Raw genomic sequence first — 144,179 nt, 5'->3', positions numbered from 1 at the left:
TGGAGGAGCAAAACCCTTTAAAGGAAAAGTGAACTCAAACTTTATGGAAATGTAAGTATTTAAGAAAAAACCTTGATTAATGCTACTGTGCGTTTATTAAAAAAAAAAAAAAACAGTAAATCATTTTGAAATGCAGCTAATGTATCACAGTGGATAAGTGGTTAGCAATACCTCCCAGTAGCTTTAACGTTGGCGGTTTGAATCCCAACCATGGCACTGCCTGCTCAGAGTTTGTATGGTTTCCCTGTTCCTGTGTGGGTTTTCTCCCACACTCCAAAAACATGCTGGTAGCTTCATTGTCTCCTGTCTAAATTGTTCCTAATATGTGAGTTAGGGATCTTAGATTGTAAGCTCCTTGAGTGCAGTAACTGATATGAATGTACAATATATGTAAAGCACTATGTAAATTGATGGCGCTATATACTGTAAGTACCTGATATAAATAATAGTGTAAGTACCAGAATTTTGCTATTATAAGCATCTTGCACAGCAGCACTCAGACTAGGAGACATAATACCATAAGGTTCTACAGATGGAGGTAGTACTTTTGTGGCAAAATTAGGGGTGTCGCCAAAATATTGGTGTTTAGGGAAGTCTGTTGCGGTATGATAATTGCAAGCCTTTAGAGGTAGGTAAAATACTGTAATATGAATGTAACACCCTCCTAGGTAGCTAGGGGGAGCTAGACTCCAATTGTTAGCTAGGGCTAAGTAGCAGCCTAAATGTGATAGCTAGCAGAGGTCAATTTGTGGTCAGAGCTGAGAGGCTCTGCAGATCAGCTCTCTGCTCTAAAACTTTGGAGAAAGGTCTAAAAGCAGTGGGTGGATCTGAGGAGTGGCTGATCTGCACTTTTGAGGGAGTTTGGCCATCCCCAACAGGAGGCTTGGCAAGGGGCCAGGACAACCCTTAAAAGTGATTAAGCCTGCTCAGCAGCAGGAGAGTTCGAGTGGAAGAGAGAGAAGGATATGAGGCAGGAGACAGATGCCTGTGAGGGGGTCCTGGTGGAGGGGGACTCACCGGCATGAAGAGGACCTTGGGAAACTGAAAACTTGGAACTTCACCAGCCCCCTGAGAGAGGACCACCTGTGATGCAGGAAAGGCACAGCCCAGCTAGAAGGCCTGGTAGCAGCCACCAACCCACCAGCAGCACAGGAGAGGGACCAAGTGAGTAAACCTGCACCTGCATACATTTTGCTGTGAAGACTTGTACATAGTTGCTAAGGAGTTTCTCCTCTGTTGCCATTCCTTTGGGCATCCCATACACCCCTTACCCCACCCAAGTTTTAAATCCCCTAATAAAACTTCAAAACAAAGCTCAAGGACTGGTTAATATCTCCTGATGCAAGTCTGAGTGAAGGAAATGCATGTTGCCTGGATGTGCAGGACTATAGGGGGACCCAAATCTATTGCAACTCCTAAGTGTGTAGTGCTACATGCATATGGTCTCATAACAAACAACACTGATTTGGTTTCACGCTCACAGAGACTCTACACTGTGGAAACATTCAGGCAAATGTGGCAAAACACAGAAAATAAAAAGGGCAATTGTGACAGTAATTTTGAGACAAACAAGCAACCAAGATGATACGTGGGCAATAAATGGGCACTGAAATACAGGCTCAATCATTGTAGTACAGGTCTCCTCTCATTCTTCTCAGTTTCCATCTCTGTCTGGTCACACATCTTCTCTGTAGGCAGATAGTTATGCCCTCTACTCCGACTTTCTCCTCCTCTGCAGGGTCTGCTCTTCTCCAGCTGACATCACTACTCCAGTCTGGCAATCAGCAGGCAAAACTCATGGAGAGTTGATAATAATTCTAATTAGCCACATTTATTCCAGCATTGCATATAACAAAAGATGTAAAAAAATAATGATTCATAGTTTTTGCTTTATTTAACAGTTCTGAACAAGCATCTACCAACAGCCAACAGACAAATAATATCTAAGGCCACTAAGAGACTCCATCTCTAATTATGGGCTCATTTACACTACAATCTCTGTGTTCACTGTACATTTCTGCATGTGCGTTCATGTGCGTTTTTAGTGCATTTGCACTATATCCATTTATGTAAGTGTATTTTCTTTGCTAAGTTGCACTTACACACATTTGATCATTTGTGGTGTGTTTGCATGCATTCATGCACATTTTATTATGTGTTCTGGTACAGAAAAAGGCACCGTGCTGTGCTTTTTTTTAATGTACATGAACGCACCCCAGTGGTGTAAACTAGGTTCATTTTTCTAGCATATGCATTTGTGCTGCATTTAAAAACACACCTGAGTGTATCTGGTGTAAATTAGCCCTAAGTGTTAGGAAGAACATTTATGGCTTGTTCACACACGGTGGATGAACGCAGGTCACCGCTTGGGCATATAGAAAACAATTGTTTTCTATGTGCCCTTTCACACCACATGTCTGCATTTTTCCACACTGCACTTGATGACACCACATGTCACCGCACAGCAGCACAACACACCACTCTGCTGTGCAATGAGATCAATGAAACATGCATTGCACTGCTCTCAGCCGGAGTCGGCACTGCACTAGCCTACGCGATAAAATGATGTATTTTACCATGCAGGCTAATGTGAACGTAACCTTAAGAAAGAAAACATGAAAAGCTATCAATGTTAAAACATATTGTATATGATGAAACTGAATTTCACTGTGCTCAACATAAGCTGCTAATTCTGTGAAAAATATAATTAATTACTGTCATTATTAGGTGCATTTTGTCTGTTTTTTTATTTCCCCATCTGCAGCACAGCAAATGGATTTCCTTGGTTTTGAAATAATTAGTTTGTTGGAGGCACATTGACCAGAGAACCCTCTCACAGGCGCGTCTGCCCTTCAATTTCCTCTTATCTGTTAATTGAAGAAAATTGAATGTCGTGATTTACACAGGACCAGAAATGTACTCAGAATGTGCCAGCATGGGAGGGGCTGAATGTGTGTCCGCCCACTGCAGCCTCCTAATAATAGTGTGGGGGACATTAGAGAGTAAGCTCCTCTGGTTCAGATACAGGTGTAAATGGCTCAGTGTTCTCTGTACAGCACTGCGGAATATGTCAGAGCTATTTAAATGTGTATTAATAGAGTGTGACTGTAGTGGGGATATAACAGTTCAGGCTCTTTTGGTGCAGAGACTGATGTGACTGGTTCTAAGGAAATGAATGTGTGACTGTGGAAGCTCTTTGTTATATGGGCTCCAACTTGGAGACTTGCAGAAATATAGCGTTAAGACTGCAGTACACAGAGGAGCCTTGGTGTAGGCCAGGGGTGCTCAACCTTTCAAAGAATGAGGGCCACCTAATTGACTTGGTAACTGGTCATGGGCCACAATGAAATTGAATGGTTAGAATTTAGATTTTTTTATTTTGAATTGCATAAAGAACATTTTCCTACTGCAGCTGTTGAATGCCAGCAGGAGAAAGAGGTGGAGAAGATGGCTTTCAGTGGTTGCAGGAGGAAAATGGAGAGGATCAACCCTCCTGTCCAAGTGTAAAACAGAATGTGACATGGAGGAAACTTGGGCCCCCTGGAGCATGGGGCGGGGTCACCATTGCAAACCCCTGACACTATACCAGTGGTTGGGTCTGTGTGGTAAAAACACATTTCAACTATGGGGATTTACTGCCCCCCAAACCACAAATGTAAAGGATCCTCTTACTGTCCTGAGTCATCTCTAAGTCTGCTTTCCCACTGATGCCCTGCAGTTTACAGGCAACATGAGTGCAGCACAGTGCACCTGTGGCTTTCCTGTGGGTTAGCTGCACTTTGCCATAGACTTCTATTATATCTTGTGGCTGTGATGCACTTTCTGAAAGTGCACCAAAACTCCTCCATTCAGGATTTCTGGTGCGCTTTCAGAAAATGTGCCAAATCTGCAGGCTTTAAAAGAAGTGCACTTCCCTAGTTTGGGGTTGAGAGCCACATCAGAGGGCTCTGAGGGCCACAGGTTGAGCACCCCTGGTGTAGGAAATGCAGCTTCCACATACACTATATTGTCAAAAGTATTGGGACACCCCTCCAAATCATTGGATTTAGGTGTTCCAATCACCTCTATGGCCGCAGCTGTATAAAATCAAGCACCTAGGCATGCAGACTGCTTCTACAGACATTTGTGAAATAATCTGTTGCTTTCTGGAGCTCAGTGAATTCAAACGTGATAGGTTGCCACCTGTGCAATAAGTCCATCTGTGAAATTTCGTTGCTACTAACTATTCCACGGTCAACTGTCAGTAGTATTATAACAAAGTGGAAGTAACTGGGAACAACAGAAACTCAGCCACAAAGTGGTAAGCCGTTTAAAATGACAGAGCAGGGTCAGCGCATGCTGAAGTGCACAGTGCGCAGAAGTCGCCGTCTGCAGAGTCAATAGCTAAAGACCTCCAAACTTCGTGTGGCCTTCAGATTAGCACAACAACAGTGTGTAGAGAGCTTCATGGAATGAGTTTCCATGGCTGAGCAGCTGCATCCAAGCCTTACTTCACCAAGTGCAATGCAAAGCATTGGATGCAGTAGTGTGGACTCTAGAGCAGTGGAGACGTTCTCTGGAGTGACAAATCACGCTTCTCTGTCTGGCAATCCGATGGATATGTCTGGGTTTGGCGGCTGCCAGGAGAATGGTACTTGGCTGACTGCATTGTGCCAAGTGTAAAGTTTGATGGAGGGGGGATTATGGTGTGGGGTTGTTTTTCAGGGGTTGGGCTTGGCCTCTTAGTTCTAGTGAAAGGAACCCTTAAGGCGTCAGCACACAAAGACATTTTGGACAATTTCATGCTCCCAACTTTGAGGGAACAGTTTGCATATGACCCCTCCCTGCTCCAACATGACTGCATACCAGTGCACAAAGCAAGGTTCATAAAGACATGGATGAGCGAGTTTGGGTGGAAGAACTTGACTGGCCTGCACAGAGTCCTGACTTCAACCTGATAGAACATCTTTGGGATGAATTAGAGTGGAGACTGCAAGCCAGACCTTCTCGTCCGACATCAGTGCCTGACCTTTTTTTTGCAGGCTAGCTGGTAAGTGTGCTTGAAAATTTTTGTTTGTTTGTGATGCATTATCATTGCATGTGCACCTTACTGCAAGGACTAGTTATACATTGGGGTGGTTTTGTAAGCTTTTTAGTGCACTAGTTCATTGTGCTCGGTACAGCACCACAGTGTATGCCAGAACTATATAAATATATTTTAATGACAATTATATCATTACATGTGTGAGATGGGGAAACAGCTCTCATTGTTTGAACACTGTTTGTGTGGAAGTAAATTATTGTGTGGAGTAAATTAAATGTTTTGACTGACATTCTGCGGTTTAGCCACAAGATGTCACTGTTTTTCTAACACAGCCTCAGACTGCATAGATATTTGTATATTCATGAAGAGGTGGGGTTTTCACACAGAGTGGAGAGAGAACAGGAAGGAGAGAGAGAAGCCATGTTTTGGAGCATGGTGAATAAGGGGCCCTGTGAGCTGAGAATCTGATGACATCCAGGTGTGAAAGCATCCCTCAGTAACCAGAGCTGCAGCTAAGTGAAGCTGATTGTGTCCAAGACCCTGATCCTGTTCAGAGAAAGGAAGATTGCTGCCATGAATGCTGCTGAGAGCAGAGGAATTAAGCAGCATATACTGCGATACCGCATGCTTGTTGCAGAAACATTTGTTCTGTTCAGAGTCACCAGCGGATGCAAAGCGGACTTGGGTCGGTAAGATTGTGCACGCACCTCATTTCAGTGTTGGCACCTTGAGACTGAGTCCAGGCCTATAGTTAGTTAGGGTCCCTGTTTGTGTCAGGCCACAAGTGTTGTTACTGATTATTGGAAGGACTCCACAACTTAAAGTGACATTTCACATTGGAGAGCTGATAAAATCCCACAAACTCAAGCCAGATTGGCGTTTTTCTCAGGAGTACTCAGGCATGTGCTACAGGACCAGTTATGGGAGGGGAAATACTGTATATTTGTGTAAGATTGTAAGCTGTTGTGCTGCACCGCAGGCTAGCCCATACCATACACCCATACACTGATTCTTGCTCTTTTAGGGTAATAACAGGTAAGGTGTGGCAGCTTAGTTGTGCCCGCCAGTAGGTAAATTACTACACTTTCTACCTTCATCCATCAGAAGGCGCTGTGCTGTGCTGTGCAGCACAAGGGTCTCAGCCTTTGGGCTGGGTGTATGTAAATGTATTGTATGTTTCCAGCATTTGTGGTTGTGTTTATTTGCCACATCTAAGTAAAATTCTGTTGTGGCAAAAGCTGGTGTTGAGGTTGCTTTCCTCGTTCGTGACTTCACTGTATCCTGGGGAGCCCACCCCGGTACACGGCTTACACATGCAACTAGAAGATGCAACCTATAAAGGAGAGGTAAAGAAGTAGTGAAGTAGGACTGACAGTTACCAGCTCACTGAATACTGAGCAATCAGCAGTCTTTGATCGCTCAGTTCCTGGTCTTAGAAGCGGCAGGGGATAGATCCATGTAGGTGAGTGTGATTGTTTGTTTTCTTTTTCATCACGAGCTTCTCCTTTAAAGCATTGATTTTTTTTATGTTAAAGGAACCCACGACATTCCTCTGTGTAAAAATGAACTTTACCTTTAACGTTTTTGCTGCTAGGCCCTGTGCTCCACTTTTAAACTCAGGTGGCCATACCATTTTTGCAATTTTTCCATTGTTTTGTTATTTTTCCCTTACAGCTTTCAGAGTTTGTAAAAGACCCCCCAAACCATATCATAAAATCATAGGCCCAGTAGAATAAAAAGAAGGTATTGTTTACAAAATTCCTGCTAAATCCTACTAAATAAAAAATCTAAAACTGGATTGAGTTAATAAATAACAAATATTTGTAAATTTTAACTGGCGCCTTTTGTGAAAAGGTGAAAACTGAAGGTTCGCAAAACAGTAAATAAAAACAATTTACTCTAAAAATCTGAGGTTATAATCTTTCACTTACAGCTTTCAGAGTTGCAGCCGTACCCCCGCCGATCCCTGGCTGTGCTGGATGTTCACACTACTGCAGGTCCTGTCCGGAGGCACTCGTTTGTTATCCATCTGATGCCTGCATTCTTGCTTCAGCTCCTGTATACTGTTAATCAAGATTTTAGAACATACGTGTATGTTTAATTAGTGTCTTTGTGCTTTAAACGACTTCTGATCCTTGCACTCTGTACATAACACTTCCCTGAATCCTGCACTCTGTATGAAATGCACTCCTGAATCCTGTACTCTGTATGAAATGCACTCCTGAATACTGCACTCTGTATGAAATGAATTCCTGAATCCTGCACTCTGTATGAAACTAATTCCTGAATCCTGCACTCTGTGCATAACGCATTCCTGAATCCTGCACTCTGTGCATAATGCATTCCTGAATCCTGCACTTTGTATGAAATGCACTCCTGAATCCTGCATTCTGTATGAAACACACTCCTGAATCCTGCACTCTGTACGTAATGCATTCCTGAATCCTGCACTCTGTATGAAACGCACTTCTGAAACCTGCAATCTGTGCATAATGCATTCCTGAATCCTGCACTCTGTATGTAACGCATTCCTGAATCCTGCACTCTGTATGTAACGCACTCCTGTATCTTGCGATCTCTGCATAATGCATTCCTGAATCCTGCACTCTGTATGTAACGCACTCCTGAATATTGTGGTCTGTGCATAATGCATTCCTGAATCCTGCACTCTGTGCATAACACATTCCTGAATCCTGCACTCTGTATGTAACACACTCCTGAATCCTGCACTCAGTATGTAACACACTCCTGAATCCTGCACTCTGTATGTAACGCACTCCTGAATCCTGCACTCTGTATGTAACGCACTCCTGAATCCTGCACTCTGTATGTAACGCACTCCTGAATCCTGCACTCTGTATGTAACGCATTCCTGAATCCTGCACTCTGTATGTAACGCATTCCTGAATCCTGCACTCTGTATGTAACGCATTCCTGAATCCTGCACTCTGTATGTAACGCACTCCTGAATCCTGCACTCTGTATGTAACACACTCCTGAATCCTGCACTCTGTATGTAACACACTCCTGAATCCTGCACTCTGTATGTAACACACTCCTGAATCTTGCAGTCTGTGCATAATGCATTCCTGAATCCTGAACTCTGTGCATAATGCATTCCTGAATCCTGAACTCTGTGCATAACGCATTCCTGAATCCTGCACTCTGTATGTAACACACTCCTGAATCTTGCGGTCTGTGCATAATGCATTCCTGAATCCTAACACAATTTTTGTAACGCACTCATCCACAGTTTGTGCAAAACCATTTGTAATGGATGTTTTTTATTCTTTTTTTTTCAATTGTGCTGGGGTTTGTGTCTGTGAGACTCTTGCTTGTGGGACAGCAATCAAAGCATATTTTATACTGTAGGTAGAAGGAAGGTTTTGTTTAACTACGCCCCTTAGGCCCCTCCCACTGTTAAGCATTTGTTCACACCACTTTTTGCCATGCACGCCGCAGTTCACTTCCTCCCTCAAGTGTTCCTCATTCTGAAATTCAAAAGATGGGAGGTATGACTTCCTAGTATTCTAGGTTACCTTGCAGGTGGACAGACAGACAGAGATAATGTATTACAACCAAAACCAGAATGCTGGAATGAAAACAGCAGCTGTGATAGAGCAGGAGCACTACATTCTGACACCCTCATAACTGTTCAACTACAGTGTGAGATCTAAGGCACTGCTGCCTTTGACTCTCCGGAGATTTGGAATGGGATTAGGTGATGTCACTACTGTGCTTCTCATTGATCTCCTTGCTGGAGGTTCTTACATGAAGCAAAGCCTTGCCTCTGTCAAGATGGCCATCTCCAGAAGCAGCGCAAATGCGTGATGAGTCAGTAATGGGGAAAAAGTCAGCTGCAGGGAGACTACAGGCAATGCTGGTGACTAACCAGTCTTCTGCTTCTATAGTACAGGTCCACCTTAAGCTAAACTTCCATTTTGGAACTGAAGTAATTTTAAAATGACTTTTTATGTTTTATATTGATCTATAATTATATTGTTTTATATTGATTCATAAAATGGCTTTGTAGATGTATTTTTGTTGGGAGATGTAGTAGAAAGGATTTAGACTCCATGTACACTGGCATTTTTCCTAAGCTCAAAAAACACTAGAAAAGAAAAATGCACATAATAGAGATTTTGTGCCGGCTTGTAGTAGCGTTTTAGGAACGTATGCATTTTATTAATGTTTTTACAGTACATGTAGGGAAAAAAAACTAGAAAAAAGCTGTTGGGAATGTTTTAGTAGCATTTAGGAGCATTTTTTTCTGCCAGAAAACTGCTCCAAAAAACTCTCCAAAACTATTTTTTTTTCTGCATGGACACAGGATAATACTATTTAGCTTCTAGCAGCAGAAAAAAAAATGGCTGATAACAACTTTTAGGAGCTTAAAAAAAATGCTAGTGTGCATGGAGCCTCAAGTTGTGCACACATGTAATAAATAGTTTCTGGGATGTGTACTTCTCAGTGTTTCCTCTTCATGTTGTCTTATCTCATGGGGGATACCAGTGTAATGTGCTAACTGTCTTAGCACTGCATCTACCACTAACTGCTTAGTGAGGGCTCGGGGAGGACAATCTATTGAAGAGTAGAATGTCATCGAGACCAACAGAAAATTCAGAATTACAATATTTTTATTTCACTACGACCTTCACAAACCAATTTGCCAGGCATGAAACATGAAAATTTGTAGAAATTTGAATTTCCCTCATCTCTTATCAGCAGAAAATGAGAAAGGGAATTTAATAGTTTCTGGTATTTTCTCTTTCCTGTCTTTCCCACATCAGTATTTGCTGCCTTCGGGGTCCAGAGAGACTGACGGCAGACGGCAAACCAGAATGAACCGTCTCAGTCCTGGATGAGCCCTGAAATAGTTCTTTTTTATAAATTGATCAATTCATCCGACCCCTCCCAAAGCAGAAAAGGACGCACTTTGTGTAGGATTTTGTTTCTCAGCTATAATTTGGAAGAAGACACCTCAGCCCAGTGATGGATGGCAGTTAAGTTAAAGGTAATGGTCATTACTGATTCTGTTAATTGCAGGTCTGTGATTGCTTACAGACCTGTAATAGTTCACTGATTCACTGTAGAACCTATGCAAACCCAGTCATCACTAACTAAAAAAAAAGGGCCTAGCAAATGTGTCCACAATTTGTGCCTGCTGATAACAATAACAAAAGGGGCATGGGTGTGTAACACATCTTTTGTTTTTACTTACAGCTTTATTTAATTGACAACATTAACATAACAGTGCATTAGCTGGTGTGCTACTTGTTTGAATTAGCTGGAATACTACTTTAAAAGGGTCATTTTTTAATCATGTTTCGCATGAATATGGTGGAACTTTAGACATGCATAAAGCAAACAGAAGCCAGACTTTAAAATATAGCTTAATTGCTTTCTGTGCCCTTGTTAGAGATATTCACCCTCTCTATTTGTCCTAATTACCATAGTCACCGAGAGTGAAAGTGAAAGAAAATCCTAAATTTCGTGTGGTCACTAGAACAGGAATAGGAGGAAATCTTTCAAAGGGGACACTAGTTCTGCTGTCACTTGGAACACAGGTGGCAAAAAAACATGACGGGGGATATAACCTCCCTTACTCTATCCAAAATTAAAAATCAAAAAATGTTTTGCCTTTAATTCTACTTTAAATCAGAATTTTGCTTTAATGAAGTGCAGTGGTGCCTGTACTGAAGACTAATGTAGGCCATAGACGGGTCGAAAATCGTCCGATTTTTCAGCCGCAAAAAAAATTGCCCGATTTTCGCACCGTTAGTGGGTTAATTGGTCGGACGTTTTTCGGGGTTTGGGCACATTTTTTTTTCATCGGTAAAGTTGGAAAAAAATCGTCCGATTTTGCCGATCGTCGGATTTTCCTGGCAATGATGGGCAAATCGATCGTTTTACCGATAAAAAATCTGCGCATGAGCGGTGACCTGCAAGAAGAAGAAGAAAAAGAAGAATTCCAGTCCGCTATTATATTTTATATGAAAAGTATTGCGGTTGCAACAATGTATCTATTTGTATCCAAATAAAAACATCTGTATCCAAAATGGATACAAATGGATACATTGTTGCAACCGCAATACTTTTTCATGTCAGATATAATAGCAGAGCTCTCTGCAAGGGACAGAAGTAATTAAATGCCGGCTGTAGATGGGACGAAAATCGGCCAATTTTTTTTTTTTACCATTGGTGGTAACGTCGGCCTATTGAAAGACCGCTTTTTCATTTTTTTCTTTTTTTTAAACGGCCGGTTTTTGACCTGTCTGTGGCCTCCATAATAATCACATTACATCTTACATTAAAGATCTGCGATCAGTGCACCAGTTAGTGGCTGGGGACCCTTCCAGGGTTGAATTTCATTATGCGTGATGACTCATTTCTGTCCAGGATGGTATCATAGGCTGTGTCCTGCTATGTAGTCAGAAGCTGAACATGTGGAGAATAGGCCAAACCTACAGAATGTTCGACCACGAACTTCACATACAATTTACTGAGTGGTATCTTCCGGCATCGGAGATAACGCTCAGTTACTAAAATACCGCATGAGTTATATTATTAAGTCATGTGGTATTTTAGTAGTGAAACATTCATTCATGTTTCAGCTGTCAAAGGTGTTCCCCACTGACAGCTGAATGTAAAAAGAATTGCTGGCATTGCCCGACAATTAAAAATATTTTGAAAAAAACAATAAGGGTCCCCCTTCCATCCATACCAAGTTCTTCAGGTCTGGTATGGATTTTGAGGGGAACCCCCCGCCAACATTTTTTTCAAAAATGGATTGGGGGTCCCCCCAAAATCCATACCAGACCCTTATCCATCCATGCAAACTGGCAGGTCAGGAAAGGGGGGGAAGAGTGAGCGCCCCCCCTCCTGAACCATACCAGGCCACAGGCCCTTAACATGGGGGGCTCCCCCCCATAGTACCTTTTCCCCATGTTGATTTGCACAAGGGCCTCTTCCCCACAACCCCGCCCCCCCCCATGTGAATGAGTATGGGGTACATGGTACCGCTACCCATTCACAAAAAAAAAAAAAGAACGCTCCACTTGTGATGCTGGCTCCCGTTGTCTGACAGCTGTGCTGGGATAACAATTCTTAAATACAGTCATGACATCACAAGGTGAACCCCCGCCCCCTTGTGAAGTCATCCTGTGCTGTGACTGGCCAATCAAAATGCACTGTCAGGGCGCAGTGCATTGTGGGGCGCGGTGGGCAATTAGCCTGCCAATTGCCCATATCATTCATGTGTTCAGCGAACATGAACGGTCAATGAACACAATGGTTCAGTGAACACAACTTAGGTTCAATTCGAACATTCAGCCCAACACTAGTGGAAAACTTTTATTTAGAAATTAACATAGGGCCGGTAAGGCCTGGCTTAAAAGGATGTATTTAAGCATACACCCATGTGAGGGCTATGTTTTCTCTGCACCCGCACCCCCACAGTTGTCAAATTGGGAGCACAGCCTCTGCTTTGAAATTGATATGAATGGGACTGCCTGCACACAGGTGTTGGTAGGTGCAGCATGGTGTGGTATGCAGTAAGCACGCAGAGCTCCAAGTTGCAAAGCATGATCTATTGAAATAGTAGGTTAATAGTACAATCAGGCCTGGTGGTTAGACTCACCATCCAATGCCACTTACAATTGTGAGGTCTGAAGACTCAGCGATGCAGACAGCATGTGCCATGAGGAGCAGAGTGCAACCTGGTCAGTCTGGCCTAAAGGTACTTCCTCGATCCTGAGCTGCTTCCTGAGAAAGTAGAAATAGTCCTTGACCTTTCACTGGCACTATCCCTAACAGATGGGGAACTTGTCCCTACACTAGCCACTCGAATTAAGCAGTGCAATTTCAGGGGTCAGTCTTAAATAGACTCTTCCTGACACAAGATGGCCATTAAGGTCACAGTTTCTCTCAACTTCATCTCCCGTCTGCATTGCAGCTGAGTTTGAGCGCCACCTGCAGTGGAGAATACAGACTACACCTGCCTAAAACCCCCTCCCCTTTGACAAATGCTGTCCTCAGCATTAAACAGAACAAAGAACAATACAAGAAACAACAAAAACATAAAACGGTTATAGCAGAAAACTTTATACAACAAAAATAGAATTGCAGAGAGTTGACCACAGTTAGACCATAGTGGAAGGTGAACTCCATCATCCTCTGTGGGGTCACCATCAGAGTCCTAATCTACCACATGGGACTCAAGCCTTGGGTGGCTGGGGAACAATAGTGTCAGCAACACCCCCTTTGCTAAAGATTGAATCTTCTGAAGAGTCCAGGGAGTCAGTGGGGCCAGCAGCCTCTTGCTGCGAAGCCTGTGGACTGTCCACAGGCACTATGATGGGTCTTTCTTCTTCAAGATCCTCAGGAGCTGAAGGCTTTGGTTCAAGAGGAGGCAGATACCATTCAAAGGAGACTTCCTGTACTTATGGGATATCCATGGAGCCCTTGTCTTCTCTGTCTTTGGCAGGCTTGGCGGAGCAATCCACATTCAGCATGCAGGGTCTCAGCAGGTTGCAGTGGAGCTACATTTTAATAGGTTCAGGGCCCCCTGAGACTACATAGTGGGGTCAGAGAGGATGTGCTCCCACTTGGGTTCCAGCTTTCTGCCTTTAACACTCCATGTTCTTTACCAACACCCTGTCCCCTGGTCACAACAGCAGTTCCCCTAGGACGGAGTCCTTGACCAAGTCCTTGTGTCTATCCAGTACTAAATGCATGGGTCTTTGAATGCTCTATATGCAGTGTGTGCAGACATGGGGCGCTCTTGAGAGTCCACCAAGAGATCTACATGTAAGTGGCCGAACATCAGGAAAAATGGACTGCAGCCTATGTCTCAATGCACCGTGATGTTGTAGGCCCACACCATGGCCCCCACATGCTGCTGCCAATGATCTCTGTGACCTTGGTTAAGAGTCCACAACATAGTGCAGACGAAACATTCACAAGCCCCATTGCCCTGAGGGTGGTAAGGTGAGGTATGAGACTTCCGGCTACCACTCAAATGGCACAACTCAGACATGGTTAGGGACTCAAAATTTGGGCCCTGGTCTGAGAGTATGCGTCTGGGGCAGCCATACGGTTGGACCATGCATTTCCAAAACAGTTTAGCTGTGGTCAGGGACATCCGATCTTTGTTGGGTACTACCACAGCAAACTTGGACAACGAAGACCAGGGCATAACTGAACCCCAAGGGGGAGCTGAAGACTGTCAGGAAGTTCATTGTGACCAGCTCAAGGCGCTCTGAGGTAGTAATAGTCGTGGTAGTAGTAGTAGAGGCTTTGTGCAGGGAACAGGCTGCGCATTCCTGGCAAGCTCATTGCACCCACTCTGCCAACTGTGGGCAAAAGAAGTACCTCCCGACCATGGCCTCTGTTCGGTTGGTCCCGATGTGCCCACTTGAGGCATGCAGCACTTGACATACCCATAGAAGGTGTGAATGAGGGATGACAATTTACCGCATGTCTCGCTGCTCAGGCGGGATGCATGCCTGGAGACAGAGTACATTGCCCCAGGACTCAAGACGATCCTACTGCCTCAAGATCGTTCTCACACTATTGGACAGTTTTTGTCACTCCCGGATAGTGGGAGAGAGCGTCCGCATGTCCATTAAATTTCCCCAGCTTGTATCTCGTAGTGGTAACGAGCCAGTCGGGTGACCCATATCTGCTCCAGAACTCCCACTTTGGCTATTTCTAGGTATGCAAGGGACTTATTATACATGAAGATCTCTATTTCTGCTTCCGTGAGAAACTCTGTGAACTTCTCCGTTCTGTCCCACACCAGGGCCAGCAATTCCAGCATAAAGGAGCTGTAATTATGGGGATTCTGCTTGGTAGGCCAAAGGCTGCAGCTGTTGTAGGCGATCACTCAATCGCAGCCTTCCTGCTCTTGGGCCAGGACTGCCCCTGTGTCTCATAAGCTTCTGTTTGTATATACTCAGAAAGGCTTTGAGTAGTTGGCATAGGCCAGCAGATTTGCAGATGCCAGGTTTTGTTTGAGAGCTTCAAAGGCTTGTTGTTAGGGCTTCTGATACTGGTACTGGATTGAGGGTGAGGGCCCCCTTTTTTGTGTGTAGCCTGGCCACACAACAGCTGGGTGATAGTCTTTGGGAGTGTCAGTCCTGTACCATTTGAACCTTGGCCAGATTCAGGGAACCCCCCCCCCCCCCCCCGCCTCCACAATGTGGCCCAGGTATTGGATTTTCTGATGCATTAAGCTGCACTTGCTAGACTTTAATTATAACCCATGATTAAGCAGGTGAACACCCGGGCTAGATGGTGAATATGATCTGCAAATGATTTGGAAAAAATTATGATATCATCAAGGTAGACCAACATCTCAAAACTGAAATGTTCCAAACACCTTTCCATCAAGACCTGAAACATATTGGGAGCGTTACTTAGTCTGAAGGGCATACAATAAATTTGTCCCTTCTCCACTCTGGGCAACAGGTAAGCATCCCAGTAGGAGCAGGCATTTATCTTGCAATAGTCCACACAGAGCCACAGGCTCCCATCTTTCTTCTATACCAAGACAATGGGGGTGGCCCATGGGCTGCAGCTCTCCTGGGTGGCCCCACTCTGTAACATGTTACCAATCAGGTCTTTGACCTCCTGGCATGGGTGGAGTGCCCCCCATCAGGTGTTCTAGTGCCAAGGTGCAGCTGTAATCCTCTAGGCTGGTTGCAAAGACCAGTAGGTGTTTTTCCGGCAACTGATGAAGAAGATGATGTTGTGGTAAGGAATAGTCCTAAAAGGCATGGCCAACTGTTCCAGCAGCAGTCTGTATTGTTCCTCATTCAGGGAGATCATGGCAGCCTGTAACAGGGCACAGATGGCTTCCACTCCTGGCTGGGCTCCAGAAATGCAGTGACTGGGTACCATGTAGAGGTCTGCCATGGTGGTGCAGTCAGGAAGTAGGATAGAGGAGGTTCCCAAATTGATAAGCTGGACTAGCACCTTTACCTTGTGTACTTTGGACAAGGAGCAGGCTGCCAATTACTCCCCCAGTACCCTTAGATTTTGCAGGGCTCCACCATTACTGTGGCCCTTTGCAGCTTCTTGTGATCCCTAATAGGCAGGGACCAGACTACCTTTTGGAGGGGTGCCAAGAGCAACGTTTGCTTAAGGGCGTAGGACAACCCCCACCTATTCAGGCTGTCGTCTAGCTGTTCACTGATAGGCCTCGAAGGCTCAGATCACGTTGAGCCAGGCAGCTCTGCAGCCAGCCCCGTGCTGGCCTGAATGTTCAAACTTGGCCAGCAAGTAGGGTAACATCAAGTCCTTCAAAATATTCATACCCAGACTTTGACTAGTGCAGAGGTCTCCAAACTTTTGAAACAATCTTTAGGGGGGCCAGACTGTGGCCAGTGAGAGTAGAAAATGCCATGGGCTTGGTTTACTAAATGGGGGTAAAAAATTTTTACATAATTGGTGTCAGTGGAAGGAATAGTGTCCCATCATTGGTGTCAGTGGGAGGAATAGCGCCCTGTTGTTGGTGTCATGGGAGGAATAGTGCCCGATCATTGCTGTCAGTGGGAAGAATAGTGTCCCATCCTTGGTGTCAGAGGGAGAAATAGTGCCCCATTGTTGTTGTCAGTGGAAGGAATAGTACCCTATCAGGGGTGGACTGACAACTCATGGGGCCCCCCGAGCATTAGGGTTTCCAAATGGTCAGTCCGCCCCTGTACCCCATAACTGGTGTCAGTGGAAGGAATAGTACCGCATAATTGATGTCAATGGGAGGAACTGTTCCCCATTGTTGGTGTCAGCTGGAGGAATAGAGCTCTGTCTTTGGTGTTAGTGGAAGGGATAGTGCCTCATATCAGTGGAGTGTCCCAAGGGCCAGATAAAAGCAAGCAAAGCAAATGCCATGGGCTTGGTTTACTAAATGGGGGTAAAAATATTTACATAATTGGTGTCAGTGGGAGGAATAGTGTCCCATCATTGGTGTCACTGGGAGGAATGGTGCTCCATCATTGGTGTCAGTGGGAGTAATGGTGCCCCATTGTTGGTGACAGTGGGAGGAATAGTGCCCGATCATTGGTATCAGTGGGAAGAATAGGGTCCCATCGCTGGTGTCAGTGGGAGAAATAGTGTCCCATCCTTTGTGTCAGTGGGAGGAATAGTGCCCCATCATTGATGTCAGTGGGAGGAATAGTGCCACATTGTTGGTGTCAGTGGGGGGAATAGTGCCTTGTCTTTGGTGTCAGTTGAAGGGATAGTACCTCGTATCAGTGGAATGCCCCAAGGGCATGATAAAAGCAAGCAAAGGGCCACAACCGGCCTGCAGGCCGCAGTTTGCAGACCCCTGTACTAGGGCATTAATTACTGGACTCGGTGTGACCATAGCCTCTGGTCTGATGAGACCTTGTGTTGGCTGTCGTCCCTCAGCCCCTAGTTTAACGACGGCTTGCAGATGCTTTTGGATTCAGACCACAGTTCCAAGCTGCATGTCCAAAGCAGCCACACTACAAGCACTTCTGGTTGTATTTGTATAATACACCTGAATAAGTCCCCTTTGACACCCACTTCCCTCAAGGATCCTATTATTATAATACACCTGACTAGGTTCTCTCTGTGGCCCCCTCTTATTCGAGAGTCATATTTCTATAACAAATCTGACTACAGGTCTTCTGCCACCTACAAGGGTCATATTTCTATAATTCACCTAAATACATCCTTCTTTCAGCCCCCTCCAAGGGTCATATTTGTATAATACACCTGACTACGTTCTTCCTGTGGTCTCCCTGAGGGTCATATTTCTATAATACACCAGATTAATTCCTTTCTGTTGATCCCCAAGGGTCGTATTTCTAAAATACACTTGACTACATCCTCTCTGACGCCCTTTTAAAACATACCTGACTACATCTTTTCTGCTGCCCCTTTCCCTCCTACCAAGAGTCACATTTCTAAAATACACCTGACTAAGTCCCCTCTGCAACCCCCCCCCCCCCCCCCCCTTGTTTCAACAATATACCTGACTGCATTCGCTCTGTAACCCTCCCCTCCCTCCCAACCCAACCTCTAGGGTCATATTTCTTTTATACATTTAACTACTTTTATACTACTATTATACACTTCTCTCCTGCCTCCCAAGAAACATATATCTAAAATACACCTGACTCCATCCTCTGTGCCACCCCCAAGAGAGATATTTCTATAATACACCTAACTACATCCTCACTGCTTCCTCCAGTGGGTAATATTTCTATAATACACCTGACTATGTCTTCCTCTCCACCCCCCAAGGATCATATTTCCTTAACATACCTGACAGTCCCTCTGCCACCTCCACCCCCTCCACTCAAAGGGTCATATTTCTACACACCTTTGTACATCTTCTCTTCCACCTTCCAATGGCCAAATTTCTGAAATACACTGATTACATCCACTCTGTTGCCCCCTAAGGGTCATATTTCTATAATATACATGACTACATCCTCTCTGCTGCCCCCCAAGGGTTATGTTTAGTTAATACAGCTGACTATGTTCTCCCTGTTGCCCCCCTAAGGGTCATATTTCTATAGTACACTTGAGTATGTCTTCGTTGCCACCTCCCAAGGATCAAATTTATAAAAATACACCTGACTATGTCCTTTCTGCCACCCCCAGAGGGTCATATTTCTAAAATATACCTGACTACATCTTCTCTTCCAACCCCCAAAAGTCATATTTCTATCATTCTGACTACGCCTTCCTCTCTGTCCCTGAGGGTAGTACTACTATAATTCACCTGACTGTGTCTTCGTCTCCACCCCCCAAAGGTCATATTTCTTTAATACTCTTAATCTGACTAAGTCCCATCTGCCACCTGTCACCCCCTCCCACACACACACACACACAAGGGTCATATTTCTATAATATACATGACTACATCCTCTCTGCTGCCCCCCAAGGGTTATGTTTAGTTAATACAGCTGACTATGTTCTCCCTGTTGCCCCCCTAAGGGTCATATTTCTATAGTACACTTGAGTATGTCTTCGTTGCCACCTCCCAAGGATCAAATTTATAAAAATACACCTGACTATGTCCTTTCTGCCACCCCCAGAGGGTCATATTTCTAAAATATACCTGACTACATCTTCTCTTCCAACCCCCAAAAGTCATATTTCTATCATTCTGACTACGCCTTCCTCTCTGTCCCTGAGGGTAGTACTACTATAATTCACCTGACTGTGTCTTCGTCTCCACCCCCCAAAGGTCATATTTCTTTAATACTCTTAATCTGACTAAGTCCCATCTGCCACCTGTCACCCCCTCCCACACACACACACACACACAAGGGTCATATTTCTATAGTACACCTGACTACGTTCTCTCTGTAACCCCCGTCCCTCGGGTAATTATTCTATAATACACCTGACTGCATCCTCCTCTCCACCTCCCAAGGTTCATATTTCTATAATACACCTAAGACTAAGTTCCCTCTGTGACTACACTGTGGCTAAAGGACATATTTCTATAATACATCAGACTACGTCCTCCCTGCTTCCCCTGAGGTTAATAATTCTATAATACTTCAGACTAAGTCCTCTTTGATAACCCCCACTTCCACTTGCCACCCGAAGGTTAATATTTCTATAATACACTTGACTATGTTCTCTCTGTGACACCCTTCCCCCCAGATCATATTTCTATAATAAACCTATGTCCCCTCTGCCACTCCCTACCTCAAGAGTCATATTCCTTTATTGCAAGTTTCCTCTGCCACCCCCAAGTGTCATATTTCTGTAATACACCTAACTATGTTCTCTCTGTGGCCCCCTAGGGTCATGTTTCTATAAAACACCTGACTAAGTCCTTTCTGATGCCTCCTAAGGGTCATATTTCTATAGTACACCCGACTACATCCTACTCTTCACCCCCCAAGGGTCATATTTCTATAATACACCTGATTACATCCTAATCTTCACCCCCCAAGGGTCATATTTCTATAATACACCTGACTACATCCTAATCTTCACCACCCAAGGGTCATATTTCTATAATACACCTGACTACATCCTAATCTTCACCCCCCAAGGCTCATATTTCTATAATACACCTGACTACATCCTAATCTTCACCACCCAAGGGTCATATTTCTATAGTACACCCGACTACATCCTACTCTTCACTCCCAAGGGTCATATTTCTATAATACACCTGATTACATCCTAATCTTCACCACCCAAGGGTCATATTTCTATAATACACCTGACTACATCCTAATCTTCACCACCCAAGGGTCATATTTCTATAATACACCTGACTACATCCTAATCTTCACCACCCAAGGGTCATATTTCTATAATACACCTGACTACATCCTAATCTTCACCACCCAAGGGTCATATTTCTATAATTTATCTAACTACTTTAACAGTAAGGTTACTACTCTGTGGAAGTTTTATTTTCTTTTTTGGGGGGATATTCTTTCATTATTGTGAGCCAAGATGGCTTTTTTGTCATGACAACTGAGAAGTCAGTACCAGCAAAGTACAGTATTGGTCCGATTAGAGCGGATGGTGTATGGGAGCCTGTACAAGTTTATTGATGCACTTTCTAAATGTGAGTGGCATTCTTTCTGATGTTTTGCCCTATTTTTTCTTTTCTTTATTCCATGCACAAGTCCAAGTTTTGAGGCAGAGCTGAAATACTAGTTGTAACATTTAAAGAGACACCCCCGGTAACGTATATGATCGGCTTGATTGGATTAGATTATGTATGGGAGTCTTCACCAGTTTGATCAACAACATATGCTTGTTTTGACCTACTATGATCTGAAGGGCCATTTTTGCTGAGTGGTTTTCCATGGTGATGGCACAGTGGTGATTATTTCAAGAAGCAAATCTCTACATTTCATCACATTAGGACACTTAGGTGTTGATTTACTAAAACTGGAGAGTGCAAAATATGGTGCAGCTCTCCATAGAAACCAATCAGCTTCCAGATTTTTTGGCAAAGCTTAACTAAACAAGCTGAAGTTAGAAGCTGATTGGCTACCATGCACAGCTGCACCAGATTTTGCACTTCCAGTTTTAGTATATCAATCCCTTATTGTTTATAAATAGGACTTTTTTGTTCACATTCAGCATTTTGGATAGGCAGTTACAAGTGCTGATCTCATATATAGTGTTTTAATGTATGCCAATTGAAGTTTTGAGTGGCTGCTTTTCATTCACACTTGTTATGTTTTATTTTATTGACACAAATTTCTCATTAACTGGCACAATGTTAGTACAATTTATTATATTTCTATAAAACACTTGGCTATGTCCTCCACTCCATTCCCCGGTCAAATTTCTATAATTAACCTAAATCCTCTCTGCTGTTTCCTGAGGATCATATTTCTATAATACACTTGACAAAGTTCCCTCTGTGGCTACACCGAGGGTCAAGGTCATATTTCTATAATACACCTGACTACATTATCTCTGCTGCCCCTGAAGGTCAAAATTCTATAATACACATGAATATGTCCTCTCTGCTGCCCCCCGAGGGTCATATTTTTATAATACCCCTGTGTCTTCTCTGCCACCCCAGAGGGTCATATTTCTATAATACATTTGACTACTTGCTGTGTATAGGGTTACATTTCTAGTAAACATCTAAATATTTTCCCTCTGTGGCCCACTTTAGGGTCATATATTTATAGTACAGCTGAGTGTATCCTCTTTGCTGTCCCCTGTTACACCTGACACTATTTTCTTTCTAGCCTCCAGGGGTCATGTTTCTATCATACACCTGGCTATGTGCTCTCTGCTCCCTATGGTCATGTTTCTATAATTTATCTAAGTCCTCTCTGCCACCCCTCAGAGTCAGATTTTTACTGTATTATACACTTGACTATGTTCCCCCTGTAGCCCCCCAAGAATCAAATTTTTTTAATACACCTGACTACATCTCCCTTTGCCCCCCAGGATCATATTTCTTTAATACACCTGACTATGTCCTCCCCGCCAGCCCCCAAGGGTCATATTTCTATACTACACCTGACTATGTGCTCTCTGCTCCCTATGGTCATGTTTCTATAATTTATCTAAGTCCTCTCTGCCACCCCTCAGAGTCATATTTCTACTGTATTATACACTTGAATATGTTCCCCCTGTAGCCCCCCAAGAATCATATTTTTTTTAATACACCTGACTACATCTCCCTTTGTCCCCCAGGATCATATTTCTTTAATACACCTGACTATGTCCTCTCTGCCAACCCCCAAGGATCATATTTCTATAATACACCTGGGCACATTCTCCTTTCCACCCCAAAGGGTCATATTTCTATAAAACTCCTGACTATGTCCTCCTGTACACCATGGCCTGGTTGGATACTCAACCCATGTGTGCCGCAAAAACAGCTAAACAGGAAGCCATGGCGAATTCTTGTACTGACTGAATGGCACTCTATAAATGACACAGTTATAGACATAAAGCTGAAATATAACAGAAACGAGTGTAGCAGGTTCAGTGGGTTCCCCGAATCCTGCAGGAAAAGGCGACTCCTAATTCCAACTTTGGCCCATTCTTACCAAAATCTCATTTGTATGCCAAATCTTTACAAACTGAAATATCTTACACCTGAAGGCAAAAAATTAGCATTACAGACAGGAAGGATCGATAGACTCCTCCAATCACAGGAGGATTATGTAACAGGAAAATAAAATTGTGATGTCTGTGGATGTTCAGCCATCTGTAGAGGTCCTTATCATGGATACAGTAAACCAGGGGTCTCCAAACTTTTCAAACAAAGGGCCAATTTACTGTCCTTCAGACTTCTGGGGGGCCAGATTGTGGCCAGTGGGGGTAGAAAATGTCCTGGGCCCAGCATTAGTGAAAATAAACATGGCCTAGGGGTTGGTGGTCAGAAACAGGAGGAGTAGTGCTCCATCATTAGTATTAGTGTGAAGAATAATACCCCATCGTTGGTGTCAGGGCAGGAATTATGCCCCACTGTTGATGTCAGAGGAATAGTGCCCCAAGGGCCAGATAAAGGCTAGCAAAGGGCCACATTCGGCCCTTGGACCACAGTTTGGACACCACTGCAGTAAACTGATCCCCAAGTGTCCAGAATGGAAAATAAGAGTACCATTCAGGTAAAGGGACAGGATCCGCCTGTCCATATAGAGACTTATTAGGGCCAATGCCAGCAAACACATGCCCAAAACACAAGCAGTCTGTGTTCCAGGCATTTGTCCCTGGGTGCATACTGCCCTAAACATAAGTACGACTCGGTCCACCTTCCAGCCTTGCCCAGCCACAGCAACTGGCTGCAAGGCTGGATGGCGCACCTATACGCTCCATCTGCATCTAAAGCCTCATGCACAGGGGCTAAACACATAGTCAAATCATCACACCATCCCGAACACTTACTTTGCACACACATATGTGGTCAGATTGTCACTGCATCCCAAACACTCTTTCCACACACACAGACACACGGTCAGATCATCACTTCATTCCAAACATTTACTCCACACACACACACACACTGTCAGATTATCACACAATTGCAAACACAAGCTCAGCAAACACACATGGCCAGATTATCATTCCATCCGGCACACTTGCGCCACACACACATACACACAAATGGTCAGATCATCCCAAACACTTGCTCCACAAAACACATGGTCGGATATCACTTCATCCAGATAAACACACACAGTCATATCCCACTCCATCTTGAACCGTCATTCTGCACACAGAGTGGCTCCACGCCCATGGTCAGATCTCACTTCAACCTGAACACTCGCTACCCGCACACACGGTCAGATTGTCACTCAATGCCGCACAGTCACTCCGACCCATCTCCTGAGGCTTTGTGAGGCAGTAATTCCTCCTCATCTCTCCAAATAGCGCTAAGCAGCCTCAGAAGAATCCACGTCTCAGACACAAAACGCCGTTTATTCTGATGAAAGAGATCTATAGAGGTGAGCGCTATCTGTAAACTTATTAAAATAGTTATTTTGAATGCATTGGAAGGTTTTCAGCATCATCCTCAAACAACGCGTACATTCGCAGTATATATTCAAAGCAGATAAAATGCAGAATGTTCACATTTATGAGACAATGCTTCCCCCGAACAGGACAAAATGAAATCTGCTCTTCCAGGCGTCTTTTTGAAGAAAATTGCATAAATAATACATTTGGGCCTTGTAATAGCAAACAAGCTCCATAGCCGGCGTAGCGGCAGATATCAGTTTTTTGTTTAAGAAAGCTTTCATAAAGTGGAGACCATCATTCTCATTTATATTAAAAGGCTACTAATAGAAGTCGTGATTGGCTGCAGCGTGCGGCTGGAGAGCTCTTATCTAACACAACGGCAGCGAAACACAACTCTGCAAATTGCTTTTCCTCCTAATATATAACATTTACAATTTGTGTATTTCATGTTCAATTCACAGCGTCTCAATTATTGAACAAGGCCTGTTAAGTCATCTTGCCAGACAAATGACTTTATATGGCTCTCCAGTGCCTCAAGGGTCCACACACGCAACCCTTCCCCAGGGTTCCGGGTTCTTCATGGGATTCCTGGGTCAGCTGTGGAGGTCATCCACTCACGTCCACCACTTGTAGCACTTCTTTCTATCTGAATTATGGTAGAAGCCGTGAGGTGACTGGCATTTGTAGCAGGTATCGCCGACCCCGGTTACTGGCATGCATAGCAGGTATGCGAATCTATAGTGTGCTGTGCTGCGTTCAGTCATTAAAATGCACCACAAGTGTCTTTTTTGGAGGTGTCTTTTCCATACCTAAATGGAGGAACATTTTTATTGCAGAATATCAATGACTTGGCATTGTCAGATACCAATGAACATATTGTGCCAGCTGGCACCATAAGGTACCAACTACTCATTATGCAGATACATAGGTTTCACTTATTATACCTTTATAATCACACAGGGGCCCATTCTGGGATGAAAACCATTGGAGGGTTCTCTGTACAGTCTAAATGTCCATTCTGACCCAGGGACAGAAGTATGGAGACTCCTGGCAATGAATTTGGGTATTGCTAAGGAGCCTCTGCAACAGGAGAAATATATTCTGGGAGTTTATAGGGAATAATGATGTTTATCCAGAATGCATTGCTTCATCTGTGGAAGTAATGCTATTCCCATCCAGAAATTACTGCAGCCATGCTAAAGTCATGAAAGCCACATGTTTTAGTTTCAGGCATCACAAGGTCACATAGACCAATAATGTGACTCATTCTGTCTTCCAGGATGTAGACCAGGAGTGCTCAACCTTCTGAACAGCGAGGGTCACTTAAGTGATTTGGTAACCAGTCATGGGCCACAGTGATTTATGGGTTTTACTGCCCCCCCAAACTGCAAATGTAAACAAGTCCTTACTGTCCTGAGACCCCTATAGGGCTGTTTTCACATTGATGTGCTGGGGTTTACCCGCACCGCAGTGCAGCACAATGCACCTACCACTTTCCTGCGTGTTATCTGTGCATAGACCTGTATTACATCTTGTGGGTGTGGTACTCTTTCTGAAATCGCACCAAAGCTCCTGAATGCAGGAGAAAGGTGTGCTTTCAGACAGGGGCGGACTGGCCATTCGGAAACTCAGGCACTGCCCGAGGGCCCGAGGTCAGTAGGGGGCCGCATGAGATGCCCCTGGTACCTTTTTCATAGGCTTTTTTGAGTTTGGGCAAATACACGGGGGCCCCATGATCCCCTATTGCCCGGGGGCCCCATGAGTTGTCAGTCCGCCCTTGCTTTCAGAAAGAGTATCAATCCCACAAGATATAATAGAAGTTTATGGCTCAGTGCAGCTAACCCGCAGGAGAGCCACAGGTGCACTGCGCTGCACCCGCAGATCAGTGTGAAAGCATCCTAATAGTTGGTAACCATTTTATAGGTGCTAGTATATGCCCATGGCAAAAGTTATAATGCCCAGTGTATGTGTTGTTTAATACACTGACTACCTTTTCCCATTGCAGCCCCTGCTGGCATCAATCTCCAGGCTACTAGAAAGGATTAGAGGCAGAGTGCACATGGGATCACTCTGCCTGGGACAGGCGCTGGTGCTACAGAGGAAGCATCGGCTTATGAGGCTCCTGATCCCTCCACTGCCACCTGCTCCTTCCGCTGCCGGCTCACTGGATTGTGATGCTCTGGGATGGCAGGTTGGCAAGCCCAGATTGCAATCAACGGGTTGCCAACCCCTGGCAGGCGCTTCCCTGGCTTGAGGTCATGGACCATGGGTTGAGCACCCTTGATGTAGACATTGATAGTTTGTTGGTTCACACTGGATATGCAGCTTATATTTATTTTAGGTGTTGTATGATTGGTTGGTGCGTTCATATTCATACCCTATGCTTAGGAAGGTCATGAGTCTAAAATGGTGTCACAAGGACAGGAAGCGAGACGAAATGTCCATCCAGTGAGAATGATGGTCAGTGAGATATTTGTTCTTTGTTGACTCCAACAGATATACATTTGATGTTTTAGACTTCCTTCTCTTTTTTACACAGGAAAATAAACCAATGATTTTGCTGTCCTGTGTAATCTCTGTGGGCTAAAAAACCCCTTCGACTATCAGAGATTTTATTTGCTTCCCTTGTGGGCACCAAAGAGGTGTGACAGGGGAAAGGGAAAGTAAGGGGTCCAATATGTAACCTCCATTCTCATGACCAGAGGGCGGCAGATGGGTTAATACAGGAGAGTGATACATATGCAATCAACTTTCTGGCCTGAATTTTCCTGATCAAAAGCTGGAATTCTGAATGATTATTATTATTATACAAAATTCACCTTATTTCAGGGTAATGCTTCACCTTGTGTCTCTTTGTTTCTGCTTTATCTGTTTACATTTGGTCTGAAGTCTCTGCCCCATCAATTCGTTCATCCCGACTTGTCCTAAATCTTTCCAGAATCCGACCAGGGAACTAGAATTGTCCTTGTATCTCACAGTGGGTTTCCTCGTACCCAATAACTATTGAATATTATGGATAAAATGTGTTCATATAAAGCAAATCTGTCGCAAATGAAAACGTTTCAAATTGTGTCACAAAGAAATCTATTTAAGAGGGAGAGCGAGCGGCCGATGACTCGCACATCTTATTTCTCTATTTATTACCACAGAAAATTCTCAGAGCCTCCTGCAAATTCACTTGTTTACTATGAAAGGCGCTGCGCACCCATCTCATTTCCAGACTGACTGTATTCGAAAATGTTGTTTGGCACCAAAAATAAGCCGAGACATTGGAAAAATATTAAAATGACTGGGAGAGTGACAGGCCGGAATGGAGTGAGACACATTTCTGCAGCATGATCCCCTCTGATTCTCCGCCAGCTTATTGAGTGTATAAATTTCAATCCAAAGCTACAACTGGGAGGAAGAAAATATTACCATATCATTCAGCGGCCCTCAGTGTTCGCCGCGCCATGCCGGTACATGGGTGACATCGGCGATGAATTTTAATATGTATGTTTTAATCTAAGCGCTCCATTTGGCTGTGCCTTTGCGCCTCTCATCCATCACTCGCAGTCGTGTTCACAGTAATAAGTGCCACCACTTATCTGATTAGTGTAACGGTGAAGATGTTGATTCCGGGACTCTGGTGCGGTCAGTGAGGATCACTGCTTGTGTTGTATCAGCTGGAGTAGTTCTGCAGTCTTCCAACAGAGGCCTATTTAAATTCTCAACCTCTTGGTGATATATATGGAAACCAAGCAGGACAGTATTTATGTGATATCTATTTCAGCAGTTCCAGAGTTGTACCATACAGCTTTAGCTGTCTTAGCTGAAAGTTCAATGTACCTATAGGTGACTTGACCGTGCAGATAGACGACCCCACTGAGGGAGAATACTTAAATATATGTGTAAAAAATGTTTCCACGTCTATACAGTTGTTGTGTCCATTATGAGGGCATTCTGTCATCATTGTGCTAAGTTCACAGTTCTATACACCTGTTGTGTCCATTTTGAGGGGTTCTTACCATTCCTGCTCTGACCTCCTGGGTCTGAACACCTACTGTGCCCATTAGGAGGGGTTCTCACCATTCCTGAGCTTAGTTTCCAGGTCTGTACACCTGTTGTGCCCATTATGAAAGACTCCTAACCATCCCTGTGCTTAGTAACAAGGTCTTCACACCTGCTATACTCATTATGAGGGGTTCCCACTATCCCTACAAAATGCCCTTGGGCGTGAACACCTGCTGTGCCCTTTATGAGGGGTTCCAATCATCCCTGTGCAGTTCCCATGCCTGCACACCTGCTTTGCCCATTATGAAAGACTCCTAACCATCCCTGTGCTTAATAACCAGGTCTTCACACCTGCTATACTCATTATCAGGGGTTCCCACTATCCCTACACTATGCCCTGGGTGTGAACACCTGCTGTGCCCTTAATGAGGGGTTTCCACCATCCCTGTGCAGTTCCCAGGCCTGCACACCTGCTTTGCCCATTATGAAAGACTCCTAACCATCCCTGTGCTTAGTAACCAGGATATCACCCCTGCTATACTCATTATGAGGGGTTCCCACTATCCCTACACTATGTCCTGGGTGTGAACACCTGCAGTGCCCTTTATGAGGGGTTCCCACCATCCCTGTACAGTTCCCAGGCCTGCACACCTGCTTTGCCCATTATGAAAGACTCCTAACCATCCCTGTGCTTAGTAACCAGGGCATCACACCTGCTATACTCATTATGAGGGGTTCCCACTATCCCTACACTATGCCCTGGGGCGTGAACACATGCTGTGCCCTTTATGAAGCATTTCCTTTAAGCAGAAATCGCAAAAGGTAGATCTCAGCGATGAGAACCCCCAAAACAGAAGCCAATATTTGGCTCTGCTCTTCAGGCTCCACCCATAATTGGACCACTAAGATCATTGATCATGCCTCCCTCATCTCCTCTAACCTACAGGTACTTGGAAGGTGAGAGAATGAGTGCCAGAAGTAACAGGATGCTGTCTGAGGCATTCAGAAGAAATCTGCCGTGCAGCAGAAAATAAGCAGGTGGAGCTCCAGATTCCCCCAAAGAAATTAAAAGTCAGCAGCTACAAATACTGTTGCTGCTGACGTTTTAAATAAGGACACTTACCTGTCCAGGGATCCAGCAATGTCCTCACCTGAGCCGATTCTTCAGTTGGCTTCGGGTGCAGGTGCATCTTCAGTAAGGGAAACTGGCAGTGAAGCCTTGTGGCTTCACAGCTGGTATCATACTGCTCATGCGCAAAGCTTGCTGCGCTTTGTGAATAATCCCACAGTCTTCTGGAAACTGTGTAGTGTCCCAGAAGGCTGCAGGGGAAGGAAGGGAGGGGTGAACTTCCAGCTCAGTTGTCCACGGCGCATCTGACAAGTGGGATCAGACACTTGTCAAAACCAGATATCCGCTCCCCCCCAAAAAAAGTGCCAAATGTGGCAGTAGAGAGGGGGAGGATGTAAACAATTGGAACTTTCCATTTTAATTCTTAGCGGGAAAGATTAATTGTTTTATAATTGCTCAGGGAGAGCTTAAAGCGAAATCAAAGAGCACAGAACTCCGGACGTAACTGAATTCTCAGCTTTGTGCAATCACACATCTCCCATTATACTGTCTAACTGAATAAGCAGAGTTACAAGGTCAGGTATAATGACCACACAGGGTGCCATAAAGCAATTACTGAGAATGTGTGAAATGTGTGAATCTTCAGCATACAGTTCACGTCTCTCCGGGGTCACAATAAATACTTCCCCCAACAAGGAGCAGGTTGTAAAATGGTGTGCACATCCCAGCCAAAGACACTGTGCACCTTGCAGCTCCGCCATGTTATGGTGTATTAGTCTCAGTGAGATCCCACTGTGTTATTCTATGATTAGATGTTTGAGAAAGAACAAGGCAACAATCACTTCACTGTCATCTGATCTAAAGAAGGACACCATATATGTATAAGATACATCGTATGTATGTGTAATATGCATCCTTGCTGTCATCTGATCTATAGAATAATGTCATGTATGTATAATGAATGTCCTTACTATTTTCTGATCTATAAAAGGACTTCCTATGTATAATATATGTCCCCACTGTTCTATATCTTGCTGTCATCTGATCCATAAAAGGACCTCATGTACAGCATGTATAATGTACATACTATCTATGTATAACATTTGTCCTCGCTGTCATCTGATCTATACTGTACATGGCCCCCTGTATGTATAATAGACATCTTTGCTATCATCTGATCCATAAAAAGACCCAATATATGTATAATACACATCCTCAATGTCATCTGAACTATAGACGGACCCCCTTTAGGTATTATGTACATCCTACGTATGTATAATATACTGTAGGTCCTCGCTGTCGTTTGATTTATAGAACAACCCCATTTAGGTATTATTTACATCCTATGTATGTGTAATATACTGTATGTCCTCACTCTCATCTGATCTATAGAAGAACCCCAAGTATGTATAATGTAAGTCCTCACTGTCATTTGATCTATAGAAGAACATCGTATGTGTAAAATATATGCCCCATGTATGTATAATATGCATCCCTGTCTCATCTGATTAATAGAAGGACCCCATGTATGAATAACATAAATCCTCACTGTAATGTGATCTGTAGCAGTGCCCCATGTCTGTATCATGTATGTCACAGTACAACCCCAATTACAACACAAATTGGGGCACCCTGTAAAATCTTCATAAAAACAGAATGCAATGATTTGCAAATCTCATAAGCCCATATTTTATTCACAATAGAAAATAGAAAACATATCAATAGTTCAAACTGAGAAAACTTACCATTTTATGAAAAAAATAAAGTAATTTTGAAATTGGTGGCAGCAACACGTCTCAAAAAAGTTGGAACAGTGTAACAAAATGCTGGCGAAGTAAGTGCTACTAACAAGAAAGAGCTGGAAGAACATTTTGCAACTAATTAGGTTAATTGTCAACAGGTTAGTAAGATGATATTAAAAAAGCATCTCAGAGAGTCAAAGTGTCTTAGAAGTAAAGGTAAACAGAGGTTCACCAATCCTTGAAAAGCTGGGTCTAAAATTGTTGAACAGTTTCAGAATAATGTTCCTCAACGTAAAATTGAAAAGACATTAAAAATATCTTCATCTATAGTACATACTATCAAATGATTCAGAGAATGTGAAGAAATCTCTGTGTGCAAGGGACAAGGCTTAAATGCAATTAGATTGCTGTGATCTTTGGGCCCTCAGAAAGCACTGCATTAAAATAGGCATGATTCTGTGATGGACATCACTGCATGGGTTCAAGAATACTTCCAAAAATCACTGTCTGTGAACACAGTTCACCTTCTCTGGGCCAAAGCCCATTTAAAATGGTCTGTTGCAAAGTGGAAAACTGTTCTGTGGTCAGACGAATCAAAATTTGACATTCTTTTTGGCAACCATGGGCACCACATCCTCCAGACTAAAGAGGAGAGGGACCTTCTGGCTTATTATCAGTGCTCAGTTCAAAAGCCTGCATCTCTGATGGTATGGGGGTGCACAGGGGCGTCCCTAGGGTTGGTGTCACCCGGTGCGATAACACTTGGTGACTCCAACGATCCCCGGAGAATGGATCAGATCTGCAGTTTGAGCATAATGGATCGGAGTCTGATCCATTATGCTCCCCAATCCGCAGAACCGATCCATCCTGCGGGGATCGTCAGCATGCAACCTATACGGGGTGACACCGGACCCGCTCCATGAAAAGGTAAGTTGTAAAGAAAGCAGATGATTCCTGCAGGATGGATTGGATCCATCCTGTGGGGATCGTCGACTTGCTTTACAATTTACCTTTTCGTGGAGCGGGTCCGGTGTCACCCTCTGCGGTAGGTGTCACCCAGTGCGGCGTGCACCCTCCGCACCTGCCTCGGGATGCCACTGGGGGTCCATTAGTGCGAATAGAATAGGCCACTTGCACATCTGGAAAGCTGAAATAAATATCCAGGTTTTAGAGCAGCATGCTCACATTCAGGCAATGGGGTGGATTTACTAAAGGCAAACAGACTGTGCACTCTGCAAGTGCAGTTGCTCCAGAGCTTCGTAATTGAGATGAAGCTCTGCTGACTTCCATCATCCAATCATGTGCAAGCAAAAATGCTGTTTTTTTTATTTTCCTTGCATGTGATTGGGTATTCTTTGCAAAGTGAAGCTTTGCCTAATTTACTAAGCTCTGGAGCAGTGGAGCAGGGGTTGCCAAAGTTTCTAAACAAAGGGCCGGTTTACTGTCCTTCAGAATTTAGAATTCAGAATTCAGAAAGGGCCGGAAGTGCCCAGTGGAAGCAGAGAATTTCCCAGTCAGTAGGAGTAAAAAAATTACAAAGTGCTTGTAAGTCAGTGCACAGAGGAATAGTGTCCATTCATTGGTATTAGTGGAAGAAATAGTGCCCTATCATTGGTGTCAGTGGGATGAATAGTGCCCCATCATTGGTATTACTAGGAGGAATAGTGCCCCATCATTGGTATTAGTGGGAGGAATAGTGCCCCATCATTGATGTCAGTGAGAGGAATAGTCCCCCATAATTGGTGTCAGTGGGAGGAATAGTGCCCCATCATTGGTGTCAGAGGGAGGAATAGTGCCCCATCATTGGTGTCAGAGGGAGGAATAGTGCCCCATCATTGATGTCAGTGGGAGGAATAGTCCCCCATAATTGGTGTCAGTGGGAGGAATAGTGCCCCATCATTGGTGACAGTGAGAGGAACAGTACCCCATCATTGGTGTTAGTGGGGTAATAGTGCCCCATCATTTGTGTCAGTGGTAGGAATTTTGCCCCATCATTGGTGTCAGTGGAAGGAAAAATGCCCCATAGTTGGTGTCAGTGGAAGAAATGGTGCCTCCTTGTTGGTGTCAGTGGGAGGAATAGTACCCCGAGGGCCGGATAGAGGAAAGCAAAGGGTCGCATTCGCAGTTTGAAGACCACTGCTCTAGAGCAACTGCACCTGCAGAGTGCACAGTCTATTTGCCTTTAGTAAATCAATCCCAATGTCTTTTGCAGGGAAGGCCTTGCATATTTCAATAGGACAATGCTAAACCGCATACTGCACCTATGACATGGCTTCATAGTAGAAGAGTCCGCTGCTTAACTGGCCTGCCTGCAATCCAAGCCTTTCATCAATTGAAAATATTTGGTGCATCTTGAAACAAAGAATATGACTAAGAAGACCCAGGATTGTTGAGAAGTTAGAATCATATATCAGGCAAGAATGAGACAACATTCCTCTCCCAAAACCCTAGCAACTGGTCTCCTCAGTTTCCAGATGTTTACAGAGTGTTGTTAAAAATAGTGGGGATGCTACAGCAGATGATACATGAACGTGTCCCAACTTTTTTGAGATGTGTTGCTGCCATCAATTTCAAAATTACTTTACAGTATGTTTTTTCACAAAATGGTACCTTTTTTCAGTTTAAACATTTGATATGTTTTCTATTTACTACTGTGAATAAAATTTGGGTTTATGACATTTGCAAATCATTGCATCCTGTTTTTATGTAGATTTTACACAACGTCCCATTTATTTTTGGTATTGGGGTTATATAATTCATGTCCTTGTTAGCTCTACAATAGAAGAACCCAATGTAAGTAAAATATATACATTTTTTGTCATCTGATCCTATCCCAACCTAATCTCCTAAAACCAAGATCTCACTCTCACCTAACCTCCCCCTGCCCCTAGCATCCTGCCCCCACTGATCCCCCTCTCATCCCCACCAAACCCTCTCTTACCCTTAGTAATTTTCTTTCACTTAACCACCTCCTACTCTTTACATCCCAACCCCACCAAACACCTGTTCAATACCAATATCCCACCCCTTTCCACCAAAAGCTACCACTGTCAACATACTGAACAGCCCAACTCCTCTCCCACAACAACCTACACCACCTCAACCCCTTTCACCCTCTGGTAAGTTCTTAGTTACCCCTCTGGCACTGTAATATCTGTGTGTAAATTCTCACAAAAACACCTTTCACGTTGAACTGATTAGAGAATACAATAAAATGCAAATACTTATTTTATTTGCTTTAATGAACCATTCATTTTATTTTAATTTCTTTCTATATAAAATGTGTATGCAATGTGTACTATGATATATATATATATATATATATGTATACACACATAGTATAAATAATCAATCTAAAGGTGGTGTGTAGTGGAATCGTGAAGCTAGCGCTGTTATAATTGGAATTAATCAGTGATATATAATCTCCCATTTAACACCGGGAAGGGCCGAGCTCAGCACTGAATGGAGCCAATTGTTATTTAATGGTTTCTGACTAATGGCTTATGAATGTGAAGCAGTCTCAGAGGTAGTTGGTACATTACTGTGTTCACTCAGCACACTCCATTTAACAATATCTGAAATCGCACACTTTAATTAAAATCAACATTACGCTGATAAAAGTGGAGCTCTGGCAGTTTCTAAAGCTCCGGCTGTGGGGAAATCTGCAGATCCTAAACACCAGCATTATTCACATCTATTTCTGAGAGAAGCTCTATTCATTAACAGACCAGTAAATCTCCTTTGTTTCCTCTTGTCTCTTCTCCAATCTGTGGACTTTGGAGAATTTACAAACCAGGACCAGCACACACATCACTCACAATAGGATGGGAATACAACAAATTTATTGTCATACCAAAATACTGTCTAGAAAGGCTGCAGTTCGAAATGGGTAGCAGGGATGGGTGGATGCGATTCAGGATAGTTGCTACCAGATCACTAATACAAGAGTTAATAATGATGATAATAAGACATGTGATATAAGTGGTTTGCCCTTGTTCCTAGAAACTCATAAGCTGGAAACTAAAGTCACCAACAAATTGGGTTTACGTCAATGTCATACAGGTTAATACCAAGTTAACGCCAAGGAAACGTATAGGCAGTGATATAGGGGAAAATGGTAGAGAGGCTAATACACCAGGCAGAGGGATACAGAGGATGGTGCCAGACCTGCAGGATACAACAAGCCAAAGAACAGAAGGATGACCAGACTGGAAGAAAGTTAGACGGAAGAATCTGGAAATCACATCATAGAACTTCCTGGAAAAGACAAAAAAAAAGGGACAGAGAGCAGGAGAGCTAAAGGCCATGACTGAACCTAGGCTCCAGGAGCACAAAGGCTGGTGGAAGATCAGACACAGTTAAGCAGAGGTGAAGCAGACACACCAGGTATGATAGATAGCCAACTTAGGTGTCAGTAGATCAAATTAACAAGTTGGTAAAGTTGATGACCTCAATTGATAAGGAATGGTGCCCCTAGAAGTGGACTTTCTTCTTCGACCTCCTGATCCATCATAAGGTGTGAGACATGTCAGTGGTGAATGATTTAGCATTGACAGTATTCCACAGCTACTGCTCTTCCTAGACCTATGTTGTCCTCCATTGCACAGTATTCCAGTCTTTATGTTCCTGAATTTTGCCTCAGAAGTTCTAATGTAATCCAGTAATAGGTTAGAGTGGACAGGATATGCCTATAAAAGTCCTGATTGGTTACTGTGAAGCAGAAAGAGCCTAGGAACTGTCAAAGTGCTCTGCTGCTCTAATCTGAATTAAAAACTAAAGATCCCTTTTTTACTGTTTTGCTTTGTCATATTACTAATCTCTGTTGGGCAAATAAATCTTTAAGTATAGGTCCACCTTGGCAGAAAACACTATTATAGATGTGACTCTATTTATTACAACAATAACCTGCTTTCAAGCACAAAAAGGTTGTGGTGGCTTTATTTGCCGTGTCCTAAATCCAGAAAACTGCAACATGAGATGATTCGGAACAAATCTCTTCACTCTGAAATTCATTGATTGTGGCCAACATCTGCTAGACTTCCACCATGTGCTGGAAAACCCTCATCCCAATGGAGTCGCCAAACTATAAACCGCTCATCTCTAGATATCACCATGGTGATTGTCATACAAATTAATTTTTGCCCCAAATATGACAAAGTTTCATGAAAGTTTAAGCAAATATGGATATATTTAGTAAGAGAACCGTTTCAGCCTAATAAAAGTAATGTTTCATCAGTTTAGAGCAATCAGAACCATAAAGAAGACTTAGTTTATGCCTATGCAGAGAAGATTCCTCATAAAATGGTGAACTCTAAAAAAAAATACTTAACAGGAAATTCCCCTTTTAGTAATTCTGTAATAAGTTACTTGAAAAATTTCTAAATCTTACATGTTTTATCTCCTGCAATTTGTATGCAGAATTGTGATTGGTTTAATCCACAGAGTGCAATGTGAAAATGATGTTTATAACAGGACAAAATACTCAGAATGAGTCTTCATGGAAACAAGTGTCACACGGTTCATTGGTCGCACAGTATTGCTTGCAAGCCTGTTATCCTATACGTACATTCTCAGTAATAATGTGGGTGAGTCCAAGCAAATCAACCAGATGAATGCAGACATTCGCCTAACACAAGACTGGAAATGCCATTTTCAGATATTGGTAATATTTGGTGGGTTTTCCCATGCTGCTTTGTACACCCTACCATCTCCCACAGCTAGTCATCAATTACAGAGCAACAGGTGCTGGCAGCCAGTGCAGCTAGTGGCTACCAGTAGTTCTCTCCTCACTCAGGGGGTTTTGCATACTCTTGCTTCACAGCAGGTGTCAGGTAGTTCTATGTATAGGATGGAGCTCCCACAAAAAGATGATCATCAGCAGTAGGGTCAGTAGGGTGGCTGAGAGCCCAAAGCCAGGATGATAAACGTTAAAAAAGTTGTGCAGGTCAGATCTATTCCCTAGATGTATTTTATGTCTTTTTTTTCAACGTTAACCACTGAATACTAGAATAGGTGACCAGGAGAAGGTCTGTCATACATGATCTGATAATAGTGGAGAACAAACTGCCCCCCAACCCCACCCTTCTCTGGCAGCAATAGTGTGATTACACATAGCTTAGGAAGGAGGTACCAGTGGACCAAAATTATGTATTTCTGATACTCAGTGCATATTAACATGAAGTTGTAAAAAAACCGTCATGATTTCATACTGTCACTTCTCTATTTCACTGACCACTCCAAAGTTAGAATTAACACTGATCCACTATCATTGTTGTGGATGGGGTGGGGGGTTTTGGACCACTCAGACCTGTTAGACTCCATGCATGCACTCACCTCTTCTTCTGCCATGCCTACTGTGCAGGATCATTTTGGGCTAGGAGGCTGTGAACTCAGCTGTCCATCTGGTCCCAGGTAAAGCCTGGTAAATAGCCAAATCCTTTTCTAGAGTTCCCTGGGACATAAAGATGTGTCATGTTTTGGAGTACAGTGTTCATGTATTTTTGCAACAACTACTTCGGTGTTCAGTAGAGATATATTCTTCAACCAGAAGATGGCAGTGTTTATAAGGTTGTAGCTGCATCTATGATAGAACTCTATGTATTTTCTCTATATTAAAGTTCCTGTTTCCTGTTTATAGTGAAGCAGCAGATAAACAGGTGGACTATACACTGTCTGACCTGTAGGGCTATATACAAAATCTCTAACACCATGGCAAAGACTGGCCTGCCAGTGATGTCATCAGGATATTCTGGGCTGCCTGGAGGTCTTTTCAATGAAGGTGGAAAACCAGGATAAGAGGACCAGTGCTGAGTGTCTTCGATGAGTGTTTTTTGTGGCCACATCCACCTTTCATTGGCCTATCACAGAAAAGGACTATCCACTGAAGGGGGAAAGTCAGGAGTTGATCTCCGGAATATAGGTGGTGTACATGGTACCATAACTCTCATGACTTTTCTAAAATATGTTTTGTAATTTGTTTCATTTATAACCATTTTTTTCAGAGTAATGAATGTTGAGTATCTGGCACGCTGGAAAAGCTATATGATGGATGCTTCAATTCTCTGACATTTTTAAGCACCCGAGGATGGGAGGGAACAAGGAACAGGGAGTGCAAAGAGAAATGAGGGATGGGGTGCAGAGTAGAATTTGGATGCAGGAAGAGAAGGGGGTGCTAAGCATAAAAGGGGGTGCAAAGGCAGTAGTGAGTGTGTAAAAGAGACAGGTGAAGACAGGTGACAGTTGAAGAGACAGAAAGGGGTGTGGGGACAGAATGGGACATGCAGGGACAAAAGTAAGTGTAGGGAGGTAAGGGGGTGAAAAACAGAAGTGAGTATAGAGAGGGGAGGGAAGGGGGTGCAGAGACAGAAAGGGGTACAGAAACAGAGAGGAGTGTATGGAGGGAAGGGGGTGCAGAGACGGGTGCAGAAACAAAAAGGAGTGTAAAGAGGGAAGGGGGTACAGAGACAGAAAGGTGTGCAGGAACAGAAGGGAGTGTAGAGAGGGAAAGGGGTGCAGGGACAGAAGGGAGTGTAGAGAGGGAAAGGGGTGCAGGGAGAGAACTAAGTGTAGGCAGGGAAGGGAGTGCAGAAACAGAAGAGAAGAAAGGGGTAAAGAGACAGAAAGCAATGCTGGCACAAAATTGAGTACAGGAAGGGACAGTGGAGAGTGTTACAAGGGAAATAAGTGTAGAGACAGAAGAAAGTGCAGGATGGAAAGGGGGTACAAAAACAAAAGTTAGAGTATGGAGGGTAGGGGGTGCAGAAAGAGAATGCAGAAAGGCGCAGAAGGTGTTGAGAGGAGCCAGAAGAATATTTATAGCTCTGTAAACATGAAGCCCGCTCTTCTCTTTGGTTTGGTGGTTTGCACCAACAAATAGATAAAAAGCTGTGAATATAAAGCAGATCACCTCCATCTTCCAGTAGCACATTCTAGCATCAGATTTTCCTAATATAATCAATTGACACAAAGGGCGGAGCTTGTACAACAGAGGGTTATCATTCAGCCTGCCTAGGCAGCATGATGTCTATTTACAGCTCTGCAGGTATATTTGTGTATGAAGTAATTCACAACTAGAAATTGTCAGCCTTATTGGTTGGAAGATCAATCACTTCCAGAAATGCTTTTTCACATCTGTGTGATTTTTTCGACTGAACCCAAGTTGTTTTTGCAGGGCAACAGAGGATCATTTCTGGATTGTTCTCTGCCTGTTAAAGAGACCCCAAGCAAAGAATGGTAAAAACATGTGGTAATGCACATTTTCTTTCAGCGTAATACCCAATGCAGGCCAGTCTTCAAAGCTCCTTCCATTTTGTATGATGACAAAAAGTATATTAATTGTGCTTGTTGACATGTAAAAATGACCACGACTGTGTTCATGTAGATTTGAGTGGACCAAAAGCCCTGCCCCCCTTGCAACATCCACCATATACAATAGCACCACAAATTATCATGCAACCATTCCTAAGTGAAACATTTTCATAAGTGAAGCCACCACATGCACCCCCAATCTGCCATGACTGCAAAAAATCCAGATGCATAAGTCCTGATCCAAGCTTCCCTATATGCATTCCCCTAATCCTCCATGACTGCCTATAGTTTATGTCCACAAGTGCTGATGCAAGCTACTCTTTAATCACCCCCCCCCATCTTTCATCATTGCATGTCCAGGTGCACAAGCCACAATGCTAGTTGCACACTACCCCCTCAGCCTCTGACTGGTCCAAAATTGAATTGGCTCCTTTGGTTTCTTAATGATCACGTTGAGATGCAAATGTAAGGAATTTGTTGCGTGGGGCTGAACAATGATCTCTATTACTTTCTGCTCCCCGGAGATCTGCAGCGTTCAGGTTCAGCTGGCTTTCTGCAGACTTTGTCCACTTTTTATGAATCAGACACAGAGAAGATGCAGCACACAAGGCTCTGAATCCGCCCCATTAGTTAAAGGACTTGTCATTCCCAATCCTGGATTTCTACAGTGCAAGAAATGTCTCCCCTTTTAAGTGCAAAACCACAGAATTACCATTTCCCCAAGTGCTCCCTGTTTTAGGCTGCTTTCCTAATTAGAGGCATGATAACAGGCGCGCTGATTGGCATTATAAAAGCGCAAGTCTGGCTTCATCTGTCCCAGGTGTGCTCGCTAATTTTTTTTCTCTCTCCACCGTTTCAGAACTAGCTCTCCTTCATTGTTCCTTAAAGTTTTCATCTGAGGAATTAATCCACATAAAAAGACATTAGAAGAGTAGATGAGCTGCCAAGTCCCATCACTGCAATCTTTTATCACAAGTACAATCTATACAAGTTGGTTTTTTTTACCCTTTTGTTTCTGAGGGTTAAAAAGAGAAGCGATGCTGGAAAGGCGCTCGTGTCAGTGGACGGTACGCGCCATTAGAAGTGGCGTCTGTACAAAAGGTTAGGAGATCTGACTGTCAATACTGCGGGTCCAGCAAGGGGGAGACTCCAGCTTTTGTGTGAAAGAGATACTTTGATATTTTGGAATGTTAGAAGGGTGAATGTGAAAAATCGGAGGTTGGGGATCTAATTACCCAACCATAATTGGGGGCTAGGGAATAAGTTGCAGTCCTCTCAACTCACCGCAGATCAATTATGTTAAGAGAACATCTGTAAGTAGGACTTAATGAGGTCCATTAGAGCAACATGTACAGTTTCCTTAACAGCACTTGTCAGCTTCTTGGATGAGCTGAAGGAAGCTGCTAACTAGGGACCTGCTGAGGTATTTAAATAGTGAACGCTGGCCCACTCAGGTCTCTGTGTGCACTACTCGTTGAAGGAGAAGAAGGGCCATTGCTGGCAGCCGAACGCAGACCTGGCACCGCCGCCTCCCCCACACTCGCCACTTTGACTTGTTCTGCTCTGGAGTTCATTCAAATCATTTTATTTCTGCAGCACAAAGACGTGAAAGTGCGATTGCTTCAACCTTTACTTTTCTGGCACCTCTTCATCGGATCCCGCAGAGTGCCGTACTGCCGTGGGGACAAACTTTGGAAATTCTATTCCTGCACCTGAGATAAGGTGAGTCGTTCCTCTAGACGTCGCCTGTCTGAACCCGAAGGTAACGAGACCTGGCTTTGCTGCCCAGTTGGGAAGTCGCAGTGTCATTAAGTTTGGATTTGTCTTGGATTCTGCCGTGCCGTCGGTCCGGATGAATGAGCCACGTCCCGGTTTCTTTTTACTTCTTGTGCCGAATGCAGGGAGATTTTGAGGAGGGAGGGGGTCAATGGTGTTTTCTCAGGGATGATTAAATTGCTGTCTGGCAGATTTACTTGCTGCTCCTCGTAGAATGGGAAGTCTACACCGTTACTGGGAATAATTCCCATGATTAGGAAGCTGCGATTCTCTATCACAGAGAGGGATGAAGTGTGGCTGGAAATTGCATGATTGGGGAGATGAACTGCTTTCAAATCATTTAATTCCTGACAAAACCTAATTACTGGCAGGTAATGCAGTGTCAGCTTTAATGCATTTCATCATTCAGTCTGGAAAGAGGAGCATTTTGTCACCCATCTAATTATCAGCGCATTTTGGGGGGAAGGGAGGGGGGTCACTGTGGCTGAATGGTGGCTCGGTGTTTGCAGAACTGCTGGTAGCCATGGGGTTAATGGTGTCAGGAAGTGACCTATGAACCCTGAACACAGGTGGCTAATGTACACAGGAATTAGGATGTGTCCCCATAGGCCTTGGCTTCTAGACAAAGTGTGCAAGGGGTTAAGCAATCTAAGAATACAACCCAGTGTGGCAGGGGTTAAATCCCATCATTGTTGCCTTTCTGACTGCTGCGCTGAAGGAGTTAACCAGCCCCAGACAGCTTTCTTGCTGCCCAGTACAGAGGAGTTAAGAGAACCCAAGAGAATCTAAGCAACTCATTAACCAACCAGAGAGCAGAGCCTTCACCTCCCAGCAGGGAAAGGGTTAAGAAGCCAGAACAGTGGCCTGGCAGGCGGCACATGAGGGGTTAGCGCTTTCTGTCAGGGCTCCTATTGCCAGAGTCCAAACAGTGCTAATTAGCAGGAATGATGTCACTGTAGGAATAATCCCATCATTTAATTAGCTGAATGATTTAAACAAAGATTTGCATAGATGCTCTAATCAGCAGCGGTGAATTACGGCACGGCGGTTAGCAGCGAGGGGTAACAGATCACACGGATTCGGGTGGGGGGGGGGTCTCATCTCCTTCAACATAATTAATTTAATTGTCCTCATTAGCTGTTCCATTTGTTGTGATTTTATTTCTCCTCTCCCAGTCCCCCTCCTCTCTCCTCCATTCTGCTGCAGATATTGAAGGGGGGGAGAGGTCACAACAAGGGGGATTTGGGGTGATGATTGATGGGGGGGGGTTGTGGCAGTCGGTGTTCAGTGCTGTTCGGTATGTTTGGAGGAGGAGAGCATATAGGGATGGTGATGGGGGCAGTTTGCATACTGGGGGGGAACAATTTTGTTTCTGCAGATGTACTGTTAATGTCCATAAGTAGCCAGCGCAGTATATTAGAAAGGAACCATCGCTACACAGAGTGGTTAAAAACACTGGGCTGTATAGTGAGCACTGGGGTGTAATGACAAGTGTGACTTTTATTTAAAAATTGTGATTTATCTAAAAAAAAAAAAATAGTATTAGTGAAGCTGAGTGGTAAATTTTTTGTCTTAACATGCATTAGACAAGACAATCAAAATAAAAGGAAACACACAAAAACACATAATATGTGTAATTATGAATGAGACCCCATTTCTCCAAGTACCTCCCAAGTGTACACAGCACATGTAATATCCAAAATACTATCAACATACATGTTACTGTGTGCACGCCAAGGTGATAGCATGAACGTTACATGCATACAATCCAGCACATAGAAGGGGAAGGAGGTGAATCTGTGAGCCGTATAAAACCTGACCGATCCAGAAGACCCTCACCGAACATTTCAGGCCCAAAGAAATTCACCCCAAAATTCTTGTAGCGTGACTGTAATGCAGAAACTTGTGCAGGTGTGATGGAGATATCGGTGTTGGTGTAAAGGTATAGTAGAGTTGGTGTGATGGAGATATTAGTGTTGGTGTGAGAGAGATACCGGAGCTGGTGATATCAGTGTTGGTGTAATAGGGATATTACAGCAGGTGTGATGGAGATATCAGTGTTGGTATAATGGAAATATTAGAGCTGGTGTGATGAAGATATCAGTGTTACTATAATAGAGATAGCAGTGCAGGTGTAATGGAAATATCACTGTTGGTATAATAGGAATTGTGCTGGTTTAATGGAGATATCAGTGGCGGGGTGATGGTGATATTAGTGTTGGTATGATAGAGTTATCAGTGCTGGTATATTAGTGATATCAGTGTTGGTGTGATGGAGATATTAGTGTTATTATAATAGAGATATCAGTGCAGGTGTAATGGAAATATCACTGTTGGTATAATGGAAATAGTGCAGGTATAATGGAGAGATCCGTGGCGGTGTGATGGTAATATCTGTGCTCGTATGATAGAGCTATCAGTGATGGTATATCAGTTTTGGTGTGATGGAGATATTAGTGTTAGTATAATAGAGACATCAGTGCAAGCGTAATGGAAATATCACTGTTAGTATAATGGAATAGTGCAGTTATAATGGAGATAATGGAAATAGTGCAGTTATAATGGAGATATCAGTGTTGGTGTGATGGAGATATTAGTGTTAGTATAACAGAGATATCAGTGCAAGCGTAATGGAAATATCACTGTTAGTATAATGGAGATATCAGTGGCAGTATAATGGAGATATCAGTGGCAGTGTAAAGATGATGTTAGTGCTGGTGTGATAGTTACCAGTGCTGGTATAATGGCATTATCAGTGTTGGTGTGATGGAGATATTAGTGTTGGTGTAATAGAGATAATAGAGATATCAGAGCTGCTGTATCAATAATGGTAAAATGGAGATGTTGGTGTGATGAAATATCAGTGTTGGTGTGATGGCTATATGAGTGTTGGTGAAGATATATCTGTGTTGGTGTTATGGACCCTACAATATTTCCTCTTGTACTGCCCTAAATATCTGCTCTCAGTGCTGTATAGTATTGGATTCAGATGTTGGGTTTTGATTTGATTAGGGTAGTGATGGGGTGGGGTGATTGGGGATGAAATTATATAGTGCAGTGATGGGGTGACACAATCTAGTGATGGAATGTAGTGATGGGGATAAAGTGGTATAATGTAGTGAGGGGGTGAAGTGATACAATGTAGGTGTAGAGTGCAGTAAAGGGGATGAAGTGATATAATGCAGTAATGGGGGGCATTAATATGTTGCAGTAAAGGCTGTTAAAATGAAGATGTAGTGATTGGAGATGAAGTGAATAGATATAAAGATAGGGTGCAGAGATGGGTGATAACACAATCTACTGATGGAGTGCAGGGATGAGGATGAAGTGATACCCTCTAATAATGGAGTGTAGGGATTTGATGTAGTGATGGGATGCAGTAATCAGGGTTGAAGTAAAAGTTGTATGGACAGGTAAAGCAACAGCTCCAAGTCTGGACTATAGTGATGAGGTATAACAATGGGATTTAATCGAGAGATTCAGTGATGGGGTGCTGTGATGGGCAGAGCGACAGGTGCAGTGATAGGGAAGTCCTGATGGAGTGTAGTGATGGGCATGAAGTGATATAATGTAGTGATGGCTGTGATACAGTGTAGTGCTGGGCATAAATTGATATAATGTAGTTAAGGGGTGTAGTGAGGGGGTGAACTGATACACTGTAGTGATGGGGATGTAGTGATGGCTGTAGTAATGGGGATGATGTGATAAAATGTAGTGCTGGAGGTGAAGTGATACAATGTAGTGATGGGGGTAGTGATGCAATATACTGACTGGGTACATTGATGGTGATGAGGTGATAAGATGTAGTGATGGGGTGCAGTTATTAGGGATGAAGTGATATGATGCAATTATGGGGTGTAGTGATGTGGATGAAGTGATACCATGTAGTGATGAGATTAAATAAATAGATGTAGTAATTAGGAAGAAGTAATATTATGTAGTGATGGGCTGTAGTAATGGAGATGAAGTGATACCATACAGTGATGGAGTGTAGTGGTGGGAATTTAGTGATACAATGTAGAGATGGGGTGTAGTCATGGAGCTGAAGTTATACTATACAGAGATGGGGTGTAGTGAAGGGGATGAAGTGATCCAATCTACTGAAGGGGGTGTAATGATGCCTTGTGGTGATGGGGTGAAGTGATGGCTGTAATGATGGGGTGAAGTAAAGACTGTAATGATGGGGTGAAGTGATGGCTGTGGTAATGGGATGTAGAGCTGGGGTGAAGGGATGGCTGTGGCGATGGGGTGCAGTGATGTGGATGAAGTACAGGCTGTGGTTATGGGGTGCAGTGAAGTGGATAAAGTGATGGCTGTGGTGATGGGGAGCAGTGATGTGGATGAGGTGAAGGCAGTGGTGATGGGGAGCAGTGATGTGGATGAGGTGATGGCTGTGGTGATGGGGAGCAGTGATGTGGATGAGGTGATGGCTGTGGTGATGGGGAGCAGTGATGTGGATGAGGTGATGGCTGTGGTGATGGGGAGCAGTGATGTGGATGAGGTGAAGGCAGTGGTGATGGGGAGCAGTGATGTGGATGAGGTGATGGGGAGCAGTGATGTGGATGAGGTGAAGGCAGTGGTGACGGGGAGCAGTGATGTGGATGAGGTGATGGCTGTGGTGATGGGGAGCAGTGATGTGGATGAGGTGAAGGCAGTGGTGATGGGGAGCAGTGATGTGGATGAGGTGATGGGGAGCAGTGATGTGGATGAGGTGAAGGCAGTGGTGACGGGGAGCAGTGATGTGGATGAGGTGATGGCTGTGGTGATGGGGAACAGTGATGTGGATGAGGTGATGGCTGTGGTGATGGGGAGCAGTGATGTGGATGAGGTGAAGGCAGTGGTGATGGGGAGCAGTGATGTGGATGAGGTGATGGGGAGCAGTGATGTGGATGAGGTGAAGGCAGTGGTGACGGGGAGCAGTGATGTGGATGAGGTGATGGCTGTGGTGATGGGGAACAGTGATGTGGATGAGGTGATGGCTGTGGTGATGGGGAGCAGTGATGTGGATGAGGTGAAGGCAGTGGTGATGGGGAGCAGTGATGTGGATGAGGTGATGGGGTGCAGTGAAGTGGATAAAGTGATGGCTGTGGTGATGGGGAGCAGTGATGTGGATGAGGTGATGGCTGTGGTGATGGGGAGCAGTGATGTGGATGAAGTGATGGCTGTGGTGATGGGGAGCAGTGATGTGGATGAGGTGAAGGCTGTGGTGATGGGGAGCAGTGATGTGGATGAAGTGAAGGGTATAGTGATGAGTAGAGTAAGCGGTGTAGTGAGGGAATGTAGGGATGGGAATTAAGTGAAGCTGTAGTGATTGGTAGACTGACAGGTGTAGTGGTTTGGGTGCAGTGATGAAAGTAACAATGGGGTTTAGTGGCAGGTGTAGTGACAGGGTAGAGTTACCAGTGTGGTGTTGGGGACTAGTGCAGGGACTTCTGCAGTGATGGGGTGCAGAGATGTAGTGATGGGTGTATGAAGGGTGTGACTGAGTATAGGGAGAAGGTGTTGTGATGGAGTGTAGGGACTGAGTGCAGTGATGGGGTAAAGTGACAGGGTACAGTAACAGTGTGTGGGGATAGGGTGCATTGACAGCATGTAGGGTTGGTGTGCAAGAACAGAATGTAGGGATGGAGTGTTGTGACAGAGTATAGGGATGGGCTCTAGGGATGAGGAAACAGTGAGGAGGTAGAGGAGTACGGTGCTATGATGTAGAGTAAGAATGGGGTGCAGTGATAAGGTGCAGGGATATGGTGCACTGAGCAGGCATAATAATAGGAATCTGTGAGGTGGTGTATGGATGGGGTTCAGTAAAAGGGTGAGGTAACAGAGTGCAATGATGGTGGTGCAGTGACAGGGTGCCGTAATAAGGTGCAGTGATGGGGCATAGTGCAGGGATGCATTGATAGGGTGCAGTGACAGGGTGTAGGGACTGGGTGCAGTGATGGGGCATTGTGTAGGGATGCATTGATAGGGTGCAGTGACTGGGTGTAGGGATTGGGTGCAGTAATAATGTGCAGTGACATGGTGTAGGGACTGGGTGCAGTGATGGGGCATAGTGTAGGGATGCATTGATAGGGTGCAGTGACTGGGTGTAGTAATAAGGTGCAGTGTCAAGGTGTAGGGACTGGGTGCAGTGATGGGGCATCGTGTAGGGATGCATTGATAGGGTGCAGTGACTGGGTGTAGAGACTGGGTGCAGTAATAATGTGCAGTGTCAGGGTGTAGGGACTGGGTGCATTGATGGGGCATAGTGTAGGGATGCATTGATAGGGTGCAGTGACTGGGTGTAGAGACTGGCTGCAGTAATAAGGTGCAGTGTCAGGGTGTAGGGACTGGGTGCAATGATGGGGCATAGTGTAGGGATGCATTGATATTGTGCAGTGACTGGGTGTAGAGACTGGGTGCAGTAATAAGGTGCAGTGTCAGGGTGTGGGGACTGGGTGCAGTGATGGGGCATAGTGTGGGGATGCATTGATAGGGTGCAGTGACTGGGTGCAGTAATAAGGTGCAGTGTCAGGGTGTAGGGACTGGGTGCAGTGATGGGGCATAGTGTGGGGATGCATTGATAGGGTGCAGTGACTGGGTGTAGGGATTGGGTGCAGTGACAGGGTGTAGGGACTGGGTGCAGTGATGGGGCATAGTGTAGGGATGCATTGATAGGGTGCAGTGACTGGGTGTAGAGACTGGGTGCAGTAATAAGGCATAGTGCAGGGATGCATTGATAGAGTGCAGTGGCTGGGTGTAGGACTGGGTGCAGTAATAAGGTGTAGGGACTGGGTGCAGTGATGGGGCATAGTGCAGGGATAGGGTGCAGTGTCAGGGTGTAGGGATGGGGCATAGTGCAGGGATAGGGTGCAGTGACTGGGTGTAGGGACTGGGTGCAGTGATGGGGCATAGTGCAGGGATAGGCTGCAGTGACTGGGTGTAGGGACTGGGTGCAGTGATGGGGCATAGTGCAGGGATAGGGTGCAGTGACTGGGTGTAGGGACTGGGTGCAGTGATGGGGCATAGTGGAGGGATAGGGTGCAGTGATGGGGCATAGTGTAGGGATGCATTGATAGGGTGCAGTGACTGGGTGTAGGGACTGGGTGCAGTGATGGGGAATAGTGTAGGGATGCATTGATAGGATGCAGTGACTGGGTGCATTGACTGGGTGTAGGGACTGGGTGCAGTGATGGGGCATAGTGCAGGGATAGGGTGCAGTGACTGGGTGTAGGGACTGGGTGCAGTGATGGGGCATAGTGTAGGGGTGCATTGACTGGGTGTAGGGACTGGGTGCAGTGATGGAGCATAGTGCAGGGATGCATTGATAGGGTGCAGTGTCAGGGTGTAGGGACTGGGTGCAGTGATGGGGCATAGTGCAGGGATAGGGTGCAGTGACTGGGTGTAGGGACTGGGTGCAGTGATGGGGCATAGTGCAGGGATGCATTGATAGGGTGCAGTGTCAGGGTGTAGGGACTGGGTGCAGTGATGGGGCATAGTGCATTGATAGGGTGCAGTGTCAGGGTGTAGGGACTGGGTGCAGTGATGGGGCATAGTGCATTGATAGGGTGCAGTGTCAGGGTGTAGGGACTGGGTGCAGTGACTGGGTGTAGGGACTGGGTGCAGTGATGGGGAATAGTGTAGGGATGCATTGATAGGGTGCATTGACTGGGTGTAGGGACTGGCACACGTAGGGGAGCTGTGGTCCATACATCAGTTTCTCCTGCTTGCTGTGCTTTTAGGAAAGGATCCAGAGAAGTGAATGTGTTTGCAGAGGGGGCAGCTGTATATAGAGGTAGGTGGGGAGGGGAGGGAGTGGAGGGAGGAGATGTGGAGGAAGTACCTACCTGCTCTCAGCTCTCTGACAAGTGCAGAATTTTGGAGCTGAGCTCAGTAATATCTGGGTGACCTTTCCTGTGCTGTGTGATGTCTGGCTGCGGCTGCTGATGAGAGTGTGTGTCTGCTCTGCTCCTCTGGCTGTGATAGGTAAGTTGTGGGGAGTGACAGGCACCTGTGGCTGCGCTCGCTGTCCTGCTGCCCCTTACCAATGCTGTTTTTCAGGGTTTTTGTTTGGTGGGCACATCTGCTGTGAGTGAGGAGCTTCGGAGGTTTGGAATGCATGAGCGCTTCTTCCATCCTCGTGATACGTTGGCGTTACAATACTCAGAACAAGCTGCGTTTAGTGGGAACCTTGCTGGCGCTGTGCTGACCCCTTCCCGTGTGAGACTGCAGCCCAGAGAGGCTCGTAATATAAAGAGTGCACCCAAGTGTCGGAGGGTTGGGGGGGCACCTTCTGTGGGGAGGGTCGCCGTGTCCCCAAGTCTTCCCCCCCACCCATCCCCGGACAAGTTGGCATTTGCTGTGCCTGTGTCCTCCAGTTAGGCTGTGCCTGGGAGCTGTCCCCTCCCCCAGTGCTGAACGAGCTGCATGTGACAGACTCATCATTTGTTAGAGGAGCCCAGCGGAGAGCAGGATTAGAGGATTTACTCTGGAGTTAGAGAGCATGTGGCTTTGTCAGCGGCTGCCTCATCTGCACACTGTGTCGGCCTGTGTGTGACATTGTGTCAGGGGAACAATAGCCTCGTCCAGCTGCTCCTGGAGCCAAGAAGGGACCCCCAGCTGCCGCCCAATGAGGGTCTGCTCTCACCGACTCATGCACAAAAGGGAGAAAAGTTTTGGTAGGTAGAAGCGTATTGTGCACGGCGGCAGATGAAGTGTCAGCTCCATGGGTCACACTGCTCCGGGGCTGGCTGCTTCCTCCTGGTCCCGGGTGATGGTGGTGTGGGCCCGGGGATGCTGAATGGTGGCGGGCGGCTTTGTGCTGCTGTGAATTGTGTGTCTGTGTGTATTTTTGTATTTCAGCTGCGTCAAAATTGAAGTCAGTCTTGCAAATCTCTTGTTGGCCTTTGCCAAGCACCAGCACTTTGCTGCTATGGTAACTGTAATTAAACTGATAAGAGTGGAAAAATGTCAGTATCTGTGAGCCTTGCAGCTGCATTGGAGAAAGGGGAATCAAATTGGTTCCCAGCTTCATTGCTCAAAAAAAAAAAAAAAAAGAAAAAAAAAAGGGGGGGGGGAGGCAGAGCTGTGCGATCCGGGCAGCGGGATTTGCATTGTTGTTCCATACGGGAGTGCAGCCTGCAGGGACGCTGAGAGCCGGGGAGTGAGGATTGTAGGCCAGCATGAGGGACAGAGGGGCCACAGCTTTTGTTTGATGTGTCCGGACACATGAATGGCCACCCCACACAAATTCTTTCCCTTCGGGACCCAACAAGCGTGGGCACACTTACCTCTCACCCCTCCGGGCAGGTAGGTGCTCCAGGACAGGGACGAGAGACACTTTGTGTGCAGCAATAGTTTGGTGTGTTAACTATCTGGCAGTGTGTGGATGAGTGACGCAGAACAAGAGGATAATGCGTGCAATCAAGCGTGCACGCCGCGCACAATACAATCTGGGCAATTAAATGAGATGCTTCTCCCAGCTTGTGAGCAGCGGAAAGCCTCTTATTTACTTCTCACTTTAATTATGATTTCTCTTCTTAAGCTGTCAAGTCAGTCTGAGCGGAAAGGTTAGCGGCAGCATTTTATTCTCCCCCAGAATCCTCACCGCTGATTTTCCATAGAATTTCCTGTTATTTGTGTCCCATCTGCTTGCCAGTCCCTCTCAGGGGTCCTGTTCTGCAGGTTTGGGCTTCATGTGTAGCCCATCATACCCGCAGAGCCCTTCCACCTCTGAAAACAATGATGTACAGTGTCCCTATCGTTTGATTTATAACATGTGTGGTCACTGCATATGAATAACATGCATGTCTTCTCCTTGCAGGTATACAAATGCTTTCAGTTCAGCCAGACACCAAACCGAAAGGTTGTGCTGGCTGCAACCGTAAGATCAAGGACCGCTACCTGCTAAAGGCCCTGGACAAGTATTGGCATGAAGACTGTCTGAAGTGCGCATGCTGCGACTGTCGTCTCGGGGAGGTCGGATCCACCTTATACACCAAGGCCAATCTAATCTTGTGTCGGAGGGATTACCTGAGGTGACAGCATGTTCCAAACTGTGTCTTTATAATCCCGACTGGACTCCAGTCAGTATCCCTGACTTTGTACCATCCACTTACATATTTGAACTCTGTATATTCTGGTCTGTCTGTCCAAGATCCCCTGTCCTTCCACCCAAGATCCCTGTCCTTCCACCCAAGATCCCTGTCCTTCCACCCAAGATCCCCTGTCCTTCCATCCAGGACTCCCTGCCCTCCATCCAATTCCCTCTGTCCTTCTATCCAGGACCCCCCCCCCCCCTTCCATTCAGAACCACCTTTCCTTCCATCCATGTCCCTCTGTCCTTCCATTCATGTCCCTCTGTCCTTCCATCCAAGTCCCACTGTCCTTCTATCCAGGTTCCTCTATGCTTCTATGAGCTTCTACATAGGTCATTCTGTCCTTCCATCCAGGTTCCTCTATCCTTCCATTCATTCCTCCCTCTTTCCATTCAGGTCCTTCTCTCTATCCATTCAGGTCCCTCTATCTTTCTGCTGAGGTCTCTCTGTCCTTTCATCCAGGTTTTCCTGTTCTCTCATCTAAGTCTTTTTGTCACTCCTTTTTGGTCTGTCCCTGAATCCAGGTCCCCATTTATACTCTTCTTCCATTCTGAACCCCCTTTCCTTCCATCTAGGTTCTGCTGTGATTCCATCCAGGACTCTCTGTCCTTCCATCCAAGACCTCCTGTCTTTCCACCCACAGCCTCCCGTCCTTCCAGCCACAGCCTCCCGTCCTTCCAGCCACAGCCTCCCGTCCTTCCAGCCACAGCCTCCCGTCTTTCCAGCCACAGCCTCCCGTCCTTCCAGCCACAGCCTCCCGTCCTTCCAGCCACAGCCTCCCGTCCTTCCAGCCACAGCCTCCCGTCCTTCCAGCCACAGCCTCCCGTCCTTCCAGCCACAGCCTCCTGTCCTTCCATCCTTGGCCACCTGTCCTTCCATCCAAGTCCCTCTGCTCTTCCATGTAGGTACCTGTCCTTCCAGCTGTGCGCAGCCTGAAAGATGTTATTTACCAACCAGGTAAAGTGACCAGTTGACAAAAGACACCGGGGGTCAGGGGGTTCCAGCAGAAACAATATACTGACTAGCTTTTAACTGGCTTGCTGCTTGCCCTGACTACTGATTTAGGGTATGCAGGGTGACATCAGCTGACAGCAATCCTTGTCAGAGGTCATTTTTGCATCTTTTGATATGTCCAGGAACATGCCATCCATATTTTATACCCCACACAGAATGCAACCAGAGAACTCTTGGTCATTCACTGTCTTACCTTTTAAAATAGTATATGGTGAGTAATATAGGAAGGTAAGGGATTCTGCAATCAAGGACAGGATAAAAAGGTGAAGTTTTATGATTATTAATGCTGGTCTTCAATGCAGAATGAGTGTGGCGCCTCCCGGAGGAGAGATGGTGAAGCTGCATTTATGAAGATGTATGGATAATGAGTCTATTGAGGCTTCTGTTTTGTGTTGTGGAGTTCTCTGTCCATCTCTGATGTTGCAGCTTGTTTATGTTGTGTTTGTTTAGTGCTACCACCCCCTCCCCCCCCCCCCGCCCTCACCAGCACAACCACCTACAGTACAGCAGCTGAGCTGACAATCATTTCCAGCAAGTGTTACTTGTGTCCCTGGCAAAACTGCGCAGATCTCTGACAGTGTTGTTTTGTTATTTTCTGTAACTCTGCAGTCAGTGCAAGCAACTTCCACCATTAAACTAAATGTACCTATTTCTTAGAGCGGAGTGTTAATATTAACAATGAATGAGCCTTTATAATTTATGGTCATCCCCTGGACGCTCTGCAATCTGTTTGTTCAGGTGGTGATTTGGACATTCGTTAGACAGGCACTTCACTGGCTACTTGCACAGAGAAAAATTCAGCAGAATTGAATTCATTAGCTTTATAAAAAATATATCTTCATACATTTTCATAAAAAAAAAACATTTGTGAAGAGTAATGAAAACATACCCAGTGAGTGTAAATTGGAAATTTAGTGTCTTGATAGAAAAAACGGGTGCCCACTTCTACATAGTCACCATGTACAGTATTTACATATCACAGCTTTACTCTACTTCTGGCATATTAAAAAGAAACATAGTATAGTACAGTATAGTAATGTGCAGTATTGTATATTATGTCATAGTAATTTGTAGTATGGCAAAGTTTAGTAGTATGAAGTATGGTGTTGTACTATAATGCATGGTAATGAATAGAATGGTAAAATAACGCGTACTATTTTAAAGTATGGCATGGTATGGCATGTGTAGCAGGGTATGGTATAATAATGGTGTTGTATTATATGGTATAGTAAAAATAATTTGTGCTATTGTAGAGTATCGTAAGGTATGGTAATGTGTTGCACGTTGCAGCATAGTAATGTATGGTTTTGTATAGTAGTATACAATAGAGTAAGGTAAAATAAAGTGCAGTACTGTATTGTATAGAATGGTATAGTAATATATGGTAAGGTATATTATGGTATGGTATAGTAATGTGTAGTATAGCACAGCATAGTAATATATGGTGTGTTACAGTAATGTGCAGTATTATACAGTATGGTAAAGTGTAGTATGGTATGACAAAGTAATGTATGGTTTGGTGTTTTACAGTACTGTATACTATGGTATGGAATAGCATGTATAGTATGATATAGGAATGTAATATACACCAGTTATAACACGATATGGTGTGGTACAGTAATGTATTGAATAGTTTGATACGAGTATTGTAGAGCATAGAAATACATTTTGGTATAGCACAGTATTGTATAATACAGTAAAGTATAGCATGTTATATCTTTCTATTGTATAGCACTGTATACTACGCTGAAACAAAGTAATAACATATAATAGTACTGTATATACAGTAATATATAAAGTATTGTTTATTAATATATAGTATAGCATGGTATAGTACCATATAATAAGGTATAATATAGTATAGTATATTTATATATATTATAATATGGTGTGGTATGTTGTAGTATATGGCATGCTATAGTAATACATAATATCTAGTATAGATAGTATGGTGTGGTAGAATCTAATATGGTATAGTTTAGTAACATAGAGTATGTTATATTAATATATATTAAGATCTAGCATAGAAAAAATAGTATAATATGGTAATATATAATATAATATGGCATAGTTGAGTAACATATAATGAGGTATAGTAGAGTAAATATAGTGTAGTATGGTAATAGATACTAAAGTAAGATATGGTATAACAATAGAAATTAAGGTACAGTATAATATAGTATCGTATAGTCTATATATATATATATATAAGTTTAGAATGGTATGGTACAGTACTATAGTATAGTGTGGTATGGTGTAGTATATGATATACTATAGTAATAAAGTCTAGTGTAGATATTATGGTGTAGTATAATAAAGCATGGTATGCTATAGTAATATGTAATCAGGGGCCATGTAATAATTTATAGTATAGTATAGTATGACATGGTATAGTAATATATAATAAGGCATAGTATAGCATGGTGTAGTATAGACTAGTAATTTATGAAAAGAATATGGCATAGAATAGCAATATATAATAAGGTATAGTGTAGCAATATACAGTATAGTGTGATTTGGTAAAGTATTATATAATAAAGTAAAGTATGGTGTGGTAATATATAGTGTGTAGTAACATATACATTTTGTACACTAATATTAGCAATTGGTGTATATAGTATACATATGCATAGTACAATTATTCAGGGGAGTTTACACATTTGCGTAATAATATTATTTTGAAGGTGTATGTACATATATATGCTTAGTGATATCATTCAGGGGTGTGTATGCTTATCTGCATGCAGTGATATGAGAAATTACCCATTTCTATTTTATCATGTTCATAAAATGCTGATTATGAACATGTCTGGAGAAGTTTGATCCCCCGGTTCAGTGTGGATTGATTGTAGCACTGTGTTGGGTTCTGTATATGTGTGCGGTGCTGCTCTACTCTCTCTGGTCCTCCACTGTCTGCATTATAATGTTCCAGCTGCTAATAATAATGTGTGGGCTCAGTGGTCTCTTAGTTTTGTGGTCAGCAATGTTATCTGTGTCTGGCTGCTATTCTAACTCTTGTTGGGCCATCATTTGTTGTCAGTGACTTCATTGGCTACAGTTTATTGGTTCAGGGCAGGTGCTGTATTTAAAAGGTAAAATCTGATTTGGTGCGGAAAATGATTGTCCAGTTGGGATCAGTGTAGAAAATCCCTGTACGATCGGAATTCGTGCAGATGATTGTATAATCTGGATTGATGCAATGAATGAATGTGCAATCAGGATAGGTGCAAAGAATGACTGAATAAACAGGACTGTTGCAGAGAACAATTTTACAGTCATGGTTGGTGCAAAAAATTAATTTCAAATTAGGATAGGTGCAGAAAATGATTGTACAATCAGAATAAGTGTAGATGATGATTGTTCAATCAAGATAGGTGCAGAAATGATTGAACAAACAGGATTGGTGCAGAGACAGACTGCACAATCAGGATCGGTGCAAAGGGATGATATTCGTGTCAGGATCGATGTACAGAATGATCATACAACCAGGATGGGTGTAGAGGATGATTATACAATCATTCTCTGAAATGACCATGATTGTACAGTCAGGATTAGTGAGAGAGAGAGATTTTACAATCAGGATAGGTGTAGATAACAATTGTACAGTCAGGGCTGCTACAGAGGATAACAGCCAAATTGAGATCAGCGCAGGATTTTTATATTTTTTTTAGTGCATCATTGCGCCCTGTTTGCCAGGTTAACCAGCTCTGAGATGTTCTATTCCTTCTCAGGTATATTGTGTGCTGGACCATCAAATTCCAGGAATCCTGGCAAGGGTCCCTCTATATTAGTGATTTTCTTTGCCTTCATTGTGTTAGGACTGCAAGAGATCTCAATTGATAAATTTTGGTGATAAATTCATGACGAACCCTCCAGAAGTATTCCACGATTATTTTCTTTCTTAGCGGCTAGAAAACATCATTTGGCGGACCTTGTAAAATGTGTGGAGGGAGCAGCTCCTGCAAATGTGGAATTAACAGGCAGCGGAGTTCGATGCCCTTCATATGGTTGTAGGGGGTGACAAGATGACTGCCAGGAGCTCCGCACAAATTGTCTACACATCCAGAAAATTCCCAACTGTAGCCAGTATAAAACCATCCGTGTTCTTGTTCCTGTGTGTTCATGTGTGTCTCTGCTTGCTCATGTTTGGCACTGTGTGCTCATGTGTTTCCCTGCTTGTTAATGTGTGTCTGTGTGTGCTCATGTGTTTCTCTGCTTGTTCATGTGTGTCTCTGCATGCTCATGTGTGTCTCTGTGTGCTCATGTGTTTCTCTGCTTGTTCATGTGTGTCTCTGAGTGCTCATGTGTTTCTCTGCTTGTTCATGTGTGTCTCTGCTTGCTCATGTTTGGCACTGTGTGCTCATGTGTGTCTCTGTGTGCTCACGTGTTTCTCTGCTTGTTCATGTGTGTCTCTGTGTGCTCATGTGTGTCTCTGTGTGCTCATGTGTTTCTCTGCTTGTTCATGTGTGTCTCTGCTTGCTCATGTGTGTCTCCGTGTGCTCATGTCTTTCTCTGCTTGTTCATGTGTGTCTCTGTGTGCTCATGTGTGTGTCTCTGTGTGCTCATGTGTTTCTCTGCTTGTTCATGTGTGTCTTTGTGTGCTCATGTGTTTCTCTGCTTGCTCATGTGTTTCTCTGCTTGCTCATGTGTGTCTCTGCTTGCTCATGTGTGTCTCTGTGTGCTCATGTGTTTCTCTGCTTGCTCATGTGTTCTCTGTGTGCTCATGTGTGTCTCTGTGTGCTCATGTGTTTCTCTGCTTGTTCATGTGTGTCTATGTGTGCTCATGTGTTTCTCTGCTTGTTCATGTGTTCTCTGTGTGCTCATGTGTTCTCTGTGTGCTCATGTGTGTCTCTGTGTGCTCATGTGTTTCTCTGCTTGTTCATGTGTGTCTGTGTGCTCATGTGTTTCTCTGCTTGTTCATGTGTGTCTATGTGTGCTCATGTGTGTCTCTGCTTGTTCATGTGTGTCTCTGTGTGCTCATGTGTGTCTCTGTGTGCTCATGTGTGTCTCTGCTTGCTCATGTTTGGCACTGTGTACTCATGGGTTTCTCTGCTTGTTCATGTGTGTCCCTGTGTGCTCATCTGTGTCTGTTCATGTGTGTCTCTGTGTGGTCATGTGTGTTTGTTCATGTCCATGTGTATATCTGCCTGTTTATTTGTATCCCTGCATGTTCATTTTGGTTTACGTGTAAAGAGGCATTTGATAATGATGCCATCAACAGCTGCATCACATAAGTTCTGTCACGTAAGAGAACTCCAGGCAAACCATCAACTTTGTCTCTGTTTGGCACAAAAGCTGACACGCAGATTTGGGCCCAACTGTGTCACCTGGTCCCAGAATGGACTGCTGATAGCTGCAAAGCAAGTGAACCAGGTATAAAAAAGTTTGCAATGGCCCCACCATGAATCTTTGCTCTTGTCAGAGGTTTTGAGATCAGATTGCCATGGTCTCCAGAAATGGGACATATTTCAGTCATACACTGCTGACACTCTGTATGTATGCATCACACCTCTATATGTACAATGCATACCCCCATATATACACCTCTACATGTACAATGTGCATATGCATCACACCTCTATATGTACAATGCATACCCCCATATATACACCTCTATATGTACAATGTGCATATGCATCACACCTATATATGTACAATGCATACCCCCATATATACACCTCTACATGTACAATGTGCATATGCATCACACCTCTATATGTACAATGCATACCCCCATATATACACCTCTATATGTACAATGTGCATATGCATCACACCTATATATGTACAATGCATACCCCCATATATATGCCCTTAATATATCTGCTATACAACCCAGTCCCCCAGCCCATAAACACATTACACCCCACTCCCATATTTCACACACTTCCTGCAGAACCGGGGGGGATACATATTTACTTTCTCATCATAATTGCAGGATTATTATTATTATTATACAGTATTTATATAGCAGCAAAAGTTTGCTCAGCGCTGTACATTATAATGGGAGACAATACACGAGACAGTACAGTAACAATACAATGCGATACACAAGGGGTTCGAGGGCCCTGCTCCTTGGAGCTTACAATCTAGTAGTACATCAAAGGTTGCATGATGGTGCCTGTGTACTCAACCCAGCTTGGAAAGGTTCATTCAGTTTATGTACAGCTCTACATACCTCCAAGCCAACCATTCTGTTTCTTATTCCTCATCCCCATCCCTTCTCTCTGTACTCTCTTAGTATGATGCACACCTCATGCACACAGGCTTGAACAATGCTTAATTGTTTGATGGGCTTTTTTGCTTTTAAAAGCACCTCTGTGTTAGCCTAAGTGTCCATACACACATACAGTAGGTGTTTACATGTGTATTAGTAGAGGAGCAGTTACTGGTGGGAAAATAAAATCATCACCAGTGTGTTCAGGAGAGGAGATTTTTTGCAGAAAAAAATGCTTGGCATGCAAAAATGTGTTTAAACACATCCAAATGCATCCAAATACACTTAAATTCTAGGTGTTTTTAGCACTTGAGCATTTTCATTCCAATGGGCAGAATAAATGAACATTATCGTTCAAACACTTTATGTGTCTAAACGTATGTGCAGTATGTGGCTTTAGGCAGCTTTTTCCTACCAGGAGTAAAAGGCGTTCAAAGGAGAAAATGAGAGCCTTGTGCGCCTGGAGCCCTAAAATACTCGGCTATGCTGCTGCAGAACTCTGCTACTTATTCTACCTTACTTTCATCTCCTGAAGGTGAGTCCAGGGACATTTTCAGGGTAAGGGATAATATAAAGGGAGTAAGAGGTGAGTCCAGGGACATTTTCAGGGTAAGGGATAATATAAAGGGAGTAAGAGGTGAGTCCAAGGACATTATCAGGGGTAAGGGATTATATAAAGGGGGTAGGAGGTGAGTATCAGCTGTAGGGATATTATATAAAAAATCTAAGAAATAAATCTAAAAAAAAAGTAAGTCCTGGGTGTAGATATGGTTCTCATTGAGGGTGTACAGGGTGCAGATCTGCTGTAGGTAACGGTGTGCAGAGTATAGATGTGGTCCTGATAAGGCCATAGATGTGGCTCTAGGTGACGGTGTGCAAGGTTTAGATGTGGCTCTAGGTGACGGTGTGGAGGGTGTAGATGTGGCTCTGGATGATATTGTTCAGAGTGTGGATGTGGTGCTAGGTGACGGTGTGCAGGGTGTAGATGTGGCTCTGGGTGACGGTGTGCAGGGTGTGGATGTGGTGCTAGGTGAGGGTGTGCAGGGTGTAGATGTGGCTCTGGGTGACGGTGTGCAGGGTGTAGATGTGGCTCTGGATGATAATGTTCAGAGTGTGGATGTGGTGCTAGATGACGGTGTGCAGGGTGTAGATGTGGCTCTGGGTGACGGTGTGCAGGGTGTAGATGTGGCTCTAGGTTATGGTGTGCAGGGTGTAAATGTGGCTCTGGGCGATGGTGTGCATGGTGTAGCTGTGGCTCTAGGTGACGGTTTGCAGGGTGTAGATGTGGCTCTAGGTGATGATGTGCAGAATGTAGATGTGGCTCTAAGTGACAGTGTGCAGGGTGTAGATTTGGCTCTGGGTGATAGTGTTCAAAGTGTAGATGTGGCTCTGGGTGACGGTGTGCAGGGTGTAGATGTGGCTCTGGGTGATAGTGTTTAGAGTGTGGATGTGGTGCTAGGTGACGGTGTGCAGGGTGTAGATGTGGCTCTAGGTGACGGTGTGCAGAGTGTAGATGTGGCTCTGGGTGATGGAGTGCAGGGTGTAGATGTGGCTCTAGGTTACGGTGTGCAGTGTATAAATGTGGCTCTAGGCGATGGTGTGCATGGTGTAGATGTGGCTCTAGGTGACGGTGTGCAGAGTGTATATTTGGCTCTAGGTGACGGTGTGCAGGGTGTAGATGTGGCTCTAGGTGACGGTTTGCAGGGTGTAGATGTGGCTCTAGGTGATGGTGTGCAGAGTGTAGATGTGGCTCTAGGTGACGGTGTGCAGGGTGTAGATGTGGCTCTGGGTGACAGTGTGCAGGGTGTAGATGTGGCTCTAGGTTATGGTGTGCAGGGTGTAAATGTGGCTCTAGGCGATGGTGTGCATGGTGTAGCTGTGGCTCTAGGTGAGGGCATGCAGAGTGTAGATGTGGCTCTAGGTGACGGTGTGCAGGGTGTAGATGTGGCTCTAGGTGACGGTTTGCAGGGTGTAGATGTGGCTCTAGGTGATGGTGTGCAGAGTGTAGATGTGGCTCTAAGTGACGGTGTGCAGGGTTTATATGTGGCTCTAGGTGACAGTGTGCAGGATGTAGATGTGGCTCTAGGTGACAGTGTGCAGGATGTAGATGTGGCTCTAGGTGACGGTGTTCAGACTGTGGATGTGGCTCTAGGTGACGGTGTGCAGGGTGTAGATGTGGCTCTGGGTGATGGTGTTCAGACTGTGGATGTGGTGCTAGCTGACGGTGTGCAGCGTGTAGATGTGGCTCTGGGTGACGGTGTGCAGGGTGTGGATGTGGTGCTAGGTGACGGTGTGCAGCGTGTAGATGTGGCTCTGGGTGACGGTGTGCAGCGTGTAGATGTGGCTCTGGGTGACGGTGTGCAGGGTGTAGATGTGGTGCTAGGTGACGGTGTACAGGGTGTAGATGTGGCTCTGGGTGATGGTGTGCAGGGTGTGGATGTGGTGCTAGCTGACGGTGTGCAGCGTGTAGATGTGGCTCTGGGTGATGGTGTGCAGGGTGTGGATGTGGTGCTAGGTGACGGTGTGCAGCGTGTAGATGTGGCTCTGGGTGACGGTGTGCAGGGTGTGGATGTGGTGCTAGGTGACGGTGTGCAGCGTGTAGATGTGGCTCTGGGTGACGGTGTGCAGGGTGTGGATGTGGTGCTAGGTGACGGTGTGCAGCGTGTAGATGTGGCTCTGGGTGACGGTGTGCAGCGTGTAGATGTGGCTCTGGGTGACGGTGTGCAGGGTGTAGATGTGGTGCTAGGTGACGGTGTACAGGGTGTAGATGTGGCTCTGGGTGATGGTGTGCAGGGTGTGGATGTGGTGCTAGGTGACGGTGTGCAGCGTGTAGATGTGGCTCTGGGTGATGGTGTGCAGGGTGTGGATGTGGTGCTAGGTGACGGTGTGCAGCGTGTAGATGTGGCTCTGGGTGACGGTGTGCAGGGTGTGGATGTGGTGCTAGGTGACGGTGTGCAGCGTGTAGATGTGGCTCTGGGTGACGGTGTGCAGGGTGTGGATGTGGTGCTAGGTGACGGTGTGCAGCGTGTAGATGTGGCTCTGGGTGACGGTGTACAGGGTGTAGATGTGGCTCTGGGTGACGGCTGGTTTGCAGCTGTTACCAGTTACCAACTAGAAAATTGCATGTAAAAATCCCAGAAAATTCAAGTATCCTTAGGGTCCATGCACAATGGCTTAAAAAAAAATTGCTGCTTCTACTGGAGTTTTTGCAGTTTGCTGTTAGAAGCAGCTCAATGTTATCCTATGTCTCCATGTACATTTGGATGTTAAGCTTAACGTTTAGAGGCAGAAAAAATCCCAATCTCCTGTACAAAAATGCTGTATAAAGAGCGTTATTTTCTTACTTTCAAGGGGACTGACGTTTTTTAAGCCCAGTGTGCAAAATAAATGTTTATTTGCAGAGTTTTTAAATGCTGTTTAATTCCCTTGTAATATGCCCTTCAGCTTGCTAAAACAATTGGATTAGTGCAGGAGAGTCAATTCCATAGCACAGCCCCATCCATCATTACACATCATAGCCCTCTCTTCTTCTGGAAGTGTCTGTGCTGGCCCAGCTCCCGCATTCCTCCCCTTACATAACCTTCATGTAGCTGTCCTGGGAGGAGTAAAGGTATTACAGGTATTTATATATAGAAGCTTATAATCTAAGGGCCATATAGCATGTGCATACATATGCTTACAAAGCAATTCAGACAAGAGCTAATTAACCTACTAACATGTATTTAGGGTGTGGGAGGAAACCCACAAAAGCACAGGGAAAATATACAAACTTCATGCAGATAGTCCTATAAAACGGGGGGCCCTGTTGCTATTCAAATGGGGGGCCCTATTGCTATGAGACAGAAGTACTAGCCACTAGGTCACTTTGCTGTGTAGCCAAAAAACAAATCTAATAAACTTTCTGAAGATCACATTACATAGTCTGTCGACATTTACTCAGGGCATAGTTAACCTGAAATATAAATAACATTTTAACAATACAATGTAGAAGGAAGGACAAGTGTTACCAAACCCACAACAGTAAAATCAGTCTGTATAGGCAGTAAAGCATGCTTGTTATACTCACTGTGGAACCTAAGGGGTTAATCCTCCGCATTGTGTAAAATCGCTGTTTGATCCTGACTTCTCTGATCCTCCCCTTCTTCCAGTGTCCCCCTCTTATCTCCTGATACGGCATATTGTGTGGAGTCACTCTGCACATGCTCAGTTTGGTGTGTATTGCTAGAGAGGTTTTTTTTTTGTCTTGGAAGATCAACACTCTACAGACAGAGGTGAGGGGCCCTGCATCCTCATAGAACAGAATGAAAACTCCTCCTACAAGCTTTAACCAGTGCTATGCTGCACACTGATAGAAGTCACAAGACTGCTCTAAGTGCTGATGAGAAAAGATATTTAGCAGTTTATATTTACTTAAATAATTGCGCTTCCATGTTCTGTGTACTGCGGGAGAAAAGATATAGTGCATGCAGGGTCCTGGGTTTAGTAACACTTTAACTTGTATACCATCCCAACGAAGATCATTTTTGGGCCTCGTGCACACGGTACTGATGTTTGAGCATCTGCTTTTTTAAATGTAATTTCAGGTGCTTGTTTTGCACGTATTCGTGAGTATTTATGCGCAAATTTGCACGCATGTGCACGTATATATATACATTTGTGTGCACAATATATTCTTAGGAAAAATGTATTAATATTTATGCTCACATGCGTGTATATGCATGTATTTGCGCGTATTCATGCACATTTGTGCGAAGGCAGCGTAAATCGCTGACCAAAAATGCTAATTTTTCTATTTTTTTTTTTTTGTACAGGAATACGCAGTGCTTATTTACGTGCCAAGGCACATTGTAAATAATGGGCTACAGCTCTACTAGCCTTTTCAAGCTGCAATGTTCAAAAGGCCTTAGACCCTGTGTGTTTTTTTTCATTGGACACACCCAGGGGCGGACTGACAACTCATGGGGCCCCCGGGCAATAGGGGATCATGGGGCCCCTGTGTCCTTGCCCAAACTCAAAAAAACCTATGAAAAAGGTACCAGGGGCATCTCATGGGGCCCCCTACTGACCCCGGGCACTCGGGCAGTGCCCAAGTTTCCAAATGGTCAGTCCGCCCCTGGACACACCAGTCTATGCTGCTGCAAGGTGTAACATTCCTACCTGGCCTCTGAGACATATATGTATATTTCAATCCTTGAAAGTTTTCAAACGTTTATTCACCCAAAAAGTCCCATACCGTCCAGTGCTCAGTTATAAAACCTTCTGCAAAGGTCTGGTTGCAAAGAGAGATGTTAGACTCTGCTGGGTGTAAAGCATTCATGTTTGGTCTCTATCCCTGACAGAACAGTCGAGGCCATCACTCTTACTTTCAGCTCCATAATTCATAACACAGCATGGTTATTAGTGTTTGGAGACTGTGATTACCAAAATCCTAACTGTGCTAAAAATACAATGGCCAGTTTATTACATCCCATTGGATAGACCAGGTGAGTGGTAACATCACTTTGATCTCAATGGTATATTCATACCACAATAGCCTTCAGAGGGAGGTGAAAAACACCCAACGAATTATTGGTATTCAGCTTTCCACCTTGGAAAACATTTACAAAAAACGCTGTGTACATTAGTGATGCCTCCCACCCTAACCATGGACCGTTCATACTCCTTCCATCGGGGAAATGATACAGGTGTCTCAGAGCCCGTACAAATAAAAATAGTTTTTTCCTTGTGGCTGTTAAAGCATTGAACAGCTAATCATTAGATGATATTGCATTACTGTATATTTTATTCACCATTGCATTACTGAATATTTCATCCATTAATGCACTACTCATTGCACCAATTATGGTATTATTGTATATTCCATACCCCGATTTTTGTTATTTATTGTAAATGGGCCATTTCATTGGCTCTGTAAATATACTTTGCATAATGACAATAAAGTTGAATCTAATCTAATTTAATAATTTAAGATTCACAATCAAATGTACATCATATCTAATGGATATGATCTATGTTGGGGGTAAAAACTGTGTGTTCCATCCAACCCACAGAGCAGGAGAAATACTTTATCTTTAGGTTTTATCCCCTTTATTTTCAATGCTGTTTCCATATGTATGTCAGTGTAACTTCTGCTTCTTAGCTTTTTGTAAGTGTCTGCAATACCCATCTAGGCCCGAGTGCTGGATGTGGCCCTTTGCTCACCTTTATCTGGCCCTTGCGGCACTATTTATTTCCCACTGATAGAAGACTCTTATTTCTTCCAATGATGATGCACTATTCCTTCCACCGACACCAATGATGATGCACTATTCCTTTCACTGACACCAATGACACACTACTCCTTCCACTGAAACCAATGAAGGCGCACTATTTCTTCCACTGACACCAATGATGGCGCACTATTCCTTCCACTGACACCAATGATGGCGCACTATTCCTTCCACTGACACCAATGATGGCGCAGTATTCCTTCCACTGAAACCAATGATGGTGCACTATTCCTTCCACTGACACCAATGATGGCGCACTATTCCTTCCACTGACACCAATGATGGCGCACTATTCCTTCCACTGACACCATTGATGGCGCACTATTCCTTCCACTGACACCAATGATGGCGCAGTATTCCTTCCACTGAAACCAATGATGGTGCACTATTCCTTCCACTGACACCAATGATGGCGCAGTATTCCTTCCACTGACACCAATGATGGTGCACTGTTCCTTTTACTGACACCAATGATGGCGCACTATTCCTCCCACTGACACCAATGATGGGGCACTGTGCCTTTCACTGACACAAATGATGGCGCACTATTCCTCCCACTGACACCAATGATGGGGCATTATTCCTCCCACTGACACCAACAATGGCTGACTATTCCTCTCACCGACACCAGAGATGGGGAATTACTTCTCCCACTACACACAAGAGATACCTGTGCTCAAATCCCAACATCTAGTGCATGCATTTATCCATCAGGTGCTAAAGGGGTATAACCACATATTAACACTAGAAATTCTGAGGACCCTCTGCACACTGGTGTATACCCTTTCAAGCAGACTATGCAATAAATAGGGATATTTAGTTCACACATATTGCAATACATGCATAAGCAGGCCAACTGCGTCAAAGTACCTTGTAGCTCTCCCCATTGTGTCTTTTCCCCTATGCTAGCATTGTGTCCACAGTAGCATTTGCATAGGCAGAGCAGAGTAGGACTGGCCATAGAGGGATTACTTTGACGCAGTTGGCCAGTTTAAGCATGTATTGCAATATGTGTGAACCAGATATCCCTATTTATTGCAAGGTCTACTAGAAAGGGTATATACCAGTGTGCAGAGGGTCCTTCAGAATTACTTCTCCCACTGACACCAATTATGAGGCACTATTCCTCTCACTAACACCAATGATGTAATTTTTTTTACTCCCACTGACCACCAAGCCTAGGCAATATTTACTGCCACTGATGCCAGGGCATTTTATACTCCCACTTGCTACAGCCCAACGTACTTAAATTTTGAATGGCAGTAAACTGGCCCTTTGTTTCAAAGGTTTGGAGACCCCTGCTCTAAAGATTGCACAAATCTGAAGTGACTGTTGTGTGTGAACTAGGGATGAGCTTCAGGTTAGGACCAAAGTAGAATTGGGTCCAAACTTTGCCTGTTGCATTTGGCAAACAGGTGAACTAAAGGAGTCTTCGTCTTTCAAGCAACACCAGCTGCAGTGGTAAGTGATGTATTCAGCAAAAGAAGGGGAAGGAGAGAAAGAGGCGCCAAGCCGCTAACAGTGTAGCAGGATTTATTTACCAGTGTATGTTAAAATACAGTAAGTTACACTCACAAAAGTCATTGGAAACAGACATATAACAAGTTCCATGTGGAGCCACAAGTGCAGAATCCACTCCCGACGGAGACTGCTGAGATGACAGCAGTGCTGTGGATGCCAGGGATCCTGGCCAACCTCCAGAAAACCGCCATGGGAGACTCGAGAAAGGAGCTGTCAATGGAGCTGTCAGATGATACAGACTCTGTAGCCAATAGGAGGTTTGACAGCTCCTTTCTCGATTCTCTTGTTGAATAAATCCTACTACACCATTGGCAGCTTGGCGCCTCTTTTTCTCCTTCCTCTTCTGTTGCAGCTTTTGGGTTCCTGGCCTATCCAAAGAAGCAGCCTAACTCTAGACAGCTGTGTCAGCAAGAGGCTGTCCTCTAATTGAATATAGCCCAGACCTCCGGGGTTTTATATATGTTTTACATATGTCTATAAACATGCATATATGTTTGCCATCTTGCTTCTCAACATTATTTGAGGTGTACCTACTCTTATGTGATGTCATTACAGTCCCTCATACACCATTCAACCTGATTGCTTAAGATCATTCCTTGATTGTAACAAGCAACTAGTGTAGTGCTGAGTGTTGGTAGTTTTTCTCTTTAAAGTAATACATTTAGCAGTGGCATTATTCCCACAGATAGATGTGACAGCTTTCCACTCTGGTTGTTAGGGAGCTAGAAGCAAGCATTAATTGACATATCCCTACCCAGTCCATTCAACTGTCAGCTGGGCAAACAAAGGAGCAGGGATGGTGGGTGACATCACTGACCAAATCTGGCTATGGTTATATTTGGTCAATGGCCATGGATATATTTGGTCAATGTCATCAGCCACCATACCCACTCCTGTCAGCAAGGAGTAGTGATAGGAAGAAACGTAATGGCAGGTCAGTGTGTTTTTCCTACTGGGTCGGTGGACATTTGTTCATCATGACAAGGATCTGCTTTGCTTGACAATGTAATTGACATGATCGAAACATTGTTTTGTTTTGTGTTTTTTTTTTTTTAATAATGGGCTTGTCAAAGTGTGTGGTGTGATTATGTGCTGTCTACTTTTTTTTTGTAAATGAGTAGGGGTACTATACTATTTACCTCTAAATCTTTCTCATGGGGGGAGTGCTTTATCTGGGGGCCCCCTTTCTTTTTAATGGGGACTTCTAGATTCAGATAAGCTATCTCTGCAGATTCCCACAACCACCAATGGGGATCATCATCATGGGGACAAAGTTGCTGAACCCCGACAACAAACCCTGCCCATGTTTAGTGAATATGACCTGGGTATGGTTCAGGAGAGGGAGGGGCATGCGCTTGCCCCCTCCCAATTCTTGTTCAGCCAGACTGCTTGTTCAGATGAGGGTTTGATATGAATTTGGACCCTGTTTGTTTTTTGTTGGTTTTTTGCATTGATCACCCTTAAAATCCATAAAAGACTCTCCCTCCACAATTTTTATTTTTTGCATTCTTGATGTAGGATGTACTGCAGCAAAACTGACATTTTAGAAAATAAATAAATGGCTGGTTTAAACTTCCCTTCCCACATTTTTATTTTTATTTAAAAAAAATGACATGGTGACAATCCCCCCAAAGACCCCAAAATACATAACAGAGCCTCAAGGGACTGGCATGTATTTTGAGAATGAAAGTTTCCATGCCATTTTTTTAGAAAGAGAAAAAAAACAGTCTGGCAGGGAAAAGTAATCTACTGGTAATGCAAAAGGTATTATTTTCTTTGCAAATGTCACATTTGAATATGTAAAAAAGGAAAAATCAATGCAGCAGAAATTTAAAAAATATTCAAAATAAATGACAGGTTGAAAAAGAGGGTAGGACAAACTCCAAAAAAAAATCTTCAAATATATTACCCGTAAAAATATCAGGCCTCACATGTAGGCCATCTACAAGTTGATTTATAGATGGTGAATATGATAAAGACAAAGGCAAATGTATTAAATACCTTCTTCTGCTCTGTGTATACAATGGAAAATGGGGGAGCTCAAATCCATAATGGGGATAGTATTGGCATAGCCCCAAGTCAAGCACTATGGATCAAAATTGACATGGTCGGTCCAGAAACGTTTAGACAGAATAAAGGTGAACAAAGCACCTGGATGAAAAGGAATACTCCCACGTGTCCTAAAAGAGCTGTTTCAACAATTTGTTTCTAATTTTGAGGAACTGTTTAATGACTGGCATAGTGTCAATGGATTGGTGTAAGGCCAATGTGATGCCTATATTTAAAAAGGGATCAAAGTCTTTACCAAGTAACTACTGATAAATTAGTTTAAAATTTATAGATGGGAAGATATTGGAGAGTTTAAACAAAGACTGCATAGAAGAGTTATTGCTAGAAAAAAAATATTTGAAGCAATTGACAGCATGGATTCATAAAAGACAGAAGTTGTAAAAAAAATCTGATTTCTTTTCATGAGGAAGTAAGTAAAGGAGTGGCTGTAGATGCAGTATACTTAGATTTTGCAAAAGTGTTTGACAGTTCCCCACATGAGGCTAATGTGTTAAAGTCTACAGGCTTGGAAAATTCAGTTTGTAAATAGGTAGAACACTGGCTAAAAGGTTATATACACTATATTGCCAAAAGTATTAGATCACCCCTCCAAATCATTGTATTCCAATCACTTCTATGGCCACAGGTGTTTAAAATCAAGCACCTCGGCATGCAGACTGCTTTTACAGTACTTCTGGTTTACAGTACTGTGGTTCTGGCAAGCTGAGTAGATGTTTTATCCACTTACCGCTAAGCGATGTACGGGTACGTCTCCCATCTTTGAGTAGTTATAGCGGGATGATGCCTGCAACATCCTCCAGGCATCATCCCGGTTATGGGTTTTTTAGCTGGTTTAGTGGTTCCTCCAGCTGACCGTAGAGCTGATCGGGGATCAGAACAGCCCCGGTCATCTCTATGGTCTGAGTAACCAGAAGGGATGAGTATTTAGTCACTTCCAGTTTCGCCGGATGTCAATAAACCATTACTGCTTTGAGAATTGCATCAGATCATGCCAATCTAGGTATGATCTAAAGCTTTTAAGGGGAGAGGAGAGATCTGGGGGTCTGTCTCAGTAAAGAGTACCTGTCATTGCCTATTGTTATCACAAGGGATGTTTACATTCCTTGTGATAACAATTACAGTAAGGCTACGTTCACACTAGCCTTGTGTGCAGGCGGCAGAGAGGCGTTTGGGAAGCGTTTTTACTGCTTCCCAAACGCCTCTGCCAATTCTGCACATTACAGCACATGGTGCTGTTCTAACAGGAGCGTTTGCGTCGCGTTGCGTCGCGGCAAAACGGACGCCTCTGGTCGAGTCAGGAGGCTTTGAAGCCTCCTATTCTCGTCTATGGTGCCGCTCCACAAACGCCCGGCCGGCGTTTGCGGTGCGGTTGCGACGCGGTTGCGGGGTGTTTGCGGAGCGGTAACACCACTCAAATGCATTATAGGCGTTTGTGGGGCGTTATTAACGCTCAGCAAACACCTAGCAACCGCCGCTAAACCGCGCATGCGGCGTTTGCGGAGCGTTTGCCGAGCGTTAAAAACGCTCCGCAAACACCGGACCAACGCTTGCCAAACGCTATAGGGGCGTTTGGCAAGCATTGGCAAAACAGCCTAGTGTGAACGAGCCCTTACTAAAAAAAAGGGACAGTGTAAAAAGTAAAAAAAATACAATTTTGAAAGTGCCGCCACCCCCCTGTGCTCGCTCGCAAAGGAGAATGAACACGTCGGTCCCACATTGGTACATAAATAGTGATCGCACCACATACGTGAGGTATCGCCACCAATGTCAGAATGAGAGCAATAATTCTAGCGTGTGGAAGAGTAAACTTAAAGTGGTAATCTGTTAATGCTTTTAAATCCTTGCCTATGAATAATAAAATGTACATAGTTTGTCGCCGTTGCAAGGGCGCGCACAATTTTGAAGAGTGCCATTTTTTTTACCTCTTTACTTGGCATAACGTCATCTTTTAATTTTTACCAAACAATTGGGTGTTAATTTTGTGTTTTTGTGCATTAAAATTCATTAAAGTGTATTTTCCCCCAAAAACTTGAAAACCAGCTGCACAAACACAGAAAATTGCAACACTGACCCTTTTATTCTCTATGGCTTCTGCTTTAAAATATTTATTGTATGGGGTTTTTTGGTAATTTTCTAGCAAAAAATACTAATGTTAACATGTAAACAAAAAGTTAATGAAAAAAAAAAGGCCTGTCTTGAAGTGGTAATAAAAGGATTTGATTAACATTAGGCGTGTTAAGGCACATTTGAGCTTTAATGTATTCCAATGGCCAGAATAAATTGATATTCTGGCCAATGGAATCCATTAACTTTCAAATGCGTGCATGTGCAATACTGAGCTTTAGGCACGTTTTTTAGGCAGCTTTTCTTCTGTCAGGAGTTCTGCCATTCAGAGGAGAAAAACAAACGCCCTGTGTACTTGAGACCTTGGGGCATTACCAAAGCACATTATCTAAAGGAATTGACACATATATACAGTACAATGAGAGCTCCGAAGAAAGATCCAAGGATCCAAAGTTTTTATTTATAAAGTCAATAGCAGAAAAAAAAGCCAAAGCATTTGGAGGGGCAGAACCGACTCTCTGCTTTACCAGAGCTACAAAACAAATACACATATAAAGATGTAAAATGTTATAAAAATAGTTATACAACTAAAAAATGAACTCAAGTAAGCAGATCCCAAATCTTGCTAATGCAGTGTTGTGATCTTTGGTATTTGTATGTATGTAAGTTGGTCATATACTGAAATTAGATATTATATGCAAATGGTTATTTACCATTGGACTTTTATATTTATTTTTTTATTTGCATATTTATTTATACTTTTTTATCTTTATAACGTTTGTATTGTTTTGTAGCTCTAATGAAAGGGGAGCCTGTTTGGCCCCAGAAATGCGCTGGAGTTTTTTCTGCTATGAAATAATTTTATCAATAAAAACTTTGGACTCTAGAGCAATTGTTTGTCACTTTCTTTGGACTTATTCAATGGATTTTCAACTCTGGGTTCTTCTCCCATTTCTAAGGGGTGTCCCTATTTTGTGGAGTCCTACTGAACCAAAGCCAGTGATTCATTAGAGATCTGTATCCAGTGTCCCGTTTCTACTTGAATTTAAAGAAATTGGCATTTTTACTGTTTCACTTTAGCATTATTAACCACTTGCCCTCCATATGATTTACGTCCCTTTCTGACCAGGCCATTTTTTTTGCGATATGGCGCTGCCATATCATCATAACTTTAGGCCAAAATGTATTCTGCTACATGTCTTTACTAAAAAAAAATCCCAATACGTGTAAATTAATTTTTTTTTTATACTAGTAATGGTGGAGATCAGCGACTTATAGCGGGACTGCAGCGGCATTCTGACACTGGGGGGAACTAACTGCCACTGTCAACCCAATGACACTAATATAATGATCAGTGCTAATAAAGAGCACCGATACTGTACTAATGACACTGGGCAGGAAGGGGATAACATCTGGGGCAAGGAAAGGATTAACTGTGTGCTGTTTTACTATGGAAACATACTGCTGTGTATTTCTCTGCTGTGCAGAGAAATACACAGCAGCATGTTACTGTTGGCAGGAGAGAGACCTGTGTTGTTTACACACTGCTGTCTCCCATCAGTGATATTCGGCGATCGCCAGGTGCCAACGGGGAATCTCTGGCCAGACTTGGTGATCGACATCTGTAGCTACATGTATATATACGTGATTTTGCGCTGCCCTGCTGCCCTGTAGCAGTAGTTCTATAGTGCTATAGGGCAGTTGGAAAGCTGTTAAAACTAGTATTTTTTTTAGGTTTTTTTTTTTCGCATTAGTACATGTTCACCAGGGCAGTGCCCAGCCCCAATGCCATTTTGTGGACAATCCCTTGCCTACTAGCCTTGAAAATGACCTGAACTAATTTTAATGATTCAGCACCCATTGACTTCACAACTTCAGCACAGTTCAGCAATTCTCTTGTGTATGTAAGTTCAGCTTATCCCTACCTGTAAATGCTAGTGAGTGCAATATGTGTAGTCTCTGATATCCATGTGCCAATCTGCTTCTGCTTGATGGCAGAGTGTATTGACTGGAGGTGTCAGGCACAAGGTTTCTCACAAGCCTGTGTAAGAAGTGAGTGGTGGCAGCTCTGGTATTCATGTGTGCATACTGTTTTTAGTTGTTTCCTGTGTCTGAATTTGGAATTCTGATAACTTGGCAGCATTATGGACAGTGATGGATAGGGATACCTTGCTACCTTGCACACTGTTCATCCTCCCATATCCTTGTATGCTTTGTACCCCAATCCATGGCACAGGGGTATACCTAAATGGGCCAGTTTCTAAACCTCTGAAAACAAAGGCCACAATGATGGTTGGACGATGACACTGGGATCATAGAATGCAGGACTGCAGAGATCAGACGGTGCAGTTCTGGTGGAAGGTTGTAGATACCAGTGTGATGGAGCCATTGTACAGATGGTTGCGTAAACATTTGGATTATAACAGTATTTAGCTGTGCTCTCGTTTATGTATCAATGGAATGATAAAAAAAGGTGTCAGTGTGTGTGTGTGAGACCCATATCTGTGATAGAATAGTCCATCACACTGCTACTTATGGGATTTTATTGTGTATCTTTCAGGAGTGCTGCAGGCATTGAGTGTTAACATAGAAGAGTGACAGCAGAAAAAAACAAGTGGTCCACTGAGTCAAGTATTGAGCCCTAGACCTCAACAGCAGGTTCCTCCAATCTTGATGATTGTTTCTTTATATGTATGTACTGTCTATTAATGAGAGTAGTTTGCAAATCAGAGTATACCTAGTCCTGTAGATGACTAGGCCCAGGGACTAGAAAGGAAAGGCCTCTGTTTGTACAACTTCATAGCTGTCTGGACTGAGGGTCCATTCACACCAGAACGCAGTGCAGGAAACTCACGTTCCATGAACATTTATTGCACTGCGTTCAAAATGTACTGTATTTTGCGATCTGCGGTGGGTGTCAATGCAATGCTAATGACACCCCAATAGCAGGTCACAAATGCAGTGCGTTGTAAATGCGGTGTGTGAAAGTGCGATTGCAATGCTTTTTTTTAGTAGTTCACACGCACTACTTTTGGTGCAGTGCCCTGCCCTCAAATCACACAAGAATCACATATGAATTTGAGTAGATACCTGTGCGATTCCTGGGGTGGACCAGCTCTGGAGTAGGGTGATGTATGTTGTACACAGGTAAAAGTAAGACAGAAAGGCAAGAGTGGATCCAACTGCATCTATCTAAATATTGCCTTTTCTTTAATGTGCTCCTGGAGCTTCTTCAGACTAATATCCCTACTGAACAGCCACTGTTTAATGTTTTTATGCTTCTGTTGTTTTCTTTGAATCCAATTGGTGAAGAATTCAGGCCTTGGATGTTCCAGTTGTTGATTATCAGCTCTCTCTCTCCCTGCAGCTCTGGGTTTACTAGTAGAGATATTGTACATCTGTGTGGTCTTTCTGCATTGTGTTTCTGTTGGCTATCCTGATTTTTTCTCATAGTCCAAATACTAGTGTGTGGCTGTGGTGGGATGTTAGAGTGTAAGCACCTGTGGTACAAAGAGGAATTTGACTGGCTCAGTGTTCTCTGTACAGCACTGCAGATTATGTCAGAGCTATATAGAGCTCATGCACATGGATCTACTTGGGCACAAAGTTGAGGAGCCACAAGTGGGGCATACAGCCAACCATAGTAGTCAGCCATTAGATTGTAAGCTCCCTTGGTGCAGAGACTGATGTGACCGGATCAGTGTTCTCTATACAGCATTGTGAAATACAGTATGTCCGAAGTTTATAATTGTATAATAATAATAGTGCATGCCTGTGGTGGGACATTGAAGAGTAAAATTCTGTGGTGCACAGACTGATGTGACTGGCTCAGTGTTCTTTGTACAGCACTGCAGAACTTGTTAGAACTATATATAATAATAAAGTGTGTGACTGGTAGGAATTTTGGAGTATAAGCTCCTTTGGTGTGGACACTGCTGTGAATGGCTCAGTGTTCTCTGTACAGCCCTGTGGAATATGTCAGAGCTATATAAATGTATAATTATAATAGTGTGTGACTGTGGAGGGGACATACCCTAAGCAGCCAAAACCCCTTTTAAGACTAGAGTGTAAGTGATTCTGGTGCAGAAACCGATGTAAATGGCTCATTGTTCCCTCCACAGCACTACAGAATAAGTCAGAGCTATAAAAAATGTATAATAGTATGTGGGTGTAATAGGAGTGAGGAGTGTTAGTGGTTACATCGGCAGGGATCCTTCCTATATATCCTATAAGTCATGCAGATCATGTGGCTTTCATATAAATTACATAAAAGGACGATGTGAAATGATACCTGGTGTGGTGTGCAATGAGGAATCTTTAAATATCCGGCTGCTTTTGTCCTTATGTTATCAGTGCTGTGGCCTCCTATAGAGAGAAATAGCCAACCAATGCCGCCATTCAATCTACAGCCAAATATCTGTGATGCTACAACCCTGAAGAACAAATAACAATTCTGCATTCTCCTATATAGGAGAGTATATAGACATCCAAATGTGGTATTGTATATAAAAAGTTCCATACAATGTACTGTACATAGAAGGGTCTATATACTGTATTGTGTACACAGCGATCCATACATTGTATTGTATACGTGGAGATCCATACATTGTACTGTATATAGATAGATCTATACACTGGACTGTATAATGAGATCCAAACACTGTAATATATACTGTATGTATGTATATATCTATATATATATCCATACACTTTATAATAAATAGAGATATACGATAAGATCCACACACTGTATTGAAAACAGAGAGCTCTATTTGTTGTACCACGTTAAGAGATCCATACTCTGTACTGTATACACAGATGTCCATACACTATACTATTGGGACAGAGGAAGAGATAATAGAGATAATATACTACAGTGGCAGGTATCCAGCCACCATTATTTTGTCAATAAGACCAGCCCTAGCCTCCACCAGCATGTGGAATATAATGTGTCTGTGTTGCTAGACAATGCTGTTAGCAGCAGGGTACACATGATCATGGACACGGTGTCCAGCAAGCATGGGCAGGAAGGCAACATATCCTTCACAGCACACTGAGTCAATTTACTTGAGGCTGAGAAAGATGAATTATGGGGAACAAAGGTTTAGCTGGTGGTGTGGCCACATGTCTTGTTCATGAAGTAGCCTGGCATCCAGGATTCCCTTTGTCAGACCAGAAGGATTTTTGCCCACTTCGGGCTGTTGTATCCAGACAGTGATCACCTGGCATAAGTACAGAAGTGAAGGCCCTATGGACTATTGGTTGTCCACTAGCAAGAGCTTGCTCAGTATGCACTGGAGCTTCTATCTTGCCCTGTAGCCAGTGGGCTGTATGAGATGGCCTTCAATGCAGCAGGTGGTTTTGTTACTGAGAAGCAAATGTGCCTATCTCCTGACAATGTAACCTGACTCACTTCCTTTAAACTTAACCAGTCTTGGATAACTAGTAACTGCAAAATCCTTGTTTCTGATGCTACAGACTAAACATTAAAATGTAATCCAGCCTCGAAAAAGAAAATCAAATGGTATCTGCTCCTACCACCTCACCTGGCCTAATCCTGTCATCCAGCACTGTAAAGGTGCCACACAATGTTTCCACAGCTGGATCTCCGCTACCAAATTTCTACTGATTGCTGCAATGTAAATCCATAGTTGCGCCTCAGTGTTTGCAGCCTATTGCAGTGCTTCAGCACTCAAAAATACAGTATTTGTAGGTATTGTCTCTTAAATGATACACTCTAATGTTGATTTAAAGATAAAACCTGCCTTATCTCCCCCCTCTTATATTGTGATGTAACCAAGCTGCTTGTTTACTGTCCAGCCACTGAAATATATTTGTGGCTTTTGTCCCTCAGATAACAGACTTAGTATAGGGCATTGAAAGTAGATTCGGAAATAAGAGGTTGTGGTTTGAATTGTTTTTGCGAATTCTGGTATAACATCACATTAAATTATTAAGACAATGCTGTGTGGTATTGCAAAAAGAGAATCTCACACAATTTACTATTAAACCATACCTCCAAACTTTGTAACTGGAGAATGAGAGACAGTTTGGAATGGAGAACACATGCCTCACACTCTGCATGCTGCTCTGAAAATGGCCAGGGCTAAGTTGTTCTGAATACTGGGCATGGCGTAAAGAAGAATGGTCAGAGCCTACACAGTCCAAAGTCCTTGTATATACAAAATACTCCATAATTACTGTGCTAAGAGTGGGAGACTCATATAAACATAAGGATCAAAAAAGAATATACAGTTTGTCTAAGCAAACCACACAGCAATGAGCAACTGTTGAAAAAGAACACTCTGGTCAGGATTAGGTATTACCAGGGGCGGACTGACCATTTGGAAACTCGGGCACTGCCCGAGGGCCCGGGGTCAGTAGGGGGCCCCATGAGATGCCCCTGGCACCTTTTTCATAGGCTTTTGTGAGTTTGGGCAAGGACACGGGCCCCATGATCCCCTATTGCTGGGGGCCCCATGAGTTGTCAGTCCGCCCCTGGGTATTACACAACATATCATATAGCAGCCAACCTTGGAGAGGTGGAGAGCTACCTGAACAACACGGAAGAGTTCAAAGATCACCAGATCTAAGTAAACTGAGAAAAATACAATATTGCAAATGTCACTGTAAAAGTATAAGCTTAGACTACCTTTTTAGTGAGAAATGTCTGGAGAGTAAGCTGGCAGGGTTTGGCTTGGCTGGCTGGGCTGGATTAGGCCTGTCAGAAGAATATACAGTACATTTTGGTCCGGACAGTTCTGAGGTAAGCAGTTAAGCAGGGTATACATCTTGGGTTTTAAAAAAAAACTCACAGATCCCCGCATCCACACAAGCAATGTGGATGCAGAGATCTCTCCCGCTGCGCTGAATGAATGCTGGTTTTCCCAGAGAAGGATAGGCACACAGATCCAAATTCAGCCAGTTCCTGCTGAACCAGCCAATTTTTGGTCTGTGTATAAACTGATTAAGTAATGCAAATGTTAGTAGTATGTAATGCAGAGTTCAAAGGTCATAAGTATATAATGCAATATGCTGTGGTCAGTAGTATACAACATAAAATACAGAGATTAGTATTGTTTGTTGCAAAATGCAGGGGTCAGGAGTAAGTAATGCAATATGCAGGGGTCAGGAGTAAGTAATACAGAGATCAGTAACACACATCTACTAGTAAAGTACGGGTGACACCCAACAAGAAGCCCACCACTACCTGTCACCTTGACTCACTTGCGCACCTGCACCATATCCTTCCCATCTAACATTCTCTGATCCCCCTTATGAGCAGTCTCCCCCTGACCGACAGCACCTGCACTGTTCTGAGATAAGGGGAACCTATCAGCCAATCACAGCGGTGCCTTCTTGGCTTAGCCAATCATCTGTAGATGAGAGCAGTTTGGTAGTACCGCAAGACATCTGTAGTCTGATCACTGAGAGCGGGTTTGCAAGGGGCGTCCACAGTTTCTGCATAGAACAGGAGCTGAGCAGTGGAACAAGTGTTCCTGCACTTTACTCTGGAACATAGCTCAGATCCATGAGACACCGGGATTAAGTTGGAATTAGGGCAAGGCTACAGCTTTATCGAACTTTCCAAAATGTAACAAAATTCAAAGAAACCGTATAACAATGCCAGTCACGGTTCTACTGTGAGCATCCATAACAAAAACACAGATAGTCTAAGAGGCCTGTCTTCACCATCAGTGCCAGACGGGCATTAAACTGACCCCCGAATTAAACTTGAGGGCATAGCCCATAAAGCAATATCAACTGCTAGCATGGTAAAACCACCAATAAAACTGTGACAAAGCTCACAACGGGTGGGAGGGTGGTCAACTCTTGTGACGTCAGGATCTCCTCAGAGTAGTGGGACGTGCCCCTGCGCACCCTTTTCTATAATTCAGGCTCCACCCAGTCACCTCATGTCTTGGTGTCCAATCCTATCGGAGCCACTTAACATCCCTGTTTTAGGTTTATTCCCACGTAGCAGCCAAGCTTCCAGCAGTCAAGGCTCCCTTTCCCTTGGAGGAGGGAGTGGGGTCAAGGGGCCTTCATTCTGTGAACAGGTCAGGTTGTGAGGAAGATACAGCCTGGATTCAGAGGTTACCAAGACTTTGTTAAGATACAGGGCCTGTTGGGGGGCATGATTGAAGTGCACTGGCCAGTTTTTTACAGGTCCTTTAGCTTTGTTTATATTTATTTATTTGTTTATTTTAATAAACTGTCCTCAAACTGAAAGATCTGCTTTTCCATTATAGGATGTTCTGGGTATATGATAAGATTTATTAATTTATTGTTATTGTGAATAACATCCACATCGAAAGTACAAGTATTAGTGTACGTGTCATGATTCATGGTGCATCAGTGTCACTCACCTCCCAATCTTCCGTCTTTGCAGCAGGTCCTAGTTCAGTCAGTGTCACTCACCACTGCTCTTCCTCTTGTCTCTCATCTCCACAGCCAGTCCTTGTTCTAGCAATGTCAATTCCTGCACTCTTTCCCTTCTCTCACATTCTAACAACTGCTGGTCCTTGTTCTATCACTGCTACCCCCCCACTTCCACCGCCACCACCAATCTTCTTTCCCATTGCTACAGCAAATTCTTGTGCTATCAGTGTCTCATACTGGAAGTCGGAGCAGCAGTGGCAGTCCCCCTATGTGCCAACAGCACCGACCCTCTGTGATCTCTCTCTGTTACCTACGAGACGTATATTTCTGTTCTGGTAAGGCCATAGGTGTGTGCAGTTGACGGTCTAGTACGTCACAGTGATACATGATGGTGGCAGAGATTAATAAGATTGATGTAATTAGTGCTTGGGATGGATGTCCAGCCGAGAAAGGAAATGTGCAAAACGTCTGACGATGAATGAGGTTTCCGCATGTGCGCACTTTGAGCCCTGGCACTTCACTGAGATGTTCAGTTCTCCCTCCCCCCTGCAGCATGGCAATAATTCATCATTAGCTCTTCAGAGTCCGTCACAAGATGAAAAGTGATGGAGCCGCCAGCCAGGCGCAGACAGTGCGCCATGCAAGAATCGTCTGTGTCCGTGCTATCCCCCGGATGCCCTACACAATAATTAGCACAAAGCCGCTTTGGGAGTCCCTCGATGGTTCCCGGATCATACACGCAGAATCTACAAACCATCAGAAGGAAGTTGCAGGCCACGGAGGGTCTCCCACGCCGGAACGTTCCTCCGGCAGGCCGCTGTTCGCTGACATCCGCTGGCCTATTCCAAGGACTTTGTTTAGCTGCAACAAATCATTTGTCTGTTATTAACCCACAGCTTGTAATTATGCAGATTGCCATAGATTTCCCAGCCCTGCCGGTGAGACGGAGCCGCGTTGTGCGGCCGCCGGCGCTGAGCTGGACATGGATTACTGAGCGCGATTCATTTATCATAGTGAGTGATGGCAGGCGGGCAGGGCTCAGGTCCCAGCGGTTAATGTACTGGGTAATTAACTGTCATTTGCCTAGTAATAGGCCCATGATCAATGGTTTGTGTAGAAACAAATTCTAATCAGGCGGCTGATAAATGCGCTCAGCGAAAGCAACCGAAATTGGGGGACAAATGGAAACTGCAGCCCCTTCTGGCTTGTCTGACACTCTGACGCCATTTCTCTTTGTCTTCTGCTTCACAAGTGAAGAATCCACCTGAAGAAGACCTGCAATACCCCAAACACATGATATTATTATTGTTGTTATTATATTAAGAATTTATTCTTGTTATAATTATGATGTTCTTAGTAAATAATACTAATACTCCTTTACCCGATATTATTCGTAGGCCCTGTTTACACTATCGAAGTAGAAAACGCACACCCATTTTCTTCATAATACTTTTTTAGTGTAATTTTAATACATCACATTAAAATGTAACACATAACAAGATGCATTTTGCAGGCATTTTACATGCATTTTCTACCTGGGAAATTGGACCTGTGACTTGAAAAGTACATTGATTATAATGTAAATTGCATTTTTACCAAAACAAAAAAATTGCAGCAAGCAGAATTTTTTAGAAATGTAGCTCATTGCCCCCTAATGCAACACACTGATGTAAAGAGCTTAATAGATTAAAATGGTAATTTGTTTTCATGTGCTTTTAGCATGCTGAGATATTGAGTTGTAACGGTTCTAAACATGATGGTGTGAACTGGCCCTTACTGCAGATGTTCCTGTAAATAAGTCATTCTTCCTATATTGTTACAATTCCCGTTTACGGATTGCTGTGTCCTCATCTTGCAGCCTCTTATTCACCCTTCTCTGGTGGTCGTATCTCTTTTTCTGCTGGAAGTATCTTCTCTTATGGCCCTTATATATAGAAGGAGCTTTGCGCACTGTTAACTGCATGTTGGATGTGAATATGGTTATGGGGCCCGTGACACTGACAAGAGCCACAGCGTACTAAATGTGATTTAAGAGACTGATCAGATAATGTCCTGTGATCACAGGAGACAGAATATTCTCTAGGGTTGTTTTGGGCCCATACTCAGAGGCTTATTTTCCACCAAAAGTTATGAGCGAGTCATGAATGGTACGGCTTTTCAGTGCAGTGGTTGTAGATCCAGAAAACATACTTTAGACAGACAGACTGTGGACTTCTGGGACAACAAGACTATTTCCACATTCTATGTATACTTCATACAATAATTGGTGCTGTTCAAGTTGCCACTAAAGTAGAAGATTGCTGGCTGTGGATTTATGTAGTGTCACCAGCATTTCCTGCACAAGGTGACAACTCCTGGGGAGATGTGTAGCAGCGAGCACACTCCTGTCCACTGAACATGCCAGCTATTCAGTTTGCTTTCCATACATACTCCTCCAGCAATGGTCAAGCAAATGACTTGGCCATCTTGACTAACAGTGAGACTTGACTGCACAAGCCATCTCTCCTTACAGTGATATCTGACCACACATTGACCTACACTTCTGTGTAACTGAAAAATGTTTTGTTTTGGAGGCCCATCCACCATCCAGGTGTTGTGTCATCCATCTGCAGATTGCAGAGACCTCATCACACATACCTGTTTAATAATGTTTCTGGCACAGAATGTTTAAGGGTAGAACCTCTGAATGCCTGTCAGAGCTCTCCACATATGGTCAAGAAAGCTGATTGAGAAATGCAGTCAGTCCCTTGTCCTGGATTAAACTCACACATGATAAAATCAGCAGCGAAATGGATGGCAGAGTTGGTCAAGCAGCTGATGCTCTCCAGGACAGCACAACATAAGGCAGATCATTTGCTGGCCAGACAGACTGAGGTCCTACAAAATGCAATGTCCCAGTAAGCTTCATGACTCCAAGATGGTTCCCATACACCAGCTGATCTGCCAAAAGCCATGCAGTAATTACCATGGAAGACCATGTTGTGCCTATCTGATGCTGTGTGAGTGGATTGGGCAGGCCTCTTTTCTGATCATAGGACCACAGCAAGCATGCTTTGACATGGCATGTGACTTCAAACTGTTGAATGCTGAAATATTGGGAGTGAATTTTACCTCAAAGAGTGAGCTGTATTTGTGCTTTAACCTGCCTGTGAACTGCTGTTTACCCTAGTGCACCTGTTTCAGGTTGGCTGCAACCTTACATAAGCCTTACTACTAAGGCTTTGGGGCAGTCGCCCTTGATCCTTTTGTTTACGGTCTCCCAAGGTAACTGTACCACTGGCTGCTCAAGGCTGACCCTTAGTACCTGGATGAGATGGCCAGGGAGGTGGAAGTTCCCCATATTCTGGGACTTCTATAAACAAAAGTCGAATGTCCCAGAAGTCTCCCAAGATAATCAGGAACCCTATGATAACCCTATGCTAAAATAACTAATGCTACACATCAGCAGATATGTGCACCTTTAGAGAATGTCCACTGATGGTGTTAGTAGAATTAGAAGCTGATGCCTCTTCTACCGGGCTAGACTTGCTGCATTTAGAGACCTCCAAGAACATTTTTGTAGTGCTGAGATGAGAGGACTACATCACAGTGTTAAATGGTTAGCCAAATGAACCTATGAAAGATGTGTTGCTGGATGGAAAGTGGTTGAAAAAGGTGGTTATGATTGTTTACTGTCTCCTTTTTGTGCCATACAGGAAATTCCCAGGCATCAATGGGCTTATTGCTTTTTATATTTTATGGGTGAGACCCCTGGGAACTACTGGATGTAGTTACATAGATGTGGGAACAAAATACTATGCCCAGTGGGAGCACAGTGGAACACATCGCTCAAATTCAGGAAGGAAGCACACGTGAAGCCCATACTCATTGAACATTTGCAAGATGCACAAGAGACTCAAAGCCAAATGTTCAACTGGTTCACCAAAGTAAGAGAGTTTCAACCAGGTGATCAGGTTCTGGTATAGCAGTACCTAACCTTAAATTTTATTACACTGCAGCACAAATTGCTCCTCGTCTCTCTCAATGCTGTTGCCAAAATGCTCATTTGGGTCCACCTAGTAATAGCTGAATTCTCCCCTCAAACCTTCTCATAATCTAAGATGGTCTCCCCCTTGCCACAGGCCTAAACTCTCAGACCCTTTGCAATTACACCCCCTGTACCAGTGGGACTCTGTCAAATACAGTGGCAACCTACTCTCTCCTCACCTACTTCTTTCAGGCATCTTTGATATCTCCTACTCCTTCTCATGACAACCCCAGAGCATTTCGCTGGTTGCATGGTGATGGGGGGGTGTTAAACATATCTACGTCTTTCTCTGGACTATGTCAAATCCTTTTAGTACATCCAGCAACATTGGCAACTGCTAGCTAACAAGGCCTATAGGTACACCCAAATAAGCCATCACGTCTGCAGCCTCCTCAGATGCCAGATGCCATACTGGGCCCCCTGAATGGTAATGGTGTTTGAAAAATAGTATCACAAGGACCCAGATCTAAAAGGACTTGTCTCTGACTTTTATTCCTCCCTCGTCATTTCTATAAGCTCACATAAACTTCCCTATGTCAAAAAATGGGAAAAGGATCTTGTTAACCCTGCAGACTAGGGTGCTCGGAATAAGTTTTGGTTTTCCACTGTCAAATGCTCTTGCAACATATTCGCCTAAGAAAACACCTATAAGATCCTCTCAAATTGGTATAAGACCCTGAACCAAATTTTAAAATTTCTTCCCGCTACCTCTCCAGTGTGCTTTTGAGTTTGTTTTGGAATGTTGCACTCTTCATATGTGGTGGTCATGCCCCAAAGCAACCCTCAATGCACATCAAAGAAAGTTGGTGGGATTTGTGTTCCCCAGAGGCTCGACAAAAGTTAGCCAGAGCCTGGAAAAAAAACATTCCTCAATTTTGCCAAGGTTCAACAAAGGTAATTGGAATCATGGTCCATGAGAAGCTCACTTCCATTCTCGAAGACTACCAGTCTAAATTTCTGAAAGTTTGGGACCCCTGGATATCTTATAACATCCTGAACATCGACTGAACTCTGCTCACTGTCTGAAGTCGTTAGCAGCAGTTCTTTAGCCCTTAGACCGCTGGCCCACGTGAGACCACTTCCACTCCCTCCCTTCTACCTTCCCTGTTCTCTCTGCCCACCCCAGGCACCCCCTGCTGTCTTCTTTCCTTGTTTCCTTTGATTTTCTTCTCTACAACTTTGGCTGTTCTCAGATCCTTCTTCCCCATTTTAGTGCTTCTGCTACAAATCGCTTGGCGCTTCCTCCTCACTCCCCCTACTCTTGAAGAGGCGTCTACAACTGGTACCACGGAGCATACTTACTCGGCACTATCATTTCTGTTAAAGTTTGTACTAGTCATGAAATCTTCAGTATATTACAACTGCCAATTCTGCTAATTTCCTGCATATCTCACATTACAGTGCTCTGGTATATTTCTTAAATGGTATAATATGAGCTGCTTTCTATGTTGTTATTGTGCTTCTTCATACATTGTTTTGGAAAATACTTTAAAAAAAAACACCATGTATCTTCACTATATACAGCTACATCATGCCATTAAGGCTCAGAGTAATTCCTCAGATTGTGTTTTGTCCCCTACTCCCATTTTCAACCTCATTAGGGTTGCTGAGTCTTCTAAGGGCTTTATATCATATTGCCATGTCATGCTTTTACAGTTTTTCTGGACACTTTGACCCCCTTCCTGCCCAGGACAATTTTCAGCTTTCAGCGCTTTCACACTTCGAATGAAATTTCCATGGTCATGCAACGCTGTACCCAAATTAAATTGTTATCATTTTGTTCACACAACTATCGCTTTCTTTTGGTGGTATTTAATCACCACTGGGTTTTTTATTTTTTGCTAAATTAACAAAAAAAGACTGAAAATGAAAAAAAAAAGTTTTTCTTTGTTTCTGTTATAAAATTTTGCAAATCAATAATTGTTCTTCATAAATTTAGGCCGAGATGCTCTTCCAGAGAAATGTATAAATGTTTTCAAGCTGGCCAGACCTTACTAATGTAATAGTCTGTAATTCTTACAGACCCTGGCACCCTTGTGACTGTGAAGCCCTACCGAATGGATGCCTATGCAATGTCTTGGGTGGATGAATTAGTTGAAAGACTAGGTCCAGTGTAGTAGATGACCACTCTCTATTTAACAAGGCTTACTAGCAGATCCCATTATTTATACTTATTCCTTATTTTATACTCAATCCTCTGTTGGAGTTGCAGCCCCTCCCATGTTCAGCTGTCCAGAATGGAGTTTATTTTTCTTGTTGGTAACCAACAGTGGTTGGCTCTCTGGGTTCACACAATTATTTACTATTTTGTACTTTGAAAATTGGTTCAACAGTGGTTTTGGGTCCAGTTTTCCTGGCATAGGTAGGGAATTAACCATAGCAGTTGGTTTCTGCCTTGTATCTTGCTTGAATTTAGGCCAATGTGAACAGCAAGCTTTTGAAAAGCATTTGCAGAGCACACAGATCCTAATAGGAGTGATGATTGCCCCTTTAAACAAGCTAGCAAGCTTCAGCAGTACTTGAAGCTTGTTGAAAGCCTGCTGAAGCCTAGTAGCAGATAGTTTAACCACTTGCCTTCAGGGCACTTATACCGCCTTCCTGCCCGGGCCACTTTTCAGCTTTTAGCGCTGTCGCACTTTGAATGACAATTATGCGGTCATGCAACATTGTACCCATATGAAATTTTTATCATTTTTTTCAACAATTAGAGCTTTCGTTTGGTGGTTTTTCTTGGTTTCTATTATAAAATGTTGCAAACAGGTAATTTTTCTCCTTCACTGATGTGCGTTGATGAGGCTGCACTGATTGGCAGCACTGGTGGGCACTCATAGGCAGCACTTATGGGCACTGATAGGCTGCACTGATGAGGTGGTACTGATGAGGCAGCACTGGTTGGTATTGATGAGGAGGCACTGATGGGCACTGATAGGTAGCACTGATGGACTACACTGATGGGCGGTGCTGACTGACAGCCCTGACTGGCGGCAATGACTGATGGCACTGACTGGAGGCACTGATGGGTTGCACTGCTGGGTGGCACTGCTGGGCAATGATGAGAGGCACTGTTGGGTGGCACTGCTGGGCAATGATGGGAGGCACTGCTAGGCAATGCTGGGCGGCACTGCAGGGCACTGATGATCAGTGCCCTGATGATCAGTGCCCATATCCTCTGACATCTGCTGGTTATCGGCAGTACTTTCCTCATGCTGTAACAGCGTGAGGAAAGTGCTGCTGATAACCAGCAACTGTATTTACTTTGTGATCTGCTGAGTCATTGGACACAGCTGATCACATGGTAAAAGGTCTTTGTGATTGACCTTTTACCTCATCACATGATCAGCTGTGTTCGTAGAACACAGCGATCATGGGGATCGCTGGGTACGTGCCTCTAGGGGCATGCGGGAGGCTGCGTTCTGGGAGGACGTCATATGACGCCCTCCCAGAACTGGGTAACCACACTGTAGCCGTCATTCGTCTACAGCGCAGTTACCAAGTGGATAAAGCAGAATTTCACCCAAAAGGGAGGCTCCGCTCCACCCCCCTCCACCCATCTATATCACGTTTGAATTGAATTATTTTTTTGGGGGGAGCTTGTGCCTTGTTTTGACTCGCTCACTGATTGACTTTTCACTCGGATCACCTAGCAAAAGATCTGAGCAGAAGTTCGTCCCTCCTTTGCCTGCAGCCTTCTTGGACATGTCGCATCCAGTACTAGGGTCGCTGGTTCAAATCCCAACCATGGCACCACCTGCCTGGAGTTTGCATGTCCTCCCTGTGCCTATGTGGGTTTCCTCCGGGTACTCCAGTTTCTTCCCACAATCCAAAGACATGCTGGTAGGTTAATTGGCTCCTGTCTAAATTGGTCCTAGTATGTGTATGTATGAATGTGAGTTAGGGACCTTAGATTGTACACCCCTTGAGGGTTAGAGACTGATGTGACTTTACAATATATATGTAAAGCGCTGCGTAAATTGACAGTACTATATAAGTACCTGAAATAAATAAATAAAGCACAGCGTAGCTCACGCATAAGCAGTGGGAATCTGGCTCTGAAGCAGTGAGGAGTCACAGCCAGCTTCCCTTAGTAAACATGCCAGGACTGGGATGAACTGGTCAAGTGAGGATGGCGCTGAATCATTGTATTGAGTGTGTCAGCCATTCACAGGAAGCCTTGTATTTATATGAATAAATACAAGGCTTCCTCTTATTGGCCGAGGTGGGCAGATTACATCATGATCTCCACTTCAGCAAATTAGAGGTAAGTGTCCATTTTTTAAAAGTCAGCAGCTACAGTATTTGTAGCTGCTGATTTTGATTTTTTTTTTTTCATAAATCCTGATGATCCTTTTAAAAGTGACAGACAGAACTTCCATTAAGATATGTGTACAACATTACCAAACAGGAGCTGAAGGGTGCTTTATAGGTTTAGAGAAAACTTCTCGAAGCTTGCCAAATGCTTTGCCAAAGCTTTCAGAAAGTTTCATAAAAGTTTTATGTTCACACTGCTCTTATCAAGTTGAAGCCCTTGTGAAACAGCAACTAAAAAGTGGGTTTTCATCTTTGCAATCAAATTTGAGAAATCCCCACTATATGTTTATGTGTGTTCCCATTCACCATACTTAAATAATTAAAAAAATATTTCTTACCATTTTCTAGTTATTTTTTGGAGCATGTGTATACTAAGGACTCTTTCAGTCTGCAATTAGGGAACAGATTGATGGACATTTTTTTTTAAAGTGTACTGCCCAAGCCTTGAGATCTTTAACCCTTCATAAGGACCGTGTTCACATACACAGTAGTTTTCAAATGATAATTAAGATCTGCCAACACAGTACAGACACAGTAAATTATGATAAATATCACTCCCTAGCCCTCACCTTAAAGCCCCAATCCAGGTTTCCTTTAACCACTTCAAGTCTGGACACTTTTACCCCCTTCCTATCCAGGCCAAATTTCAGCTTTCAGCGCTATCACACTTTGAATGACAATTGCACGGTCATGCAACACTGTACCCATATGAATCTTTTTAGCATTTTTTTGAGACAGATAAAACTTTATTTTGGTGGTATTTATTCACCACTGGGATTTTTTTTTTTTTTGCTATATAGATGAAAAAGTCCAAAGATTTAGAAAAAAATAGTTTTTCTTATAAAATTTTGCAAATAAATAATCTTTCTTCATAAATTTTGGCCAAAAAGTATTCAGTTATCTTTTTAGTAAAAAACAAAATAACCCAAATTAGTTTATAACCAAAAATTATAATTTTTTTAAAAAAATGTTTACATTTTTATTTTTTATTTTTATATTATTTATTTATGGGGGGGGGTTTACATACTGTCACCCCAGCAGTACAGTGTCACCATATTAACACTGTACTACTTGTGGGGGGTTATGAAGATTTTTTTTTTTACACTGATTGCTTTTACACCTATAAAGGCTGTAAAAGCAATAATTTCTCCTTTTCTCTGGCTGCATTCTTGCAGCCATTGAGAATTACTGTTTTTTCACAGCTTGTCACATAGTACCAGGCTGTTGTGAATAGCCTTGTACCATGTGACCTCTGTGATCATTCACAGATTTCACACGTAGTAAGCAATCATGTCAGAAGTGACATCTTGCTTACTACTCTTCATGTGATCGCTGATTGGTCAATCAGCGATCACATGATCGGGACCTCACAGAGGTCCCGTACAACGATCGGTGTTCCACTGTGTCCGGAGGACACAGCAGGCACCGTAACGCAGTGCTGCGCGCTCCCAGGGAGCGCGCACAAGCAGGGGGCGGGGAGGCCTTTTATAAATGGCCACCCGCCCCTGCACTGCTCCCGTTTGGCCATTTATATACATGGGACGGATGGGAAGTGGTTAACATTAAATACAGTAAGTTTGGGCCAAGCTGGACCAAACAATCTCCTTTATTAATTGATGCAGCCACTGTCAGCATTGTATCAGTGATATACAGTATACCATGCTGTACGGGGACCATCTGCTACCGGAACAAAATCGAGTCAAGCTGAGTGTGTCTCAGCCATTCACAGGAAGCCTTTTATTTATATTATTATTATAATACAGGATTTATACAGCGCCAAGCGTTTGCTCAGCGCTTTACAATATAGACGATACAGCAACAATACAGTTCAATACAAGAGGGATCCTTGGAGCTTACAATCTAAGATAAATAAATACAAGGCTTCCTCTTATTGGCCGAGGTGGGCAGATTACATCATGATCTCCACTTTAGCATATTAGAAGAAGCCTTGTAATTGTTGTTAAAAATTTGTTACTTACTACAAGACTTCCTGTGAATGGTTGAGAAGCACTCAGTAGCAAAGTCATGATGTCACTGTCAATGTCAGTCATTGCAGAAGACATTTCCAGGGCTACTTATTGGGACAGATTCTGGTTCTGATGGTAGGATTTTTTAAAATCCCTCCATTGGAACGCGAGCAAAAGGTACCTCTGACATGACTAATGCACCATAGATAGGATTGTCCACTCCTACTTCCACCATTACCTATCCATACCACTCCACACCCCCCTTAACCAAATAAACTTTACAAAAAACATGACACCATTTGGAGTAAATGGCCAACATGGCCTTTTATTAACAACTTCACATTTTACATACATCAACCGTTCCTTAACGGAAACCAAAGAATTGTTGTTGGTCTTCAAAGGCACCCACAAACGATCCAAAATGCACCTGCGGACAACCCTATACACTAGGCCTCCAGCCGCAACCAACCAGCTCGGAGACAACCATACCGTCCGCAGTGCAGCACCACCACCTTCCAGTTAAACCTTGGTTAACTGGGAATATCCACCGGGCCCCCCATACCACGGATGGGGTCCCACACCATTGTTTTTCCTTCCAAGATGAGAACCGCCTCCAAAGACCAACAACCGCCACAGCACGCTGGGTAAGCCCTTACCCATGCGTGCCACGCCACAAACGAACCGCCCGTAGTATGCCGTCCTTCAGCTCCAGGGACCACAAATCCGTGCCCACCGCATTCAAATGCACTCCATAACTGCGAAGGTACTGCCAAGTATCCACCTCCAACTCCACATGCCGGACCACCAACCCTCCATTGCAACTAAAAAAGCGCCCCACCTCCCGGTTGACCTTAATCCTGGCCTTGTTGAGCCGCTCCACCAACCGCGCCAAGCGCCAAGAAGGCGACCATGTCAGACCACACCACCACCATCCCCGGAAACTCCCACCGCAACTGAAGAAAATCCAGCTTGACGTCTCTAACCAGCTCCCGCATGGACCTACCCCCCAAATCGTTGCCACCCGCGTGAATCACCAACACATCCGGTGGTCTATCCAGCCGCGCAAAACGCCGCACCTCTGGCACGACACGACTCCACAACATGCCCGGCACACCTAACCAGCGGACACAAACCTCCCTTCTATCCAACCCCAGCTGCCTGCCATTGGGCCGAACATCAGCCCGCCTGGCCCCCCAAAACACATACGAGTGACCCAGGATCCACACCAGGCACACCTCTCCACCTGAAAAGAAAAGAAACAATACCACCAGAACAATACAGCACAGGGACAGAACCGCAACTACCCCCCACAACCCAAACAAACCAAAACACAGGACCGCCCACTAAGCCCGCAACAAATGCGGCCGAACGTACAGGCAAAATCTCTGGGAATCCCACCTACCAATGCGCTTCACCACATCCTCCGACAGCCCCCACCTGGCCGCCTCCGTAGCAGCCCCGATCCGAAACGAGTGCGAAGCATACACAGACGCATCTAAACCTGCAGCCGTCAAACACCGGCGAAAAACCGCCACAAATTGAAAACGCGTTAAAGGGGATCCATCAACGTGCCTGAAAAAGGACCCCCGCCCCCCAGGGCGACGGGACAAAAATTCCCGAACCGCCTGAACCGGGCACACCAGTGAACCCGGAAGAGCGAAAAAACGCACCTTCGCACCCCTGCCCAATTGATCCATCTTAGACCGACGGACCAGAACCTCCACCCAATCACCGGAGCACACAACCTCCTCCACCAACAACCCCCCAAGAACCGACTTGGACGGACTAACGAGCTCCCCAATCCGCAATGCCCCAAAAAAGGCCACCGCAAAGGCAGCCTGAAATAAACCCACCTCAGAATCCGAAGAACACACAGTCCGCAAACGCTCAAACAAAGACCCCAACAACTCAAATGACACCGGACGACGAGAATCCCTACAACGATGAGCCCTCCGATAACCACGCAGAGCCTGTCGAACCCAAAAATCCTTAGTAAAATCCAGACACCCTTGCAACTTAAAGAAAAACGCCAATCCCGCTAGTCGGCGATCCACCGCGGACACTGACACCCCCCGCTCCAAACTCCGCGCCAAGAAGTACAACACTGCCAGACGCACCTCCGGCCCCCAGGGATCAATAGCGACCAGTCGCAACAGATCCAGCCACTCCCGCCAGACCGCAGAGTAAGCGGACCAAGTCGCCTCACTCACCGACCGCCGGATCCAGCCCGCAACGACTCCAAGGCAATCTCCCACAGCCAGTCGGGACAAGGAACCCCGTGTTGCTCCGCCGCCGGCGCCAACTCTCGGAATTTGTCCCACTGAAAACGAGACAAAGCGTCAGCCAAGGTGTTGTCAACCCCAGGGAGATGTACCGCATGGAGAAAAACATTCAGCTGCAAGCAACGCAACACTAAGTGGCGAAGCAGGGCCACCACCGGTCGGGAAGAAGCCGAGACCCTATTGATGACCTGAACCACCCCCAAATTGTCGCAGTGAAAACGCACCTTTTGATTCCGAAAATTCTCCCCCCAAACCTCAACCGCCAATACCACTGGAAAAAGTTCCAACAGCGCCCGGTTACTGAGAAAACCTGCCTCCCGCCAGGAAGCCAGCCACGAGGCCGCACTCCACCGACCCCGGAAAAAGGCCCCGTATCCCGCAGAAGCCGCCGCGTCCGTGAACAGTTCCAAGTCAAAATTACTAACCGGACCCGACATCCAAAGCGCCCGCCCGTTGAAAGAATCCAAAAAGGTGTGCCACAACTGCAAATCCTCCCGATGCTCCCGAGTCAGCCGAATGAAATGAAAAGGGGAGGCAATTCCCGCCGTCGCCGCCGCCAACCGGCAGCAGAACACCCGACCCATCGGCAGGATCCGACAAGCGAAATTAAGTTTTCCCAACAATGACTGCAAGGGCCGCAGCTGAATTTTACGCTTCCCCTGAACCGCGCGAATTTCACCCTGAAGGGCCAACAGCTTCTCCGCAGGCAGCCGGCACTTCATTGCGCCAGAATCCAAAACGATGCCCAAGAAAGTCATCACCGAAGCCGGACCCTCCGTCTTGTCAGCCGCCAAAGGAATCCCGAAACGTTCAGCAACGTGCTGCAACGTAGCAAGCAAGACCGTGCACACCCCAGAAGCCGGCGGACCCACGCAAAGAAAATCATCCAAATAATGGATGACCGAATTCACCCCCGAAACATCCCGAAACATCCCGAACCACCCACTCCACGAACGAACTGAACTTTTCAAACAACGCACAAGAGATAGAACACCCAATGGGCAAACACCTATCAACGTAAAACGCGCCCTGCCAACGGCAACCCAAAAAACGAAAACTGTCCGGATGAACCGGCAACAGCCGGAACGCCGACTCAATGTCTGACTTCGCCATGAGCGCGCCGCGCCCATACCGACGAACCCAGAAAACTGCCGCATCAAAGGACGTGTAAGACACCGAACACGACTCTGGATCTATAGCGTCATTCACCGACCCCCCCCTTAGGGAAGGACAGGTGGTGAATCAACCGAAACGCATTCGGCTCCTTCTTAGGCACAACCCCCAAGGGAGAAACTACCAGATCCGCAAACGGAGCACAAGTAAACAGACCACCCATACGACCTAACCCCACTTCCTTCCGCAACTTAGCTGAAACCACCTCAGCATGCTGCAAGGCCGACCGTAAATTCCGAGCTAAGGGGGGGACCAAAGTCAAAGTACAGGGGATGCGAAAACCCTCCGAAAAACCAGCCGCCAGCAGGACCGCCGCAGCCCGATCAGGATATCTATTTAAGAAAGGCCCCATTCTTTCCACCCGCACCGGCGTCGTCCCTCTTACCCGCAGGCTCTCCGGGAGGGCCTCTACCCCGCCTGAAACAGCGCGAGAAAGGGTGGGATCCACCGCACCCGGAACACTCGTGCCTAAACCGGCAGGACCCTCCAAAATGACAAGTGCCCTCCTGGAACTGCCAGCAGAAACCCCTACGCTTGGCGGCCGATTGTCCCAGGGAAAACGAACCACCGGCCCCGCCCTGAAAAAACTGACCAGGGGCCCTCGGCGGCGCCATGAGCCGCATCCAGAGGCCAATGTCCTTATGGTCCCAACGCAACGACGGGCGAACAGCCCTCCGCTGCCTAAACTGCTCATCATACCGAAGCCACGCAGACCCGCCGTAAACCCTGTGAGCCTCACTAATGGCGTCCAGGTAACAGAACAACGCCGAGCAATGCTCCGGAGCTTTCTCCCCAATGACACTGGCCATGATAGTGAAAGCCTGCAACCAGTTCGCAAAAGTACGGGGGATAAGCCGAAAACGCCGCTGCTCCGCATCCTCCCTTCTACCGTCATCCACCCGGGACCCATCGAACGGAAAACGCTCCAAAGGCAAGAGCGTGAATATGTCCACATACTCCCCTTTCCAAATTTGTTCCCGCACGGCCGACTGCAAATGCGCACCCAAGGGGCCCTCAAAACACACATACACCTCCCCCTTCGCAGCGTCCGCCACGCCGACAGGTCCGGGCACCCCTGAACCCTCCCCCAAACTCGCGGAAGGAACCGCAGAGCCCATAACCCCAGACTCCGCGGTAACCACCCCAGTCCCAGAACTAAGCGGAGAAGAGACCCCTAGGCCCCGCACCACCCCACTGTCCTGTCCAGGAACCGCGAGCCCGTCCCCACCAGCCGGCGGGAGCCACGCAGAAGCAGGCCCAGGGGTCCCAACACCGTCCCACTCCAGCCGCCGCAACAAGTCCCGCAAACCGGAAACCACCTCCCCGAGACCCCCACCTAAACCTGACAGGGGAAAGCCGCCAACGCACGCCGCCGAGGCCGCACCCACAGGGGCGGCCTGACCGCCCCCCAGCAGATCCCGCAACGCAGAAGAAAGGGAGACAGACACAGGAACAGATAACTCACCAGGCTGCCCAGGAGATGCCCCATCAGCCGCGCGCTCCCGCTCCACCGATGAAGAGCGGCGAGCCATCGCCCCCGCATCGGGTTCCGACAGCTCGCCCTCCGACCTCTCGTCCACAGCTCGACGTCCGGATGGCCTCCCGTTCCCAGGAGCCACGGGTCCTGCAGGGTTGTGCCGCTCCTGACTCCACCTCTGGGCACCAGCCATGCCCATCGCCGTCCCTGGGCTCCGTCCTGCAGCACTCCGCCCAGCGCTGCACCTCTTCCTCCGTCTTCCTGGAGCCCCAGCTCCCGACTGTCCAGGGGGCCCACCAGCCGCATCAGGGGACAGCCCGGCAGCCGCAGCTGAACGTCTCCCACGCCGAGCTCCCTCCCTGACAGACAGCCTGTCAGCGGAGGAGTCGGTACCCGTGCTCATTCTGCCTCCTCTGCGCCGTGCGGGCGGGGGGGAGGGACTACCCCGCGAAACCCCGCCCGCCGAGCTCACTCTGCTTCCTCCTTGCCGTGCGGGCGGGGGGGAGGGGCCCATCGCCGGGGATTCCTCCTGGCACCTCCGCCAGCAGAGGCAAGTGAGCGCCCTGCCAGCGGGGCCGGAGGGGGGCTCCCATTGTGGCGCTGAGCTCCAACAGGGGGCGGGGCCGGACTGAAGCGCTCCGGAGGCCTAGACCTCCGAGCACGTGGGCGCACCCGCCCCCCTGCTGCTGGTGACAAGCCCGGGTCTCCCAACAGATCAGAGACCCGGCCCTGCAACCAGTCCATACCTCGTTCTCCCGCCGCCGCCCGCAGCTGTGCCACAATGTCCTCCAAGCCGCAGGTCAGAAAAGGGGGGGGAATTTCAGGACCAAGCTCACATGAAGCTCTGGTCCTTGCACACGTCCAGCTCCACTGACGCCCCTTCCGCAGAACCCGCACCCTAAGGTGCCAAAGACCCCTCCTACACTCCACATCTGCCAATCCTGTAATTCCCCAACCAATTCCCCACCCCCTGGAGCTAAATTTAACCCTTTTCGTTCCCTACACCACTCTGGGCCTAGTCATGTATGCCCTGCGCTATTTCCATTCTTCCCTATTCGCTACGGGCATTTCTGTGCAGCATCTCACACAGGTAATGTCTCCCTTGGCTGCATTACTTATTACTACATACTGTATACAAACCTAAAACCACCTTGAGACAAATGTGAAAGTACATTTTAAAACATGACTGAAGACAGAGAACATTTCCTTTGACTTGTGCACATTCATATCATTGTGCTTTTGCAAAGCTCTTCATGATGATTGTTTCCAGCATACCTATGCTGTGTTCCCCCATACGTTGGCCACTGTTGTAGTGTGTGGGTTTTATTTGGCGCCTGTTACTGACTTACATTAGGTGCAGGGGCGGACTGACAAATCTTGGGGCCCCCCGGGCAATAGGGAATCATGGGGCCCCTGTGTCCTTGCCCAATCTCAAAAAAGCCTATGAAAAAGGTACCAGGGGCATCTCATGGGGCCCCCTACTGACCCCGGGCCCTCGGGCAGTGCTCGAGTTTCCAAATGGTCAGTCCATCCCTGATTAGGTGTTTACAGATCAGCGTTCTGTGCGCATTGTGTCTAGCTAACGGCTTTTCATATTTAACTTATATTGTAACAGCTTCCTTCATTGTGCTGCTTTACTGCATTTTTCATATCTATGGGATGAATGCGTTTTATGTCAGGTCACACCTGGAGAAAAAAAGCAACGTGCTCTGTGTCTTCATATGGCACACAATGGCACATTGCCATACATTGTACTTTTGTTAAATGCAGCTGGTGAAGACGTCCCCTAAGCACATGACAAAGCAGCATATTGCTGTGAATGACCCCCGGCGTGTTCTACTGTCCTTGCATTATGACGGTGTTGGACAATATAGTGCAATGCCCACACTGTGAACAAACCCTTGTTTACACAGATGCAGGCTGTGCTGGCCTTGCAGCGGTCCCAGCTTCATTTTGGAGATTCTGTACAATGATACACCGGCACACTATTGTCTAATGCTAGATAAGGATCAACGTCAAAGCCAAATCGCTAAAGCTGCCCAGAGATGGATAGACTTTCCAACAAAAACGTCTTAAGCCTAATACACGTTATTAGAAAATCGGATGAAAATATCTGGATTTGGAACGATTGTTCAATTTTCTATTCATTAGTATACTGCTTTTGAGAGCCAATGTCAACTGTTTAGATGAAAAATGCTAAAGAGATTTGTTGGAAAAATGTTCTTAGTTACCAGAAAGATCAATTTTTGTTTAATTATTATTTATTTATTTATTTATTTCAGGTACTTGTATAGCGCCATCAATTTACACAGCACTTTACACCACTCTGGACCACACCTTTCACCCACTTTCTATACAATCAGATTGTGTCTCCTTTAGAACTACCATCAGCTGTGTAGTATGAGGACCTGTCTGATTTGATACAAATTGAATATATTGTTCAGGTGTGTCCTCCCATTCCATAGTTCTTTTAACTCTTAAGGAAATTGTACAGACATTATACAATCAGATTGCATAGTGTATGGCTATCTTTATGCAAGTACATAGGTGGGAGTGGATGGAGACACTGAGTTGTGAGGCCCAGGGGCGGACTGACAACTCATGGGGCCACCGGGCAATAGGGGATCATGGGGCCCCTGTGTCCTTGCCCAAACTCAAAAAAGCCTATGAAAAAGGTACCAGGGGCATCTCATGGGGCCCCCTACTGACCCTGGGCCCTCGGGAAGTGCCCGAGTTTCTAAATGGTTAGTCCGCCCCTGGTCATGCCCCATTCACATATCCAGATTGCGAAAACTCACATTCCCGAATACATTTGTTTTGGGTATTTTGTTTTATTTATTTATTAAAGATACTTATATAGCACCATCAATTTACACAGCACTTTACATGTACAGTATTGCACATTCACATCAGTCCCTAACCCTCAATATAAGGCCCTTAACTCACATTCATACATAAACATACTAGGGCAATTTAGACAGGAGCCAATTAACCTCCTAGCATGTCTTTGTAGTGTAGGAGGAAACCGGATAATAATAAACACCTAAACCCGAACAAAAATACATTATTAATAATAATAATTTTATAAATACATTTAAAATAAATACACAAATAAATACAAATAATCATAAATAAATACTTGTAATAAACTAATAATAATTAACCCATAGCCTTAAAAAAGTTATGAAATAATAACAATAATGTATTATTATTAATATTAATAATGTATTTTTGGTTCGGGTGACTATTATTATTATTAATATTTTTTTTTTAAGGTTAGGGGTTAATTATTATTTATTTATTATTTAACATGATTTTTTATTTATATGTGTATTTATTTTATTTGTTTTACATTTATTTATTCATATATTATTACAATATTTTTTAACATATTTTCATTTGAGCAGAAAAACACGTGTTAAAACATGCGAAAGCACGCAAAACCACACCAAACGCACATTTTTATTCTTTTTTATGAGAATAAAAATGCAAATCTGCCCAATTTGAGCTACAAAAGTAGAGTTTCAGGTGTTCTGCTTCAGGCGACTTGGAGTGGAGATAAGAACTATCTCCATAGGGTAATATTGATTTTTTTTTTTTTTCCCCGAGCGTTTTGGAGCTTCAAGCTTCACGCTACAAACCGCTCAGGTGTGAATGGGGCCTTAGGAAGTAGGTATTTCTTTCATAGGAGATACATTTGTTAACATCAGATAAGGTTGGGGGAAATGGAAAGGTCCACTTAGAGCAATTTGTCTATAGGCCACAAAGAGAGCACGTGCCACAGTGGTCAGCAAAGGTGGCTCTGAAGAGAAAGAGTCATTGTAACCCAATAGACATATGAGTGGATCTATGGATAGATTCATCTCTACAGTAAAAGCCCATTAAGTGTAACCACCACCTCCTCCCAATATCGATGTTATATGCTCTTTGAACTGTGTTCTATATCATACTATACTCCACTATGTTTTATAGAATACTATACTCTCTATGCAGTGTTCTGTACTCTCTATACCATGTTCTCTATCATACCATATGCTCTAAACTGTATTCTATATCAAATTATACTTTCTATACTGTTATAGATCATATTATAATGTATGCTGTGTTTAAAAATGCTCTCTATACTGTGTTCTATATCATACTATATTCTACTGCATCATATATTATCCCATATTCCCTATACAATGGTAAATATTCTCTATACTGTGTAATATGTCATACTATACTCTCTATACATAGTTACTGTATATATACGCCTTATACTGTATCCATACATTGTGTTACATTGTGTTATATGCCATACAATAGTCACTGCACATTGTTATATACTCTCTATACCATGTTCTAAATCATACTATACTCCCTATACATTGTTATATGCACTTTATATCATGTTACAAATTATATTATTCTCTCACTACTGTTATACATCAATATATATATATATATATATATATATATATATATATATATATATATATAATACTTGCTATACTGTGTTCTATATCATACTATATTCTATTGTGTTATAAATCATACTATATTCTGTATACAATGTTATATACTCTCTATACTGTATTATGCCATACTATACTCTCTATACATTGCATATACTCTTTATAGAGATTTGCATATCATACTATACTCTCTGTACTTTGAGATATACACTCTATATCAGGGGTAGGCAACTTTAAATAGGTGGAGATCTACCTGAACAACATGGGAGAAGTCAAAGATCTCCGGGCATAGTTTCGGCCAGTGTCACCTTCTCACTCCTGATTTAAACCTCTACCGTGTCACAATTGTGTGCATTGCATGGCAATCATTGGTTTAAATTAGGTGGTGAGGAGACAACATATCACCTCCTCACCACCTGTCAAACACACTTGGATCACTTTGCAGAGGAGCAGCAATGTCTGCTGCACTTATGGATGAGCCCTTAGTTGTTTCCAGCAGCGGCACTCTTAGGGCTCATTCACATGTGACGTTAGGGGGCAGTAAAATCCTACGGTTTTACCACCCCCTATCCCTACCCTCTTTAGGTGTTTAGGTACCATGTTATATATCATACTTTACTCTCTATACATTATTATAAATTCTCTATACCTTATTATTTATATACTATACTCTCTATACTGTGTTCTATATCATGTGATACTCTCTATATGGTATTATATCATGTCATATGTCATACTGTGCTTTCTATTGTACTTTATTCCATGACTCCCCAGCCCCCGCTCACCTACCAGTTATAAAAATCTGATGACATATTTTGAACAGATCATTATGTCAGATCTGGACTTCTTCAATGACCACTTCTTTTTCCCCTTCAGGTTATTCGGGGTGACGGGAAATTGCGCGGCGTGCAGCAAACTAATTCCAGCCTTCGAGATGGTGATGCGGGCGAAGGACAATGTCTACCATCTGGACTGCTTTGCCTGTCAGCTGTGTAATCAGAGGTTGGTTCACTTTATAAACATTGCTAAACTTTTAGTAATTGCCCCTGAAAATCTTGGGCATATGGGGTCAGATGTACCAGGCAAATCCTCCACTTCATCTAGTAACAGAGGATCATGGCATCTAAAATGTATGAGTGGATGCGGTTAGGTTATTGAGAGACAGCATGGCAGAGAGCATCAAAACACAATATCCTATATAGAGGGAACATACACAACTCCATACAGTATTTACAACCTGTCCCATAGACACAATTGTTTTTCTCAGATCCTGAGAGAATCCCGTTATCGGAGAATGTGAGTAGCTTATAGGAGGCATCATGTGGAGCTCCACTCACCACTGCTGGAGAAATACTGACAGTCCAATCAGATTCCAGATCCAGCGTTAAATTGTGGACTGGAGATGTATGACTCTCATTAGAATGAATCCTTCGCTGGCGCTCTGTAATGGAGCTGCGGCTCTAGTTGGTTCTGCGCAATTAGCATCTGCTCATCGTCTGTCTGTTTCATAAATGGTGACCGGACACAGCAGAGCGATGTTCTTCTGATGGATTAGCAGAGACATTTGGATGCTCTGTGAGTGGAAATGTCTGTGGTGGGCCGTACTATATGTTTGGACTGGAAAATCTGAAACCCAAAACACAATATACAAATCCAATGATGTGGCTCAATGTTCAGCCATTAATATCTGGGGATCTAAGCCATTATAAGACCCCTGGGCAGCCAGATAGAGAATAAACAGGTGGCGCACACACCTAGTGCATTATCCAAGGTTTATTTCTATAAACGCATATATATATATGTATACACACATGCACATACACATATACATATATGGTAATTTGTATATATGTGTATATTTATATGCGTTATTGAAAATTACCAAATATTGCACTTTAAATAACCCCCTCCAACTCCTCGCCCTATAACAAGTAGAGGAGGTGGAGCTCTGCTCCCAAGGCATCTAGCCATGGTTATTTACCGCTTGACCTTCATACAGGCTGGTCAGTAGCTCTGAGAAAAGGGATTCGTCCCCGAAACGCGTCAGCCTTTTGACCGCACTGACAGTTGGAACACCTTGCTTGCCGTTGTGGCCATCGTCATTATGCAAATGCTTTTTAGATACATGCTTCGTCTGTGAGTATGTTTTTACCTTTTATACCTTTCAATTAACCTTGGATAATGCACTAGGTGTGTGCCCCACGTCTGAGGAGGGCTGCACCCTGAAGCATTTCATTTAGTTGTTGCTGTCCTGATTCCCTTGGCTTCCCTTTTGGCTGTGCATTTCCTGAGGCGCTGGAGAGTACATACGATACCCCTGGGCAGCCAACCGTTGTTGGTCTCCACTGTGTTGGAGGCCTCTGTACACATGGTCTGTTGTGTGCCTGAGGTCCCTGTGCACTGTATGGTCTGGTATGTCTGTTTGTAATCTTTTCACCCAAAAGAAGCATTTGTTCTGGCATTAGGTAGCTCCACACAGTGACACAGTGACATGGGAGGGGAAGGGGAGGATCGTACATTGGACTGCCAATGGCCTAAGTGTACTTCTCCACTATGGCCTTCTGACCACCACATAGTTTAGAAGCAGCAATCTCACCTCTGCCCAGTGCCAACCTTACCCAGTGTCACACCTAACCAATTTCACCCTTACCTAGTGCCATCTCTACCCATTGTTACCCCTAACCACTGTCATCGGTGACCAGCAGCAACCTTACCCAGTGTCACCAGTAACCACTGTCATCAGTGCCACCAGTAACCACTGTCATCTCTACTCGGTACCAGCCTTACCCAGTGCCACCTGACCTGTAACCAGTGTCATCCCTACCTTGCCAACCTTACCAGTGTCAACCCCAACCACTGTCATCGGTGACCAGCAGCAACCTTACCCAGTGTCATCATTAACCACTGTCATCTCTACTCGGTACCAACCTCACCCAGTGAGACCTGTCCTGTAACCAATGTCATCCCTATCTCGCCAACCTTACCAGTGTCACCCCTAACCACTGTCATCGGTGACCGGCAGCAACCTTACCCTGTGTCACCATTAACCACTGTGATCTCTACTCGGTACCAACCTTGCCCAGTGCCACCTGTCCTGTAACCAGTGTCATCCCTACCTTGCCCCAGCCTTACCAGTGTCACCCCTAACCACTGTCATCTCTACTCTGCACCAACCTTACCCAGTGCCACCTGTCCTGTAACCAGTGTCATCCCTACCCAGCAGCAAACTTACCTAGTGTCACCCCTAACCAATCATCCTCATCAAGCACAAACCTTACTCAGTGCTATCCCTAGTCGTTGACATCTTTATCAAGGGCCAGCCTTAAACCAGGTATAAATTATTATTATTATTATACAGGATTTATATAATGCCAACAGTTTGCTCAGCGTGTTACAAAATGAAGGTAGAAATTACAGTTATAATACAATTTGGTACAGGAGGAAACAGAGGGCTCTGTTCTTTAGAGCTTACAATCTATGGATCGAAAGTTTGGCTGGAACTGGTCGAATTTCAATCCATCTATGGGTAGGCTGGTTGTACCGAAGTCAATCTACCGATCGACTTCGGTACAACCAGCCTGTCAAGTTTTTTTTTTTCCCAATCAATGCCAATGGCTATAGATACCAGCAGTTAGTATTGTATTCTTCCAGTGGGGAAGGCTCCCTGTGCTCCCTGCCAGTAGAACACAATAGCACTGTGGGAGGGATTCCCCATCAACATTGACTGTGTTGATGGGGGGAATTGAGCAATTTTATTTCCTTCAACTTGTGGCTGAAGGAAAGAAAATTGCATAATTTATGGCCTGCTTTACCCAATGTCACCCCTATGTACTTCCACCCCTGCCCAGGCTATTCTGTAGACATAGTGTGTGCATGGTGTGTGTCTTCACTCGTAAACATAGAATACTCATAAGAAGCAAATTAGACACTTTTTGTCTTTTGTAACTATTAAAGTATTTGTGGGGATGTTCTGAACTGGTCTGTAGTGAAAGTGTAATAACGGAGGATGATATTTCACGAGCACCACCGTCTTCCTGTATGGTAACCCTATTGAAGAGCACTGACAATTGTCACTGCAGAAGAAGCTATTAGCCTAAAGTGGCAGCTAATGGAGGCTCACAAATCCATAAATAGCAGGAAAAGCCTCTGCTCTGCACACAGAATTCTGGGATTTGGCTTTTCTATTTGTTGGCAGATTTTATTTCTCGTTTCATCGTTACATCTGGCAGTTTGTGTAGTGATATTTGGGATTTGCTGCAGCCCAATTGAAGGTAATCAGGACGAGTTTCTGAGCTGCACATCACACAATAAAGACGAACAATTTAAATCCTTTTCAGTTCTTTTCCGGCACGCTGTTCTTTGCTGTCTTCATGGAAGCTTCCTTGGAAAGTAAATGGCGCCATTGTTCATGCCTTTAGAAATGTAAATCTCCTTCTGAAGGCTCCATAAAAGCCGATTTCCAAACTCTCTGTAATCTGCGTGACAATTCCCTGATTGCAGCCTCAGCACCGCCAATCTACTGTGGGTTAGTGAGCCACCACTATGAAAGTCCACATGGTGCAATTATGTGCATTCCCTGTAGGTCAGATGCGGCCACTCTGAGGTTAATCTGTTACAATTAAGACAGACGCGGCTCTGTCTGTGTCAGCCGTCACTGTAAATGCCGCCATTTTTCCTGGATGCAAATTGTGGGCCAGATTTTAAAGCTGCCAAATCACTGTGAAATGATTGTTTGTGTGGTGGCACATAATTATCTGGCAAGTTGTGAGCACCTTTGTGCGCAGCTCCGTCACCTCTCACTTTAGGGTTTAATTACAGAAAATACTTTTCCTGCTAATGCAGCTGAACTGGCCTGCTGTGGGATCCACCATTATGAGTGCTGGGCGCAATGAGCACAAACCCATTCCTACAAAAGAAGGCAGAGTCACCATCCCGAACAAAAGTTTGATATCTGAGAAACATTTTGGAATCCAACTTTCTTAAATGTGTGAGAGCCGTTATTTCCCATATACCCCCACAGGGGTCCCTGATCTGGAGTGCCCCTTAACATGGTTCAGAATGCTTCTTCACATGACCATTTATTGTTACAAATCCCCCAGATTGGTTCAGACTATTTGAACTACAAAGGAGGTCTTATTCACACAGATGATCCCATCCGCTTTCCATTATACTTTATACTCAAATTCCAAAGGCTCCATGCTCACTGGCTTAAAAAAACACTGCTCCTAGAGGAGTTTTGTCTGAAGAAGCAACTAATGTTATCCCATGTGTGCATGCACATTAGGTAGTCTAGAGGCATTTTTAACCACTTCAAGTCCAGACATTTTTATCCCCTTCCTGTTCAGGCCAATTTTCAGCTTTCAGCGCTGTCACACTTTGAATGACAATTGCGCGGTCATGTAACACTGTACCCATATTCATTTTTTAGCATGTTTATGAGACAGAAAAAACTTTATTTTGGTGGTATTTCTTCACCACTGGGATTTTTTTTTTTTTGCTATATAAATGAAAAAGTCCAAAAAATTTTTAAAAAAGTGCTTTTCTTATAAAATTTTGCAAATAAATAATCTTTCTTCATAAATCTTGGCCAAAATGTATTCAGCTATCTTTTTAGTAAAAAAAAATAACCCAAATTTGTTTATAACCAAAAATTATAAGTTTTCAAAAACATTTTTTACATTTTTATTAAATTTTTTTATATTATTATTTGGGTTTTTTTAGCATACTGTCACCCTAGCAGTATACTGTCACCATAGTGACACTGTACTTACTACTTGTGGGGGGCGATGAAGATTTTTTTTTTTTTTACACTGAGTGCTTTTACACCCATAAAGGCTGTAAAAACAAAAATGTATCTTTCTCTCTGGCTGCATTTTTGCAGCCATTGAGAAATACTGTGTGAGCTGTGATTGGTCACAGCTTGTCACATGGTACAAGGCTGTTGTGAATAGCCCTGTACCATGTGCCCTCTGTGATCATTTACAGATTTCACATGTAGTAAGGAATGATGTCAGGAAGTGACATCTTGCTTACTACTATTAATGTGATCACTGATTGGCCAATCAGTGATCACATGATTGGGACCTCACACAGAAGTCCCGTACAGCGATCGGTGTTCCATTGTGTCTGGAGGACACAGCAGGCACTGGATCGCAGTGCTGCACGCTCCCAGGGAGCGCGCACAGGCTAAAATGGCAGGCGCCGTTTATGAACAGTAACCCGCTCCTGCACTGCTCCCGTCCGGCCGTTTATATACATGGGCCGGACAGAAAGTGGTTAAGAGACAGAAAAAAATGCTGGATGCTCCTAAATGCTAGTACAAAAAAAACTCAAAATTAGCATTTCTTTTCTGCCAAGAGCACTTGCGTTTTTTTAGCCAGTGTACATGGAGCCTAAAGGCGGCTCCCTCCCCTGGGCAACATCCACTGCAATATCATAACTTAATCTTGCAAGAAAATTTGCCTTTATTTGAAATTTTTGGAGAGCGCCTGCACTGGCTATTAAAAGAAAACAGCAGACAGAGAGGACAAGTGATAGTCACAAAAGATCAGGTTTCCATCTGATACCATTATATTTCACAGATCAAACTTTAGTGAAAAGGCAGGAGAAAAATAATTTAGCTGAAGAAATGGGAGTCAAGAACTGAACAGCAATATGATTTAGGAAATTGGTGTGTGCTTTAGATTGTGTATATATTAATGCCCATCCACCTCACCCTGCGCTCAGGAGGTAAACACATAAAACAGTTAAACAACTAAAACTACACAGATGTCACACCATCACTGCTGCTGCTCTAAATATCAAAATGTAATAGTGAAAAATAAAAAGTGCAATAAACTACAACTCCCAACTTCCAAGAAGAGCTGTGCTACATAAAAAAAGCATATATAATAAAAGTGAAATGTTAAAAAAAGTGACAAAAATAAAAGTCCACATTATAAAACTGAAAGTCCTCTGATGTGCCACAAAAAACCCAACGTCCTGAAAAGTGAATCCGGTGATCACCACATGAACTATGAGACACCACTCCCTGTTGTATGCACTCAGTGGGTCAAAACGGCTCTCATAATTCCACCTCTTCTCACCCTGCCCAGACCTCTCCACCACTCCAAAACATCACTTCTGGTTCCGGATGGGATGTCACTTCTGGTTGCCATGTAGCCATGCTCCAACACATTTCGTCCTTCCAACTTTGCCATAGGACCCAAGCAGGGTGAGAGGAGGTGGAATGGGCTCTACCCTATATAATTGGTGTCGCTAATTGTGATATGATCGTTTATCCTTGTTGCAATGTGAGTGATATTTTAAGAAAATAAAGACAGTGTTTTTAGCATAGTTCGCCATTGGGGGATGCTTTCTTTCTTTACATGTATTATGAGCTTTCCCTGACCTTTGAAGGAACGATGTATTCGCAATTCCCACTGCATTGTATTGAACGCAATATGCCAATCATGTAAATGAGAGGCATTTTGATCCGGTGAATGGTGCCTCACTTCAGAGGACGTTTGTTTTTTTGTGGCACTTCAAAGGACTTTCAGTTTTATACTGCATGTGGACTTTTATTTTGGACACTTTTTTTAGTATTTCACTTTTATTATATGTTTTTTGTATTAACACAGCGCTGCTTGGATAATTGGGAGTAGCAGTTTATTGCACTCTATTTTGCATTATATATATTAATATGGTGCGACTAGATACAAGTGGGTGGTGTGCCTGGCATGTTGGCAGTTTGTCTGTCATGCGAGCACTGTGTCTAGAGTTCTGTGCGGCTCTGAGGATGTTATATGTCCAGACCTATATGCGCTGCTCCCCCTTCTCTCCCAGCATTCCCTTCTCTGTTCAGGATGTGGCAGTTCTCCTCATTGTAGGAATATTCTAAGTTTTTTGTTTTTCTGTATTTTTTGTCTGTGAATTTCTTGTCACTTTATTATCACTCATCAAATTTTCTTCTCTTTCAGGTTTTGTGTTGGGGACAAATTTTTTCTAAAGAATAACATGATTCTGTGCCAGACAGACTACGAGGAGGGGCTGCTGAAGGAAGGCTATGTGGCGCAGGTGCGCTGAGAAATGGCGGGAGCCCTGATTGGACGCTGGGTGTGCTCCGCCCACAATCCTGTACAGACTTTCTTGTTTGCGGTTTTCTTTCGCTTCCGCCCGTTGTGTGATCGGCATGAGACGATGTGTACATAGCGAACCTGACACAAACGGGATACAGTTTTATTGTGTTACCGTTTGTGCCGTCGTGGCTTTCTTTGTATCGTTGCTGTTGGTACAATCAGTGTTGATGATGTATATTCCGCCTGACAGATTTTTCAGCAATTTTACAGAGCTGGAACTTTCTAGAACAAAGAATTAAAGAGCACAACATGTTGGTTATATAAGAGGGCCTCCGCTTCCCGTGTTTTATCACCGGTCTGCAATCAGAGGACATGGGTGTCCGATTCTGCAGGTTTTCATGTTATCACTCACTGTGACTGTGCCCCCCTTTCTCGATACCGCATCTCAGACCACTTTCCAGCTCTCCAGTCACAATGTTATCTCTCACACACTGGTTATAGATCAGGACTGCTGAATGCTCAGTAACTTTCACAGTTTTACATGGGATGGAGGTAGATGGTTAAGAGCTGCAGATAAGAACAACAAATGGATTCTCAGTATATAACTCATCCCATATTTGCTTTCTGACTGATCCTCGTGGGCTTCTCTGACCCTTTCTTCTCCAGGCCCGGAATTACTACAGCCGTAGTGCCCCCGGACACCAGAAAACCAGGCCTGGTGGACATGCTGGGAAAACACTGACTTAAAGTGGACCTGTCCACTTAAAAAGTCACACATTTCATGAGTCAATAGGAGGAAAGGTCAACAATATCGATGACATCATATTTTTCAGTGAAAGAATTCCCCTTGTCTGACATGAATGAAAATCAGCAAAAACCGAAAAGTGTCAGAGTGTGACAATATGGCAGTTGGGAATCACAGGAGGCGGGTTAGGGAGTCCACAGACATTGGTCAGAGTATAGACAGGTCCTCATTGTCTATATGTGTGGCACATACAGTAAGGATGTCATATTGACCCTTTTTGCTTTCACTGGCCAACTGCCCTGGGCAGTCCTCCTACCTCTGTGACTAGCCAGCCTTTATACCATTATAACCAGCCCGGACAGCACACATGGTTTTCCAAGGAGAATTTGGGATCTCCCAGCATTAAAGTGGTTCTAAACTCTTACATATACCCAGTGAAGTGATTAGCTTCAGGCGATATACAGATATAAAACAAATCCTTCTGCATAAGTTATACCTGTTTATCTGTAGTATTCTCATCTCTACATCAGTTCAGAGTTCAGAATTTATACAACTTCTCTGAGCTTTCAGAAAGCAGGGGTTGCACTCTAAAGAGCCCAGTGAGAGCTGATTAGAGGGAAGGGACAAACCCCCTTCACACGGCATACAGGAACAAAGCTGAGGCTATCAATTACAGGCTGCATGCTGGAACTAACTCATCTGTCCCCTTTTTACCTCTTGGTGTCAGGAAAACCTGTCAGAAGTGAGTCATGAATATAGCAGAGGAATGACTAGCAGACAGACAGAAAAGACACTTAGTGCTCTAGAGAAACGTGCACACTATAGAAGGATGTGTTCATGGCAGAGGTTTAAAACCATATTAATGGTCTGGGTGTACTGAGCCAAGGAGACATAGAGGGGAATTTAGTAAAGCAGTACTGTCACTTTAATGGTGATATGGCCCCTTTAATATGGCTTGTGCCTAATTTATAAAAACCAGGTACTGACATGCACAAGATTCAGTTTTTAATACTGCCCCTTGTAGAATCTGTCACTATGGCTGTGACAGATTCTAAAACAGGGGTGGACTGACAACTCATGGGGACCCCGGGCAATAGGGGATCATGGGACCCCTGTGTCCTTGCCCAAACTCAAAAAAGCCTATGAAAAAGGTACCAGGGGCATCTCATGGGGCCCCCTACTGACCCCGGGCCCTCGGGCAGTGCCCGAGTTTCCAAATGGTCAGTCCACCCCTGTTCTAAAATAATTATTTCCAGTTCACTGATAGGCAAACTGGTAGTAATAAAGACCAACACAAAGTTGGTGAACATACATAGTTTGCTTTAGATTAGTTTGCTATCAGGTCTGCCTTTCCAGTGATTGACAGCATATGGCAGTGGGTGGATTCTAAAGCCACTATTGGACTGAATAGCAGCTATGGATCTGCCCAGTGCCATATGCTGTCAATCAGAAGGAAAGTGGCCCTGATGGAGAACTAGGCTCTCAGTTCCCTATTAGGCTCCTCCCACCTCTAATGTAAAACCCCTTGGCTATGCCCCTGCCAGTGTGACAGGCACAATGGCTGGGGAGGGTGTAAGCACATTGAGGAAGGAGTGTCTAATATGGCATCGGCATTGGCAGATTCGTGGGGGCACAAGCACCGTCACTTGCAGTGTTGCACCATGATAGAATTCTAAAAGGCGTCATTATGAATTTCCCCAGATTATGCATACTCTGATCTGAAAGTTGTGATGGTTGGGGTGCCCAGAGCCAGGATGGATGGAGCTGAGGAGACCTTGTGTCCACTCTAGTTTATCAGCAGTGAGTTTAGGGTTGCATGAAGCCATATGGTAACTACACAGAATAGTCTCCAATGGTAAAGGAACCTATTGTACCAGGAAACCAACAACAAGAACCTAGCTGCATGCCAACAACAGGTATGGTGGCGGCCTCACCTCACCTGATGAAAGGTCCATGTACAAAGTGGGATGCACTGAAAGTGGCCATTACAGACATCCTCTGAGGCCCCAGAAACCAGCAAACTTTCCATTCTATCACCCCATGTGTCCATATCTGTATAGGTCAAGTAAGAGAAGAGAGAAGTGGGGGATGGCTGGAGCTATGACTTGTAAAAGAAAGTTGCAACTTACATATTAGAAACCCCGATGTCTGGGAAACCTTAAGTGGCTTAACCAATTCAGATAAATGATTGTTTAATTTCCAAAGAATCATAAGGTTTAATATATAAACCTCCTATGTCTCCATCCCAAAGCAAAATATACATCCCCCCCATCACCAGCATAATATATTTATTTATTTCAGGTACTTATATAGTGCTGTCAATTTACGCAGCGCTTTACATATATATTGTACATTCACATCAGTCCCTAACCCTCAAGGGGCGTACATTGTAAGGTCCCTAACTTACAGTCATACATACGCATACTAGGGCCAATTTAGACAGGATCCAATTAACCTGCCAGCATGTCTTTAGAGTGTTGGAGGAAACCCATGCAAGGCACAGGGAGAACATGCAAACTCCAGGTGGGTGGTGTCATGACTGGAATTTGAACCAACAACCCTTTTCCTGCCAGGCGGAGGTGCTAACCATTTAGCCACTGTGCTGCCCACTATATAGACATCCTTTCCCTCCCAAACATTAAATACATTCCGATCAGCACAATATATATACCCCCACCACCAGCAGCACACAATATACACCCCCCTCTGCCCACCAGCATAGTATATACACCTCTCTTCTCTAGAACAGTATATACCCCCCACCAACACAATATCTACTCCTCCCTCGCCACGCTAGGATGGTATATACAGCTCTGTGTAGGAGGAGAATATACTTTAACTAGGGCCAGTGTATTCATTTAAAATAGGCAGGATTCTATGAAAGGCATTTAATTAATCTACGGTACAATTTAAGTTAATTATTCATCATAAGGACAGAAACATAGCCAAGAAGGTATTGTTCAATGGGAAAATGATTTATGTATTTGTTTAGCTAGCCTCAACTTTTATTCTGGGCAGTCTATTTAAACAGCAGCACCTCAACAGCTCTAGCAGAGAATACAGTGATAAACACCAGTTATACTGCAATCACATTTGCCTTTGACACTGTCCTTCTGATACTTCAACACCTGTTGTGGCTGCTAATGGGTTGAAGGTTATTGTTATTGCAGGGGTCAGGAGTATAATGTACAGTGCAGCGAATGCAATATGGGATTCAGGAGTAAAATATACAACATAGCCTATACAGTGCAGGGGTCGGGAGTATAAAGTACAGCATAGCATATACAATGCAGGAATATAATGCACAACATAGTGTATATAGTGCAGGAATCAAGAGAATAATGTAATACAGAGCATATAAAATACAGGGGTCAGGAATATAATATACAACATAGCATCTACTGTGTAGGAGTCGAGAGTATAAAGTACAGCTTAGCATAGACAGTGCAGAGGTCAGAAGTATAACATCCAACAAAGCCTATACAGTGCAGGGATCAGAAATATAATATACAACATAGCATACACAGCACAGGAGCTAGCAGTAAAATATACAACATAGCATATACAGTGCGGAGTCGAGAGTATAAAGTACAGCATAACTTATTCAGTGCAAGGGTCAGCAGTATATTTTACTACATCGTTAATGCAGTGCAGGAATTATCAGTATATTGTACAACATAGTACAGGTAGTGCAGGGATCAGGATTATAATATATAGAGAGAGAGAGAGAGAGGGTTTGCAGGGATCAGGAGTATAATGTACATTGTAGTGTATACAGCAAAGGGGTAAGGAGTGTAACATAACTTATACAGTGCAGTGGTCAGTAATATAATGCAAAACATAGTGTATACAGTTCAGGGGTAAAGTATAATGTAAAACAGAGCATATGCAGTGCTGGATGAGACGTATAATGTACAACATAGTATATGTAGTGCAGGGGTCAGAAGTACTGAGTACAGCATAACATATACAATGCAGGGGTCAGGAGTATAATGTACAACGTAGTCAATGCAGTGCAGGTATATGAGTATAATGTACAGTATAGTAAAGTACAGGGGTTAGGAGTATAACATCTAACACAGCATATACAATACAGGGGTCAAGAGTATACTGTACAAAATATCTTATACATTGCTGGAGTCGGGAATATAATGTACAACATAGCATACACTGTGCAGGGTTAAGGGTAAAATGTACAACATAGTTAACGCATGCAGGGATTATGAGTATAGTGTACAATATGTACAAGAATGTAGTGAAAGCCCAAAAAAGAAATCTAATACATCCAATACATCTAAGAATTGATGAGCTGCAATATAAAAAATGTTTGCTTGGGTTTAATGCTTCTTCGAAGGTTAAGGAAACTTTCCAACAAAGTTTCCCTACCCTTTTGTCCATGCTCCCACAGGTAGATCTAGCCCAGTCTCAACATTGTTATCATGCCTCCAATGGGAAGATCTCCTTTGGACTTGTAGACGTATAGGAGGCGATCCGCCTACCTGTCCGTCCCATAGAATTCTATGCGCGCACAGATATCGGATTGAGAAGCCAGGGGAGGTGTAAACAATGTCATAGCACAGCGATTGGGGGAGGGGGGTTTGAGGCTGTAAAGGGTAAGAAAACTTTCTTGCAAAATTTGCTTACCCTTTTAAGAAACAATTTTATTACTCTAAATCTGTCCATATACATGGCCTGTGCAGGCAGTACATCTAACTCGGGCTGCATACTGCCTCTTCAGTATCCTGGCAGGTAGGTGTGGATCCCTCACAAGTAGGGACTTGGTTTCCTTTCTGCAGATCCCGCTCCTTCATGCTTTCTGTAAGTAAAGTTATTGCTGAGGATGTTGGGCTACTGGGCATGGCACAAATCTGTCGGATGAACCTCCCGAGAGGAATATTCCAATATATCAATCAGCCTTACCACTGGCTAGAAGGGTGAGAGTTGGCTGACTATTGTGGCTGCTTGGCAGGGAAGAAAATCAGTGAATAACAATAAAGATAGTGCTGGCCATCCTGTCAGTGAGTGCAGATTGCACCAATCAGGGAGTATCCGTTGATGTCAGTGTGGCCCTGCAACCAATAACTTTACAGGGAAGGATCACATGACATTTTCCAGCCACAATTCTGAAACACAAAAACTAGTGGGAAGAAGCTCATGTTACCCTAAGCAACCAATCCGATTCCATCTTTTGTTTAACTAAAATTGCAAATTTACAATAACACATGGTTGACTGATCTGGGGCCAGTCTAATGTCTTCAGGGCCACATTAATGAAGGGAAAGGGAACACAGGACAGAAGACCACCAAGGGACCTGCAGGTAATAGAGCCTGAAACATTAGGCTGCAAAGGATTTCACTGAGGAGACCAGCCTTTTCATATTTGAATAAACTCTGGACAGATATTAAAAAAATTAATGCATTTACATATTTCTTAAAAAAAATTAAATTTAATTGTAACTAGTGCAAGCAACCTGGCTGTGTCCTGATGTCTGCCCCCTGTCATTCCTCTGACTAGGAGGGGGAGGGGCAGGATTCAGGGCAAACAAATGTCATATATATATATATAGAATTGTATCCACAATCCTGTTTGCCTGGAGTTCAGCTTTAAGGTGTATATTATCCCAGCATTTCATATTCCTCATATGTGTCTGTGGTACCATGTACTTAGGTTAAAAGGTATCCTGTTCTCTTTGCATTGCTTCCTTTGTGTAAAATAACTGGAGATCCTGTCAGTCCCCCTGCTTTCCTGTCTCAAACTGACTACACTAGGCATGGTAGCACATCCTTCCCAGCGTGGTCAGTTTTCTGGGAGCACAGCCTGCCTGTCCTCTGATTGTCAGTCTTGTGCTGACACTCCCCCCTGCACATCTGTTTCCTGAGAAGATCAGTGTGCTGCTGTTTCTCTGCCTCTTGCTGACATGCCCTCTTGCAGTCTCCACCACCACCTCTCTAAGTCCCTTATGCAGCTGAGAAAAAAAAAGGGAAAAAAACGGTATTTCTAATATATATATACTGAATGGGTTGTTTTACAAGGTAAGAGTTCACATACACTTTAAATATTAAAGATGAATCCTAATTCACGCAATCCTGCTAACAGGCCTAAGTTAAGGCCAGAATTAATACCGGCCATTTCAAAAATCATTCTGTTCCCTAAAAACATTACCTGGTGGCCTGTTGTGCCTGGATGGGAATATTGCGTCTTTTCTACATGCGCTTTCACATTAATAATCGCCTACCGGAGCCGCAGAAGCTTCAGAGAACAGAATTCGCGCCTCAGTGCTTGTCATGTGCCGGACATGGCAGGAGACACCACAGCTAACGATACAACTAACGATGACGAGTTCTGATTTCCCCAGAGATCAGCTGATCTACGGCCGCGAGCAGCAAGCAAGTGCTCCAAAGTGCGCTAACATCACCCTGGAGGCCTCGACACAGGCTCAGTGTCAGAGCGAAGCCCATCTGGCTGATCGTCGTAGCCCGAAGACTTATGCGCAGCGACAAGAGGGAGCGCTAAAACTCACATTTTAAATTAAAGAGCTGAAAGGTATGATTTAACAATTCTCCCAACTCAATAAGCCAAAGATAAACAGCAAATTACACGATTCAGTGTGGAGAGGAGAAACATCTTCCATCGATTCTCACGTCAAAAATTAATCTGCCTGCGAATGACCTCTGCTCCAGTCCGCCAGCACTGATAGACGGTGCCTTGGTGTCGGCTCTTCACCTCCAGGCCAGGCCCTGATTATGGCTTCCTCTGAGACGCCACTCAAGCTGGGATCACTAAATTAAATTGAAATCAATACTTTCCAAAAATAATTGGGAGAACATATTCAGAAGTTGGCAGAGTTCTGGATGTGTGTGGAGAGGCGCAAGGCTGTCCTGGGGTGAGACCAGAGGGGGAACAAGTTCAAAGATTGTCTCTTGGTATCCTCACTTCAGAGTACTTGATTTTCGGCATACGGTGAGCATTAACCAATCACTGAGCATCTCCCCATACTGTCAGTATTTACCAATTACTGAGCATCTCGTAGACTGAGCACAGCTCTTCTTATCTTAACCCCTTCCTGTCTCACCCGCAGAGATATAGGCACACTTTCAACAGGTGATCATCTGTGACTGCATTTGAGAGATCTGGCAATGAACATCACCCATCTGATTAGATCCTCTCTGACTCTAGTGAGTTAATGGCTGATTGATTGTCATTTGTTACCACACTTTGCATATCGCTGTTATACTTCGTATGAGCTAATATGATCCCACCATACCCTCCAACCATCATACAAACAGGGACTTCCATCATCTGCCACTCAATGGTCAAAAAACTGACTGATTTGGTAGCTCCAATAAATTTGTTGCCATCTTCTGTTTGTGAGAGCAGGACCACCAGTAGGAATCATGGGGCCTTGTACAGCCTAAGTGACAAGCTATACTGGGAGTTCAGGGTGCACAGTCAGCCCAATCACTCATAAAGCTTCTGGAGATCTCTGGAAACAAGGTGGACATGCTTACATCAAATTTCCTGTACAAATGCACTGAGGTGCAAAGCAAGCACGCACAGGGCAGCTGCTAAGGATCCTGGGTAGTTTTTGGATACCCAATAACATTCAAAGCTGAAGCATGTTTGTAAGCAGGCTGAAGTGCTGGTTGTTGAGATAGCTGCTGAGAGAGCTAGGAATACAGTTAATCTTTTTTCTGCACTTTTTGCTGATCTCTGCCTTTGTGCCTGTTCTGATAGTAAAAGGGGGGAGGGCTCTGCCCAGACACAGCATCTGCATGGGAAGAAAAGACACAGACAAGCTGCAGCATGTAATCTCCAGCTGCTTACAGAGAAGAGAGAAGGGGGAGCAGTTACTCCCTGGAAAGCAAGCCTGTCTGCTGTCACATCTACCATGTAGGGGGATTGCTGGGACCTGTAATATGCCCTGAAGATGCCAGTTCTGGAGATCTGCCACTATGGACTCTAATCCAATGCAGGTATGCTGGGGCAGCCACAAACCTGGGTTAGGGATTTTAGGGAAAGACTGTGCACTTTGTCCTGCTGAGAGCTTTCAGTAAATATTTTGAAACTTTGTCCTTGCCTGGTCTGAAGTTACTAAAGAGGTGCAATGCAGGTAACCGGCACATTCTGCACTTGGTCTGCAGCCTGGGTTAGTAAAGCACACTGGGGTATGAAGACAGCTCCATAAGTGTTAACACAGTGTAGAGTACAAAGATTTGGTTACCAAGGGTAACGGAGGTTTACAAACAGCCTATCATGAAGCGTGTGCCTGTGACAGGTTAATGCCAATATTCCCATTGCACACGTTCCTGGATATGGACTTGTCAGTACCGGGTGCTACAGTGATCACCAGCTGGAATCTACACTTGTCACAGATCAATGCAGATCAATGCACAGCACACCATGGATCATCAAATGTTGTCCAAAACTTTTATTGTTGGATAATCACAGCGCAAAGGATCAAGTGCAACATTTCAGAGCCACCCAGGACCCCTTCACATCCTGCACAGCTCTGAAACCTTGCACTTGACCCTTTATGATGTGATCTTCCTGCAAGAAAAGTTTTGGATGACATTTGATAATCCATGGTGTGCTGGTGAATATATGCATTGCATGTGACAGGTGGAACAGATTCTTGCAGCGAGCAAATTGTTGCCGGCACTCTATCCAGGAACGGTCTGTCTCCCATACAGGAAGAGATCAGCACCACAAGAGAGTTACCTGGACTTTATTGTTCAAGTGTACGTGATTCAAGGCACAGGTAAAGGTACCGCATGTGTAAGGTGAGTGGCCCTGTTCAGCCTAGCGTAGCCCAGAAGAACCCACCCCGATGTAGGCCTCTCATGTGACCCACACTTGGTGCCCAATGAGGAGGGAAACATGGAGAGAGTAACCTGCTTGCCCCACATTTTACTAGTCTTGGAATGAATAAACACAAAGCGCACAGAGACAGCAAACTGTGGTTAAGTGAAGAGAGAGGAGTCTCATCACTAAGGAATGTTGCAATGTTCTCTTTCACTCTGCTGGATGGATTCAGCACTTGGCCTACTGGCAGCTCCTGCCAGACCTGGGCCAACCTACTGACCCAATGGGGTCCAGTATAGGGATGCTGCATGTATCTCCGTATATCAATAGCCCTGGGAGAAAGACAACAGAGGAGGCAGAGACAAAAGAATCAAGAGAGATGATGGATGGAATGGGAGGGGGAGAGGGAATTAGAGAGGTTATAGGAGAAGGGAGAAAATGATTACAAAAGGGAGAGAAAGAAGGCGAGGAAAAAGAGATTGGTGGGGCAGGAGAGAGGAAGCAATTTGAGAGTGGGGGAGCAGTAGGAAAGAGAGAGGAAGAGGGAACAGGAGAAGAGAGGAGGTAGATCAGCTATGGGAGAGAGAAGGGAAGAGTAGAAAAAGAAGAATAGAAGGATTGATGGGGAAATGGGCAGGGGTGACAGAAGAGGGAGAAGCAGTAGGAAAGGGAAAGAAAGCAGGGAAGGGGGAAGAGAAGGAGAGAGTAGGTAGACCGGGCATGGGAGAAAAGAGATGTAGCACCCTCCTATTGTTTGTATGTACATTTAGCTTTGGCTCCTTCTGTAATCATGGGAGCAGTGATTGTTTGGGCTGGCCTGTTCTAAGCCTCACGGTTGGGAGTTTGATTGCTTCCCCCCTTAGGGCAGGAGATTCAAATCGACCAGCCTGAATATTTATCATGTTTTGGCCAATCCCTGATGGAAGTGTTCAGAAGGGGGCCGGAGTGCAGACAAATAGTCTCAGACACTGGCGAGCAGCGTTCTTTCCCCCCAGGAGGGTTCCAGAGATGCAGGGGCCGTTGCTGCCAGGCAGTCCATGGACTGAACAGTGCTCTAGAAGGCCTCGGATATACCAAGATCAAAGACTCAAAAGGACTTTGCTCAGAACTGACTGCAGAACCACAGTACAAGGGATCTGGTCCTGGGAGGCACCATCTCACTCACTGGGCTGTGTCTGGAGGAAGCTAGAAGGAGGCAGCTGTCCTGGGAACATGTGTGTAGTGACTGTGGGCTGATCCCTGAGACTTTGTGCTGGGCGCTGCATTGGGTGGATACCAATAGTTGCACACTGGCACAGGGTAACCAGATGCCCAAAGACTTGCCCCATGGTCTTCCCCTGAAGCTTCTCTTCAGACTTGGACTGCTCACTATTAACCACTACTGCTACCACTAGAAAGATTGACAACTGTTCACTATCTACTGCTGAGCATTTTGGAGTATCCCATGAGTCCATCCACTCTCCTGTTACTAGTTTTCTCATCAATAAATCACAACAAAGACAACCCCTAGACTGTTCATTGGAGTCGAAGTGAATGGACTGTTGCTTGGGCGGATGGTAACCTCTATGCTGTTTGGGGGAAGGACCAGTTAAAATCAGCGGCCCCTGAGGGAATAGCGCTACAGAGGGAAGGAGTAGGAAAAGGAGAGAAAGAAGGCAAGAGAAAGAGACTGGGGGGCAGGAGGGGTAAGCAACAGGAGAGAGGGAGGAGTAGGAAAAGGAGAGAAAGAAGGCAAGAGATAGAGACTGGGGGGCAGGAGGGGTAAGCAACAGGAGAGAGGGAGGAGTAGGAAAGAGAGGGGAAAGGGGAAGAGGAGGAGAAAGGTGGTAGCGTGGCTATGGGAGAGAAAAGGGAACAAGTGGGAAAGAAAAGGGAATGAGAAGGAAATGAAGAGAAAGAAGGCAAGGCAGAGAGAGAATGGAAGGGGAGGGAAAGCATGGGGGTGACAAGAAAAGGGGAGGGAGTAGGAAAGACAGTGAGCAAGGGGAAGGGGGAATAGTAGGAAGGAGAAGGTAGAGCGGGTATGGGGGAGAGGAGGGAATATGTGCAAAAAGGGAGAGAAAAAGGACAAGGGAAAGTTAGATAAGGGGGAATAAGAGGAGAGGGGGCATTAGAGAGGACAGGGAGAGAGAGATCAGAAGGGAAGGGACATGGGGGAGAAGGGAAGGGACATGGGGGATAGGGAGAGAGATCAGGGGAGGAAGAGAGGGGCAGGAGTAGGAAAGGGAGAGAAAACTAGAAAGGGATGAGAAGAGGATAGAAAGACCAAGACTAGGAAGAAGATGGCTGTGAAATATACAAAATATGACTATGACAGGCCTAGAAATAGAGTGAAATTTGGTGTTAGCTGGCGGAGCTTATCATGTGGTCAATAAGGAGGTTTTAAAATTCATACACACAAAAGTTGTTGCTGCGAGCGCCACTTTCTATGGTAATTTCCTTTAATATTAATGTAAAGAATGGTGAATGAACAGAGCTGGGCTATTGTGGCGCCTGCCCCCCATCCCTACAGGTTCTTATCGTTCTATTATTCAAATGTCCTTATGCAGGGATGGCCGCTGTTTGGACCGTGACAAATGGTTGCCTGGCGTTAGGCAATACAGATATGTTTAACCTCTTTGCTGCTGTGTCCAGTTTGGTGTCTGTGAAGTTTACCGACTTAAGCACCAGTCCTGGAAGGGAGCCATCAGACATCTGCACAATGTCCTCTCGTCCACTCCCAACCATCTGATTGGTTAGCTACAGTAGAAATAAGAGGCTGAAATTGTTTAACATTTTGGTAGCTTAGTACAGAACAGCATGGACAGATTTCTGCACATTATGGTAATTTTAGCGAGACAAAAACACGGTGGGGGGGCGGGATAATGGGAACACAAAACGCACTCCTCTGGGATTTTGTGAGTCACAGCCAGATGCTGCAATAATCCCCCAGAGGTGTTATTAACTCACGAGGACTCCGTTTAGTGCGCCGCCGCTCAACTCCTCTCCAACGCCGTCCGCAGAATGGGCCACAAATCTGTAGAAGAGCCAATGGACGGCTCTCGTCTGGAGGGGGCAAAACGTTTGGAATTAGCTTCACTTCAAAATGAAATATAATAATCCTAATTTGTCTCCCTGGAGGAGATTGCTGGATTTCTTTTGTCAGAGATCACATTAAATATAATCAGATTTATCGCCGGCTGTTTGCGATTGTTCGTAGAGTGTGAAACACTTTATAGATTTCCGGAGCTGATTATGTGTGTTGGTGCTGAGGAGATAATGGGGCATTTTTCGTGTTTTCTGTGATGCAGCAAGTGAACTCAGACATCCGCCTCCAACCCTCGGGGTCATTTACTAAAATGAACCTGTGTCCACCCAGACCCACGCATGGAATTGTAACAAAGTCATGAACTTTTCCAGCACAATATTGGATATTTGAGGCCTTGGAGCGTTTACATCACTTCTCTCTAGTAAATGTGGTCCAGTCCTCATGCAGCATTTCAGGTACAATGATGATAGAGCTTGTTCTCCGGCGACCTGCATACCATATTGTGGTGTTGCCCCAACCACTCATCCCATGATGCATTCATTCTTTTCTTGCTCTTCTCCTGTACAAGCCATGCTGTCAGTCAACATAACAGTGGAATATGAGGCACAGACACATAGTTTCTGAAGGCATCAGGTTCTACATGGCATGTGAACTCTTATACCATAGTGAGGTGAAAAGGTTATTGGTTGTATTTACAGATTTCAGCAGCTCCTCATTGTAGAATCACACTCAACATTACGATGCAGGTTTTTTAAAGCTGAAAACTTGTTTTCTCTGGGAAAAAAAAACTCTATTCACCCATCCACACCCTTGTACACAGGAGTCTTTACACACTGGAATTCTTGTACACAGGAGTCTTTGCACAGTGGAATTCTTGTACACAGGAGTCCTTGTACACAGGAGTCTTTGCACACTGGAATTCTTGTACACAGGAGTCTTTGCACAGTGGAATTCTTGTACACAGGAGTCCTTGGACACAGGAGTCTTTGCACACTGGAATTCTTGTACACAGGAGTCTTTGCACACTGGAATTCTTGTACACAGGAGTCTTTGCACACTGGAATTCTTGTACACAGGAGTCTTTGCACACTGGAATTCTTGTACACAGGAGTCTTTGCACACTGGAATTCTTGTACACAGGAGTCTTTGCACACTGCAATTCTCGTACACAGGAGTCTCTATAAGCAGATGTCCTAGTACACAGTAGCCTTTGTAAATTGGTGTCATTGTACACTGGAGTACTTGTAAGCTGCAGTCCTTGCATGCTCGTGTCCTTATACATAGGTGTCATTGTACACTGGAGTCTTTGTACACAGATGTCCTTGTACACAGGAGACCTTGTATGCAGGTGTCATTTACACAGGAGTACTTTGAAGCTGCAGCTCTTGAACATCAGTGCCTTTGTACGCAGGTGTCCCTGTAAATAGAGTCCTTGTACGTTGGTGCCATTATACACTGGCGTTCTTGTACACAGGTGTCCCTGTAGACTGGAGCTCTTGTACATCATTTCCATTGTACACTGGAGTCATTGTACCTCAAAGTCCTTGTACACAGGTGTCCATGTACACCATAATCCTTGTATTCAGGTGTCCTTGTTTGCCAGTGTCCTTGTACGAAGGTGTTCTTATATGCAGGTGTCATTGTACACTGAAGTCCTTAAACAAAGGAGACCTTGTATGCAGGTGTCATTTACACAGGTGTACTTTGAAGCTGTAGCCCTTGAACATTGGTGCCTTTGTACACAGGTGTCCCTGTAAATAGTGTCCTTGTACATTGGTGTCATTGTACATTGGTGTTCTTGTATACAGGTGTCGCTGTACACTGGAGCTTTTGAACATCAGTGCCATTGCACACTGGAGTCATTCTACCTCAATGACCTTGTTCGCAGGAGGATGTACACCATTAAACTTGTATGCAGGTGTCCTTGTTTGCCAGTGTCCTTGTACGCAGGTGTCCTTATATGCAGGTGTCATTATACACTGGAGTCCTTCTACACAGATGTCCTGGTACACAGGAGGCCTTGTATGCAGGTGATCCTGAACAGGAGTACTTGCAAGCTGCAGTCCTTGTACAGTGTCTTTGTGTGTAGGTATCACTGTAAACTGGAGTCCTTGTACGGAGGTGTCCATGTATATTGGTGTCATTATACACAGCAGTCCTTGTACAGAGGTGTCCTTGCACACTGAGTCATTGTACACGGATGTCCTTGTTCACAGGAGAACTTATAAGCTGCAGTCCTTGAACATTGATGTCCTTGTACACAGGAGTACTTTAAGCCGCAGTCCATGTACATTGGTGTCCTTGTACATAGGAGTACTTATAAGCTGCAGTCCTTGAACATTGATGTCCTTGTTCACAGGAGTACTTATAAGCTGCAGTCCTTGAACATTGATGTCCTTGTACATAGGAGTACTTTAAGCCGCAGTCCATGTACATTGGTGTCCTAGTACACTGGAATCCTTGTACTGTGCATAGGTTTCCGCTATCCTCTCTGACTTCAGGATCAGCAATGTAAGAGCAAAATCAGCACTATGAGAGCCTGTAGACGCCCCCTTAAGAGTCCTGGGTCCACCACATCCTCCTGCTCATCTTCCAGATTGCTCTGACTACTCAGCTGACAACTCTCGCCTGTCTCCACCTGTACAAGATGAGCACTGGTACACAGGTGCCAGCTATGGTCCATGCAATGGAACTAGCCTACCATGCCACAGTGTTTCAGTGCCGTCATCCTCCTGTCTGCATCTTTTCAAAGATGTCCATACCCTGGGAGAGGTCACTCTGCCAGCCTATGACTGTAGTGGTGCCCCTGTGTACCAGTGTGTGAACATGCACTGCACCCCCTGGGTGACATGGTGGGCACAGATCCCCTCCACAAGGCACATATAACTCTCACTGCTAAGAACTGTCCCCTGCTGAACTACAATCCACCTACTGCTGTGTGCTTTTGAAATTTTGCACCCAGGGCAACCACCCCTGTGGCCTCTCCCATGCTAAATCACTGGTCCTTGTATGCTGTAGTCCTTGTATGCAGGTGTCCTTGTACGCAGGAGTCCTTTTATGCAGGAGTCCTTGTAAGCTGCACTCCTTTGTACGCTGGAGTCATTGTATGCAGGAGTCCTTGTAAGCTGCATTACTTTGTACGCTGGAGTCATTGTATGCAGGAGTCCTTGTAAGCTGGACTACTTTGTACGCTGGAGTCATTGTATGCAGGCATCCTTGTACACAGGAGTCCTTGTAAGCAGGTGTCCTTTCACACCTGTAAGCTGAAGTCCTTGTATGCCGGTATCCTTGTACGCAGTTGTCGCTTTTTACACTGGAGTGTTTGTACATCAGTGTCATTGTACACTGGAGTCCTTGTACCTCAATGTTCTTGTACACAGGTGTCCTTGTAAACTGGAGTACTCGTGTGCCTCAATGTCCTTGTACACAGGTGTCCTTGTATTCTGTAGTTCTTGTATGTAGGTGTCCATGTTTGTCAGCATCCTTGTACACGGTGCTTGTATGCAGGCATCCTTGTATGCAGGTGTCCTTGTATGCAGATATCCTTGTACTTGTCCATGTACACACAAGTACTGTATTTGTTAGCTGCACTCATTTAATGCTGGAGTCCTGCTACGTTGGTGTCCGTGTACACTGGGGTCAAGGCCAGATGTAGCCTATATGACCATGGGGTGCAGGAAAAAAAAAGTCAGGGGGCATAATGTCAAAACTGCGTGTGACTGACTGAACGTTTGTCGCATAGTGGCACAGCCTGGGAAACACTAGTATGTATTAAGGTATCATTAATAAGGATGACTAAACAGAACATTTTCCCTCTTACATCATATGTCCCCATCAGAGTGCCTCTTTATATCAGGTGTCCCGATCAGAGTGCCTCCTTACATCAAGGTCCCCATTAGAGTCCCCCTTACATCAGATGTCCCCATCAATGTGCTCCCTTATATCAGGTGTCCCCAAAAGGGTGTTCTCTTACATATAATCAGTTATCCTCAGAGTGCCCCCTTACATCAGGTGTCTCCATCAGAATATGCCCCTTACATGGATTGTCCCCAAAAGAATGCCGTCTTACATATGATCAGTTATCCCCATCAGAGTGCTCCTTACATCAGGTGTCCCCATCAGAGTGTCCCCCCTATATGGATTGTCCCCATCAGAATACCTTCTTACATAAGATTAGTTATCCCCATCAGTATGACCCCTTACATCAGATGTCCTCATCAAAGTGCCTCCTTACATCAACTGTCTGCATCACACTGGCTTATGGATCAGTGGATGCACCTCCACAGACCTGGGGGCATAGCCCACCCCAGCACACCCCCCTAGATCTGGCCCCGACTGGAGTCCTTGTACGTCTGTGTCCTTGTAGACAGGTATCATTGTACACTAGAGTGCTTGTTTTCCTGTGTCCTTGTATTCTGGTTGCCTTGTACATAGGTGTCCTTGTATGCAGGTGTCCCTGTATGCCACGGTCCGTGTATGCCAGTGTCTTTGTACACAGGTGTCCTTGTATGCAGAAGTCCTTGTAAACAGGTGTCTTTGTACACAGGTGTCCTTGTATGCAGGAGATCACATACACATGAGACCTTGTACACTAGAGTTCTTGTATTCCGCTATCCTTCGGGTCCCTCTTACGCCAGTGTCCTTGTCTGCAAGAATCCTTGTATGCAGGTGTCCTTGTATGCAGGTGTCCTTGTATGCAGGAGTCCTTGTAAACAGGTGTTCTTGTACACAGGAGTACTTGTAAGCTGCAGTCCTTGTGTGCTGGTGTCCTTGTACACCAAATCCTTGTATGCAGGAATCCTTGTGTACAGTTGCCCCTGTATGCAGGTGTCCTTATACCAAAGAGGTAACTCTTCCACTGTTTGATGGATTTACTGGTACCATATCCTCTACAATTATTGCACATCACAAATTCATCTAAAAGACAATAACTACATAGGATTTTAATGGTACCACGTCATTGTGTAGAATAAAAAATCATCGACATGTTTCGCGGGACAACGCCCACTTCTTCAGGAAGAATCTGTGTTTTTAAGATGATTATATATTTTCTCAGCATACATAAGAGGTGGTCATTGTGGCTGTTATGTAAAAGGATATATAAATATGTATATTCCCTAACGAATGTGGTTTTGTATGTGTTCTGGTGATTTTTTCACATTTTCAGACACACATTAGCAGTTTACTGTAAAAGATACTGTTTGTTGCAATCCCTGTGAATGTGCTTAAACTGGGGTGACATCACTTATTATATATTCTACCTAATGCTGTACTATGAAAGTGTGTAACTTGCAGTATGCTAAAACACATTTCATTTTCCCTTCTTATCCTGGGGTTTTTAATGTAAAATATTTTATATGTGATTGTTTACAAATAAATATATATTTTTTATTCTATACAATGGCGTGGTACCGTTAAAATCCTATGTAGTTCCTGTCTTTTAGGGGTTTGTGTTTGTGATGTCCTTATACACTGGAGTCTTTGTACTCAGGAGCCCTTCCATGCTGGAGTCCTTGTATGCTGGAGTCCTTCTTTGTAAGTGTACTTGTATGTAGGAGTCTTTGTGCACAATAGCATATATATACAGGTGCCCTTGAATAGAGTGTGCAGTACATATCGGTGTACAAAAAGCACTTAAACAACATTCATCTTAATATGACAAGTGGACAAGACCTGGATGGTGGTTCAGATTGGCTCTGTTGTGGGGACGTTGGTCGCTCACATTGGCTCTGCTGCAGTGACATCGATCGTTTAGATTGGCTTTGCCATGGTGACATGGGTTTGTGTATTATAAACTGTTTGGCATTTCATTGCACCAATAAATGGTCCGTCGTCTGCAGCTAGGAAGGAATCCAGCCGGGAGATGGATGGGAAAACAAAGAACTTTTAAATAAATTTCATCTCCACCTGCCGTAGCAGCGCAGCAAACGCCAGATGGCAGATGGTTCTGTTGGCACTTAAAACAAGCAGAAATTAAGAGGGTTTCAAAACTAAATTGTTTTTAGAGGCAAAACTGCATAGAGCAGAAGCTTTTATTTATCGTAAGTTTCTGTTAAAAATAACGGCGGAGTGCAGCTAAGCACTCAGAAGAATAGGTGAAATAATAACAACTGGAGGAGCTGGAAGAACCAGAAATCTACTGATTAGAATGATTCAGCTCCTTTTGTTCACGTAATTTGCACAGGAAGGAGTTAGAAGTTCACACAGTAGAAATGCTTCCCATATACTGATGTCAATGTCACCAAACTGAAGCAGAAGAAACAGAATTGTGAGCCCAACAAACCACCCAATAGGTCCTAAAGGTATTGCCAGATCTAGATGGAGGTCTGGCCTTCAATGTGATCGCTGTGTTTTCACACAATTGTTTAATAAATTTGCTCTTATAGTTCTGATAGGGATTTTGGCACCAGGGAAAGCATGAAAGGCCATGGTTGGCTAATAATGATGGGTCAAACACCCCCATGTTCGGTTCGCGGTCGAACATTAGAACCTAATGAATGTTTAACTGCGAACTTCGAACTTAATGCAAGTCTATGGGACTCAAACTTGTAAATTCAAAAGTGTACATTCTGATGGCTTATATGCAAGTTATTGGCCATAAGGGGTATGGGTACTATTTTTAAAGTGGCAGTCATTGTTTATTGCTTAAAGAAAAAAAAAATAAATTCCTTTAACCATTATGCCTGGGTGGTCCCCTTAAACTACCTGCAAAGTTGTACATCTATACAATGTATAGAACCTACTGCAGCAGGACTGACTTTTTTTATGAAATTCAATTTTTTATAAAAGAACCAAAAAAACAATCCATACCCTTTAGATCTTGTAGGATGGTTAGGAGAGACAGTATTTTAAAAAGTGCATGGGCTTTTAAGGGGAACCCCACCCCCACAAAATGGGGGGGGGGAGCGTGGGGTCCTCCTAAATTCCTACAAGACCCTTGATCTGAGCCCAGTCCTGGCAGGGCAGAAAAGGGGGAGGGGGTGAAGGAGCACCCCCCTGCAGCTTACAAGGCCACATGCCTTCAGCATAGGGAGGGAGTCCCCGTGCCAATGGAGACAAGGGCCACTTCCCCACAATCCTGGACCAGTGGTTGTGGGGGGTCTGTGGGTAGGGAAGCTCATTAGCATTAGGGTACCCCTTTAAATGATGCTGCCTTCCCCATTATGAATGAGTGAGTAAGGGGGTATTTGTACCCCTACCCATTCACTAAAGGGTTAAGTTTAGTAAAAAATAAAGAGCCTAGTCTTTTGAAAAATTCCTTTATTGAACAAAAAACAAAACAAAAACTTTTGGGCCTTTATTTTAAAAAAAAGCCAAATAAATGGTTCCATTGTTGTAATCCATGGTCAATCATGGCATCCAGTGTTGTCATGACCACACAGGCTTGCTGAAACTTAAAAAAAATAGACACTCGCCAACCCGTCTGGACCCGTGAAGCACTCACTGCAATCTGACATTTGTCAGTCAGATGTAAATAATTGGGCCGAGCTAACGATGATGTCACCGCTAGCTCCGCCCAATTGTGCTGTGATTGGCCAAAGCATTGCACCTGACCTTTGGCCAATGCACTGTGAGAGTGCAGTGCATTGTGGGGCACAGTGAGTGAACAGCCTGCTGATTGCCCTTACCGTTTTGTGTTCAGCAAACACACGATGTTCGAGGTGAACTTACGTTCACTTCGAACATCCAGCCCATCCCTATTGGCTAAAGAGATCCGCCCTGACCAATTGAGAGTGATCGACTGGCTGTGTCTGCTGAACTCTATGGACAGATGCAGTATATAGGCTTCATGCACATTGGATGTTTCTCTCTCTCCTAGACACCTTTCTTCCCGGCAGCAGCCTTTTGGCAGAAAAAATACTTGATGCTTGTAAAACGCATTTATCCATGTTTAGGTGCATGTAGACCCATCATGCATTTTGGCATTAACTCATTTCATTGGTCATAATAATAATATATTTGAAATGAATTAAGGCTCAAGCACTAAATGCGCCTCGAGTTAACGTGGGTTTAGACGCGTTTGCAGGCATCAAGCATTTTTCTGCCCAAACACTGCTGCTCCTGGACGTGCTGGCAGTGGGGATTTTTTTGCCTCTATTCTTCCGCCTCTAAACTTTTCTAAACACCCATGGGGTTGATTTACTAACGGCAAATAGACGCTGCACTTTGCAAAGTGCAGCTGCACCATGAAAATGCAGTTGCTCCAGAGTTTAGTAAAAGAGGTAAAGCTTCCCTTTGCAAAGAATACCCAATCACCTGCATTTTGCTTGCACATGATTGGATGATGGAAGTCAGCAGAGCTTCTGCTCATTTACGAAGCTCTGGAGCAACTGCACTTTGCAGAGTGCACAGTCTAATTGCCTTTAGTAAATCAACCCCCATGTGTACATGAACACCTAGGAGTTGATTTAGTAAAGGCAAATAGACTGTGCACTCTGCAAAGTGCAGTTGCACTGTACAAGTGCAGTTGCTCCAGAGATTAGTAAATGGGGTAAAGCTTCTCTTTACCAAGAATACCCAATCACAGGCAAGGAGAAAAAAACCCAGCATGTTTGCTTGCACATGATTGGCTGATGGAAGTCAGCAGAGCTTCTGCCCATTTACCAAACTGCCCATTTACTGCACTTGCAGTGTCTAATTGCCTTTAGTAAGTCAACCCCATAGGCTGACATGCAGAGCTGTTTAGAGGCAGGGAAAAAAAGGCCAAACACTACACGGAGCAGCTGGAAAAATGTCCAGTGTACATGAGGGGTAAAGACTGTTGTTCGGTCTGTGCCTCTGGACTGCTCCAATGCAGACACTGTTTCTTATTGTGTGCTGGCAGCAGGTACACAATGGGGATTATTTACTAAAGCTGGAGAGTGCAAAATCTGGTGCAGCTCTGCATAAAAACCAATCAGCTTCCAGGTTTTATTGCCAAAGTTTTGTTGAAGAAGCTGATTGGCTACCATGCACAGCTGCACCAGTTTTAGTAAATCCCCCCCCCCCCCATAGTTATTTATAGAGATACCTTTAGATGAATGTTGTAGCAAAGTACTGTTTCAGGGGCCCCTGAGGATGATGCAGCATCTCTCTTTGTGTCAAAGACCTGATGACAAAATCTTCGGCGATGAGCCATTACTGTTGGAATGCAGTGTGCATGTATTTTTGTACAACAACTACACTAGTATCAGTATTCAGTATATTATTTAACCAGTAGATGGCAGTGTTTATAAGTTTGTAGCCTCATCTATGGTTAAAGTGTTACTAAACCCAGGAGCCTGCATTCACTATATTTGGTTTCCCAGGAGCCTGCATTCACTATATTTGGTCTCCCAGGAACCTGCATTCACTATATTTGGTCTCCCCGGACCCTGCATTCACTATATTTGGTCTCCCAGGAACCTGCATTCACTATATTTGGTCTCCCCGGACCCTGCATTCACTATATTTGGTCTCCCCGGACCCTGCATTCACTATATTTGGTCTCCCCGGACCCTGCATTCACTATATTTGGTCTCCCCGGACCCTGCATTCACTATATTTGGTCTCCCAGGAACCTGCATTCACTATATTTGCTCTCTCAGGACCCTGCATTCATTATGCCTGGTCTCCCACAGTACACACAAAATGGAAATGCAATTATTTTAGAACTGGTAAATACTTTTTCTCATCAGCAGTATATAGCAGTCTCGTGACTTCTATTAATGTCCAGCCGAGCACTGGTTAAAGCTTCAAGAGGAGTTTTCCTTCTTCTCTGACTGTCTTATGAGGCTGCATGACCCCTGATCCTCTGTCCGGACAGCGCTGATTGGCCCTGTGCTGATCACAAACACACTCCCCCCAGAAAAACTCTCTGGCCATACACACTAAACTGAGCATGTGCAGAGTGCCTCCTAGAGCTCTGCACTATCAGCAGATGGATTGGGGACAGTAGAACAAAGGGAGGATCAGAGAAGACAGGATCAAACAGCTTTTCGACCTAATGTGGAGGATTAACCCCTTAGGTTGCACAGTGAGTATAACGAGCATGCGTTACTGTATATACAGACTGATTTTACTGTTCTGGGTTTAGTAACACTTTAAACTCTATGTCTTTTCTCTATAATAAATTTCCTGTTTGCAAAGAAGCAGCAGAATAACACATGTGGACTGTGTACTGTCTGTTATGTAGGGCTATATATAATATCTCTAACAGGCTATGAGCCCAGACACCCAGCCAAAGCCGACTACAGCAAACAAGTGCAAGATACAGCAACAAAAAGAAGACTGCAACAGAATAAAAGAAAATATGCTAGAAAATGTGCCAGAAACACAGCTGCAACAAAGCTTTTATTTGCAAACTTGACAAACCAGAACTACCAGTGTTGGAAATTCAGGATGAAAATACTGCTAATAAGAGAAGGTACATGGAAATGTATAAATGAGGTCAGGCCAGAACACCCTTCAGACAAATGGATAGAGAAAGATCAGAAAGCTCAGAGCACAATTTCTCTTAGCAGAAGAGATGATCAAATCATACATATATGTAAGTGTGAAACTGCTAAAGAAATGTGGAAAGGATTGCAAAAGGTGCATGAAATAGTGAATCTCAGCAATAAACTGTACTTGATTAGAAAGCTATACCAAACCAAGCTGATGAAAGACCAGGATATGCAGGATTAGATAAGGCACACCTTGGAAATGGTTGAATGCCTGAGAGGTATAAGAAAATAACTAAAGTACTTTCTATTAGATTTTTATGTTGCAGAGCTATTACTTAGTGGTTTACCAGAAAGCTATGAAAGGCTTGTCACAGCACTTGATGTATATCCAGATGATGAACTGGCACTGGAATATACTAAGGGCAAGCTTGTTGATAGATATAAGTGTAAAACAGCAAGCACTAATAGTGATGGTGATTCTGTCACAGAGTCTGCTTAAAAGATGAAAAATAGGAATAAAAACACTAACACACAACAAGAAACATGTGTATGTTTTGTGTGCAAGAAACAAGGCCATTTGAAAACAGGCTGCAGAATCTGGAAAGTGAGAATGCAAAGATAAACTACAAAAGGTCAAAAGTGTAAAGGAAGAAACTGATTTTTTTTTTTCAGAGAATGAATATGTTTATCAATCCAAACATTGCATCTCATCTTTGCATGCATGGTGTGGTGGTTGTACAAGTCACATGACAAATGAGAGAAATTTCTTTATCCACCTTGACCAGAGTAAAACAGAAAAAATCACCACAGCTAATGGGCAAAAAATGGAATCAGAAGGAATAGGAGATGGTTTTCTTTACTGTCCTATTCACCAGAATGCGTGTCACCACAAAGATACCTGTGAAAAATGTCCTTACTCTTGAAACTGATTTTTTTGTCAGTGGAGAAGCTCACAAAACAAGGCAATGTATTGATCTTCCAAGATGACAGTTGTGCCATCACGGAAGGGGATAACGTACTTGCAATGGCTGCAATTACAGATGAAACTTCAGTATGTTCAAAATTTCATGAACTAACACAAACACTTCAAACTGAGGGAAATTCCACATCAGTGTCACATGAAGATAAGCAACAAGGTGACATAGAAATTGAAATTAATGCAGACAATCCAAATACTGTAAAAGGAGCCTAATGTCTGTCTTATGTTGCTAGTGTAGCATTAAATCCAGAGCCAGATTCATGGGATGAGATGCAAAGACTTCCAACCCATGAGAAACAAAACTGGGTCAGAATTGAGATCCGAAATGCACTGTGGGTCAGTCAGGAACAGAAGCAGAAGTGTGGTCAAGATCCAGCTGACCACAGGAAGCAGGCAGTAAGTGAAGTCCGTATAACAATCTGGGGTCAGAGCCAGGAAAGATGCCAAGACAGGTCCAGGAGCTAGCCAAGTCAGCAATAGGAAAACCAGAAGTATAGCAACATAGGAGCACAGGGAAACATGGGGCTGACAATCATCCAGCAACGTGTGCACCAGAGTGCTGACTTTAAATAGTACACTGACTGCCAAGAACTGTCACACTTGGGTGCACCAGTGTATATGATTGTGTGTGCACGCGCATTCGCATGGACAGGCGTCTGAGCACCCATACGCAGCATCTGCGCGCATCTCTGTGCAAATTAGCACGGCTATGCTGAATGTTGGCAGATGTGTCCTTTCTTCTGCAGTTCATCCTCTGATAGCACCCCACTGCAAGAATACAATAACTCAGCAGAAGTGATTCCCCCATACAAATTGAATGTGGATGGGGAAATTGGATAATTTTTTTCTTTTTTTTTTTTTTGTTGTTCAACCCACTGGTTGAATTAAATAAAATGATTAATGCATGGTCTGCGTTGGGCTATGCTTTCCATTATTGTTGTTACTCTATCCTGGGACACTGGTAACCCCACCCATAGTTTGCATTTCATCTGCCCACTTTCTAGGAGAATGCGGTCAAATCACATGTATTTTACGGATTGGTTGTGTCTGGACCCCACCTCAAGATATGCAGAGACTGCCCACTCGCAGCCCTGAACCCCACAATTAATGCATTTTTGAGATACAGTGCATGTGCAGTACCTCAAATAAGGTTGATGCTGTGATCTTGGGACAGGGCTCGGGACACAGAATTGGGGGAGAGAGTCCCAAAATGCGTGACTGTAATGGCAAATCTGGGGCAGTTGGCATCCATGCATTAGGGTTAGCGTTTTGATCCCAGGATAGGTTAAAGAAGCTTCTTTAATCCTCAGGAGGCATTAAAAGTGATTTGTACCCTTAAAAAACACCAACAATCACCTATATATATATATACTGTATATAACAAGCATGCCATACTTACCTGCTTTGTGCAATGGTTTTGCACAAAGCAGCCCTGATTCCCTTCTTCTGGGGTCCCCCACTGGTGCTCCTGGCTCCCCCCTGCCGAGTGCCTCTATAGCATGCCACTTGCTATGGTGGCACCCACGTGGGCTTAATCCCCAGCCACACTTTGTGTGTCCATAGACACACGGATTATATGTTAAAACTGGAGAGTGCAAAATCTAGTGCAGCTCTGCATAGAAACCAATCAGCTTCCAGGCTTTTTTTTCCCAAAGCTTAATTGAACAAGCTGAAGTTAGAAGCTGATTGGTTACCATGCACAGCTGCACCAGATATTGCACTCTCCAGTTTTAGTAAATCAACCTCAGAGACTCACAGAGCTTGGCTCTGCCCTGCCTCCTTGCTCTCTGCTCATTGGCTGTGATTGAGAGCCAATGGCTCCTGCTGCTGCCTCCATGCCCAGTGAGGAGAGAGCAGAAAGAGCCACTGATCATGAGCACAGAGTTGGATCAAGATCAGGTAAGTATATCGGGGGCTGGGGGGGGAAATCACACAGAAGGTTTCTTACCTTAATGCAGAGAATGCATTATTGTAAAAAAACCTTCTACCTTTACAACCACTTTAATTTCCCTTTTCAATTGCTTCCAATGCATTTCGGTAAAGTGGCGAAATTTTACTTAAATGTCCCAATTTTCACCATGATTTCGGCAAAGCAAAAACTCAGAGTTTTATCATCTCTAATCCTGACAATGATGGATGTAGAGGTACATGATAGAAACTAAATACTGTATTTTGTTGTGTATTCAAGGCATTTCATGCAGTGCAAGGCATGCTGGAGATCTTTAGCATGCCTTCGAGCCATATCAGATTCCATGGAACTGTCTGGGGATTTTAATAAAATCCTGATGTCCTAAAGAGTCCTGCACACCTGCTGAGTGTCGCTGTATGTCGCATCTGGGCAGCTGCTGCAGGTCCTGTACAGTGATTGTGTGTACTGACCATACTGTGCAAGCTGCTACTATCAGAAGGCCGTGACTAGCACCTGGCTCATGTCCATGCCAGGGGCGGACTGACAACTCATGGGGCCCCCGGGCAATAGGGGATCATGGGGCCCCTGTGTCCTTGCCCCAACTCAAAAAAGCCTACGAAAAAGGTACCAGGGTCATCTCATGGGGCCCCCTACTGACCCCGGGTCCTGGGGCAGTGCCCGAGTTTCCAAATGGTCAGTCTCCCCCTGGTCCACGCACACGTCCCCAGAGGCCACCAATAAGTATTTTATGCTAAGACAATCAGCATGCTTTGTGGAGCTGCTGAAGACTGGTACCAATGGGACAAGATGGGTCTGTACAGGGAGGCAGGCAATTTGTACAGGGGGAATGTATACAGGAAGGGGGCCATGTGTACAGGGGGGTAGTCAGGGCCGTGGATAAGGGGGTACCACCAGTCCTCCTGTACAGGGCCCAAGCCAGCAGGGGGGCCCAGGCAGCTGGGTGAATCGGATGTGGGTAGGAAGGGTGATCGTCGAAACGGTGGGGGGAGGGCAATTACTGGAACCAATCCCCTGTATGACTGTAGCAGCTGAAAGCTGGCTTCTTCTCCTCTCCTTCCTGCCGGCTTTCAGCTGCTGCTGAAAGAACTATACAGGGGATCAGTTCCAGTTATTACCCCTCCCCACACCTATCATAATTTCTGTGCACCATACGTTCCCTGTGCAGTCCCCCTGTGTGACCCCACAGTGCTACCAGCTTCCCACCTCTTCATCTCACTGGCAGCTGCAAGCACACAATAGGATCCTTCAGGATGGAGATTGGGGGAAGGGTCCAATAAATGTGACACGTCTACCAGCCCCTTGCTTTCCTGAATGAACACAATGAGTGATTGGTACCAATCACTCACTGTGTTTATTCACAACTGAAGCATAATAGACTGTATTTTTTTGGGGGGGGGGCCTGTCAGGTTGGCTGTATGGGGTTCCATGGTTTCTAACAGCAGCCGTGGGGGCAGTGTGTACATGTAGCAGGGCTATGTGTACAGGACAGTGTGCAGAAGTAAGGGTCAAGTGTACAGGGGGAGAGTGTGTACAGGGAAGGGGCAGTGTGTACAGGGAGGTGGCCATGTGTACAAAGGGCAGTGTGTACAGAGAGGGGGGAGTTGTGTACAGAGGGACATTGTGTACAGGGAGGGGGAAGTGTGTACAGGAGGGTGTTTGTATAGGAAGGCAGGCAATTTGTACAGGGGTATGTATAATGTAAGGGGTTCATGGGTACATGTACAGGTGCTATGTGTACAAGACAGTGTGCAGAGGTAGGGGTCATGTGTACAGGGCAGCAGTGTATAGGGGGAGAGTGTGTACAGGGAAGGGACATGTGTACGGGGAGGCAGTGTGTACAGGGAGGGGGGCCATGTGTGCAGGGGGGTGGTTTGTACAGAAAGGGGATCATGTATATAGGGGGCAGCGAGTACAGGTAGGGGGGCTATATGTGCAGACAGGCAGTGTCTACAGGGAGGGGGTCATGTATATAGGGGGGTACTGTGTATAGGGAAGGGTATCATTTGTACAGGGAGACAACCATGTGTACAGGGGAGCTGTGCATATAGGGAGGGGGTAAATGTGTAAATGTAGGGGACCATGTATACAGGGGGCAGTATGTACAGAAGAGGGAATGATGTGTTCAGGAGGATCATGTGTACAGGGAGGAGGCCATGTGTTTAGGGGGTCAATATATACAGGAGGGGGGGGGCAATGTGTACAGGGGGGCAGTGTGTACATGGAGCAGGAACATGTGTACAAGGGGGCAGTGTGAACAATGTTTACAGGGAGCCTACAGGGAGCAGTGTTCAGAGAGGGGGCATTGCACACAGGAAGACAGGCAATGTATTTAGGGGGGGGAGTGTATACAGGGCAAAATGGTGGCATTGTGTACAGTCTGTGAATTTAATTTGGGCTACATCCTGGGTGGTGTTTATTTGTTGTTTCTAATTAGACTCTATTAAGCCATGCCCAATCTTCAGCATAATTTAACTATGTCCATTTGTTGCAGGTCTCAATTCCCCTTAAGTGTTCCTCATTCCAAAGTTCTAAAGTTGGGAGGTATGCTCTAGTGCATATGACATCAAATAAAATAAATTCTCCAAAACGTTCAGACAGATCTGCACAGTCCCCACCTCAGAAATATTTTATTTGAGGATTTTAAGCTGATGTCTGAGGACATAAAAGAACTTTAAAGATGGTTGGGTTGCAGATGTGACACCTGAGTTGTTTTCTAATCTCTTCATGATAGACTGATGTCCATCCAAGGGGAAAAACCCCTCTATCTTGCACAGATATCCACGCTTCACAGAGGAGCTCCCTGAGCATGGACGATTGGAAATCTTCCCTGCAACTTCTTTCCAACTTCTCTCTGCTAATAAAAGAGGAAATGCAGGGGGACAATATGGCGAGACCTCAGCAGATATTAGAGTCAGCTCTGATTATGAGTTTTCTTAACTTCTGATACTGATTTTAATTTTTACAAGACACTAATGTCACCAACAGAAAAAAACAGAGCTTTGTCCAGAACCCCCACCAACATACAGAGCCATATCCAGAACCCTCACCAGCAGACAAAGCAATAACCTAAATCCTTGCCAACATAGAAGGCTGTTCACAGAACCCTCATCAATCTACAGAGCTCTATCAAGAAACCTCCGCAATCTGCAAAGCTGTACGCAGAACCCTCTCTGATGAGCAGAAAAGTACACAAAACCCTCACTGATGAACAGAAAAGTACCCAGAACCCTCACCAACATACAGAGCCATATCCAGAACCCTCATCAGCATACAAAGCAATAACCTAAATCCTCGCCAACATAGAAGGCTGTTCTCAGAACCCTCATTAACCTACAGAGCTGTACCAAGAACCCTCCGCAATGTGGAAAGCTGTACGCAGAACCCTCTCTGATGAACAGAAAAGAACCCAGAACCGTCACCAACATACAGAGCAATACCCAATACTCCTACGATACAGTAAACAAAGCTGTCTTCAGAACCCCCACAAACATACAGAGCCATATTTGTGTAGGTGCCTTTTTGTGGGGTACACACTACTTAAAGTAGAACTTCACTCTCTCAATCAACATTAATATTTTTAATCCTTATATTGCTAGAATTATTAAATAGATAGGAAAGTAAATCATATTTACTTGTTTAAAACTTTTTTTTTATATATTTCTTCAGTTACTTCCTGGTTTCCAGGCCTAGGCAAATGATGTCATACATCCCAGGAGCCTTCAGGAAGGGATGGTTCTCAGCTCAGTCAAAGCCTGAGTTAAGGGCAGATGGACTACAGGAAGTAAATGGTACATGTTTCATCTGCCCTTAGTCAAGGTGGCCACTGCCAGAAATACCAGAGGAGTATTTTTCAAAATTAATTCTCAGCAAAATAAAGCACAGAGACATGGATGGATGGGTGACTTTGCTTTGAATATGAAATATGAATTAAATAGCATTTTTGGTTTGTGGTGTTCAGATGCAGTTCAGTTCCACTTTAATGTTACTGTTTGCATTGTGGTTATAATTATGTGCTAGTGAGTTCTTGTATAGTAGGCAGTCCAGGGGATTAGGAAGGGGTTAAGACTGCTAACTCCAAGGTGTTCTGAACTCTAGCCCCTTGTGGTGGGCTTTAAATACAAGGGGAGGCAGCCTATCTGGACTCTCTCTTGATCTTTCACATGAGAATGCTGCAGAATGTAGTACTATTTTAAGCACATGGCCTCCTTGTTGGGGTACTCGAAGGTGGTTAGGGACTTTGCTGGAAGGACTGACATTTACTAGAGGTATGAACTGGGCAGCCTAAGCTAGGATTAACTAGATCTCTTTGTGGAGGAATTTGTGAGAGACTGCATTATATTAATTCTGTATCTGCAAGAAGTTCGAGTAAATGTTCTAAAGCTCCTGGTCTAAAGTCCTTTAAGTAAAGGGGTGCATGTAAGGTGTATAAAAGAGCAGGGCTTGTAGATATGTACCCAGAACCCTCACCAGCAAAGAGAACTGTACCCAGAACCCTCAACAATATACAGAGCTGTACCCAGAACTCTCGATAGTATACATAGATGTACCCCAAAGCATGCAGAGTTGTATCCAGAACCCTCACCAACACACATACCTGTACCCAGAACTCTCACTGACATACAGATCTGTACCCAGAACCCTCACAAGCATACAGAACTATAGCCATAACTCTTGACAATACGCAAAGCTGTACCCCAAACTATCACCAGCATGCAGAATTGTACCCAGACCCCTAACCAACATACAGAGCTGTACCCGGAACTCTCACTGACTTACAGATCTGTACCGAGATTCCACACTAACATACAGAAGTATATCCAGAACTCTTAACAATATATAGAGCTGTACCCAGAACCCTCACCAACATTTAGATTTGTACCTAGAACCCTCACAAACATACTGAGCCATGCCCAAAAACATTACCAATATGCAAATTAATCATTGACCTGCCTGTGTTAGCTCTTCACCTCTAGACATTGAACAGAAAAACAGCATCATCACCTCCTGCCCGATGAACAGGGAGACTGACCCATGAAGGAGCATGTAATATTAGAAATACAAATGAAGTGCCCTCTGGTGTACATAGTTGTTTAGTGTAGTTAGGGGCTTGCTAGAAGCCTGGGTTTAGTAAGAGGGTTACTTCAGGTCAGGGCTGGAGGGCTCTACATATCAGTCCTCTTGTACCTCCCCCTGCTCTAGAAACATGGAGAAGTTTCTAGAAGCCAGTAGGCGGAAGTGAGGAGGGGCTGCATATTTATGGAAGTTTGACCAATCCCAGGCAGGAGGCCTGGCAGTGCAGCAGACCAGCCCATAAATATGACAGAGCATGGCCAGCAAGGGATTCGAGTGGAAGATGGATTGTTGAGGGGTGATACTGTGTAGCCTGGGAGGTCGCCCTGGAGGAGGAGGGTCCTGCTTCCAGGCTGGAGGCTGGAAGCTGAAGGAGAAGCTGAAAGAGGGTGCTCCACTACCCTGCAAAACACCAGGGAAGGACAGCCTGCAAACCTTGGGGAGGAACCAGCCCAGCTATTGAGGCTGGAAAGCAGTTTTATCCACAGCTGCAGGCAAGGACAGTGTGAGTACCTCTACACCCCCAGGGCGTAGAAGGGAGAAGTCTGCTGGATGCAAGTTCTGGCAAGTCTTCAAGGGACAGTTCATAGCTTACTAAATCCCTTGTCCCGGGATCAGATACCGTTGCCAGGTGGGCTGGTATTTTATACGCTTTGGGAACTTAGAGCTCCTATATGGTGGGACTTTGCTAAAATGCACTCAGGGGACTCAGAGCTCCTGCAAGTTGCTGTACTTTGCTAAAGAGACCATCAGGGTTCCAGCTGGATCACAGTCATTCATCTGCCATTTTGTGTAGCATTTTCTAGAGAAGGAAGTTGTCCTCAAACTGTTCAAATAGTCCAATTACTGTATTTCATTTTCTTGTCTTCTTGTAATTTTTACTTCTGTACATATTTCTATGCACTGCCCATCTAGGTATATTACATCTAAAAATTAACAACTCAATCTTTTGTAACTAACTTAAAAATTGTAATTCATAGAAAAATTGTTGCATTTTATTACTAGTGCCTGTCTGCTGATTGAATGCAGATCATGTGGCTTCTTCAGTATCTTTAAGGTACACCAGATTGAATGCAAGATTTGTATCTGCCTGTGTATCAGGCCAGCTAAATTTTAGTAGCATCTCCCTCTAGCGGTGGTCATTGGTAATACAGACTGTGATCAATTTCACAGCCTTGTTTCAGCTTCCCAAGGCAGGCTCTCCCTTCATTCCTCCTTCACCATACAAGTATCTCCTGTCAGTTATGGCATGATCCCTTGATAAAACAGAGTTGTGGGTGTCACAGGAATGGATGGTCACAATTATGAATACGTTGGCTTCTTTTTATCACGTCGCTACATCTGATGAATGAACAGTACTCCACCAACATCTATCAAGGGAATGAGAGAGTCTGGAGCTTTCTTAATGCTTTGGGTCTCTCCACACATTACCCCTGTAATTTAAAGAAAACCTGTCATGAAAGAGACACAGAGGCTGCCATTGCCAAGTTCTCCTGATGTTTGCCTGGCTGTTATGGGGGCTCCTCCTGCTTCAGTACTTTGGTCAAATGGCTGGAACTAGTGTGTAGATAAGGACTTTGCACAGAAAGTACTGAAGACAAAGAATCAGCATAACAGTCAGACAATTAGCACTTTGAGACGAAGATCAGCAGAAAATAATCGTATTTTCCCTAACACGATTCTCATTCATACACACAGGCTCCCCCTGCTGCTGCCCATATGCTTTTCTCTGTATAACCCAGCTATGGCTAGCCATTATATGTCATTTTAGATGGTTATTTAAAATGATCTATAACCCTAAATGACCTGCTGGTCACTTTGTGATGTGTCTGGAGGACTCCTCAAATGAATGTGATGTCTCCTCTCAGTCATGTTCTCTCTTTCACTTTGTTGGCCCTCTCATCCAGCCTCATCGATTGTTGTTGTCCACAGTTCTGGTCCTCTACTGCTCTAACGCAATAAGGACGTTGGTTGATATGTTGGCCGTCGATATTTTATTTGCGCGGGGAGGTGAAATCTTCACACTTCACATAACACAGCCTCTGTGCTCCTCACAAAGGGATTAGTTCCAGAGAAAAGCCTTATCTTTCCTCCCAGCTGCCACCACATGTGCCATTCCAAAAGTCTCATGTCCCAAAGCAGCCAAGCAGACAGCAGATTCTACCATTGACTGACCTCATTTCTAAGCTCAATGTCTTAATGAGAGTCTGTTGTATTTATGTACCATCATTGTCCCTGTCCTATGATGCACTATCTGAGGAGTTTTCACTCTCGGTAAAGAAGACCTGTGCTTGTTTTCTCCAATTGTTTACAGAAATTCCTGCTTTTCTTCTGACATGAGGACATGTTCTGGGTAAGGACAGGTTCTCTTCACTAACATTGTAAATGGCTATTTCAAGAAATTTGTCCATTTGTGTCATTAAGACTAATATTAAAGCCACCCACCTTTGGAAAAAGCAGTAAAGGTATTGCTAGACCTGACTGCTCAGGCAGAGGGCCCAAATTCCTTCACACATTCCCCGTTCTAGTGTCACTGAATAGGTATCACTGGGAGGAGTGTTCTCCCACTTTACGGGCCCTGCATAGTTATGGTACTGATGTCACTCAGCAGAGTGGAAAGATAGAAGCATGAGACCAACACAGATGCTCCTAGTTTGAGAACTAACTATGAAACTCCAAAGACCTGATTTTCTAGGCTTTCACTGACTATAAATGAAAGGGGGTGATCACAACTAACTGCCAATGGAAAGGAGAACTCACCTCTGACCACCAATAAAAGGGGGCACTTACCAATAACCACCAATAAAAGGGGGCACTTACAGATGACCACATACAAAAGGAGGCACGGGGGAATTGTGGGGCATCAGACTATTTGCTCTAGTAGTTATTCCAGTTGGAACCCATGTCTGGTGTAGGAGAAATTTTTAGGCAGCTTTTTGACGAGTAATGAAGGACAGCATGGGGTTTATTTACTAAAGCTGGAGAGTCCAAAATCAGACTCCCTTCTGCATAGAAACCAATCAGCTTCTAACCTCAGCTTGTTCAATGAAGCTTTGGCAATGAAACCTGGAAGCTGATTGGTTTCTATGCAGAAGTGAGTCTGATTTTGGACTCTCCAGCTTTAGTAAATAAACCCCCATGTGTCTCGGGTAGACAAATGTGCAAGGAGAAAAGTGTCAAACAAATTGGGGTTGATTTACTAAAACTGTAGAGTGCAAAATCTGGTGCAGCTGTGCATGATAGCCAATCAGCTTCTAACTTTGACAACAAAACCTGGAAGCTGATTGGTTTCTATGCAGATCTGCACTAGATTTTGCACTCTCCAGTTTTAGTAAATCAACCCCAATGTGTATTTATCAGAAGTTGTATTAGAAAGTCTGATACAGTGAAGCCAATAACTTTCAGGGTATCTGGAACCTAAGGCTGCCCATGCTCATTTTCATGCAACAAAAAGAAAACCCACCACTAACTATCAATGTAGGGGGCAGGGGTGGACTGAAAACTCATGGGGCCCCCGGGCAATAGGGGATCATGGGGCCCCTGTGTCCTTGCCCAAACTCAAAAAAGCCTATGAAAAAGGTACCAGGGGCATCTCATGGGGCCCCCTACTGACCCGGGCCCTCAGGCAGTGCCCGAGTTTCCAAATGGTCAGTCCGCCCCTGGTAGGGGGCATTTACCTTATGACCACCAACAAAAGGGGATACTTACCACCAACATAAGGTTGTACTTCACTACCAATCACCAATGCAAAGGGCACAGTTTACCGCCAATGTAAGGGTGCATGACCACCAACAAAAAGGGGGCACTTACCACTGACTATCAATGTAAGGGGACATTACACTGGGAATCAATGCAATACAAGTGAACCCCAGGCATACTGCTGACTGCTGCACACTGTAAACTGTTCTGAACTCTGTACACTGTAAATTAATCTGTACATTACATACTCCTCACCAAAGTGTTCATTTTATCCACAGTTGCTGATTGATACATAATTCCAAACTGTTTAAAGAATTTATTATTTAAAGCAGAACTTTGTTTTAGGCTCAATTCACACCAGAGCTGAGCGATTTTCTGGTGTATTTACTTGAGGAGTTTTATGCTTAAATGAGCGGCATAGAAGCATATTTCCAGTGTTTACATGTGTATTCAAACTTCAGGCCTTTTTATTTTATCCAATGGAAAGCAGTAAGGCAGACAAGTTCTTGCAGGCTCAAAAACTCACAATAGGCCTGAAAAAACGCTCATTTTGCACATTTGTAGGCATTCCTGTTATAGTCAGCTGGGCAAAAAACAGCCAATTCTGCTTCAAAAGTAGCTCATGTATCTTTTGGAGTGTCAAGCTACAGATGTCTGAGGGCTCATGTGTGAATAGCCAACATTTAAAAATAGGATTTTGGAGCTTTGAGCTTCAAACACTCAGGTGTGAATGTGGGCCTTAAAGCTCACTAACATTACATACCTCTACCATTTTGAGATGGAAACAAGGGACACTTATTAGCAAAAGTATGTAGTTTTAAGACACACCTCATGCCACGCCCACTTAAAGGAGAATTATACAAAAAAAAATTATTAGTTCAACGCACAAGTGGTTTTGTTTACCATTACTATTCCTTTATATTGTCTTTTGAAATTAACAAATGCAGAAATTTAGAATTTGGATAAAAGGTTTAGCCCTAGGAAACACTTTATGAAATATAAATAGTGCATTTTAAATATAACAATATAGGTCAGACCAAAATGAGGGACAAATGAGGAGGAAAGAGGGACAGTCCCTCGAAATCAGGGACCGTTGGGAGCTATGCTGTTAGGACTATGTAAAGATTTGAGGCTAGGAACCCACCTTTCTATTTTAGTGTGTTATTTCCTTGATGCTTTTTCCATTGAAATAAATAGAAATGTTCACCAGCCCACCCAATTACCTGCACACCCATTGGACATATAGAGTGGCCCTACAGCAGCCAATTCGCCCACTAGGAAGGTTTCTAGAATACCCCTTTCCCCTCTTCTCTTTTCTGCCCTTCCCTTCTTTGTTCTCTGGACTCTTGGTGCTGGTTTCTACCTCCTCTCACTCTTTTTTCATCTACCCCTGCTCGATACATATTTAGCCTCTTCCATATGCTACATGGATTCTGAATTTTTCTTTTGCCCTTTCCCTCTCCACTTATGATGTTCAGCAGGCTCTATTGTAGGCAGGGTTGAATTGATGATACATTGCTGAATCCCTGGATAAGTAAGTGTCCGTTTATTAAAAGTCAACAGCTGAAGTATTTGTAGCTGCTGGCTTTTCATTTTTTTCAAGCAGGGTGAAGAACCTCTTTAAGCAGGGATTCTTACTAGACTCTTTGTTGTTATAGAGTCCTATAGAAACTATGCAGTTTCATGTTACCACAAATGAGTCACAGAGACTCTATTGTTAAGAGTCAATATCTGTGCAGCTTTCATAATCTCATTTTCTATGATTCCGCAGCATATGCATGTTTTACTATCCTGAACCTGTTTTGCATTGTTGCTTCTAACTTTACACCTATTTAGTAAACAAGTTAGATGTATTCCCCCTTTCATCATTCGGTTGATTACCTATTCTGTTACAACACTACAAATGCCAGGTTATTACAGCTAATGCACAACATGTAGCAGGGAGTTTGGGGATGGAAGGCTCCATTTCTTTTGGCTTTATCACTGGTTGGTGACTGTATCAGACTAGGGAATTCTCCCAGCTAATCAGGAAAGTGTGGGTGGGGAAAAGTAGATAAAGATGACTGCACACAGGTTGTTGTGGTTTGTAGGTTGGAAATCAGAGAGATGTCAGTGAGGAGCAGATCCCCTCCCCAGCAGTCGAGTAAAGAGTCTTGAAGCAAGTTGCCCATCCAAGTCTAGGTGAAGCCCACAGAGCGCCATATGCATGTTTCACTGCTTACTGGTCAAATCACAAGACACAATGCTAAAAAAGTATTTGAAAATGGGACAATGAAACAAAGTGTTTCAATTTACAGACCTTTTAGGAACATGCAGTGTTTATGCACATATTGTGCTCCCTTAACAGAGGTTCTAAAGAGTGTGGTTGTGGCTTGTAAAGGTCTTCAGTAATGTCCCTCCCCTGTTTCCAGTGATTCCAATTATCAGAAGTTCCTACATGTAGGCACCCACAGTTATCAGACAGAAGAGGGACTGCAGGGAATGGGTTTTAAGGAAAGGATTCAGCCATAGTAAAATCCCCATCCTCTGTTGCTCTTGTGTTGGGTTGAGCTACTGAGAGGATTGGCAGGGTCCCTTTTCCCACTGATCCAGGAAGGTGTGAGTGAACCCTGAACATCATCAGGATTTGGACATTATTGGGTATACAGTATGATATCACTACACTGTTGTATGGCATCCCTAGAGGTGTAGTATTATATCAGCAGAGGCACAAAATTACATCACTAAGCAGTGTGTTATGATATCATTGGGGAAGAAACTTTGCTATGGTGGTCTATGGACCACTGGACTACAATTCCTAATGCAAGCCGGGTATAAGAAGACCGAAGTGTGCACAATGCCGCTCCTGTTTGCGCATCAACCTGCCACAAGCACGTGGCCATGTGCTGAGGACCAGAGTTGCTCCAGGCGGATCTAGAAGTGAGCTGACATCTGAACAGTACTAACCCTGTTGCTGCATTGCTGGGACTGGCAAGAGGACACTGCTGTCATTCATCTGTTGCTGCTAGCAGAGACTAAGCAGATAGGGACTGGCCAACTGACTAGAAGCATTATTTACTGCATGCAGACTTTACTGGAATTGTACTCACTTCCACTACTGTAAAGACAGGCCCCAACGCTAGCCAGCTGAAGAACTAAGGCTAAAAACTGCTTACTCAGTTATCTGCTTCACAAAAACTTTGCCTATTGTCCATAGTAAGAGGTACCTCTTTAGGGAGTTTTACATTTCATAGTTGCCTTTCTTATAGAGTGTACTCTAAAGTGGATATAGCCTACTATTTACAGAGAAGTTAGCACAGAATTG

General features: G+C 44.3%; 1 protein-coding gene across 6 annotated transcripts; it reads left to right on the top strand.

Annotated features, from left to right (window-relative positions):
- Window positions 1–40,472: 40,472 nt before the first annotated feature.
- Window positions 40,473–106,543, top strand: LMO3 (LIM domain only 3). Of its 6 annotated transcripts, none has more exons than XM_089689090.1 (4): window positions 40,473–40,804; window positions 50,661–50,874; window positions 99,039–99,164; window positions 106,121–106,543. In XM_089689090.1, exons 2-4 carry the CDS (start codon window positions 50,669–50,671, stop codon window positions 106,224–106,226), a joined length of 438 nt encoding a protein of 145 aa, XP_089545216.1. In that variant the 5' UTR covers window positions 40,473–40,804; window positions 50,661–50,668; the 3' UTR covers window positions 106,227–106,543. The 6 variants fall into 6 exon arrangements, with proteins under 6 accessions (XP_089545216.1, XP_089545214.1, XP_089545217.1 ...); XM_089689088.1 differs by lacking the exon at window positions 40,473–40,804 and adding an exon at window positions 48,672–48,823; XM_089689091.1 differs by lacking the exon at window positions 40,473–40,804 and adding an exon at window positions 49,037–49,057.
- Window positions 106,544–144,179: the final 37,636 nt, after the last annotated feature.

This window comes from Staurois parvus, unplaced genomic scaffold (assembly GCF_062004578.1).
Source record: "Staurois parvus isolate SC_StPar_1 unplaced genomic scaffold, SC_StPar_1.0 ptg000469l, whole genome shotgun sequence".
NCBI classification, from domain to species: Eukaryota; Metazoa; Chordata; class Amphibia; order Anura; family Ranidae; genus Staurois; species Staurois parvus.
This window is presented reverse-complemented; position numbering and strand designations above follow the sequence as displayed.

Bases quoted from the DNA above. Each gene is read 5' to 3' on its own strand.
- LMO3 (XM_089689087.1), top strand. From the start codon at position 49,467: ATGAGGGTCTGCTCTCACCGACTCATGCACAAAAGGGAGAAAAGTTTT. The intron at 50,875-99,038 runs GTGACAGCATGT...TTTCCCCTTCAG, and splicing joins TGTCGGAGGGATTACCTGAG to GTTATTCGGGGTGACGGGAA. The intron at 99,165-106,120 runs GTTGGTTCACTT...CTTCTCTTTCAG, and splicing joins TGTCAGCTGTGTAATCAGAG to GTTTTGTGTTGGGGACAAAT.